The sequence below is a fragment of the Macrotis lagotis genome, chromosome X (genome assembly GCF_037893015.1).
Source record: "Macrotis lagotis isolate mMagLag1 chromosome X, bilby.v1.9.chrom.fasta, whole genome shotgun sequence".
Classification (NCBI taxonomy): Eukaryota; Metazoa; Chordata; class Mammalia; order Peramelemorphia; family Peramelidae; genus Macrotis; species Macrotis lagotis.
In genome coordinates, this window is record NC_133666.1 from 236,940,515 (window position 1) to 237,084,693 (window position 144,179).

The window sequence follows — 144,179 nt, forward strand, 5'->3', positions numbered from 1 at the left end:
TAGGGTCTGTTATATATATAGTAGATGGGAAGTCTCTGAATACAAGAATGATCTAGCAGAGGTAGAGGCAGAAGGTATACTTATCCCCTCAGTGGGGAGAATAAATAGGAATGAGAATGAGGAATTATGAATGTCTTTCCTTCTCTAATATATAATAACATCTCTGGGCCCAGCTACCGTGTTTTACAGTGAAAGTCGATCTTCCGCTATTTAATGTCAATAACAGCAGTATCCTGGGTTTCTTTTACTTGTTTCCAAACTTGTTCCCAAACTTGAATAGAAGCCTTCTCTACCAAAAAAGCTATTATAGAAGTACATAAATTATAAACTGTTTATGCTTTTCCTGCTGTTTTCAGAGTGTTGGGGAATGTCTTGATCAACTAACTGAAATCCAAGTCTGGAAAAACATTACCCTACATATAATTTGGTTTACTCCTCCCAAGCCTCTTGACATCTTCAGACAGCATAGAGGGTGATTAAAAAATAGATTGGATTTGAAAATAGAGGTCCTGGTTCAAATCTCATCTCTTACACTTACTGATTGTGTGAACCTAGACAAGTCTTAATTTTTCTGAACCTTGGTTTCAAAAAGACTGATTAGATTATGTGATGCTTAATGTCCCTTTCATTTCTGGCATTCTTAGGACCTGTGATCTCTTATTTTCTGTGGAATTACCACCACAAATGTTTCAAGTAGTACAACTATATAAAAACTATCTATACCTTTTGGAGGACTACCATATGCCAAGAAGATAAGTTAAATTTTAGAATGAAAAAGACAGTTGTATGTGGAGAAGATATAATAATTGTATGGTAGATTGATACCATTAATTGTCACCTGGGTATTAAAAGTATATCAAGGTGTTTTCTTGATGTTGTAGCTATGAAGGGGATCTCACTCTCTCCCATGTTTAGTCCCAATAGTTACTCAGAGTTACCTTCCATTCAAAACCATAGTTCATATGCTCCAGCTAACATTTCTTTTTTAATCAACTAGAGGACACAATTCAAGCAATAGACATTTAATTAAATAGCATAACAAAATTAAAAACAGCAAAGAGTACTTCTCCTTACAGCCAGAATTACACAGGTTACCACAGTATCAACACAAAGTGGGTATGAACACATATGGAACCCAAGCAGCTCAGTTAACTTACAGTTCTAGGGTGGGGTCTCAGAACATTCAACCATCAATAGCTCTTCTGTTTTACTGTCTTAATGTTTTACATGATGTCATTAGGCTCTCAGTTAGGATCTCTTAGACTATTGCTATTATCTACCTTTTTCATATCTTTTAGCATCTAATCTCAGGAACTAACTAGCTCTTTTGTGATTTGAACCCCCAAACCACAACCAGCAGGTCAGTCAACAAAAGCCTTTGATCTTTAGTGAAATCTGCTAGTTTAGTTTTGTTTTTTAAACTTAACTTTTTGCTGTTGTTTACAGTTGCTCTAAATTCTTTTTGGAATTATGATCAGAAAACTGAGTTTAACACCTAATTCTCTAGTTACTAGTCTGTAAATCATCCCAGAACTAAGCCTGAAAAAAATGGTTGTGCTTTGCAGAGGAAATTCATTTCCACCTTCATCATATTCTTGATCAATAAATCAAGTCTATTCAAATAACCTTGAGGATAAAGCTAAAAGGAACTGAGTACAGCAAATGAAACTGGAAATTTTTGTTCTTTTCCCCAGCAATCAAATCACTGTACTATGGAACTTCTTCATCTTTACCTAATCAGAAAACTGTTTGTACTCCCTAAATTACTGATTATTACTTTGTTCCTGTGCTGGGAAGATCTATTCTCTGGGCATATTTATAAAGGTCTTTGGACTGGCTATTGAATAAGGTAAATGTAGTGGGGGAGAGATAAAGGGAAGAGGAGGAGGAATTTTTGATAGTGAATTCTTCCTTGGGTATTAGATTCTGGGGAATGAGTAATAGGGAAGAAGGATTTCTGAAGAAGGATCTTGGACCCAATTCTGTGTTGAAAGTAGGTGAAGAAGAAAGGGTGTTAAATGTAAATTCTTGGAGGTGATGCCATTCTCAGATATAAGACAAATAAGAGTAACATAATTACTGAGAAATTTACACTCCCTGAGTCCTATTGTTAATCCCTAAAGAGTTGTATCAGCATTTTGGTACCTGTGATGACCAGGCTGATGTAGGTATCTCAATGGGACAGTCTCAAGATTCTAATAGTTTCTACACAGAAAAGAGATTTTTGACCTGAAGTCCATAATTGTATGTGTATGTATGTTGGAGAGAAGCAAGATACTGCAGTTCAGATATGTAGTTTAAACTTTCAGATCAATAGAGAAGGACAATAGTTAGGTGGTCATTCACTTTAGAGAAGTACTCTAAAAAAAATTTGCATGCCTCTTAATGACATTTATTTATTCAAATAGTTAAGTGCTAGCTAGAGAAGTCATGGCTAAATGCCAATAATTACAGCATCTGCTCAGTAAAATGTGAGCCCTAAGAGCATGGGATCTATTTTGCTCTGTCATTGTGTGTTTAGCACCTAATGTAGTGTCAAGCACTTAATAAATATTTGTTACATTGAATTTATAGACAACTAATAGGATTTAAGGGGCAACTAGGTGGTACAATAGAGTGTTAAGTTTAGAGTCAAGAAGACTCCCCTTCCTGAGTTCAAATCTAACCTCAGATGATTACTAGCTGTGTCACACTGGGCAAATCATTCAACTCTGTTTGCCTCAATTTTCTCATCTGTAAAATGAACTGAAGATGGAAATAACAAATTACTCCAGTATCTTTGCCAAGAAAGCACCAAATGGGATCATAAAGATTTGTGAGTGAAAAATGACTGAACAATAGATTTTTTTTTAGGTTTTTGCAAGGCAATGGGGTTGCCCAAGGCCACACAGCTAGGTAATTATTAAGTGTCTGAGGCCAGATTTGAACTCAGGTACTCCTGACTCCAGGGCAGGTGCTCTATCCACTGTGCCACCTAGCTGTCCCTTTTGTTTTCATATTTTGAACATTGGCCCATTTTCCAAACTCTCCCTAGTGGTGAATCAATATTAGTTAAATTGGATAAAGCCAAGTTTTTATTAAAAAATTTTGAAAGTAGGAAGAGACTTCCACAAATCCTCTCCCAAACTCTGCTTGATACATCTGAAAGGGAGAACCCATCATCTCTTGTGGCAGATTGTTACTCATTTGGACAGTTCTAATTATCCATAAGTTTTTCTTGACATCAAGTCTGAATTGGCTCCTTTGCAACATCCATCATTTGGTTCTGGTTCTTCTCTCTGGAGCCAAAGAGAACAAATTTAATATTTCCTCATGATAGTTCTGATATTTGAAGACAATTATTATGTACCCCCCTGAGTCTTTTCTTCTCCAGGCTTCCATGACAAGCAGTTTCTTCAGTCCCACTTAGATGACATAGACATAGATTTTTATTGCCTTCCTCTTGACATTTCCCAGTTTATCAGTGCCCTTAAACTCTGGAACCCAGAGATGAACACAATACTTCAAATGGTATTAGACAGGCTATACATTATTTGGGTCTCTGTTTCCTCATATGCAAAATAAAATGCTAAACTAGATGATTTAAAAGGTCCTATCCAGTTTTAAATATTGAAACTATGAAACCCTGCTACAATCTATCTTTCAGTTTTCCAAGAATTTCCCAAGAAATAAAAATAATTTATAGTCATATGCAAAATGCTCTAAATCATTATTGATTAGAGAAACTCAAATTAAAATAATCTTGAGATATTATTTTACACTTCTAAGACTGGCTAAAATTATTGAAAGGATAATTGTTGGAGGAGATATGGAAAAATTGGTACACTAATTCCATTTTGGTAGGACTGTGAACTGATCCAACCATTTTGTAGAACAATCTGTAATTAAGATTAAAAAGTCATTAATTTAGGTATAGTATTAATGTATAGTGGTACCAAATATACTAGTAGAATAGCTTTAAGGTAAAGATAAAAAATGGAGTTTATCAGTCTCTTACCATTGTTCCTTTTTCCTTGCTCTATCTTCCCTCTCTTCTCAGTTAGTCCCAAGGAAAGTATTGGAGAGTTGGTAAACTATAAGAATAGGGTCTAGATGTGTTCTGAGAGGTGTTTGAGGTTGCTCATATAATTAATATTTATATCATCATATTGAAGAGACTTTAGGAGTCATCTAATTCAACTCCCTTCATTTTATAGCTGAGGAAATAAAGAACCAGAGATGTTTGTCCAAGGTAACAAAAACAGCAAAAGGTGCAGAGGTGGAATTCAAGTACATAATATCTCATACCAAATCTAATCCACATTCTACTTGTCTTACTGTCATCTGATGGAAGCAAAATAACTTCATTCTCAGTCTTCTTTATGTCTTTTTTTTTCTTTTTGAGGCAACTAGGATTATGTGACTTGCCCAGGGCCCCACAAATAAGCTTCTGAGGCCAGCTGCCTCCAGTGCTGATACTCTATCCACTGTGCCACCCAGCTGTCACTGCATCTACCTCCCCTTTATTTTGTAGGTAATAATAATATTGATTTTACTATATCATACCTAACTCTTTGTGACTCTATTTGGTGTTTTCTTGGCAAAGATACTGGAGTGACATTTCCTTCTCCAGTTTAAAATACTGAAGAGGAAACTGAGACAAATAAGGTTAAGTAATTTGTACAGGATCACATAGCTAGTAAATGTCTAAAGTTAGATTTGATCTCAGGAGGATGAATCTTCCAAACTCCAGGGCTTGTGCCATCTAGTTGACCTTACTTAGTCTTTAAAAGAACAGCAACCCACAATGGAACTTGCAATTAACAATTGTAAAATGAGTGAAAATTGCATTGCATTAGTTTTCTTTCCCATTAGAAACACAGAACTTTTTAGAAAACCCTGGTGAGGCTTGCTTGGAGAGGGGCAATTTATCTCATTACCTCACAAAAACCAGAGGAAAGAATCAACAGTGAGATAGCTAAAAAGTTAGACATACAGGAGAAACTTTAGGATTCCTATGTCAAAATTGCTGTTAGGATAAAATATAAGCCTTATTAAGACATTATTTGTTCTCATGTGACTATACTACACATCAGATTGTGATTCCCAGACCACACCTATTTAGAGTAAAAATATAACTTTCAAGAGTGTTGATCCTACTCAACAACCTCAGTCCCATGAGCAAGTCCTTTTGTATTTGAGGCTAATGAAAGTATACATTCAATCCTAAACTTCAAATGAAAACAAATTTTCTCCAATTCATTGATCTGAGCCAGGCTCCCAAAAGTTAAAATTTAATCACAAGTTCTTTAACTTTTACATTGGTTTCTGATACTTGCAACTTATTATTTTTGTTTTTTAAACAAAATAAAAATATATTTGGCTTCTCAGAAATATTGGCTCATTGGTTTAAACTCCAACAGCTTGAGAAAGAGCCAATCACTCTATAGAATTTGGGACTTGCAATCTGCTTTACTAGACATAAAAAAGCCAGACTAACCAGAAACACATGTAAGCCAGGAACACATCAGAGGAAACAGGAGGGACAGGGATGGGGGCAATTTAAGGGGTCTCTTCCAGCCCTAAGGAGGTATTGAGGGATCTGGTAGAGCTGTCTGTTGTTTGTCCATATTTGTCATTCTTTTCAGCACTACACACACATTCAACAAATGAATTTGATGGGTGTATTCACCCATAAGTTTGTTGCCGGTCTGTTTTTCCTTTGTGACTTAGCAACAACTTTGGTTCTCCTCCCCTTCTACCTCATCCCACCTGCTTTTTTTGGAACTAAGAAAATCAAGTTTCTAGACATGTGAAGTAGGTTTCAGAACCAAAGGAAATACATTATAATGTCAACAGTGAAACAAAATCCCCAAAAGAAGTTCTAGAGAGCTGCTCTTGGAAAATAAAAGACAATATTGATCATGGAAAGAACCCCCCAAATCAGCAAACTCAGATGTTTGAAACCAGTGACCCTTATATTAAAAAGCATCACAAAGATAAAAAGTCATTTGCTTGCTCTATTAAGTAGGAATGATACTATCAGTATGTGAAGAACTATAAACTGGTTCTGTACAAGGTTAGTCCAAAGGATCATAGATTTAGATTTCGAAGAGATCTTAAAAAGCCATAAAATTCTTGATTAAGATCAAGACCAGTGAGAGAATCAGAGGTTGCTGTTATTGTTCAGTAGTTTACTCATCTGACTCTACATTACCCTATCATGCTTTATTAGCAGAGGTAATGGAGTGATTTGCCATTTCCTTCTCCAGTGTATCCCCATTTTGTAGATGAAGAACTGAGACAAACAGGATAAGTAACTGGGGTAGCACAGCTAGTCTCTAAGGCCAGATTTCACTCATATCCTTCTGACTCTAGGTTCTCTATCCAGTGCACTTCCTATTGGTACTAGAAGAATCACTTTGTCATCCCCTTTCTGGAAGATATAACTATTGAAGTAGGGTATGTATATTTTCTGACTAGGATGAAAAATGTTAGTGATGTGATAATGTTTTTTATTCCCTTTTTTATTTATTACATTATAATCATTGAGAGTCCCTCATGTTTGTTTCTTGTAGATTTATGATCTGGGATTGGGAACAGACCTTAGAGGTCACCCAGATGAATCTGCTTCTTTTGTATTTAAGAAAAACCAAAGTAACAATAACCCTGAGAGACAGATAGGATGCAGCATTCTCCAGGCAATTGAAACCATCATATTCACTGACTACTTTCTCTTCTCAGACACTAATGAAGACATGGAGGGATTATAGGATCCTGAACCCAAAAATCTTGGGAGTAGCACTACTTCCAGTCCAGTGCCTTCCAATCACCATCATGAGAAGAAACCTCTTTGGAGATGGTGCCTAGTGACGCCTCCCGCAGATCTTATATTCACCATGAAGACCCAGTAGAAAGATTCTTTTCACTGAAGTCCTTGACACTATTAAATAAGTGTTAGAAATTTATTTAATTTTGTCAGTGGAAATGACATTAAACAAGCATTAACATCTTTTTTCCCCTGAGAAGCATGGAAATTTTCCATCCATATTGGAACTACAACATTCTAAGTTCATTTTCTCTTCATCAGAATGTTAGCTCCTAGTGAGCATGTACTTTTATTATTTGTATTTAATATGATGCTTTGCTCTTAATAAATGCTCCATTCATGTAATGATTCATCTATGTTTAGATGCATTCCAATTGCTCTTCCTTACCATCATGTAAGATTATTACTGCAATATCACTATCATTTTGTTGTTTAGTAGTTTCAATCATGTACAAGTTTTTATCCCTTTGGAAATCCATGGCAAACATACTAGAATGTTTTGTCATTTTCTTCTGAGAAAGCGGAAGAAAATAGGGTCAGGTGACTCACCTAGTGTAAACTAGACTCTGAAAAGTTATGTGATTCATCCATGGGCACAGTCAAAGTCAGTAGCAAAAGAAGCCCTGCTTCTCCCAGCATACCATTCCACAGATGTCGTGGGCTGAGTATATATGCATTAATCGAAGTGAGGATAATTCAAGAGAGAAAGGAAAAAAAAAACCTCCTTTATAAAAGTTGGTTTGCTATCTTGGGGGAGAGTTGTCTTAGGCTTTTAATTACCTGATAGTTGCTTCAATTTTCTGAGCCAATATTTTTTCATATTACAGATTTTTTCCTCTACAGTGAATGGTTCAATGTGCTAAGACCAATGAACTATAGAAGCAATTTTCAGAAAAGAGACTTCTGATAGTAATAGAGCTAATAGACATGTCTTTCTTAATTTGAACTTTTAATACACTTTATTAATATCTTTTGCATTTATACCACAGTCATCTTCACCCCATCAAGATTGCATCCTTCTGTGACAAAGAAAAACAAGTGAAAACATCTGAGACAGTGACCTTAAGCAATTAAATGAACAATACTCTATCTTAGCAGTCCCCATTTCTCTTAAAAAAGAGAAGAAATATATAGGGGCAGCTAAGTGGCACAGTGGATAGTCAGGAGGACCTGAGTTCAAATCTAGTCTCAGATAATTAATACCTGTATGACCTTGGCCAAGTCATTTAACCCCACTGCCTTGCAAAAACAAAAAATTTTAAAAAAGGATGTACATTCATTATCTATTCTTAAGGATTTTCATTGATTTTTTCCAATTATTGTTGATTTCATTTCAGTGATCTTTTCAAGTACAGCTTTGTAATTATTGCAGATTCTATTCATTTGTTTCTGCTTATTTTGTTCTTTATCAGTTCACATAATGATTCTTTGAATGCATCATATTCATCATTTCTTACTCAAATAGAACTTGTCTTCCACTAACTTTGAAATTCCCTCCAATAATGCATATCATAACTATATCCCTCCGTTCAGAGCAATTCCTATCCATCTCTTCCCATAAATTCTCCAGAAGATATCTATCCATCCTGCTAGAGATCTTTTTTACCCTCTCCCATCATTGTGAAGATACTAATAGAAAAAAAAAACACTATGGCTGTTGACCTCTCTTCCTCTCGCTATATGAGTAGCCTATCTTCTTTACTTATACATTTCCTTGATGAGATATTTTATTTTTGTTAGTCTGTGAAGTTCCTTGTTGGTTATATGTTGCAGCCTGCTCACCATCATCATGCACCCTGCCACTGATCTCTGTATGATTCAAATTTTTAATTCTTCATAGATTATTAACTTCCATTCCTTGCTGCAATAGACCAATACTAGCAAAAATGTTGGTAATAAAAATAAGCGTCTTTAGTTTTTGTGAGAGTCTTTGGATCATTAAATGAGTTTTGAAATTTCACAAAGTTGATCCAGTCTGCTTTCTTTTCTCCTCTTTAACTCTTTGCCAAATTCTTTGCCCATCTCTACCATCTGTCCTCTTTGTGCATACTGATAAATGACTCAATAGATTGCTGTTGAATTCTGGGTAAAAGGCATTCTTCATTTTTCTCTTCTCTCCATGAATGGTAAAGAAAAGAATTTAGGTTTTAAGTTGACAAAATTGCTTTTAGGACTTTTTTTGGTCAATCCTCGTGACAAATGACTTATATCTGTTTCTATTCTGTATAAAGTTATTATAATTGGTGTCAATGTCATACCTGGTGACTATTTTAAAAAAATATTACTGCATGAAAGAAGTCATATGAATACTCCAGCTGGGTTAATCACCTCTTCAAGCACTAGAACTTCAGGTTATTTCCAAGTCTTTGGTGCTATACATAATGAAGAAGTGTTATGAACATTTTGGTATAAAGATAGTTTTCTTTGTGAAGCTATCTTAAATGGAATCAATCCTTCTTCTGATGACATTTATGAAGTCTTTTTGTTGGTTATTTTTGGAGAGTTCTTTTAGAACTGCTTTGGTTTAGTCTTTGAACTGAAATAGGAAACCAGATGAAATGAAACTTTTGCTCCAGAAAATTTTTTCATTTTAGTTGGGGGGTGGGAAAGGGAAGATGTGGTTATAAATTAAGTGCTAAGACTCCTGCTTTATGTTGGAAGCAATTTGTATTATGATAGATAACAGAGTAAAAAGGTGTCCCTCTGAAATGAAGCATAGGATACAAAATAAATCCAAAGGAAGTCTTCTTGCTTAGTATGTGAATGTTCATTATTTAAAAGTTAGGGGTTTTGAATTTTAAAGTTACATGAGCAGAGCCAGTAAACCCACACTTCTTAGGCTCTCAAAATAGATCTTAAATTTTTCAAGGCTATAATAAAGCAATACCTAACATTTCTATAGTTTTTTCAGATTCACAATGCATATTAGACTTATGTATATGTGTATATGTATATATTAATATTTATATGTGTATACATAATATATATGTATACTTTCATGTTCACAAAATACCACAGATGTAAGTATATTTGTGTATATGTATATTTATGCTTTTATAGATAGATAGATAGATAGATAGATAGATAGATGATAGATAGATAGATAGATAGATAGATAGATAGATACATCTTACATGGAGAAAAATCTCATTTGATCCTCAAAAAAATTTTCTGAATAGAGTGCTATTATTTATGCATATTTACAAAAGAGGAAACTAAGACTGAGAGTTTGAGAAAAGATTTGATCTAAGGTCTTTCTGATTCTATTCCCAGTACTACATTATTGACTATATTATACACATCAGTGTCAAGCTTTCCCACATCTCTTCCAACATTGATCATTTTCCTTTCTAGTCATTTTGGTCAATTTGAGAGGGATGATGCTTTAATTTGCCCTTCTCCAATCAATAATGATTGAATAATTTTTCATTTGAAAGCAGATCAGCTACAATAGTTTAATAATCATTGAAGTGTGCTCTTTAAGAGCTATACTTTTTGATTAGAGTAATATTCATTCTTTCAAATCATAGAACTGCAAACAGTAAAAGAGAAAAAGTGGTATGTTTGAATGGAACAAAATCCAGCATTCAATTTACAGAACAAAATAAAAGTTCAATCTACTTTAATCTTGTCAAAGTCAGACAAAGGAATCAGCTTAGAGTCATAGGAGACAATTGATATTACAAAATGAACCACATCAAAGTTATTACTTGTCCCAAGTAATTCACATATCACATTACTCATAGAACTTTTGATGAAAGACAAAAATTGAAAACAAAATGGATAAATATCATTAATCAATAAATCAAAAAGCCTTCTAAGTATCTACCACATGTCAAGAACTATGCTAGAGGGGCGGCTAAGTGGCATAGTGGATAAAGCACTGGCCTTGGAGTCAGGAGTACCTGGGTTCAAATCTGGTCTCAGACACTTAATAATTACCTAGCTGTGTGGCCTTGGGCAAGCCACTTAACTCCATTTGCCTTGCAAAAACCTAAAAAAAAGAACTATGCTAGACACTGAGAAATACAATGACAAAACAAAATATCCTTCACTCACCTCAAAGGATGTTATAGGCTATTATAAGAGATGACATGAACATATATAAATCTAGACAAAATAATTACTGTTTTGGAGGACAGTATCTAGAGGAAAGGCCACCTGTAGAAAGTGACTAAAGTTAAATTCTAAAGAAAATTTGTTCTAGGAGATAAAGGTAATGAGATAGTGGATTTTAGGAGGGAGAAATTGTCTGTGCAAAGGCATGAAGATGAGAAATTGAACTGGGAATTGAAATATGTGTCAGGGAAAGCAATGAAACCAATATATTTGGCTTATATAGTTTATAAAGGGGAATTATGTGTAGTAAAACTAAAAAAGTGGATTAGGAAAGAGGATCACAGAAGACAAATTAGACAATTTTGATTCCAACTTTAAAAAAGTTGACTTTTGTATAAGCTTATTTCACAAACAAAACAAGAATAGCAAGTAATTCAAAAAATTATGAAGAATTTCTCAAATAAAAGTCTCATTTTTCTAAGATACATAAGGAATTCATTCTCAAAGAAGAACATAATATCAGGGAGGTGATGCCATGACAAGCACATGAATTGGATTTGAGGGAATGGGTGCTGTGCTAAGTCACTAGCCTCATTTTCTTCTCCAGAACCATCTAGGTCTAGTGATCAGATATGAATCAGGAGGCTGGAGGTGTCCTGGAAGTGAAGCAATGAGGGTTAAGTGACTTGACTAAGGTCACTGTCAAGTGTCTGAGGCTGGATTCAAACTTCTGTCTTTCTGACTCCATGGTCAGTGTTTATACATTGTGCCACCTAACTGCCCATATAAGGAACTAATTCAAATTCAAAAGAATAAGAGTCATTTCATGATTAAAGAGTAAAAAGAATAAGAGTCCATTCATGATTAAATTATCAAAGGATATGAAGACTTTCAAGGTATCAGTAGCCAGATGAAAAAATTCTGCAAAACATTATTAATCAAATAAATCTAAATTTCAGCAACTTTGAGGTTCTGTATCATACTCATCAGATTTGCAAAGTTGACTCAAAATGAAAATGACAAATGGAGGAGACATAGGAAAATAGACATGCTACAGCATTGTTGGTAGAGTGTGAACATGTCCACTGATTTGGGAAAGTATTTTGGAGCTTTTCCCCAAAGTTTCTTAATTATGCATGTTGTTTGACTGTAATACCACTACTAATACTAGACCCTAAAGACACCAAAGAAAGAAGAAAATAGTCCATGTGAAATATATTTATCATAACTTTGTAGAAGTAAAGAACTAGAAATTGTGTTCATCAACTGGGGAATTGCTAAACCTATATATGTTATATGTAATGGAATACTATAGTATAAGAAATGACGTATGGAATGGTTTCATAGAAACTTGAAAAGACTTATTTGAACTGATGCAAAGAGAGCAGAAACAGAAGAATACTTTATATAATAATAATATTGTGAATGTAATTTTGAAAGAACTGATAGACTCATGGTGAAGAATGAGACAAACTTGTGTATAAATATAAATATAAATATATATATATATATACATATTTATTTTTTCCATAGTCAATACAAGAATTATTTTTTGCTTAAATATGCAAGATTTTTGTTTTTGTCCTTTTTTCTAATAGGGAGTTAAGAAGGCATAATACCCACTGCTGTTCATTAAAAAATTAAAATAAAAAAAGTTTGTATCCAGGTTGTGAAAGTACTTAAAAATCAAATAGAAGATTTTGTACTTGAATCTAGAGGTAAAGGCAAAACAACTTGACAAAAGTATGGTATGTTACTATAGTGGAATCTCATTGTATCAAGACAAAAATGAACATGAAGAATTCAGAGAAACATAGTAAGAATTTTAGAAACTGAATTGGAATGAAGCACACAGAATCAGGAAAAGTACATACATAATAATTATAATATTGAGAAAAGAAAGAATAAAATGAACTTAAACTTTAGACCAAGTTTGACTCTGGAGAAAAGATAAGAGACTACATCTCATTTCTTTCATTGCAAAAGTAGCAGACAATGGGTGTGGAATATTGTATATACTATCAGAAGTAAGCTATAGATTGGTTGGTTGGGTTTTTTATTTGGTCGAACTGACTTTTAAAAAAAATTTTGTTACAAAGAAAAATTCACTGAGTAGAGAAGGGGGAAGGCATTTATACAGAAAGCAATGTGATGCAAAAACAAAAGATATCAATAAAGCTCAAAATAATAAAGAGGGGGGGAAGACAAAGAAGTAAGTGGGGAAGAGAGACAGACATGATGAGCCAAAAAACTAATAATAATAATTCAGAGACAGAGTCAGAAAGAGAAACAGAGAGAAAAGGAAAGAGAACCTGCTATAGTCTTTAATGCTTGGGGCAAGACCAACAAAAGATAGTTCCACTAAATTTAAGTCAATAATAAACCACCCACTCTGACTAACAGAACACCTATTTAAAGTTTGGTATGGTCAATATTTATGGGTTTCTCCTAAGTGTCTATGAAACATTTTGCTTTGCCTTGGGGAGGAAACACAATTTAAAAAATGAATACTGATAGGCCATTTGAGAAAAACTATTTTTCCTATGTCTGACCACACAGAGCATGTTGGATATATTATTCAAAATTATTTTCAAACATGGTATTGAAGTGAAAAAAGGATTGAGGATATGAAACCAAGTATACTGGGTGCTGGGCTTGGGTAGTTCAGAAAGGCAAGGGTGCTTTTCATTGCCCTGCTGCTCTGCAAGTCCCATAGGCACTGATATGCTAATTGAATCATTTCTATCTCTTTTCAGAAATCATGTTTCTATGATCTGACTCCTGCTGATAAATTTGTTTCTGATTAATTGAACAGAGATGGACCCAGTTCTATCTTCTAATCTATTAGTCCAGCTCTATGGCTAAGGCTAGCCCACATGGGACATTCATTTTCATGAGGAAAGTAGATGTAATTCCATTACATTGAAAAAAAAATTAAAAGAATGATAAGTAAGAACAAAGTTGGTTTTGTTTATATTATAGCCATACTTAACAACCCCCTGGTTGTGTTCTATAACTTTTCATTTTTCAGAAATGGTGATTCTTTTCTTCTATTCCCTTATTTTGCATACATAGCTCAAAAAACACATTTCAAACACAAGATCAAAAAAGCACTGGATTGGGTTCAAGTCTGGGCTCTGTTACTCACTAATTTTGTGACTTTGGATTTGTTTCCTAGCTTGATACAAACTGGATGAATGCATGAGTGTATATATGAATGAATGAACGAATACATAGTGCCACATTTTCTTTATCTAAAAAAATGGGGAGAATAAAACCTGTCCAAAGTTGTCTTGAAGATCAATGAAGGAACACATAAATGACAATAATTTTTATTGTTATTCAATTGTATCCAATTCTTCAAGTGCAAACTTAACATTTTCTTGTTTAAAATGCTGGAGTATTTTGCCATTTCCTTCTCTAGTTTATTTTACAGATGAAGAACTTGAGGCAAAAAGTTAATTAGTTTGCCCAGAGTTACATAATTAATAAGTGTCTGAGGTCAGATTTGAACTCAGGTCTTCCTGACTCCAGACCTGGTGAACTATCGACTAACTGCCCTATTATAATAATAACTAACACTTATATATAGCATTTTAAGATCTGCAAAGCACTTTGCAAATATGATCTCATTTAATTTTCATCAAAGCCCTGGATGGTACATGCTATTAATAGCCTCATCAGATAGATAAGAAAATTGAGACACACAGACATTGAGTAACTTGTCTAGATCAACACAGCTACTAAGGTTCAAAGTCAGATTTTCCTGACTCTGTGTCTATTATGACACCTAACTGCCTTGAGTTCATTGTAAGCTATAAACTCCTCTTTAAAAGTCATCAGTTATAATGGGAATAATAAGAATTGTAGCAATAAGGATAATTTTGATTGATAATATTCATAATGGATTTGCATATTGATCATTAGTGTGCTTAGTGGATAGAAAGTTGTCCTTAAAATCAAGAAGATCCATCTTTGACATCTATTGGTTGTTGAAGTCACTTAATCTCTTGTATGTCAGAAAATTCTTTTTTTAATTTTTTTTGGCAAGGCAACGGAGTTAAGTGATTTGCCCAAGGTCACACAGCTAAATAATTATTAAGTGTCTGAGGCCAAATTTGAACTCAGGTCCTCCTGATGCCAGGATCGGTGTTCTATCTACTATGCTACCAAACTACCCTCAGATAATTCTTTAAAAATACAAGTTTAAGAGGAGTTGTTGACTCAAAGTGATACTGAGAACTCCCTACAGTAGGGAAATAATTATTCTTGACAAAATGAAAAAATGAAAAAATTAATGCATACTATACCAATTATATAATAAATCCAACCTTAAAGGGACCCACCTTCTTTGGAATTTATTAAAGAAACTCTTGGAGTTTTTAGGACTCAAGGATTTGTTGTCTATTATCCCAAAGACCACTCTCCTATCCCTGGGGTGGAACAACTAGGAAGAAGGATTGGTCTCAGTTAAGCATTGAGAAATTTGATGAAAGAGTACTTATTTTCACATTGATGGGGCATCTGCAAAAAAGAGAGCACTTGATGGAAAAGGGAGTACCACTTTTGTTAAGGCTTAAAGGAAAGAAAGGATTTCAACAAATGGAAAAAATAAATGAAAGCCATGCAGGAAAATTGTGACAAGTTGACCAAAGAATTCAATTGCATTAAAAGTAAAAATAACCAAGTGGAAAAGGAAACAATTGAATAAATTGAATGATTGAAAAAAGTAAAATCCTAAAATTTAGAATTGAAGAGTTAGAAACTAATGAATCTACAAGACTACGAGATTCCATCAAACAAAATTAAAAGGCTGAAAAAACTGAAAAAAATGTAAAGTACCTTCTAGGGGAAATGAATGACCTGGAAAACAGATCCAGGAGAAAGAATCTTCAAATCATTGGACTACCTGTAAGCCTGGACCAACAAAAGAACCTGGAAAACATCATGCAGGAAGAGAAAACTGCCCCAATCTACTAGAACAAGATAACAACATAACAATTGAAAGAATCCACAGAACCCCTCCAGAAAGACACACCAGGATAAAAACTCCAAGGACAGTAAGAGACAAATTCCAGAACCCTCAAATAAAAGAGAGAATATCACAAGCAGCAAAAAAGAAAACAATTCAAATAATAAAGGGAACACAGACTTAACATAGCGCCTATCAGCCTCAACATTGAAGGATCTCTAAATGTGTATATGAATAAAATAGATAAAGAGGATCAATGAATTGGGTATGCAACTAAAAATGAACAAATTAAACAACTCCAATTAAATACCAAATTAGAAATTCTGATAATCAAGGGAGAGATTAATAAAATGAAAAAGCAAGAAAACCATTTATCTCAAAAATAAAACTAAGAGTTGGTTTTATACAAAAAACCAATAAAATAGAAAAATCTTTGGTTAATTTGATTTTTTAAAAAAGGAAGATGGTAAGCAAATTCCCAGTATCAAAAATCAAAGGGTGAACTGGCCACCAATGAGGAGGAAATTAAAGAGATAATTAGGAGCTACTTTGCAGAACTACATGCCAATAAATTGGATAATTTTAGTGAAATGGATGAATATTTAAAAATACAAACTACCCAGATTAATAGAAGAGGAAATATATTACCTAAATAGCCCCATTTCAGAAAAATAAATTGAAGAAATCATCAATAAATTCCCTATGAAAAAGTCTCCTGATCCAGATAGATCTAGAAGTAAATTCTACCAAACATTTAAGGAACAATTAATTCCTATTCTACATAAACTATTTAAAAAAATAGGAGAGGAAGGAATTCTGCCAAATTCCTTCTATGACACTAACATAGTGCTGATACCTAAACCAGTAAGAACCAAAACAAAGAAAATTATATACTAATCTCCCTAATGAATATTAATGCAAAAATCTTCAATAAAATTTTAGCAATGACACTACAGCAAGTTTTTACCAGAATAATACACCATGATCAAGTAAGATTTATATCAGGTAGGCAAGGATGGTTCATCATTAGGAAAACACTCAACATAATTAAACATATAAACAGTAAAACCAACAGAAATCATATGATTATATCAATAGATGCTGAAAAAACCTTTGATAAAATACAACATCCATTCCCATTAAAAACTCCAGAAACTTTGGGAATAAATGGAGTTTTCCTTAAAATAATGAGTCATATCTAGCTAAAACCACCAACAAATATTATATTTAATGGGAATAAACTCAGAGCATTTCCAATAAATTCAGGGGTGAAACAAGGATGCCCATTATAACCATTGCTATTCAATATAGTATTGGAAATGCTAGCAGTAGCAATAAGAGAAGGAAAAGAAATTGAAGGAATCAGCATTGCCAATGAGGAAGCAAAACTTTCACTCTTTGCAGATGATATGATGGTATACCTAGAGAAGCTGAGAAAATCATCTTACAAACTCCTTGAAACAATGAAAAAATTCAGCAAAGTAGCAGGATATAAAATAAACCCACAGGGGTGGCTAGGTGGCACAGTGGATAGAGTACCAGCCCTGGAGTCAGGAGTATCTGAGTTCAAATCCGGCCTCAGACACTTAATAATTACCTAGCTGTGTGGCCTTGGGCAAGTCGCTTAACCCCATTTGCCTTGCAAAAACCTAAATAAATAAATAAATAAATAAAATAAACCCTCATAAATTGTCAGTGTTGTGAAGGGGTAAGCATCAAGATTTGCCAACTGACTGGCTATACATGGTAAAGGAAAGTGAGGGATCCAGGTAATGCTAAGATTATGAACCAGAGACACTGGAATGATGGCAGTGCCATGCACAGAAATAGGAAAGTTTAGAAGAGGGATAAATTTGAGAGGAAGGATGATAAGTTCAATTTGGGACATGGGTTGAAAATGTCTCCAGGATATCCAGTTTGAAATATCTAATAAGAAAATGGTGATATAGGACTGAAGCTCTTGGGAAATGTTAGGACTGGATTTATAGATCTAAAGAGATAACTAATTTTAGATGTTCTAACAAGTTATATTAGTATGGTACTCTCATCATTGGAGAAAAGCAGTGTAAGAGGGTGGAGTAGAGATGGCAAAAATCAGAGAACTATAGCCTTTGCTAGTTTCCAGTCTGCAACTCTTCAAGGCTAGTCCCCTTTGGGGATTCTTTAAGCAAATAGTTTTTTCAGTTCCTTTTGGTTTCCAGTTTTGAGAAGAACAATGAAAAAGATCAATTCTTATCCAGGTTGCTGAAAAAAAAGATATTCTGAGAAGATATGAGAGGAGTTGATAGTCCCTATCATGTATATTTCCCTAGCTACACTGGAGACTTGGGAGAATTCCCTTTTAAGTGAAATCCAGGACTTTCTTGGTTGAGCTAAGTAACTTCACTCTCAATGGGATGGTTCCTTCACTCTGATATACTCTCCTATGTATTTCTTCTCTGATTACTTTTTGCTACTTTTTGGATAAGTATATTTCTTTGCAACTCACTATGCATATCTCTTGTGGAACCAGTATCTTAGTATCTTAGTATCTTAGTAACTTAGTAACCAGTAACTTAGTATCTTAGATATAGAGTTTGAGGTCCCTTTCCACTCCTAAAAAATAACAAAGGAATCAGAAGTTAGCTTGAACTCCATCATATCCCCTAGACTAAAAATACTTTAGGATAAATATAATTCTAGTCTGACCTCCAGCTCCAACTTCTTCCTTTTCTTTCTGGCAAGAAGCTAAGTCTCCCTTAGAGAAGGACTGAGGAAAAAGAAGCTAGAGATATCTAAGGGAATAGTAAGTTTTGGAAGGACTGTAGGAGTGAAGTTTTTTTTTAATATTTTATTTATTTTGAGTTTTATAATTTTTCCCCTAATCTTACCCCCACACCCCCCACAGAAAGCAATTTGACAGTCTTTACATTGTTTCCATGTAATACATTGATCCAAATTGAATGTGAGAGAGAAATCATATTCTTAAGGAAGGAACATAAAGTAAAAGAGATAGCAAGATCAGACAATAAGATATCATTTTTTTTCTAAATTAAAGGTAATAGTCCTTGGTCTTTGTTCAAACTCCGCAGTTCTTTCTCTGGATACACATGGTATCCTCCATCACCGACAGCCCCAAATAGTCCCTGATTGTTGTACTGATGAAATGAGCAAGTTCTTCAAGGTTGATCATCACTCCCATGATGCTGTTAGGGTGTACAATGTTTTTCTGGTTCTGCTCATCTCAGTTCATGCAAATCCTTCCAGGCTTCCTTGAAATCACATCCCTCCTGGTTTTCTAATAGAACAATAGTGTTACATGACATACATATACCACAGTTTGCTAAGCCATTCTCCAATTGAAGGACATTTACTTGATTTCCAATTCTTTGCCACCACAAACAGGGCTGCTATGAATATTTTTTTTTAGGTTTTTGCAAGGCAAATAGGGTTAATTGGCTTGCCCAAGGCCACACAGCTAGGTTATTAAGTATCTGAGACCAGATTTGAACCCAGGTACTCCTGACTTCAGGGTCAGTGCTTTATCCACTGTGCCACCTAGCCACCCCTGCTATGAATATTTTTGTACAAGTAATGCTTTTACCCTTTTTCATCAGCTCTTCAGGGTATAGACCCAGTAGTAGTATTGCTGGATCAAAGGGTATGCACATTTTTGTTGCCCTTTGGGCATAGTTCTGCCATAGTACATAGTCAATTTTTGTGTAAGTGCCATGTATGCAGAAAAAAAAGGTGTATTCCTTTCTATGCCCATTCAATTCCTTCCATAAGCCTATCTTTTCTAGGTTTTCTAAAAATCTATTTACCTCCTTAACTTCTTTCTTGTTTATTTTCTGATTCAATTTATCTAAATCTGAGAGTGGGATGTTGAGGTCTCCCACTAGTAGAGTTTTGCTGTCTATGTATTCCTGTAGTTCTTTCGGCTTCTCCTCTAAGAATTTTGATGCTATCCCATTGGGTGTATACTTATTCAGTATTGAAATCACTTTATTATCTATGGTACCTTTTAGGAGGATATAGCTTCCTTCCTTATCTCTTTTAATGCTATCTACTTTTGCATCTGCTTTGTCTGAGATAAGGATTGCTACCCCTACTTTTTTTCATTTCAGCTGAAGCAAAATATATTTTGCTCCATCCTTTTACCTTTACTCTATAGGTATCTCTCTACTCCAAATGAGTTTCTTGTAAGCAGCATATTGTAGGGTTCTGGTTTTTAATCCAGTTTGCTATTCACTTATGTTTTAAGGGAGAGTTCATCCCATTCACATTCAAAGTTATAATTATTAATTCTTTATTGTCCTCTATGCTATCTTCCCTCTGTTTGTATTTTCCCCATTTTCCCCTTTATCTGTATTCCCCAGTATTTTGTTTCTGAATGCTGCCACCTTCAGTGTGTTTTCCCTCTTATATCCACTCCCCTCCCCTTTCTTTCTCCTTTCCCTTTTTCCCTTTTCCCTTTCTTTCCTTCTGTTAGCTCCCCTTTTTCTCCCCCTCCCTGTCTCCATCCCCCCTCCCCTTTTACCCTTTTAATACTTGAAAGGTAAGATGTTTTTAAGTTAACTAAGTATGTGTGTAAGTTAACTTTAATCCAAGTCTAATGAAAGGAAGATTCGGGTGTTTCTTATCTCCTCATTTCTTCCCCTTTATTACAATAGTTCTTTTGTACCTCTTAATGTAATGAGATTTACCCCATAGGGTCTCCTCTCTTCTCCTGCCCCCTTCCTGTCCCCTCCTTTTTTAAGGAGGAAGTGTTTTTAAATCATTTTATCTAAGTCATAGAAAATCCCGAGTATCCATCACTTCTGGGTAAGTATATTCTCTCTAACAGAGTTATAATTCTTGAGAGTTATTAGAGTCTTTCTCCCAGGTAGGGATATAGCCAGTTTTATCCCATAGAATAGCAGTCTCATGGATAAGTCATGAGTGTCCATCACTTCTGGATAAGTATATATTCTCTCTGATAGAGTTAGAATTCTCAAGAGTTATGAGAATCTTTTTCCTATGCTGAGATATAGCCAGTTTCATCTTATTGGATTGCAGTTTTTTCTTTACCCCCCCCCTTTTTTAACCTTTTTAATGTGTCTCTTGAACCTCCTGTTTGATGACCAAAATTTTTATTTAGCTCTGGTTTTTTCATTAGGAATTGTTGGAAGTCTTCTATTTTGTTAAATGTCCATCTTTTCCCCTGAAAGAGAAGGCTCAGTTTTTCCAGATAGCGGATTCTTGGCTGCATTCAAAGCTCCCTTGCTCTTTGAAATATCTTGTTCCAGGTCCTTCAATAACTTAATTTTGATGCAGCCAGGTCCTGCATAATCCTTACTGTGACTCCTTGGTATTTAAATTGTTTCTTTGTGGCTGCTTGCAGGATTTTCTCTTTTATCTGATAGTTCTAGAATTTGACTACAACATTCCTTGATGTTTTCATTTAGGTTCTCTTTATGGAGGGGATTGATGTATTCTTTCAATAACTATTTTGCCCTCTGGTTCCATGATATCAGGGCAATTTTCCATCATTAAATCCTGTAATATTAAATCCAGGCTTTTTTTTTCTCTTCCGTGTTTTCAGGAAGGCCTATAATTCTCAGGTTGTCCCTCTTGATCTGTTCTTGAGGTCAGTGGTTTTGCTGATGAAGTATTTTACAATTTTTTGGTTTTATTTAACAGATTCTTGCTGTCTCATGAAGTCATTAGTTTCCACAGATTCCATTCTTTTTTTAAGAGAAGAATTTTCTTCATTTACTTTTTGCAACTCCTTTTCCAATTGCTCAATTCCATTTTTGTAAGAGTTTTCCCTTTGATGAATTGAGATTTTGAAAGAACTGTTTTCTTGTTGCAAGGTGTTAATTTTCTCTTCCAAATTTTTTCCCAGATTTTTCAGTTGATTTTTAAACTCATTCCTTATTTCTTCAAGGAAGTCTTTCTGTGCTGGAGAGAAGGTCATATTCTCCTCAGAGGTTCTAAGTCACTCTGAGTTATTGTTTTTTTTTCCTTCCAAGAATTTTTCTATAAACCCTTCTTCGCACTGGTCTTTCTTTATTATCCTAAAACCTTGTTTGGGGAGGGGTTGGTTCACAGGGGTTTGGTGTCAGGTTCCCTAGAGGCTTTACTCACTTAGTGTAATATCTCCATCTGGCCAGTAGATTGTGCTAGAGGTTTTGCTCACTGAGTGCAATATCTCCTGTTGGCCAGTAGGAGTGCTGGAGGTTTTGCTCTCAGTGTAATATCTTCAGCCGGCCAGAAGGAGGTGCTGTTTCTTTCCCTGGAGTGTCTGTGACCTTGATTGAGGCCCTCACCCTTGGCTTAGAGGGAGTGGTTGAAGCTGCTAAATCCTTTTGTCTTTGATCAGTGGTGGGCTATGCTCTGGCTGAGGTGATCACTCTCCCTATTATCAGCTGAGGTGTTTCTGCTGCTCACACTCCTGTGCCTGGGGCAGAAGTAGTCTGTAATTGTGTTTGTTCTGTGAAGAGACTTCAGCTGAAATGGAGGTGTGGGATTTGAGTTCCTCCTCACCAACTCTCCTGCTCAGGAACTTTCCCTCCAGCCCTGCCACAGATGACTCTGCTGCCTACGTGACCCAAGCCCCCATGGTCAACCAGACTCTGGCCCAAGCCAGTGCTGTTCTTGAGCCCTCAGGCTCCCGGGCTTCAATCCCACCACTAATCAGGCTAATCCGGGGCTGATCCAGGCTCCCAAACTCTCACCTGGTCAGTGCTCCCGGCATAGTCCAGCCTCTGCTCCTCGGAAAACAGATCCTGAGGTGGATATTCTTCTCCTGCCTTTTCTTTCTGGATTTCTCTTAAGAGATTTGTTTCATATTATTTATAAGGGAAGACAAGGAAACTTTAGAACTCTGCCTGTCTTCTCTCCACCATCTTGGCTGGAAGTCTGAGTGAAGATCTTTCTAATGATGGAAGAGACAGATATGTTTGCAGTAAGTAAGAGAAGAAATTAATGCATAGGTACTGGTTGAGGATTGGTGGGAGGTAGATTATTGAAGATTGCTACTTTAGAAGATGGAAAGGTATGGGATGAAGGAGGATCCTTGTAGAAGTTGATTTCAGCAAGGAAAAGTGTCACCTGTTTGTCAGACATTAACATGAAAGAGGAAAGAGTGGGAGAAGAGGTTTTGGAGGAAAAAGAGAATGGGAGAAAATGAAGCTGATAATGATTGCCCTCAATTGTCTCAATAAAAGTGAGTGACAAGAACCTTACCTGAGAGAGATGAGACACATTCAATAGGCTGCTCAAAATATGAGACCAAAGCTGTGGATACAGGTTGAAGGTAAGGATATGAATTGGAAAGCAATGGAAATAGATAAGATTATCAAGGAAAAGTTTAGAAGAAGTGAAAAGAAGGGCCCAGAAGAGACTAAGGGGACATAGCTTTCCCAGTCCCCAGAGAAGACTAAGGATTCACCTAAGAGTGTAAAGTGTAAGAGACACAGTAGGACAGCAAATAGCTTTCCACAAATTGTATTTTTTTTTATTTTCATCTGAATAATTTATTGTATTCTTGCCAATGTACAAAACAGAAATCAATGAAAATTTGGAGAGGTAGATGAGAAAGTCTGACACAAGTTGAAATTTTGGATGATTAACTTGGCACATTGTTACACATATATAGATTAAACTTTTGTGCAGGCTTCAGAATTCTTTCCTTTGAACAGTTACAATTCACATTATAGAACATCACATCACATCACAGATCCAGATATGAAGATAGGATTCAGAGATCCTTCTCAAGTAGCTTAAGATCATCTTGCTACGGGAATGAACAGACTTTCTGGGGCCGGAAAGGATTAGTACTGGAGGATACCCCAGTCAGCAGGGGATCGTTTTGGGCATTCTGCAGGCAAAACTGTTTCAGATCAGCAGCAGCTTGAGAAACCTTTACGCGGTGGAGCCCGGCCTCGAGCCGGGGCTGCTGCACCACCTTCCTCATGGCGACGATGTTGGAGCTGCTGGACATGGGGGGGGGGGGGGCGGCGGCGGCTCGGTCCAGGCTCCCGGACTCTGGCGGCACGCCGGCCCACAAATTGTATTCTTTAGTAGACCATATCCAACCATGATTACCATTTGTTGATCTAAAAAAGTATTTGATTTTGTAGAGCAGAAAGCTACCTCTAAGATTGCAAGATGTCCTCAGGTACGTGGTAAAATCATAGAAAGTCCCCTGAAGTATGCAACAATAAAAACAACTTTATCACACAATCTTTTAACATGAATAGCTTTTTCTTTTATACTTAAATAAATGAAGTTCATATAGGAGTATGTGGCCTACTTGAAGTAACACAGGTAGTAAAAAGCAGAGCTGAGTTTTGTACCTAGGACAGTTAGAACAGTCCTCAAACTACTACTACACATCAGTATCTCCTATAATGCTGCATTTTAGAACAATCCATTTGGCACTGAAAAAGAAACTTTGAGTTTCTGGATAGATGAAATTTTCCTGGCATTGATTTCTAAAAGTAATTCACTGGATGACGCCTTATATAAGGGATATTGGAGAATAGTGTGCCATTTCTTCTGGCATAGTACTACAGAAAAAAATTATAGAAATTCTCTAAATAAACATTCTTTCTACCAGCTCTCCATAAGAGATGAAAGTATACAATCAAATTGCAGAAATATATATTTCTGAATTGAATAAATATTATATTCTCAAATTATATATATATATATAAATATATATGTATATATATATATATATATATATATATATATATATATATATAAATAAAGAGAGAGAGAGAAAGAGAGAGAGAGAGTTAGTTTTCTGATGACCTTCCTTAATTCAGGAATAAAGTAGAGAGAGAGGGGGGAAAAAATACAGAAAGACAAGGATGCATACCATTGAGATTGACATTTTCTGAGTTCCCATGGTTCTATTTTTAAAAATCAATTTGGATTGACCCCTTTAGTCATTCCTAATTTAGAAAGAAAACTATTTTCATTTTTTAAATGAATGGTTTTCAGTTCTTTGCTACAACAAAAAGTATTTCCATAAATATTTTTTCTACAAATGGATCTTTTCTCTGTGTCTGATCTCTGTGAGTCAATATCACTATAGCTGGCTCAAAGGGGATGCATAGCTTGATTTTCAGAGCACAATGCCAAATCAATTTTTCAGAATATCTGGACTCTTACAGCTCCACCAACAGTGCATTAATATACCTGTCTTTCCACAATATCTTCAAAAGTGGTCATTTTCCTCTTTTATCACCTTTACTGATCTGATGAGTATGAAATAGAAACTCAATATAGTTTTTTTATGATTACAAACATTTTTATCAAATTACATGCAAAGATAGTTGTCAAATTTATTTTGCAAACTTCTGAGTTCCACATTTTTCTACTACCCTCCCTTCCAACCTCGCTCCCCATGGCAGGATGTGATATGAATTGTATGTGTACAATTGTATTTAACATACTCCCCATATTAATGTCATGTTATGAAAAAAGAATTAGAACTAAATAGGAAAAAAATGAGAAAGTAAAAAAAATGTTTTAAAAAGTAAACATAATGTGCCTGGGTCTACGTTCAGAATCCATAGTTCTTTCTCTGGATGTGAATGGCATTTTCCTTAATAGGTCCCTCAGTATTGTCCTTGAACACTGAACTGCTGAGGGTTGTTGTGTGCATCAAAGTTGATCATCACACAATGTTATTAATGTGTACAATGTTACCTTGGTTCTGCTCGCTTCACTCAGCATGAGTTCATGCAAGTCTTTCCAGGCTTTTCTGAAGTCTGCCTGTTCATGATTTCTTATAGAACAATAGAAATCCATCATATTCATATAACATAGTTTGTACATCCATTCCCCAATTATTGTATATACTCTGGATTTCCAATTTTTTCCACTACCAAAAAAGAGATGCTATAAATATTTTTCTAGATGTGGGTTCTTTCTCCTTTTTTATGATCTCTTTTGAATATAGACCCAGTAGTGGTATTTCTGGATCAAAGGGTATGCACAGTTTTATTGCCCTTTGGGCATAGTTCCAAATGGCTCTCCATAATGAATAGATCAGTTCAAAACTCCATTAATAATGCATTAGTGTCTCAGCTATCCCAAATCCTTTATAACATTGATTATTTTCTTTTTTGCCATTTAGCCAATCTGATAGATATAAGGTGATTCCTCAGAGCTGTTTTAATTTTCATTTCTCCAATCAGTAATGATTTGGAACATGTTTTCATATGACTATAGATAGTTTTAATTTCTTCATCTGAAAACTGCCTGTTCCTATCCTTTGATCTTTATCAACTGGAGTATGACTTGTATGCTTATATGTTTGCCTCAGATTTCCTCAAAATGATTTTAAACTTGTATATATCTTAGTAGTGATTTTGTTGTTGATAATTTGCCTTTTTTTGAGAACTGTATGTTCATAGTTTTTGACTATTGGGAAATGGCTTTTGTATTCTTGTGTCAGTAGCATTGGTGTCAATTCCTTATTTGTATCGATTCGTTATATATCTTTGATATAAGACCTTTATCAGAAAAAAATTTGATGTAAAGATTTTCCCCTAGATAACTTTCTTTACTTTCTAATGAATTAATTTGTCTATGTAAAGTCTTTCACTTTACTCTAATTGAAATTGTGCATCTTACCTTCTAATGTCTTATAGAAATATATATATATATATATATATATCATCTTATTAAAATAGAAATTTTTATTCTAATTTTTTTGTATTTAGCAGTACTTTTTGTTCCATCAAGGAATGGGAAAGTGAATGCCTATCATTTGGGAATGACTGAATAAGTTATTATATATGAATTCAATGGAATATTTCTATACCATAAGAAATGGTGAGGATTGGGGTGGCTAGGTGGCACAGTGGATAAAGCACCATCCCTGGAGTCAGGAGTACCTGGGTTCAAATCCGGTCTCAGACACTTAACACCTAGCTGTGTGGCCTTGGGCAAGCAACTTAACCTCATTTGCCTTACATAAACCTAAAAAAAGAAATGGTGAGGATTATTGATTCCAAGAAGTATAGGAAGATTATATGAAATGATGTAAAGTAAAATAAGCAATAATGAATTGGAAAAAGCCTATTGAAGACTTTAGAAGTCTGATCAATGCAAAGACCAAAAATGACTTTAAAAGTATTGTGTTGAAGCATTTTCCCATGTCTACACAGAGAAATGATGAATTAAAAGTGCATTATGAGATATAAATTCAAACAATCAACATGTTGATTTATTTTGCTTAAATAGCCATATGTTGTTACAAAGGATGGCTCCTTTTTTTGGAAGAGCAAGTTGATAAATATCCATAGCATTGCAAATAAATAAAAGAAGAAATAAGAAAAAATGCAGTGGATCATTTTGAAATTCATAAAATAGAAGAAAAGGAAGTTTGTAAAGAAATATAAGCAGGATAGTTTTGCTATAACCATTTAAAATTTAATACACATTTTAAAACACTGCAGGTAACAGAAATTCTCAGTTTCATACACAGCCCTTTTCTTAGTTCATTGAAACATTCATATTTGTTAAGTGAATCATGAAAAAGAGAAAAATTATTTTTAAAAAATAATTGGCAAAATCTTCAAGAAACATAAATCACCCCTAAAAGTGTCTGTTCTAGAAATACCCAGAAGCCCTCCTACCTATCCCCAATTCCTGACTAGCCCCTTAGTGAGAAAAAAATAAAGCAACCATTAATTCTCTCATTAAAAATATAGGTTGTCTTTCAAAACCTTGAATCTGATCCTAAAACTAAATGAGGAATAAAATCCAAAAGCAAAGTGGGTGAGATTTTCCAAACAAGCCTAAAGTGACTGACTCAGATCTGCAAGGAGTTCCTTACAACTTATGTCTTTTTTTTTTTTGGAGAACATTGGGAACTATTTTTCCATAGCAACAATTTTGCTTTGGTAACAAAGTAAATTGCACAACAGCCTAGAAATCCTTATGAGTTTGTTTCCTTCCTCTTCTTTTTCTTCCTAATTCCTAAGAGTCTCAGGTGATTTAGGTATGACAGTGTATTTCAGTCTTATTAATATGTCTTAGGTCCATCAGTTCCTTAATCACCTGCTCTGCCATAACAGGTATAATTGCAAACTGAGATAAAGCTTGTTAGGAGAGGACTGACCATTAAGAGTGCAGCCTGACAGTCTTATCTTACAATGTCAATGTTGCAATGTTTCCACTTTTTTGGAAGTTTAGTAAAAATACTACATCCTTGACAGTGAGGGTTCTCTCTCTCTCTCTCTCTCTCTCTCTCTCTCTCTCTCTCTCTCTCTCTCTCTCTCTCTCTCTCTCTCTCTCTCTCTCTCTCTCCCCCCCCCCCCGGTGTGTGTGTGTGTGTGTGTGTGTGTGTGTGTGTGTGTGTGTGTGTGTGTGTGTTATCCTTGACTTCTGCTTCTGTTGCCCAGTGTATAAGGGCTACTTAGTAAATACTTGTTGATTGATTAAATGGATGAATAAATGGTGTAGATGGATAAATAAAACTGTCAGTTCTTAAAGTATATGTGTCTCTGATGAGTGTGGAAATATTATCATTTTGTAACAGTCCATATTACCATTCCATCCTTGGTCATGCAGTTAGTAAACTACAGAGTATCAGCCCAAATCAATCTGTCAAAAGTAGCTAAATGTACCAGTAGAGGCCAGAAACATTTTCCAACAAATCATTTTTATCTTCTATTTTGTCTTTACCTCTAGAGAGAAGTAAAAAAGGGAATGAATTGTGAAATTCAAAAGTCAACCCACAAAAGGAAAACCCTTCTCATTCACTATTGCTTCAGTTGTTCAATTCATCTCATTTTTGTGGGGTCTCAGATTTACCTGGACTCCAATAGAGAGTTTTCCAGGTAGTCAAGAAATTTAAAGAAACACTAAGAGAAAAATCATCTGGGAGAGAAGATGATATGAGTGGAAAGCATACATGAATGGGAAGAACTATTCACTTAGGTGATGTCTGAGACCCCTTGATGCAACATAGAGTCCTCTAGAAGTAAACAGAATGAAAATAAGTTAAATGGCTCAAATCGACCTTATCTCTCCTAGTGTCTAAAATTCTATTATTATTAGAACACTTTCAATCATAAGATTTGGAATGGAATCTTAGAACCCATTTAGTTCTAAGTTTTCATGTCACAGAAAAGGAAACTGAGGGCCAGAGAATCTTTAGTTACTTAAAGAGGCAATCATGAAATTTAGCTTTAGAAGTAGATCTCAGGATATCTACTCTAACTCCATAATTTTGCAGATGAGGAAACTAGGTCTCCAGAGAGATTCAGTAAACATGCTAATGGTCACAAATCACATTGAAGATCTGAGCCCACAGCCTTGAATTCCAGAACCAGTGCTCTTTCCACATTACCAAATATTATATATTGGCAGTTAACTGGTCCAGTGGATAAATTATCAGACCTGAAGGTAGAAAGGTCCATCTTCCTGAATTCAAATTTGACCTTAGACATTTACTAGCTTTGTGACCCTGATCAAGTCACTTAACCCTGTCTGCTTCAGTTTCCTCGTCCATAAAGTGAACTAGAGAAGGAAAAGGCAAACCACTCCAGTATCTCCACCAAAAAAAAAAAATCCAAATGGGGTCACAAGTAGTGGGATATTACTGAAATGATTGAACAACAATAATATAATCATAGTTTGAATCAGTGCAAAAATCTGAACTCAGATCCTCTGATTCCAAATCTGACACAGGTTAGGAAATCATTCCTTGGTGCCTGTCATTGCTTTCATCTTGCAGTTCTTTTTGAAAAGACAAAAAAATCTTCTGATATCCCTTGTATGTCCCATTATATCCCTTGCACAAATTCAATAGAATTTTTTTAAATTTTATTTATATAAGACAATGGGGTTAAGTGGCTTGCCCAAGGTCACACAGCTAGGCAATAATTAAGTGTCTGAGGTCACATTTGAACTCAGGTCCTTCTGACTCCAGGGCCAGTGTGCTATCCACTGTACCACCTAGCTGCCCCAAATTCAATAAAATTTTACAGATAGCAGAGTATGAACTCCTTGAAGACAGGGATCATTTCATTTTTATCTTTGTATCCCCACCCCTAGCACATGATAGGTCCTTAATAAATACTTGTTGAATTGAACTAAATCTGAAAACAAATTCATCTAACTTCTCCAAATCAGACCATAGTAGCATGGAAAACACTCCCTGGAAGATAAGTGTATATGCATAGTGTTGGGCAATGAATAACAGAAAAAGAAGAGACTTTTCACTTGTGATGATAGCCTTCCCCTATAAAAACAAATATATTGATTAGGGCTGACTGTGGTTAGAAGTACAATCCTATGGCTAATCAGGTTATATAAACCTAAAGAAATGATATCTAGGAGATGACTTTCAGGGTTTGGGACATCTAGTAATTTCCAGATTTCAGTGACAGGACCAAATTGCTCCATTGTAGAAATATGTTTCCTCTTCACTTTCTCTTATGCATTATTTCTGATCAGTAGAACAGTAGAAATGAACAGAGATAGGAAAAGAGTCTTCTTAGAAATGAACATTCCTGTGGTTTGAGAGGAGTCAGTCAATCATGTTCAGATTTATAAAGTAGCAAAAATCAAGGAAAAAATTGTTTTTAAAAAAAGTTTACTTGGGGACAGCTAGGTGGCACAGTGGATGGAGCACTGGCCCTGGAGTCAGGAGTACCTGAGTTCAAATGTGACCTCAGACACTTAATAATTACCTAGCTGTGTGGCCTTGGGCAAGCCACTCAACTGCATTGCCTTGCAAAAACTAAAAAAAAAAAAAAAGTTTACCTGGGGGATTTTGATGGAGTCAAGTCATAAATCATGGTTTATGTATTATAGGAGGTAGCTATGAGAGAAGGCAAATTTTTGGATGCATTTTGTGTTTAGAATCAGATAATCTGAGTTTCATCTCAGCTCTGTAACTAACTAGCTGATATGACATTAGGTAAATCATGTAACTTCTTCAGGCATGCCATCCCTGACACCACTTATGCAAACTATTGATTAACTGCCATTGATGGACAAATGATTCCAAGAGTCTTGAGGGCAGTATTAAAGTTCCTCCCTCCCTCCCCTCAGCAGATCATTGGTCCTGCTTCCACTTGCCCCAGCAGCCATAGTCTAGGAAAACAACCTGGCAACCATCTCTACAAGAACTTCTTTCACAGCCGCAACTATTAGAAAGTAAGTGCCTGGAATTAAATGTTTTTGGCATTGTGGAATGATTAAATATCAGGTTTTATTCATGGATAAGAGATCTTTCCATCATGTAGGTAGCTGAAATGTACTCTATATGGCCTCTTTTACAATGTAAGTTTTTTGAGAACAGGGATTGTCTTAGTTTTCTATTTGTATCCTCAGCATTTAGCATTGTGTTTTGTACATTATAAAGGCTTAATAAATGCTTTTTAATGCATTCATTCATTCATTTGACCCCCAGGTTCTTTATGTACATATGCAAAAAAGAGATACTTCTATTTACCTCACAAGGACATTGTGAGAATTAAAAGAAATTTGCTATTTTAATTACAACTATTTTTAATGAATCAGAAGCTACATATGAAGCCAGATTTAATGTCATGAGGTCAATTTATGAATACCAGATTTCCAGTTTGGTTGGATGACAATAAAAAAAGTTAGTAATTAAAAGAAGACAGAAATGATTATTCTTTGATCTAAACATAAACTGGTTTTTAAATCTCTTTTTTATGAATTTGCGAAGAAAGATACAGTAGTTTTCAAAATAACATGGCATTTGATAAACATCCTGAAAAGTACTGTACTTTCAAAATTTCTTTATATTACTTTGCTTCAATAAAAAACTCAAAACTTACAATTTATTCCAACCGTCAAACTTTTTTTCATTTAAAAAATTAAATAAAACCCATTTTAAAATTTTATCAATGGGGCAGGTCACAGAGGCCATATTTTTTCAGACATTTCAACAGAAATCAATATGAAGAAATTGTAGAGTTATACTAATTTAATAATAGTGTCTATGAAGCTCAATAGGAAAGAAATGGATCTTCTATTTTGTTCTGTTGATTCAGTTATGCTTTCATGGAGACCAAGAGAAAATTTATTTTACACTCTTCTGAATGCTCTGGGAACTCTAGAAATGAAAGTTTATGTATAGAAGACTATACTTTTCCTTTCAATTACTTTTTTTCCCTTTGTATCTAAGAAATATTAGGACAATCACTTTTTGAGGACTAAATATGCAACTGATTCTTCTCATTAATCAATCAGTCTTGTAATTAGAGACTATGGCATTCCAATGCCAGTCCCCCTCCATCTTCAGATAACTCTCATTCTGCCTCCATTCTTTCCTAGCTTCTTTCATCTCTTTTCTCTACCTTCCCATTCATTCCTATTGCTACAGTTATTCAAACTAAATTTCAGTCCTTTGTAGATCTGGACCTCCTACTTTTTCCCATAGATAATAACCACAATCGACATTTGAAGGGCACATTAAGATTTGGACTTTACATACATTTGCTCACTTGATCCTCATAATAACTTATGACACATTATTTTTCCACTTTTACAGTTCAAGAAATTGAGGTTCAGAAAAGTGAAATGACTTGGCCATGGAAACCCAACTAGGGTCAGATAGTCTCCCATGATTCTGAGGTCATTCTTTGTTGTCACTGGTCATATATTTAAAAATAAATGAAAATTGGTTTCAAAAGCAAAATAAACGGAGAAATAGTGGATTAAAATTAGAAAATACTAAATTAAAAAAAATTTTTCATGAAACTTCTCAAAATAAAAAAAAAAATCATGGATCATAGAATGATAGAATCCTGAAATAGAAAGACATTTTAGAGGTTATCTAGTCCAGTGCTTTACGTAGTAGATAAACTTAAACTACAAGTAGCTATCCAACTTCTACTTAAATATGTGCAGCAGAAATGAACTCATTTTCTCTTAAAGTAGTTCATTTGATTACTAGGGTTTCCTTGTGTTGGACTAAATTTGGCTCCCTATAATGATTACCCAGTGGTCTTAATTCTCTTCTTAAAGCCAAAAACAAACCTAACCGCCCCCCCTTCATAGAACAGTCCAAATATCTGAAGACAGCAGTCATGCTTTTCTTCCCAACCCCCTATCCCCCACTTCTGGTTCAGGCTCCACATCTAGTCTTCCTTCAGTCTAGCCTGGTATGACACAGTTTCAAGTTTCATTACTATTGTGGTCACCCACAATACTCATTTATTTTTGAAAGGGTCAGTATCTTTTTTTAAAAAAATTAAAGAAGGCTTTTTTATTATATTCTTCTTGATCAATAAAGGGAAAGATTTCAAGATAGAAATGAAAAAGACCAATATCCTTTAAAATACCCATAGAGATGTTATTGACTGTCCTTACTAGGCTTGCAATCCACAGTCCCAAAAATTTCTTGGAAGGAATGCCTGGCTTCTTTAAAATCTTTCCAACTTGACCATTAGAAAAAGAGTTGCTTAAATTCTTTTAATTTTTAACCTTCATAATACTCTCTGTTATTAGAGGGAGGAAGAAAAAGACTATCTAGACAATTGAGTATTTTGACAGAAACATGGGATCAGGAGTTAAGATCTGGGTGAGTAAAGTATAAGAATGGAAAGATAGGAACAAAACAAGTTTTATAGGGTTTCCAAAAACTAAATAGAGAATTTCATATTTGATCCTGAAGGAGATAGGGAATCACTGTTGTTTATTGAATGGGGGGGGAATTGATATGGTCAGACCTGTGTTTTAGGGAGATTAAAACAACCTTGAGGTACTCCTCACATATATAAGATTGACAAAATGACAAAAAGAAAAAAAGGAAAATGATGTTGGAGAGGATGTGGGAAAATTGAAACACTATTGCAATGTTGGTAGAGTCATAAACTGTTCTATCCATTCTAGAGAGCAAATAAAACCAAACATACACTTTGATCTGCCATTACTACTAGTAGGTCTATATTTAAAAGAGATCATAAAAAGGGGAAAGGACATACATATGCAAAAATAATTATAGCAATTCTTTTTGAAGTGGCAAATAATTGGAAATTGAGGGGATACCCAATAATTGGGGAATGGATGAATAAATTGTGGTATATGAATATAATGGAGTACTATTGTTCTGTAAGAAATCATGAACAGGCAGACTTCAGAAAAGCCTGGAAAGATTTGCATGAACTGATGTTAGGTGTAGCGAGTAGAGAACATTGTACACATTAACAGCAAAACTATGAGATGATCGACTGTGAAACAAACAACTTCTCTCAGCAGTTCAGTGATCAAGGACAATTCTAAGAGACCTGTTAGGGAAAATACCATCCACATCCAGACAAAAAAACTATGAAATCTGAATGCAGATCAACACATACTTTACTTTTTAAAACTTGTGTTATATTTTTTCTTTCTCGTGGTGTTTTTTCCCTTTAGTTCTGTTTCTTCTTTCACAACATGACTAATATGGAAATATGTTAAACTGATTGTACATGTATAATCTATATCAGATTACTTGCTATCATGGGGAGGAAGGCAGGAAGGGAAGATTGTCAAAAATGTGGAAATCAAAAGCTTACAAAAAGACAGATGCTGAATATTATCTTTGTGTGTAATTGGAAAAAATAAAATAAAAGGGCATTAAAAATAGCTTGAACAATCCAAATTTCAAAGGTCATAGGTCTTCATGCATTTATACCTTTATAATAAATCTATTTTTACAGGAATATCTATGATCTATAAGCAGTTGGATGAAATCTCTTTTGTCTTTTTTTCCTAAATGTTGTATACTATTTTTCTCTTAGAGTTATCTTTTGTTTAATGGCTATTGCACTTTGACTAGTAACCAGATAAGTTAAAAACAACTCTGAGAATCTATGGCAGATCCATCAAAATAACTAAAGTGACAAAAAAGAAGAATGATGATTGCTGAAGGAGTTATAAAAGGAAAATGAAATCAATGAAACATTTAAAACCCACACAGAGAAAAGTACAGAAAAAAGTTCAGGAATATATATATACAGAAAAATAAGGTAGTACTTATACTACCATATTAAAATTATGATATACTAGGATAAGTTGTACATACTTAAGATCCATAGTTTATTGACATTTATTTTAAAATAATTTTGGAGTTCGAAATTTTCTCTCTTCTTCCCCCTCTGCTTTTTCTAAGGTAGTAAGTAATTTGTTATAGACATGTTCAATTCTGCAAAATATATTACCATATATAATTTTCTTTTCTATTCTCTTTGTAAAAAGAAATGGTCACTTTATTTATATTTTTCAAGTTTTTTTTTTTAATTATGGAATGTCTCCATAGCTTCTAGGGTAAAATATTTAAGTCCTCTCTTTGGCATTATATCTAGATACCTCTCCAACAGAGAGGGCATATATAAAAAGAAACATACATTTTTTAGCATGTTCAATGTGGAAATTTGTTTTGGTTGATTATGAATATTTGTTATAAGGTTTTGTTTCTCTTTAGTTAATATGAGAAGGATGTTAAAGAGAGAAAATACAGTATTGTCACATGAAGAAATTAAATTAAATGATGCAAATGTAGCCCTTCACATTCTAACTCTAGTCTACTTTTCCAGGCTGATCATTCATTATTTCTCTTGACATGATCTGTTTTGCAGATGAATAGATATGGTTGCTGCTCCATTTCTCATTTCTGCTGCTTTGCATGAATTTTTCTCCTTTGTATGCATGAAGACAATGCATATAACAGGCATTTATTAAGTATAAACTCTATGCCAAGGATACAAGTACAAGCAAAAAGCAAGATAGTCCTTGTCCTCAAGGAGCTTACATTCTAATAGGGGAAGACAGAATAAAAATGAAGTTGAAGAAAGGGAAAGGAAAAAAGTGAGAGACCACATGGTGGCATGGTGACAAAGTCTTGAGTTAAAACCATAGCTGGGAAGGGAATGAAGCATGACTTACCTGGACCCAATCCCAAAACACATGTAATGGAAGGAACTCAACAATGGAAGGAAAGGATAGGGAATATTTTAGGGCAAAAAAAGGTCCCAATATATCCCTCTTCCCATCACTTTTTATGATGTGACCTCCCTTCAAAAAACACTTCCTGATATGACTTTGTATTTGTCATTTCTAGACTTCTATTTACTTATCCAGGTATATGTTATTTCACCTAATAGCAATTCTTTCCCTCTGTTTGAATTTACTATGGACCAGCCTTAGTGTCAAAACGTTTTCATTCAATCCTGCTCCTATTGTGGGCATATACTAGCTGTGAGAACCCCTCAAAAAAAGTCACTTAACCTTGCAATTTCCTAGAAATATCTTTAAGGTGATAATTTGCAGAGAAGGTTTTCATTTTCAATGACAGAAAGCATTTCCACACAGGAGCTTCCTACACTGAATATTCAGTTGTTGGGGGGGGGGGCACATGTCAAATTCTGTACTATGGAAATTGAAAACACATACTTCTTTACAATAACTCGCAATAACTTACTTAGGTGACAAAAGTCACCAGTCATTAGCACACTGTTACATGTTTTTTCTTTACTGTTTCAAGGAATGCTCTTTGAATAGTAGTTTATTTTGTTGGTTTCTGGGAACTGTCTGATGTGTCAAAACAAAATGTATGAATAAAAGGAAATTAAGCCATTGCAATAAGTCTAGGGCACAGTAGAATATTGCAATTTGTTAAAAAGGCTGTCATCACCATGGATATACGTCCCACTGCATCTATGACAACAGCTCTGTCTGTGCAGTGAGTCAATATAGCCTCTGAACTCAGAGTTAGTTTCCTTACAACAAGTGCTTTTCAGCCACACTGTCTTATTTGACACCAGAATTACTTTTCATGCCCCACAGTTCTTATCTAAAAGGCAAGAAAGAAATGAAATAGAAAATATTTGGGGACACATGATACAGGGTGATGTTTCTCTATGACCTATATTTTTCTCAAAAACAGCTTCTTTTGGCTATATCATATGGTACTACAGAAATTTTGGAGATTATCACTTCCTTAACCTAGCTAAGCTACCACATGATATAAGAAAAGCCTAGGGGCAGCTAGGTGACAGTGGATAAGAGCACTGGCCCTGGAGTCAGGAGTACCTGAGTTCAAATCCAGCCTCAGACACTTAATAATTACCTAGCTGTGTGGCCTTGGGCAAGCAACTTAACCCCATTTGACTCACAAAAACCTTTAAAAAAAGAAAGAAAGAAAAGCCCAGAAGGATATACTGAAACATTGGTTAAAAATATCAGTAGCCTATGGTGATCATAATGCTGAGGAGCAAATGGAACAACACCACCAGCTACCAAATTGACAATTTGCTCTTCCATCCTCTTCCCTTTGTCTTCCCCTTTCTTCTGTCTTAAACTTACCAATGGTACTTAGTTACTCCCAAGGCATGATACAGTGGAAAAGTATGCTAGATGGAAGTCAGAGGATTAAGGTGTGGGTATTATCTCTGACACTTAGTACCTGTGTGAACTGAGTTAAATCATTCACCTTCTCTGACTCTGTTTCCTCCTCTATAAAATGGCTGGAACAGACTTCTAAGATCCATTTCAGTGCTAAATCTAGGATTCTATATATCTATTGTTTTTAATGCTAGAAGAGATTGCTGATTCCTATCTATTTACCCATCTGTTCATCTATCTATGTATCTATGCATCTATCTGTTTATCTATATATATTTTTTTCAAAAGGCTTACTCTTCTATATTTAACTGAGGGTTTGCTTTCTACCTGTGGTTTTTTAAAATTATTGATTGATAATGAAGAACATTATAACACAAATTTCAGAGGGTGTCAGAGGAATGGAAATGCTATAAATCAAAAAACCTTTAATTTTTATGAGAATACATTTTTCCCCTCCATCTCAGTTCTCATAAACCCTGAGCTTATGTGAAGAAACAATGTCACCCTTCATTTATCTCAATTCCCAGGCAAGTTAATGTGACTTTTCAAACTATGTTAGAAGTGGGATTACAAAGCTCCTCACTTGGGAACTTGGATAAGCAAAAGGAAGAAAAGAAAAGAAATAGGAAAGAATGAAGGAAGGGAAGGAGGGAGGGAGGAAGGAAGGAAGGAAGGAAGGAAGGAAGGAAGGAAGGAAGGAAGGAAGGAAGGAAGGAAGGAAGGAAGGAAGGAAGGAAGGAAAGGAGGATAGAGAGGGAAAAAGGAGGGGAGGGAGGAAGGGAGGAAGGGAGGAAGGAAACAGAAAGAGAGCTGAGGAGCAGCTAGGTGGTGTAGTGGATAGAGCACTGGCCCTGGAGTCAGGAGGACCTGAGTTCAAATGCGACCTCAGACACAATAATAACCTAGCTCTGTGACCTTGGACAAATCATTTAACCCAATTGCCTTGCAAAAAAAGAAAAAAGAAAAGAGCTGAAGGGGAATGAAGGATCTAATTCCTGTTCATTACTTTTCAATTTATACTATGGGTAAATCTGGTAAGTGAATTCCATGAAACGCATAAACTTTCTGAAGCTTATTTACAAAACCAGCATTAATGTGTTTCTTTTAAAAATGTCTGAAGAACATTTATTCATTCAGTAATTTTTTCCTCCTTTAGGAGAAGAGCACAGATTATTTCTTTAAAGATTTCTTCTGTATGTGAGCTTTTTTTCTCAAAAAAAATGTAAATTATCTGTAGTATACTATCAGCCTGGGCAGGGCAGTGGTGGAGGTGGGGGTAAGGAAAAGTGTTTCCTATGGCCAGAAAGAAGAAAAATTCTCTCACTAAAATAACCAAAAAATTCTGATGTCTCAATAGCACCCAGTTTCTGTATAATTGGAACGAATGAGACTGAATTACTTATGAATGACTGCCTTGTCTAGTCCTTTGCTCTGGGAAAGACTTTTTGCTAAGAAACATATGACTTCTATGCTCTCATCTACTCTGCAGCTTGCTCTCTCATGCCCCCCAAATGTACAAAGAAAGTTGTCATACAATCTACATCAATGATACTATGGAGCAGCCTGGCTGCCAGGCGGTGCTGGAAACACATCATTCACATCATACCAGTTTCTCATGATAACTCAATAATTCATGGCCAGCTTTCACTCAGCTCTTTAAGATGGGTAGCTTTTTATTGAATTTCCTCTTAATGAAGACCGCTCTAATTGCCTCTACATAGATGTTTGGATGAGAGCCGATGAGAAAGTACTAATGGGCTGTAAGATTAAGTGCAGGCTGACGGGGGACAATAAAAACAGAAGGCATATTCCATATAACTAAACCACAAACTTCTATTCATTTTATTACATTTTGCATTCAAACATGTCTTACTTGGAGCTATTTTCACTAGTCTAGCTACATTGTAGAACAAGAACATTACTATAATAGAAGCTCTTTGAGGGCAGGCAACTAATGAGGTTGTCCATCCCAGTGGATGTCTCCTTGTTTCCCATAAAAATCAACTGACCAGTTTGCTGGAAAGAGGTCTCATTGGTCCCTGACTTTGTTCTTTCTTCCAGAAAAAAAGGAAGAAAGGAAGGAAAAAATAAGGGAAGAAGAGAGGGAGGGAAGAGGAAAGGAAGGAAAGAAGGAAGGAGGGAAGCAAAGAAGGAAGGGAAGGAGGAAGAAAACAGAAGGAAAAAGAATGAGGAAGAAGAACCTGGTACCTGTTTACTACCTTTTAATTTATTTTGTGGATAAATCTGATAAGTGAATTCAATAAAACTCATGGACTTTCTGAAGTTTCTTCTCAAAGGCATAACTAATAAGTTTCTTTTTTAAAAGTTAATATTTGAAGAACAGTTATCCATTCAGTATTTTTTTCTCCTTTGGGAGAACTAAGGAACACAGACTATTGCTTTAAAGATTTCTTGTGTAAGCTTTTTTTTTCCTCCTAAAATGAAAAGTAAATTATCTCAGTATATTATCAGGGCAAGGAGGTTGTGGGGGTAGTGGGAAGATTTCTCTTCTCTAACCAAATATGATACCTGAAAGAATATATGCTTATCCCCAAAGAAGGTGGTAGTTTATGGTTAAGGAAGATTTTAATTGAAACTTAAATATCCTCCTAACTTTGCCTCTGCATAGTATTCTACTAAAACAACAGGGGGAAGTGTCAGAAGAATTTATAAGCCATCTGGCAGACAGTTAAGCTTTTCTGCAAACTGACTGATTTTTGAAACATTTGCAAAACTACACAATTCACAAAATTATTGTGCATTTTCCCAAATGCAATCTAATATATTCTCTTCCTCTTCTATTCAACTTTTAAAGTAAGCTTTTATTGATGTCTTTTAATTTTTGCATCATCATAATTTTCTCCTTTCCTATATAACAAATAATCTTTTTTTTATTTTAAAAGAGCAGTGGAGGAAAGAAAAAAGAAAAAGAAGAAAAAAATTCAGTATAATTTATACATTAAAAATGTCCAAAACCATGAACATTGTATAACACCCATGGATTTCCTTCCTCCATGAGGAGGGAGATTCTTTTCTATTCAATTTTCCTATTGAATAAGATACAGGCATTATTCAAGATATGGCTACTAATGGATTATACCATGTAACTTCATTTGGTAGTCTGTATTCTCTTCTTGCACTTAATAATTTTTCCTGAGTGGAATATTAAATCAAGCTCTTTTGAGTTGTCATGAATGTTATCTCAAGACATCTATTATGTTTCTGGTGCTTGATATAACCAGAAAAAATGTCATATACAAAAAAGAACTATTGAAGGGCCTAACTACAAGAGTTATATGGGATGTCCCAGCAGGACTATGAACTTTGATATGAAGGCTTGCCAAGCCCGCCCTTTGCAGGGCAGCTCATTCACTTTTGGCATCCATCTTTTACCCAATTCTCTCCTGTGGTTTCAGATAGCTATGACATACACAGCAGTCACACACTGATGCCATCTCATCAGATGGGCTAAACCATGTTGAGGGTAAACAATGGACTTCTAAACTATGAATTAGGATGATGTCTACCCTACATATCTGACAACCTTCCCTGGCAGAATAGGCAGATGAGAACAATTTGTTCCAGTAGCCATGAAGTTGCCTGAATCGGGCTCTGTAGAGCTTTTAGAGTTTGGTCAGACATCAAAGACATCAAGGTTATCCACTCCATCCCAGGTCATTGTCATTTGTCCTGACTCTTATTTTGCCACTGGTCTTCAATGACTCTGGAAGAATGAGTGAAGCTGATAACTGTGCAATTCTGCCTTATTAAATCCAATATACCCATAAGTTATGACATCACCTTTGGTTGTTTTTGTCCTTCATTTTTGAAGATGACCAATGACATCATTGAGAATCATTCTTCTGTTTAAACTACAGAATCCATCCTCCACAACAATAGCAAGCACCTTTGACTGACATATATTTCTCTATTTTTTTTGCCAAATACGTTCTCAATCAGGGTCATTGAATTAAATTATTTCATGTTCACATATTGGAATGAATTTCATATTCATGAGAGACACCTTATAGGAAATAAAACTGTTAGGTTGGCTTTCTGAACAATCTAATCAAATTTATTATTATAGTCAAGCAGCAAAAAAAGGGCAGGATTTTGTATTCTCTGCACCTTTCAATTGTGTGAAAGTGAGTATGTTCTAGTTTAGAAAATCATTCGTGAAAATCTTCCTCTTCCCTTGCCACACGTTAATACTTTATCAAGGATAGCCTCACTACATATATAGATTATCCTCAAGAAGATATTATAGAAATGAGAAATAAGCATACAGTAAAGTGTTATTTATTCCACTTGATTATTGTTTTAATGATATATGTGAGAGTTATTATGGAAGTAGAATAGTTATTGCCATTTTGATTCATATTTAAGTGTTTCCATTTTACAGATATCTTAAAAATTGGTCCCTTAACAATTTTGTAATCTAAATGATGAGAGCCCCTCTCTCTGAAAGCTAGGTGTTATATTTTATACCTGACCCTCCATCTTGTTTTTTTCTGGTACTCTAAGGAGATTAGGAATCTCATTTCTCTTCTATGAGTTCAAGCCCCTCCCCAACTGACTGTGTTGCTTATTTTAGAAGTGCAGTGATTTAGTGCCTCAATTCCTTTGACTCATTTAATATAGCTTTTACAAAGGAAGATATATATGTGTGTGTGTGTGTGTGTGTGTGTGTGTGTGTGTGTGTATACTTCAAAGATATACATACAAATATTTCCTAAATTCCTTTGAAGGAAGAGCATAATCTTACTTAGCACCAACTCTTTAAGAAGGAGGGGACATTAGACTTTCAACCTGACCCATTCCCTACATACTTTTACTCCCACCAAGTTTAAGTCCAAAACTGGCAAGACTAACCACTAGGGTGACTGCAACATCTGGCTGGACTCCTAGACTCCTAGATCCTCATATCTAATGCTCTCAAACAGTCTGAATATAGCTTGGGAACAGCAATGCCAAAGACCTTGGTCCATCTAGATTAAGGGAGGGGGAGGGGGGAATGGAAGGTGATGACCCTCAGGCCTTCTTCCCTAACTACTTGGTGTAAGTGGAGGAGTCAAGCATACAGCAAAAGCCTCAGACATTTCAGAATCAGGCAATTGTGAAGATTCTTACAGTTCCACCTATGCAATCAGTAGAAGTAAAGGCTGCCCCCAACCACATGTAGTTCAATGCAAAGAATGTAGATGATAGTTCTAGTTTTCCAGTCTTGAAAAAGTGATTTCAAAGACACCCATAAGGGTGATTCCATTTTAGGTGGTTTAGACATGCACCAAATACTCATTACAATTTAAAATGGAGTTATTCTGGAATAGATTGTTTTTGTACACAATTGCTCTACTTGTCTTCCTTTTTCTTGTCACTTTATGCTTATTATATACAGCCCACATACTGAGGTGTCACAATCAAAATGTTCTATCTCCACTGTCATCAATGATGAAAACAGTCTGAAAAAGGTTGATGGACATATCCCGCTTTTCAACTGTTGTTCTCTTCATGCTTTGGCTTTCAGTCTTTTGGGTATGATCTGGATTACTTGTGACTCTCAATACGTTTCTACCAATTCAATTCCCCACTTTATCACATGGCCAGAATTTTTCTCTAAAAACAGAAATAGACAAAAGTTAAGGTTAAAGTTGTTTAGTATAATTAAATTCAGATCTCAATTATAGGAATAATTGGTTTCTGTATTGTGGTGTAACTTTCTTCATTTAAATCCAGAGATTTCTAGGTTCATGAAATAAAATCAGACTAGTGTTAATTGAACACTTATGATCATAAGCCTGAATTAGGCTGTGCTCAACTCTTGGGGACTGCTGCCCAATGTGTTAACAATCCTCTCCTTCAGGACCTTCTCTAAAAAATTATTTAATTGATTCTTTTTTTCTCTTTTACATCATTGTCACTTTCTAATGATTCTCTCTCCCTCAACTAATAGAACTCTTCCTTTTTAACTGGATAACCAAGAAAAACAAGACCCATACAGACACATACTCTCAAATTACTTCCTCTCCTTTTTTTTAACAGAGAAATTAGGGCCTTTCAGTGAGCTCATTCTTCTCCCCTTCTCTTTATTTCAAAATTCCTTGATATCATCACCTGATCTCTACAACTTCCCCAAGTCTCTGATAAAAAGGTGGCCATTCTTCTTCCCAAAGCCAATCTCTCTTCAAGTGCTTTACTTCCTTCATTTCTTGTTTTCTACAATAGAATGTACCCTCAATCACTTTCCCTAAAGCAGAGACATATTCAGTTTCTCTACATTGATTTTTTTCTTCAAATTGTCCAACTAATCTCCTCTTTTAAAACAACCAAACAAATCAAAAAACCTTCAGCAGTAGACTTGTGCCATTCACTCAAGCTAACTACTTCTTTTTTCTTTTTCTTAGTCAAACTCCTAGGGTTAAAAAACAAACAAACAAGCAAACAAACACAAAACTGCCTATATTTATTGCTTCCATTTCCTCTTATCTACATCCCACCTCACAGATTTGTAATCTGGCTTCTGATCTCATTCAGCTGCTCTCTCCAAAGTTAGCAAGGATTGCTTATTTGCCAATTTTAATGACCTTTTCACTTATCCTTCTTGATCTCTCTGTTGCATTTGACCCTTGTAATCACCTCATCTCACACATTCTTTTCATAACATTAGTCTATCCATATTCACCTTCTATCTGATTGATCACTCCTCAGTCTCCTTTGGGGCTCATCTTTGATATCATGTTCCCTAACTAAAGTATCCTGGCTTCTCTCCTCCCTGCATTTAATTATCTCAATGAGATGACCCACAAATTTATATATCCAGCCTCAGTCTCTCCCATCCTGGATTTTAATTTCAGTGATATTATATTTATTATAATAATAATAATAATAATAATAATAATAATAATAATAATAATAATAATAATAATAATAATAATATTATTGAACATTTCAGACTGGATATCCTGAAGGCATCTCAAATTTATGATGTCCAAAAGAGAATTCATTATCTTCCCCTCCAAAACCTATCCTCTTCTAAACTTCCCTATTTCTGTTGAACATATCACAAATATCCCAAATGTATGAATTCTACATTATCATAGATTCTTCATTCTCCACTATTTCACATATCGGATTAGTTGGGTTTTGCCAATTCTCCATGTACAGCCTCTTTCAGATGAGATTCATTCTTTTTTCTCATGAAGCCAGGACATTATCACTTATCACCTAGAACATCAGCCAATAAGTTATAATCTATGAATAAAGGTTTTTTTATTGTCCTTGAGTTAAGGACTTTGAAATTTTTAAATAAAGTTTTATTACATCTGAAGATGTAAATATCAGTCTTAGCTTGAAGAATGAACAAAAATAGGCAGAAGGCAGGGTTTAGCCCTTGGATGGGGGATAGTTTGCCAACTCCTGATCTAGACTATTGCAATAGTTTGAAATAATTTTACCTCAATTTTCTCAACACTCCAATCCACATAGTTTCTAAAATTATTTTTCTTTTGTACATATATGACAGTGGCACATCCCTACCTAAAGTAGGCCATTGCTTGCCATTGTTTCCCATTGCCTCTAGAGCATTAAGCTTTCAAAGCCCATCACAATCTCTCCTCAAGCTCTTTTCCAACTTATTGAATATTACTCCCCCAGTACTCTCTACAATCCAACCAAAATGGTTATCTCTGTTTCTTACAACAATCTATATTCTGTCTCCTGCCCTTGTACTATCAATCCCATATTGCTGGAATTATTCAATCACTTAGTAAAAATGTATTGTCTTTTATGTACCAGCAACTATATTAAGGCTGGGAATACAAATATTAAAAAAAAAAAAGAAAGATAACTCCTGCCCTCAAGAAGCTTATAATGTAATGAGGGAAGACAATACACACATGGGAACTAGAAAGGTAGAATGGTGCATGATTGCAGAAACCATAGAGAATTCAGAAGAATCTCAGAGTAGGGTAGTCCAATGAGTTGCTGCTTTAAATGCAGGTTTTGGATTTCACAGCCCCCTTCCCTAATTAGAGGGTAGTGATGAGGACTATGCTCCCTCCTTACCTTGATCTCAGAGGCCTTCTCTCCAAGGAGTTCAGGGTACCATCTTTTGCATGAAATTTTTCCTGATTTCTCCAAATCCTAGTATCCTCTACTCTTCACGATCTTGTATTTAATCTCTTTATGCTTATTTTTCATGTTAAAAAATATGAACTTGTTCTATCACTTGTTAGAATATAATCTCCTTGAGAGGATGGATTATTTCATTCTTTGAATTTATATCCCTAGTACCTACCAAAGTGCCTGGCACATAATTCTTATTGATTGCTTTTGGAGCACATGGGTCATGTCTGTCAATATATGGTTGTTTTTGCAATTATAATAAAATTCCTTCAGCTCAGAAGAAGAAGATATGTTTCTCCATAGTACTTTACTTTTATAAGGTAGCTTACTTAAAGGATGCTGTTACAGAAACAAAGACTCCTCAACAAAAAATAAAGGGAAAATATAATTAGCCTGTTTTATTAAAATCAATTTGCACTTTGAGGTTTTAGTTTTTAAAATCACGTTTCTAGCTACTGAACACCTTAAATAAGTCTGAATAAATAATTCTGGAAACAAAACAAGAGCCAAAAAAAAAACCCCAGAGAAAAGACACTAGAAAAGTTCTGCATTATACACACAAATCTACATATACACACCTGTTATATATGTATCTACACACACACACACACACACACACACACACACACACACATATCCAGTTAAAGGTACAAAAGGACTGTATAGAAGCAAAACAAACCAATAGTTCAGAGTCCCCTAAACAAAGAACTATTGGGTAAAAAGAGGACTGTTTGCTTTGTACTGGGCCAGACTCAGTTTATTCAGTTGTTATTCGGTCTTGTCTGACTTTGTGACCCCATTTGGGATTTTCTTAGTAAAGATTCTGAAGTAGTTTTCCATTTCCTTCTCTAGTTCATTTTAGAAATGAGGAAACTAAGGCAAATAATGTTCAATGACTTACCCAGGGTCACACAGTAAGTCTGAGATCAGATTTGCACTCACAAAGAGAAGTCTTCCTGATTCCAGGTGCAGTCTTCTGTCCACTGCACCACCTAGCTGCCCCCAGACCCAGGTTAGCCTCTTGGTAGTATGAGTTGAATAATGGAACACAATGAGATACTTGTAAATCATTAAAAGTTGACCCCCACCAAAAAAAAAAGATCCATTTAGCCAAAAGAGGAGAAAGACATAGGATAGGCATTGAGGATATCTCAAGAGGATTCAGTAGAATGAATCTCACTTGACTGAGCTACACATGAGATCTGCTGGGCAAGTTTCAGAATGCTTTTGGTATTCTAATGGGCAATGAATAGATGATGTCAACCATCTTGACATTTAGTTCTCTCACATAACCAAATTTTAGGGAATGCTTCCATACTTTAAAAAACTTTTTTGACAACCTATGTGCTTTTTATTGTTTTTTGAATTTTACAATTTTCCTCCCAATATCACTTCCCTCCCCCCACTCCCCACCGAATGCAGTTTGATAGTCTTTTTCATGCTATACGTTGATCAAAATTGAATGTGTTGAGAGAGAAATTATATCTTTAAGGAAAAATAAAATATAAGAGATAGTAAAATTACATAATAAGATTTTTTTTTAGTTAAAGGTAATAGTATTTGGTCTTTGTTTAAACTCCACAGTTCTTTCTCTGGATACAGATGGTATGCTCCATTGTAGATAGCCCAAAATTGTCCCTGATTGCTGCACTGATGGAATGAGCAAGTCCATCAAGGTTGATCATCACTCCCATGTTGCTGTTAGGGGGTACAGTGGTTTTTCTGGTTCTGCTCATCTCTCTCAGCATCAGTCCATGCAAATCCTTTTAGGCTTCTCCGAATTCCTAAAAAAATTAATTTATGCAATAAAATAGGTATTTCTAGTTCTTTTAGAGAAAAAAAACAACAGTCTGACTGGGGGGGGGGGTTAGGATATTATCCCTATCATGTTAGTGGTGATGGATATGGTACTCATTTGGATTCAACAGATCTTTATTATCCTTTTATGTTGTGCGTGGAAACAATGACACAATTGAAACAGACACTGCCTTCAAGAAGTTTGCACTCTACTCAGATGATACAACATGTTCACAAATAAATATGGTGCTGTCCAGACAAAGATGGTTTTGAGAACATAAAAATGAACAATTGACAAGCTAATGTTATCCTTGACAGAACTTGAGACAGTAGACATAAAACATGTTTTAAATAACATGTATGAATTCTAAGTCTTTGCCTTGACAGTTCAGGATGTACTAATATGCATATGATTGGGCATGGGGATGGGGAGGATGTGGAAGAAAAGGATGAGCTATCTTAATTTAAAGATCAAGATATATTTGCTTTTTACATTGTACAGCATCCCAGAATTAAGTATTTCCTGTACCATTTTCTAGTGTATGGCATAATCTTTGGAAATATATCCTATTAACAAGGTACAACATAGTATGATGAATCTTAGCTGTGTTATCTTAAGTCAATCACTGAATCTCTTTCAGTATTACTTTCGTTGTCTAGAAAATAGGTACAATAATACTTTTTCCTTATTCACAAGTTTGGTGAATTTAAAGTGCTTGGTAAATTTTAAAGACTGTGTGTGTGTGTGTGTGTGTGTGTGTGTGTGTGTGTGTGTGTGCTACTATTGTAACTAAAAGAATCTTCATACTCTCCAAAAACCACTTTCTTTTTTTTAAGCATGAAATGGCAATTATGTATGTCCAGTGTTTTCTGCCCAAAGGAAAAGTATTTATTTGCAAAGATTCAGCAGTGAAATCTCACATTTCTAAAACCCAAAATCACTAGTTACATAATATTGTGGTACCACCCAATGTAACAGAATCAGACTTTTGGGATACCACAGAGCCTAGAATGAGAGCCAATATGATCTGTCCTGAAACTTCAGGTAGCTTTCACTCATCCTGTACCACCATTCCTATTCTCTTTTCCACACAAATTTAAGGAAGAGTTGGAGTAGAGAGCGGGGGAAGGAGAGAGGAAAAGAAAGAGAAAGGGGGGGGAAAGAAAGAGAAGAGAGAAAAAAGAGGGAGGGGCATTTTTTTTTACTGCATTTAGTTTTTAGGAGAAAGAAACAAATCACAAAACAAGTTGATGTCAGAAATTTTAAAAAAAAATTGTAATGCTTCTAAGTTATGGCCCACACAGTCAATGTCTCCTATATCTTCTATCTCTTATACTTCCTACATCTATATCAAAGTGATCTTTGATGTTCAGAGTTGCAAAGTTAGATGAGAGTTTAAAAATCATCCAATGCAACCCAGAATTAAATGCAATGTGCTCCATATAAGGTATGATCTTTCATGATTGGAATTTGGAAGTTGATTCAATCAAGAGTAGAGAAATAATGGAGAGGAAAAAAAGTCAAAATTTAGCATGTTACTTTTAAAGTTGACATCTAGTTTTAGTGTGAAATTACCCAGGATTTTTTAAAATACAGGAAGCTTTATGGATGTAAGAGACCAGCCATTTCTTATGTGTACATTTTATATGCTAAAAGGGGCAGAAAAATGGCATTTACAAAAGAAAAAATTGTCATATTTCTGTTATTAGGACCTAAGAGAAAATAGCCCAATTGATGAAGGTGAGCAGCACATAGGTTTTGAATTTTTTTCTTCCAACCTACAGTGACCAGAGCTTAGCTACCACATCTCTCATCTGGGTTCTAGGGTCTACTCTGAAATTTTTCAGTATCTCTCTAATGTTATCATGCTTGAATCTACATATACCACGTTCCTTCAAGTTAATATTTTTCCAATATTATTTAAATAATGAATGCTAAGTTTTACAAAAGTATCTTTACTAAGACCCAAAAACAAAAATCTCTAAAACAGGAAACCCAATCTCTTCTGTCAAATCATTCTCTGGAAAGAGTAGATTCAAACTTAAAGTGGTGACTTTAATCACTTCTCTGAACAAGTTTATTTCTATGTGTGGAAGCCAATGGAAGGATCTTTTACTTGCAATTCACATTACACTGGCTAATGGATGATTGACTGCTGGGCTAGTTCAAGCATCAGGACTTGCCCCTCACCATTATCTGCAGTTAATGGATTTCTGGAGACCCTTCTCACCTTTTAAAACATAAATATCATGTTATTATTATTGTTGCTTTTGGCTAATTGTTCAGTAAACATTTCATCTTTGAGAGTTAGTAGTGTAATTATGAATGCCTTGTATAAATGAGAAAAAAATACCAGTGAGGGCTCAGGAGTCATAACATCAAATAGTAAGAATATATTTATAAAATCAAGGGTTGCCTCTAGAAGTCTAAGTATCTTATCACAATTTGATTGCCCTTTATTTAGAAACCATCCATTCTTCACCAGAACTGTTATTTGAAGTGCCAGTTGGGAGTTAGTGAACAAGTCTATAGAGAAAAATTGTAGTTGGATGCCATGCCAAGTAACATGTCTTTGAGAGACACTAATAGAATGAAAGTGTCAGTGCCTTTACATTCTATACATTGATTCATTTCTGGGTAGACAATTCAACTTGCCATTAAGAATGTGGTTTTGGAGTTTGTGAGAAGATCAGAGATTGAGATTTTAAAAAAATTGGTAGTCAACTATATAACAGTGTGTGGGAAATTCTGAGTAAAATGTTCTATATGGTATCGCAAGACCATAGCTAAGAAAGACAAAACAATTTCTTTAGACACAAGAACTTAGGCTATGAAATTTGCTCACATAGAGGACAAAAATAGAGAGATATTTTCTTTCAGAGATATTGCTTTTGCCCATCTTATGATGGGGAGGATATGGACTCTGCAGAACTGTAAATTGATTGTCTAGATACAAAAACAAATAACTCTACTATAATTCAGACTGTACAGGTGAGGGAGAAATATGCTTGTTAAGAAAAGTTTCCAGTTTCCAGTGGTTTGCCCAATTAGTGAGTATACAAAAGGAAAAGAGAACTTTGAATTATCTAGGAAAAGAGACAAATGTTCTCAAGTATATTTGGAGATGATTTGGCAGCACAAGCACGTGTTCTAAGGCTCCATTTTATGGGGCCTCCATTACAGATTCATTACTTTCTGGTTTTATAAGTTGATAATAGAAACCATAGGTGTGAGATAGGTGTCTAGACTGAATACTGAGACTATTGCCTTCAGGAAGACCCCGGTTGAAGAAAGGATTAAAAAAAGAAAAGAAATTGGTCTGTTTATTCAAGAGTGAAGATAAAAGATATTTATTAATATTAGTAAGGAGTGGCATATACAATTATCCCTTGACATTCTTGGGGGTTTAGGAGCACAGAGCCCCCTCAAATGTGAAAAAAACTCAAACAATGATATATCCTTCCCCAAACCTTTATTTTTAATAATTCTGATCATATTTATATGACGCAGAAAACCAGTAAAATAACACACTTCATCCATAAAAAAGTTACAATTTCTACACAAGGGACTTTAGTATCTTGTACACTATGCTGACTCTGCAGTCACCAATTTAACTACAGCAACTGCTTCAGGGATTTCCTTTTATGAAAAGCACAAGATACAAAGATCACTGCCAAATAAAATCAAATGTTTGTGTATGGATGGTAGAGAGATAAAGAGGATGCATTCTCAAAGAGAATATGTAACTTAAATAAAATTTAACCATCAATAATAAATTTGCATATGTATACTTATGGTAATAAACAGTAAAATAGATTAATAATATATAGCATTTATTCATTTAGGACACTTTTTGTTTCTTTTTATACTCATGTCATCCACAATTCTTTGTAGTGGACTGCAAATTTTAAAAAATTTCCATTTAATTATTAGTGACCAACCCATGGATAACCAAAACCAGTTATGTGAAACTCATGAATATTGAGGGATGACTCTATCAGCAGAAACAGTAAGAGAAGTAGAATTTACAAATCTGTTGAATTGATTTTAAGCTTCATGTGAATCAGGATTATTTTAGTTATTTTTTTCTTCCCCGTGCCTAACATAAGACAATGCTTTGCATGCAATTCAGTAAATCTAGGATCTATTATTTCATTGTTGTAGGAACTACTTCCAATAGTATAGAAATCAATACTTCTATAACTTAGCAGCTAGTTTCAGAGTTACCTGAGACTCAGAATAATTGTTACTTGCCCATTATCACATGAACAGTATCAGGGACAAGATTGGAATCCAGGTTCTGACTTCCAGATCAACATTCCACCCACTATTGTCATTCACAATCAGTATTTTTAAAATGTGCAACAGGAGTGCTTCAAAAACAATTGTTGAATGAATGAATGAATGAAGTTTGGGGTTTTTTTTTTGGTTTGTTTGTTTGCTTGCACTGCTACCCAGTTGATTATCTTCACACTCTGGTCCCTTTCTGTCCTTCTGGTCTTCTTCACCACAAACTCTATTCCCATTGCATTTGCTGATTTTGCTGTCACTTAAACATATTATTCTATCTCCTATCTCTTTGCTTTTGCATTGGTTATCCTCCATACCTGGAATTCTCTCCCTCCTTACCTTATAATATCCCTGGCTTCCTTTATTTAAAATTGAGTTCAAGCTAATAGAACCCTTTAGCTAATAGAACCTTTCCACTTTGGCTACCTTCAGTGTACTTTATAATTATGTTGTATTGATTTCTGTATATAGTGTCCCCTCTATTAGAATGTAACATGATTTTAATGGCAGAAATTGTTTTTACTTTTTTCTTTGTATTCCAAGCATTTCTCTTAATCAATGCTTGCAGTATTATTGGTTAATCAGGTTATTGATTTCTGTCATTGGGTTTCTAATATTTGATTTTTTTTAACCAACATTAGCCACTCAGAAATGAAATTAACCAGAAAAATCTCATTCTCGGAGTATTCTAATTACTCTGAGTTTATTGTACAAAGCCTAGTTTACAAAGAATATCTGTAGATACTTTGAAATTTCTTTATAACATATCATGATCTACCAAACATGACCAATATCATCAGATCTTTATAAGCAGATCATAGCATTCTGATCTGAATGTGAGGATCACTATAAAATGCTTGTGGCTACAAGAATTAGAACTGACCAGGAAGATGAGCAAACCAGTTCTACCATTAAGGTCATCCATGGCACATGGACATGGCCGATGTTTTTCAAAATTGCTCCACTTTGTATTTAGAAAACTGGCAAGGTTTTTGTATAATTATGTAACCTCACATGGGATTTGGCCATATCCATGTACACACTGGGTTATTTACACACTATTTATGTTTTTGGACAAGAAGACACCGTGTAAAGTTTCCCAGCATTTCTCCAGTATGTTAATTCTCTCCCATCGACTCTGAAAAAGAATCAGGAAAACCTTATAATTTAGGGAGGTGGGAGGGGAGGGACTTTTCTTCATATAGTATAAAGTGTCTCTTGTTACTCTGTTGTACTAGAGACAGACAGTGGTTCAGCTCAGTAAATAGTCACCTATTAACTGTGGAAACCATATTTATAGTTATTGGTAAATTATGGAGAAAATGGAGTATCTGCTAACTAGGGATAATTTTGAGGCTTGATTTAGTAAATGCTATGGTTTGTGGGATTTCAGCACACAATTACAGAAGCTAAACAAAGAGAGGAAACACTCTCTACCACTTCTATTTAAATTTCTAGGAGGAAAGGGAAGCAAAGACCTTTTACAATATACTTGATCAAGTTTCAGGAGTTGGAAAAATATTTTTGAGTGATATTTAATAAGAGCATAAAACTATCTGGCAAGGAATATTGTTTTAAGAACAGATTTTAGACTACTAAGAGGGTAATTGGGTTAAAGGTTCTAGACAAGATTAGGTTACTAGTCACAGATATTTGGCTTCACTTTGTTGATTAAAAATAATAAAGAACATTATTCCAAAAATAATATCATTTCTTTTTGTTTTAACAAATCTTGCAGTCTATAAATATAAATAATAAATCTATACATGATAAAGGCTAACTATAGAGTTCCTATAGTACAACATTTTACAAGTTCACCAAGAGTTCTCTTTTTCTTAAAGTTTTTACCTTTAAGGAAAGGAGGGAAAGAAGGGAAGGAAGAAGTTTGGGGACCAGAGCTTGGCTAATCTTTTTTATCTTCAGAAAGATTGTTCAACAGGCTAGATTTATTAAAAATATTAGTATAGTGGACATAGTTTTCATATTCAAGCTAAACTCCTGATTGCTATTCATTAATAGGAAAAAGACAGCTCCTAGCTCTGTATCTGAGTCCTGACCAGTTCCACAGTGAACACATACATAACAAATCATGAAGAAATTCATTTATTCAAATAGATAACAAAACAGTCAGAGAAAGTATATATGAGAATATAAAACAAGACAATAAAGAGTGAAGTAGCTCTCCCATTGGGAATTAGGTAATTCAGCTGAACCAAGAGAGTATCAGATCTCTCCTAAAGGGAAAATTCCCTGAAACCTCCAGTATAACAAGTTGGTAATAGGGAAATAATGGAGCTTGCCAACTCTTCTCATGTTAGTTTCTTCCCAAAATCTTTCTCCCTTCAAGGGCTTGAAGAGAGGTTGAAATCCTATGTATCTTCTCTTTCAACACTAGATGCCACAGACTTCAGAAGGACTGAAAAGCCTGAAAAACCTAAAAAGATGGGACTTCTTTCTCCCATTTTTATCATTATTGTTATGTTACAATTACATGCAAAACTAGTTTTCAATATTTATCCTTTTGTAAGTTTTTGAGTTCCATATTTTTTACCACTCTCCTCTTTTACCTTTTTCCATGGCAATGAAAAACTTGATTGTACATGTATGATCATTTACCATATTTCTATTAGTCATGTTGTGAAAGAAGAATTAGAAGTAAAGTAGGAAAAACCAGGGGAAAGAAAGAAAACACATAAAAGAAAGTAAAAATGAATTTAATATGCTTTGGTCTGCATTCAGAAGCCATAATTATTTTTCTCTGGATGTGGATTGCATTTTCCATCACAGGTTTTTTTAGGATTGTCCATAATCACTGAACTGCTGAGAGTTGTGCCCATCATAGTTGATCATCTCACAATGTTGCCATTAATGTGTACATTTTTGTCTTTGTTCTGCTCACTTCACTCAGTATCAGTTCTTGCAAGTCTTTGTAGGTTTTTCTGAAGTCTGACCACTCATGATTTCTTACAGAACAATAGTACTCCATTTCATTCATATACCATAATTTGCTCATTATTCCCCAATTGATGGGTATAGCCTCAATTTCCAAAGTTCCACAAAAAGAGCTGTTACAAACATATTTGTATATATTATATAAATATTTATGTAAATACAAATATGTGGGTCTTCTTCCCTTTTTCATGATTTCTTTGGGTTTATAGACCTAGTAGTGGTATTGCTAGATCAAAGGGTATGCAAATGCACAGGTTTATTGCCCTTTGGTCATAGTTCCAAAATGCTTTCCAAAATGGATGGGATCAGTTCACAACTTCACTATCAGTGCATTTCTGTCCTGGTTTCCCTGATCTTCTCCAACACTGATCATTTTCCTTTTCAGTAATTTTGGTCAATCTAAAAGCTGTGAGGTAGTACCTAAGAGTTGTATTCATTGGCACTTATCTAACCAATATTGATTTAGAGATTTTTTTATATGACTATAGACAGTTTTAATTTCTTCATCTGAAAATTACTTGTTCATATATTTTGATCATTTATCAGTTGGGGAAATGACTTGAATTCTTATAAAGTTCTTTATCAGATACACTAGCTCTTAAAATATTTCCAAGATTTCTGCATTCCTTCTAATCTTGGTTGCATTGGTTTCATTTATATAAGAACTTTTTAATTTTATGGAGTCAAAATTATCCATTTTGTAATTTATAATATTCTCTACTTCTCTTCCATTCTTACCAACTCTCTACCTCACACAGATTCGGAGCATTGATTCCTCCAACAAAGAAAGAGACCCATACCAAAGTGATTTGAGACTTAGGTTATATCTAAAATGGGAGTATTATCCACCTCTTACCTCTTACAGAATTACTGTGAGTATCAAATAAGATAATATTTGCAAAGAGTTTAATAAAGGCAATTATTAAATGCTTATTCCCTTCCCCTTAATGAATTTGAGAGATGGAAAAAAATCATAACTAATAAAATAAAATCTAATCAAATTGGTGTATATTTGGTAATGGAGGTAAAAGTGAAGCCAATACACCTATATCCCTGTTATCTATAAAACTATAGTGGGTTAATGTTTTATAAGTTCCTCACAGGTGGGGAATGACAGGTGGGAAATGACACATTCACTTCCAGGTGAATTTTAGTCATAGTATCATTGATTTAGATTTGAAAGGGATCCCAGAGGACATTAGAGGTCCTACCCTCTAATTTTAAAGATGCGGAAACTGAGATCCAGGTTGGTTATTAAAGTTTTTGCCCAAGGTCATATAGTATTCTTTCTACTAAATTCCAGAAATTTTAGTTGCTGAAGTGATTGTGGACCTGAACTTACATGTTCCACAGAGTGGCTCCAAAACTCAGACTATAAAATGTTTCAAAGAAATCTCAGATTATTTTCTATGTTTTCAAAGTTGAGGAGGAACTAGCCCTTCCTATGAGCAGTTTTTCTTCTCATTCCTGTATGTTATTATATGGAAACATAATGTGCTGAAAGAATCAGGACATGATTCTTTAAATGACCCCCTTAGCATTTTCCATTTCACAATACATCATTACAGGTAATTGTCAGATACATATGAGCCTCTCAATGACTCTTAACAGAATTAACTGCAAAGTACTGCATGTCGTTAGCCCACTTCACCCTCTTATCATCCCAGCATAATCACTGACCTTGAAATGGGGTAAAGCATTTCTGGTTGTACTAGGATGCCCAATTGAGTGAATTGAGCTCTATTTTCTCTCTTCATATATAGGAAAACACCCTTCTAGGTAAAAAGGGCAAATAAGATAAAGTACTTTCTCCCCTGACAATGAATTACATTCTTTTTCACCAACTTCAGTCAATCAATAAAGAAACATTTATTATACTCCTGATATGGGTTAAAAACATAAATGTTAAGAGTTCTCTTAAACTAGTCGCCTCTCTCAAGAAACTCACAATATAGGAGAGACAAGAAGTTAAATATAGGTACAAGCAACCATATATAGGATAAATAGAAAATAATTAATAGAGGGAAGTGCCAAGTGTTCTTCCTATTTCTCAAGGCAATACAGACCCTACTCCCTTGTGCAATGCAGAAACAAGGAGATTTGGGCAGCCAAATTGAAAGTGTCACTTAACCATTTCCCTATCTGTGTGCATGTCTTATTCCACTTTTCTATATTTTCCTTGAAGATAGGATCTTTTACTCTTTTTGCTTTTCTGTTTCCTGGGTCTACCATAACACTTGGCACTGAGTTGGAACATATTAATTGCTTGTTACATTTTAAATTATTTTCATGATTTCTTCCCCCATTTGAGGTATCACTTGCATGAAAGGAACAATCAGGTACCATATGTTAGCATAGTAACCAGGGGAAGACAGCAGAGACTTGAAAGTGAAAGTTAACATCAAGTCTGTCAAATGTAATTCCATCCTTCCAAGGCAGTGGTTTGTTGAGATATTCCTGACTCTAAATTAAGTGATTTATTCACTAAACCATGATGAAAATGGCATTCTTTCAAAGAGGGTACAAGGTAATGGGGTGATATGAAATACAAATGAACAAGTGTAGATAGTATTATGGAAAATGGAGAAATACACACAAAGGGAGCTAAGAAAAAGTGGAGGAAGGAGAGATCACTTTCAACTTAGGGGTACCTCAGGGGAGATTTCATGGAGTTGATCAGGTGTCAGTGACTATCAAATTGACACCAATTCTTGGTCTAGTAATCTATTAAAATTGAATTGAAATCTCTTATTGACTTAAACAGATTCCAAAAATATTAACCCCATGACCCTGCATGATTTTGTGACTTTTTTTTACCAACACTCATCCAGTCTATAAAAGAATTAAACAGTACAGATCATTTCTCCTCAAACTAATATACTGGAAATATAATCTACTATAATCTGACTTCTATATGGAGCCACTCAGCCTTTCAACTATGAACAATTCATGATTAAAATACTATGTGACCTTTTATATAATAATGTTAATAGTCACCCTCTGATAATCTGCAATTTTCTTAAACAATGCTTCCAGAATCTGGTGCTTATCTTTGTTTTTCAGTTTTCATAGTTAAGTGATAAAGGTAGAGAATGGGACTCTGATTTCATTAGTATTCTCTCTATCTTTGCAGGTCAGCAACTTCTCTTAAGTCTACTGTTTTAGAAATTTGCTAGAGCATTAAGAGGTAAGAGATTTGCTGATCATACAGCTCTTAATGTCAAGGATAAGACTTAAACTCAGTCTTTCCTGACTCCAAGGCCAGATCTTTACCCACCCCTCCATGCTTTAAAGAAAAATAAGAGTTTCTGACATTTTGAACTTTTTCCACCTAAAAAGGATTAATCTCTGACTACTTGAAAGAAAAAAATATGTTATCATAAATGTAGAACCAGAAGGATTCTGAGATAACAGCTGGTTCTATATACTCATTTTCAGATAGGGAAACTGAGATTCAGATAAGTTAAGGTTACTTGCTAAAAGTCACATAGCAAGTAAACAATCCAAGTACTGTTTCTAAATCTAGTTGTCTATCTACAATATCATTCATTCATTCAATAAGTATTTATTAAACACCTATTCTGGGCCAAGCATGTTTTTTGCATGCTATCACTAGGGAAAATAGCAGGGAGTAAGGGGTGGGGGGAAGAGGGAAGAGGCATGGGGAAGGGAGAGACAAAGAAAGTTTAATTTTAGGTCATTTTACAATAAAATATGATTCTAATCCACTGGTTGGACATTTTGTTGTAACTACCTATTATATTACGTTACATCCTAACTTATTCTTTCCTTGGAAATCCTGAGAGTCAGGAGAGGTCATTTTGATGTTTTCTGGGTTAGATTTCAGATTATTTTCCTGAGACTAAATTTTTTAAAACTGAAGTGACGATCTCTTTTTCTAAGCCTACTAGAATACACAAACAAAACTGGGGATTCTAGAATATCCCCTATACTGAGGTGCTATTGTATATTCTAACCACAATGTTTAATTAGGACAGTTGGGTTATAATTTACCTCTGGACATATCATAGTCGAGACTTTCAGTAAATTATGCCATATACTTAAGATGGGGGGTCTCTACTCAAAGACCCAGGAACTCAGTGTTCTGCATTCTAATATGTGATAGCAGGAAACCCAGGCATAATCAAGGCAGCAATAAGATTTATTAAGGGCTTAATTTGTCAGACACTCTGCTAAACATTGGGGGATAAAAAAATAAAATAAAATGAAGAAATTAAGACAGTCCCAAACTCTCAAGGAGCTAACCTTTTTTTTTAATGGCAAGAAAATGGGGTTACATGATGTTCCCAAGGTCACACAGCTAAATATTAAGTGTCTGAGACTGGATGACATAACATTCTCTTGATGGAAAATAATATACAAAAGGGAATTGGGGTCAGGGAGTAGGGTGGGAGGAGAGGGGGAGAAACTGGAGGTGGGGCATAGAGAGAAAGCGAAGATAGTCATTATGTTTAAGTCCAGAAAGTTAGAAGCAGAGCTAAGAGGGAGAAGCATAAGTGATGATTGGCCACAGTCCTTTCCCAAAATGGAAGCCCCAAGAAGAATTCATCAGTGGAAGAGGTACAGAAGGGAAAAGGATGTTCCAGATTGAGAGGACCCCAAGAACTAAAGGAAGAAAAAATACAATGCCAAGATTTATGACCAATAGTCTAAAATGAAATCTTGCTCAATTTCTAGTGAGAAAAATAAGTGGATCAGTATACTCCTACCCAGGGGCATTGTACACTAGATACATTATTCCAAGAATTACTAAGACTTGGCATTCAAATAAGGGAAACCAAGCTAGCTCTTTTGTTATTAGTTCAAAAGACAAAGTCTATTCTCCTATTGATATTTATAAAAACTTTCAATGAGATGTACATCAAGTGGGAGTTTATAATCAGTTTTTTCTTATATGACCTTGAAATATTATTGTTATTTCAAACATAAGTAAAAGATTTACTTATATTCAATTATCTTTTTAAAAAATCTTCCAGTTCCAACAATAAAAGATAATCATATACATTTGTTTCTTAGATTCATATATGTTTCAAATTAGTTCAGGGTTGTTTGGGGGATCAGTTTTATTTGTTTCGTGACATTGAATAATCTGACATATCATATCAAATCAATATATCATTTAATAAAACTAGTGAATGGACTAATTGCTTTCAATTGCCTTTATTTCATTTCTGCCACTGAAGTGTTCCTCTTTCAAATTCTTATAAAGATTCCATTAACTCCAAAATCTAAAGATCTCATTGTTCCTAATAACTTTGGAAATCATTTTAAAAGAGAAAATTAGGATAGATTTCTGGAAAAGGATAATCACATATAAGTCATTTTTCTCATAAAGTCATCACATATTTGAAAATTTGTGTTGAATCTTATAATATTTCACAGAAATGAATGTCTGGATTTTGTGTCATTAGAAAATTCACATATTTGATTTTTTAAAGGAACAATGAAAATGTAAAAATAGAGCATTCTCTAGACCAATTCCAATTAGCTTTTCAGAACAGTTCTGTGGAATGAGAAATGGATACTATAATTTTAGAATTTCCATGCAATAATGATGGTTAAAGTCTTAGATGTTCTTGTTTGACAAAAACAAAACCAGAGCACAAATTGTGCAATACCAGACACAGTAGCACAGCTTAGATAAGGCACAACTATTCCTAGAAAGAACAACATTGTCAGATGATCAACCTTAATGGAATCAACTCCTCTCAGCAGTTCAGAGAGTTAGGACAATCGCATTAAACTGGCTATGGACAATGTTATCCCCATCCAGAGAAAGAAAAACAAAAGAAAAACAAAAAAACAACCCTTCAGAATCTGATGAACACTTTATAAACATTATCTCTTATGTATCTCTTTCCCTTAATCCTAATTCCTCATACCAAAAATGACTAACCTGTAAACATGTTTATCCAAAAATATGTATGTACAATGTTAACCTGATTGTTCCCTGCTAAGGGGAGGGGGGAGTGGGAAGGGAGGGTGGAAGCAAATTTTGTGACTTAAATATATACATGTGCATATGGATTAAAAATTAAATTAAAAGAAAAAGAATATAATACAAACCCTACCAAGATTCAGTAAACCTTAAGGGAAAAAAAACTATTCCTAGAAAGAACCCTGGCCTGGGAGACTGAAAAGAAGTTATTATACCATTTCTTCTCCAAACAAAATCTATGAATATGGATAGGCCAACTTAATGGAGTCTTGTATTTTCTGATCTTACTATATGGATAAGATTAAACCCTTCTTTAGATACTTCCTAGCTGTGTGACCCTGAGATAAGTCATTTAACCTTGTGTCTATTCAGTTTTCTCATCTAAAAATGGGCATGGGGCAGCTAGGTAGTGCCGTGGATAGAGCGCCAGTCCTGGAGTCAGGAGGACCTGAGTGTGAATCCAGCCTCAGACACTTACTAATTACCTGTGTGGCCTTGGGCAAATCACTTAACCCCATTGCCTCAAATAATTTTTTTAAAAAAATTTTTTTGAAATAAAAATAAAGAATTAAAATGGGCATAATAAGGACACCTACACCCCAGGGTTGTAATGAGGATCAAATGAGATAGAAAGTGTTATATAGAAGGTATCATTTATTATCATTACTCTTAGATTACTATCTGCCCTTAAATACACCTTAGGATTGTTATGAGGATAAAATGAGGCAATAAATTAAGCAGTGTTTCTTAAACAAAGGTTCTCTTTGTGTTCATTTATTCAACTATGACTAAATTATGACAGTGTCATGGACTTGGATTCAGGATTACTAGGGTTTTAAGTACCATTGAGACCTTTCCAAAGGTATGAAAAGGGACAAGTCAATTAGCATCTCTTACTTTTATTACCTCATCTTTTAAAATAACCAAATAATAATAATACCTATAGCATTTACCTTACACAGTTTTGTGTGGACCACATGGAAATATATCTAAAGAATTTTGCAAATCTTCAGGTGATATAGTAGTAATAGGATCAAATATTTATTCATTGTTTTTTGCAGAGGAGTCAAACATACCAGGGCTATCCAAAACAGATTTAAATGTAATTAGGAAATATTTAGCAAAGTAAATAAAAATATAATAAAACACAGAAAACATTATTACTTCTTCTTTCCCTTCCTTCAGTCCCTTTTTTCCTTCTTTCTTTTTTTTTTCTCTTTTTTCTCTCCATCTAACTTGGCTGCCTGGCTGACTACTTGCTTTCCTTTCTTCTCAGACCTGCTCTTTCATTGATTTAAGAAATTCCTGATGATGGACTCTTTTGCCAAAGCAATCTGCATTTCCCCTTCTCTTCTTCCAGAGTTGCCTAGAGCACTGAAAAGTTAAGTCACGTCCAGGGTCCTATTTCCTGTATATGTCAAAAGTAGGACTTGAAACTACATTTTCATCATTGAAGTCAATTGTATAGCCTCTACTTCTTGCTCCTTTTCATTTGTATTATATATAGTAATTATGATAATATCATTTTTCCCTTATCTTTGTACAAGATGGATTGATTTGGAAAGATTTCCTACCCAAAAAACAATCATGCAATCTCAGACTTGAAAAGCACTTAAGAAATCTTCTTCTGGTAAAACCTATTATCTAAAAAAAGGAATTCTTTTTCTATATGTCTATATTTTACATCTATATTCTACATAAATGTGAGGACATCTATAATATCCCACCTGTGAAGGGATTATCCACCATTCACTGGAAGAACTCTTCATCTCTAGTCATGTGAACCTACAGACACCCAAGAACACTCATAACAGTTTAGAAAACTCTAGTGGTTAAAATTATATTGCTTACATTATGATGAAATCTGACCCTCTGCCATTTCTACTCATTGTTCTTTGCTCTGTCTCTAGAATGGAGCATGATAAATCCCTTTACTCTTCCCAAAGCCCTAATCCCAAATGATTACCTTTGAAGTATTTGAAGGTAGTGCAAACATCTAGTTCATCAATTTCCTCTTCCCCAGGACTTCCTCAACCAATATTCATATAACATTATTTTTGGTCTTTGTACCATCTTGGTTACCTTTGTTAGCACAGGCTTCAGTTTATCAATGTCAATCTTAGAATAAATACAATAGTACAGTTATGCACTGAGTAGGGAAGAATAAAGTGAGACTGTCATCTCCCATTTCTCTACACTATTCCTCTATTCCACCTAAAATTATTTGCATCATAGGGGGTGACCATGGGAACTTTGAGGTAAAGGCACCAAAATGGGTGCTCTAGGAGGGACTACAAACTTGAAAATATTTCATATATTGAAGCTACCAAAAAATATTAGAGTTGTTTTTTGAGGTCCCAGAAAGGTATTTTTGGAGAACCACAATTCTTAATGGTCATCCAGACCAGACAGGTTGGAATCTGTGATGACTGATGATGATGACGATGATGATGACAATTATCATGGTGATAGTGATGAGATCACATATCCTCAAAGTATTAAAGTCCTGATCTTTTCATCAACCTTTTTAAACTGAGATCTTACTATTATATTACATCTAAACTTTACTGTACTAAAAATCATCACCTTTTCCACATGAACTCTTGTCTAGCCATCTCTCCTCCATTATATGTATCTTCAATTCATATTTTTAGACTTCGTTGTATTCCTATAAATTATATTCTATCATATCTGACCCATCCTTCTAATCTGTTAAGATCTTTCGAAATACTGATTCTTTCAATTTGTTCTCTTAATCTCCACTTTGTTCATTCATATAACCTAAAATTCAGCCTTAGATGCTCTAATCCATTGCCCTCAGTTCTATAGATCAATTAAGTGAGGCCGAAAGATAATCAATGACTTATCTTAGATCATATGAGTAGTTAACAATACATCTCAAACGTGGATCCTCTTACTTTATGTCCCATCTAAAATTTTGATAAGCATGCCATTTTCATTCAAGTTATTGACAAAATTGCAGAATGGCAAGGGACCAAGACTGATTTTAGTGGCATACCATGAGAGATCTTTCAATAATTACATCAGTCTACTAATGAATGCTTTCAACCATTTCCAAAACCATCTAACTATAAACTCACTTCTCATCATCTCTTCCATAAGGATATCCTGAGGGAAACTGTGGAATGCTTTGCTGAAATCCATATATTCCTTTGATCTACCAGTCTACCAACCATGCCAAAAAAGGAAATGAGTTTAGACTGCATGACCTATTCCCAAAGACTCAATGCTGGTTCTTTGTGACAACTACTTCTTTTTCAAAATGCTCACAAGCCATCACTTTAATATGGGTTTAAAATTTTGCCAGGGATTCAAGGCAAAGCTTATCAATTTAAGGTTGGACAGCCTACTTTAAAAAAATCAATATATTTACCTTTTTGCAGTCATAGAACTGATTTTGAACCCTGGAGATGGAAGGGATCTAAAAGAACCTCTAGTACAATTCATAGTGGATCAGAAATTTCCATTAAAGTATAAGAGCTAGCATTTATATAGTTCTTAAAAACTTATGAAGTATTTTACATGCTTTATCTCATTTTAACATCAAAACAATATGAGTGAAATACTATTATTATTCCCATTTTACAGATGAAGAGACAGAAAGAGGCAAAATAATTAAGTAACTTGTTCTAGTTCATAACTCTAGTAATCTAGCTGCCATTGAAAAACCTTTAGTCATAAAGAAACTGTACGTCTTAAAACAGTTCATCTTCTGGAAAACTGCAATTTTTTTTTCATATTATGCCAAAAAAAGAAATCTTTACAATTTCCATCTATTGTTCCTAATTCTACTTTCTGAAATCAATTAAATAAGCTAAAGTCCTCTTTCTCATGAGACCATGTACATCAAGGTCAGGGAATGTCAAGGTCTGAAATCATCTGTTCTGGTGCTTCCACAGGCAGGACTTGAAATTCAACAAATTTAGGAACTTTTTAGTGGCAAATTAATTAAAATGCTTGACCAAATATAGCAGGCTAATTTTAAGCTGATAATCTTGTATTGCACATGAATGATGTTATAAATATCCAAATGGTCCTTGACTGAAAAAAGTTTCCAAATCCCTAAATTCTACATTGAGGAAATCTTTTCTTCTCCAGGCCAACCATCATTGGTTCCTTAAACCTTGAATTTGAGTCCCTTTCACCATTCTGGTTTAAATAAACTTTAATTTAACATTGCCTTTTCTAAAATTCAGAATGGACAATATTCCAGATATGATCTGACTAGACTTCCTTCTTCTGGACACTTCTATTAAGCAGTTGGATTACCTTAGCTTTATTGGTTGTAGTGTTAACATTGTTCCCTCATAATGTGTTTCCAAAGAACTAGTATCCCTTTCATGTGAACTCCATATAAAAAAATGACATCTTCCTCATCTATGTCCCCTTATATTGTTAACTTTTTGAACCTGTTTAGAATTTTCCATTTATCCTTTTTAATTTTATAATATTTTATCAATTGAAATATCAAATATTCAGTCTATCACTGTAACCTGCTGAGATAGTTCTTTTTTTTTTATTTTATTTATTGAAGGCAATAGGGTTAAGTGACTTGCCCAAGGTCATATAGCCAGCAAATATTGAGTGTGTGAGGCCACATTTGAACTCAGGTCATCCTGATTCCAGGGCCAGTGCTCTATACACTGCACCACCTAGTTGCCCCTGAGATATTTCTTGAATTTGATTTTGTTTTCTTTCTACCTTTGTGTCCTTTGTCAATTTGATCTGCATGCAGCTATGCTAGGTTAAGAATCATAGGAGCATAAGAATCTGTGAAGATACCAATGAAAACTTTCAATATGGTTCCTAACATAAGTTTTGAATTGAAGGGACATAGCTAATTTGTTTAGGATACCACTCTTTTTTCTACATCACAGAGAACCCAGAAGTCAAATGATGAAGCCTTTGTTCTAGTCTCAGTATTGGGAGTCCTGCCTAACTGTCAATTGCTTCTTCTTTATGAGTTAGGGCCTATCTAGAAGACAAATAATCATTTGCAACTACAAGATAAAATCTACCTGTATCCTCCCAGGCAGGGAAACTATGAGTCCCTTGGCTAGGACTCTTCATAATTACTATGTAAAGAGTTCCAACTCCCTTTCTAGATCTATCCACCTATTTATGGAAAGTGAAAAATCCTAAAAGCAGCTACTCTATCCAGTTATTGTGATAATAAAATGGGATAATGTACATAAAGTTCTTTGTAAACCATAAAACACTGAGTAAATATTAGATATTGTTATCACCACCATTTTTTTACTGATGCAGGGAGCAACATGTGAGGATTTTCCTCTATCAATGAATGTCACACCTTTTTCACAAGTTATAGCCTTAGAGAACAGACTAGAGCAACAAGAGAGTAAGATATCTACCTAGGATCCTAAAGTTAATATGAGTCAGAGGCAACACATAAATAAAATAAATAATCTAAATAAAATTTATCAAATCAGAAAAAATAACTGGGTCTTGTAATTCATCTATCTGAGATACGTCTTCTCATTCTTCATGATTTTCAAAAGGTCGCCTACAATGCCTCATCATCATAGCAACTAGTACTTTCAGTACCCTGGATGATCATCTAGGAAGCTAAATCTTTAAATCAACTTAAATTCAATTCACTTGCATTTCAAAACATCACTTTCCTGATGGCATTGGTCCTCTTCAGAATGAAGGACAAACCATCTATGAGTAGTAAGTAGTAGCTACTCCACTGGGGAACCAACTGAACAGTTCCAGTTAGACAATGCTCCTTCCAGCCTGCCTTCCTTCCTTCCTTCCTTCCTTCCTTCCTTCCTTCCTTCCTTCCTTCCTTCCTTCCTTCCTTCCTTCCTTCCTTCCTCTTCTCTTCTCTTCTCTTCTCTTCTCTTCTCTTCTCTTCTCTTCTCTTCTCTTCTCTTCTCTCTCTTTTTCTTTCTTTCTCTCTTTCTTTCCTTCCTCTGTCCACATGGGGAATCATGCACTTAGAAGGGGTTTGCTCTACCCAAAGGAAAGTGATTTTTTTGAAACAGAGCTCCAGAAAAAACTAGGCTTTGGTAAGGCCTATTGGGATACAAATGGAACTATTTGAGTATGCCTTAAACTCAAATCTGTTTGACTCTTACTGATTGGCCAATAAGAAGTCCAAGCCCAAATCTTTGTTGGTAATTTGGGGGGTTTAACAGTTAATAATGAGTGCAAATAGCAACTGTTTCTGTCCTGGTCAGAAAACCTTGTATTCCCTTCCAAGATTGATTTATTTTTTTGAGTATGTAAAAGAGGCCGTCTTTTGCCTCCTTAATGTGTTTTGCCTCAGACAAACTGAAACCTAGGAAAGACCTTAACTTGAAAAGATCCATGTATCCTACTTCATCTCCCACTCCAATCATAATGATCCATATCTGGCCATTGGACCCAGATGGCTCATGAGAATAAAATGAGACTGTGACTTTGCACAGGCCTGCTTCACTTAAATACAATTCACTTGTAAGTCAAGACATCACCTTCCTGATGCCATTGACCCTTTTCAAGAAAAAGGACAAATACCAACAAACAATACCCAGGGATGGAGCTTATTTAAATTATGTGACTTGCAGTCATTGAAGACAGTTGTTCCATTATGGTCTTCTCCTTTACTAGTGATTTCAATTCACTAACAATCATTATACTTCTTCCCCCTTCCTCCTCTTTGCCTTGATCGTCATTTGATGCACCTTTCATACCAATGTAGGTGACTGATTCTCTAAGACTGTAGTGTCATTGTCCAGAAATAACTATTTAAAGTTTATTCAGTGACAAAATGAAACCTATGTTTGGCATCCTTTCTCATGTAGAATTAATACTACAATTAGTGTCTTTATCTGTTTGAGGCCCCCACAGGCCAGACACAGAACAGGCCAAAGGGGAAATTATAATATGACTAGTATTTTCTTTAATACAACTCCATTCCTCTTCCCCAGTTCAGAGTTCCCCTACCTGTTTGCCATTTAATGCTGACAAATTGTCCCATGAATGATAATCCTTTCATTCTCCTCTTTTTCCTTTCCATTATTTACCAGTCCACCTCTTAATTCCTCAAAGTACACCATCTTTTCAGTTGCCCATTCCTCCAAGGTGTGAAGCTAACCCTCCAGAAACAACAGCTAATGAAACATTTTCTTGTAAGTATAATGGATAGTTTGCAAATTTTGCTCTACTATTCAATTCAACATACATTTATTTGGTACCTATAAATGCAAGATACTATATTTGGTCCTATTTTTCCTCCAAATAAAGCAAGCATAGAGAACACAAACTTACCAAGGACAATTTTTAACAGATTAGAAAGTGACTTTGATTCAGACATAAAAGTTAGTGTAAATATACTAAAACCTCTGAACTAAGCTATTCCAATTCCTTGGTATTTGATTTTAATGTAGGGCTACTTAAAAAAGAGTTGTTTCTGCATTAGTGTGATAAGTCTACTATTTGTTAAATTTTTTCTCATTCACATCATTTCTATAGTGATGAATTGCTGCTACTTTTGAAAATCAAAGGGAAGCAGCAAAAACAGAATATTTGACCATGGCAATCAAATTTCTACAGATTCAAGGAATTTAGGAAAGTTATTCAGAATAGAAAAAAAGATATTGCTAGTATATCCAATGAAGAGACCATCTCTTTTTTTTTTCAGTTTTCATTTCATTTTTTCCTAAGGAAAGGCATGCTGGAAGATGCTAAGAGAATGTTTGCACAGCTTCCCCCCACAGACTCCTAAGTTGTTTTACCCCATTGCTCAAGAGATTCTACAAGACCTAAGAGATGTTTCAGGGAGAAACTGGTTACTTAACTGGAAAGAAAAGGGCCATCTCTCTCCAAGTTGTCAGAAAGAGAAAGGACATCAATATTTTTATTCACTATCCATGTGCCCAGAATGGGGAATGTCAAGTGGTTGCTTTATTAGCAAGATTTTGTGAGAACAGAAATCAGCAGGCTTTGTATCAAAAGGGAATAACTTAAGGGAAAACTCTTAGTTTGGCATTAATTATAACATAGGGCCATCAGCAATTCCTACCAGAGAGGGGGAAAAAACCCATTACCCTCTGTGATATCCAATAACAAAGAACTATTTGCTTGTTTCTGTTTTCCCTAGATTGTTGTTGTTATTGTTGTGGTTTGTCCTTCATTCTCAAAGAGGACCATGACATCAGAGAAGTAACGCCATGACAGGGAAATGGATTGGCTTTAAGGGAAGGAAGGCTGTATAAATTTACCATTTTCACTTTCTCCCCCAAAGAATGGAACCACCAACTGGAAGCCATGCAGGTCTAATAAGAAGAGCCCCACATGGTGATACCTGATGAGAAGTTGGGGTCTCAAAGTAAGTTAATCATTAAAAGGATGTATGCTTGCTTTCCAATGATTCAGGTTTAGAGTCGATCTTCTTATATTAATATTTCCATGAAATATACCTTCTTTATTTTTATGAATTTGGTGGTTGCAAAGGAATTCACTGTTGGCAAGGGGCAATGTGGATTTTAGGTAGTGATTTAAATAGTTGGAATATCAGTGTTGAAATCTCAAACCATCTAGAGAAAACTATACATAAATAAATAAGAATCCTATCAGGGACCTAGCATGGATTCATTTGTCTGTTGTTCCTGTTTCCTTGAACCAACAGAAAAATTCTTCCTATGTAAGTGTAACAGGTATGTGGCACCAATCTCCCATTTGCTCTAAGTTTTCTCTTCTGAGTTGGGGCTGGCTCACTTACTATTGATAATTGGAGTTGTTCCCCAAAGGAGAAGCTACATAAGTATCACATTGAGTTTCTAAGTGCTACCAGTCTTCACCTGATGGAGGCGGTATTTCTACTAATCATCATTGTAGCTCCTGAAACCCACTGGTATGTGTCCCATTTAAACACACCAGTCAAGATGACAGCATTATATCTTAAACATAAAACATTTCCTGCAAGGAGCCAAAATGAATATAATCATAACAGTCTACCCATAAAACAAGGTCATACCTCTCATCAATGGATTGTAGGGAGAGTAAGCAGCAACTAACAGAAACCTAGTTGTGAGGAGGAAACCCAGATGGCCAGGGCAGCTCATAAGCTTGGAACCTTGATCTCCTTCAAAAGTAATCTGTACCATGTTACTTGCAGAGTCCTCTTCTGGGACTCTCCACCCTTCCCTGTTGAATGAAGCCATTTATTTGCTATTCTAGGATTACTAAAATAATGTCAAATTCTTTTAGGAAAGATCAACTTTTAACCTGGGATTTGCAGAACTTTCCAGGTTGATTCCCTTGCCTGGGTACTAAGGCAGTGTTAAACACTTTCAAGTGAAAATCCATTCTCTTAAGCCTATTATCTACAAAGTTACACTTATCTGGGTTATGAAAGGTTTTCCCCTCTTGAACTATAGAAGTAAAAGACAACATAGGCAAGGCAAAATGGTTTCTTCTTTCTCAAGTTGTATATGGCACTAGAAAACAAGACAGGCTATTCTTATTTTATGTTAACTCTTCAAACAGTTAAGGATTTTTTTTAATGAGCTCCCAGCATTAGTTTTCTTCCAATCACAGACTCTTAGACTGAAGAATTAAGGATCCATATTTAGTCAATGTACACAAAAAGTCATTATACAATTGGCCTTCAGTCCCCAAAGCAATTCTCTTCTGCAGTTTTCCAGATCTAATTTTCAAAATTTCCAAAATTTCCAAAAACATATTTCTCCTCAAACTGCTTTTCTCTCCATTCCTCACTCAAATGTTACATAGTATGTCCTTATTTCCATCTCCTGTACATGTTTACTTAAAATATGAATCCTTTGGGATCCACCTTCAACATTAGCTCCTGCTGCATTCATCCATTTCATTTATTCAATCCACTAGATCTATATTAATAAAAATCACTAAGATTTACATAGGACTTTAAGGTTTGCAAAGTGCTTTACAAATATTATCTTATTTATTATTCACAACCCTATGAGATAGATGGCATCTTTATAACCATTTTATAAATTAAAAAAAAACTTAGAAGTTAAGTGACCTGCCCAGGGTCACACAGCTAGTAAGTATCTGAAACCAGATTTAAACAGAGGGCTTCCCTGATTCCAGGTCCAGTTCTCCATCTAAATAGGACCTAGCAACCTCATGTTATCTACTTTATTATAAATAGAAAATGTGAATTTGTTATTTTCCTTTAGCAACTCCCTCCCTCCATCCTTCATCTTCTTTGAAAGTCATCATTCAAATTAATATGCCTGATTTAAATGTCTACTCCATGTTAGGCTAAGCACTGAAACTAGAATCTTTTCATTTTATGTCTTCAAAATTTCATTCTCAACCATCTCCCTTGAAGAATCTGAGGGTCAGGGTGGGAGATGAAACAGAGGATTAGGTAGAAAGATTAGGCTCTTTAACTTGCCAGAGGTGGGAACAATGGAAAGGAAGTTGCATAAGGCTGCTATCTTTGAAGGGCTTTTCTTTCTTCTACTTAACCAAAATTCCTCCCACCACTTAATCAGGATTTATGTATTATTTTCCTTGTTTTTTTAGGGAGTTGTGACACTAATTATCAGTAAGATCTCTTTGATTCATGTCAAATCCCTAGCCAGAAACCCTGATGATTTGGAAAGATTATTTTCATTTGTATTCCAGAACAACCATAAAGTTTCATCTCACCCATAGTGTTTCCCTTTTCTTTTTAATAATATTTTATTTTCCCCCAATTATACATAAAAACAATTTTTAACTTCTTTTAAATTTTGGGATTCCAAATTCTATTCCTCTCTTCCTTTCTCCCCTTCCCCTTCCCTGAAACCCACTGAGATGAGTTAGGTAAGGAATCTAACATATTTTGAGGAAAAAAGAAAAGGAAAGAAGGAAGGAAGGAAGGAAGGAAGGAAGGAAGGAAGGAAGGAAGGAAGGAAGGAAGGAAGGAAGGAAGGAAGGAAGGAAGGAAGGAAGGAAGGAGAATATAAAGAAAATTATTCTTCAGTATTTTGATGCCATCAGTTCTTTTTCTGGAGGCAGATAGCATTTTCCATCATGTGTACTATCAAATTGTCTTGGATCATTGTATTGATGAGAATAGCTAAGTCATCGCTGTTGATCATTGTACAATATTGCTATTATTGTGTACAATGTTCTACTGGTTCTGCTCACTTCAATTTGTACCATTTCATAAAGGTCTTCCCACATTTTTCTGAAAACATCCTGCTCATCATTTATAGTATTCCATTACAATCACATACAACAGCTTGTTCAGTCATTCCCCAAATGATGAGCAGTTTACAATTCTTAGCCACCACAAAAAGAGTTGCTATAAATATTTTTGTACAAATAGGGTCTTTTCCACTTTTTAATTCTTTTTTCTCTCATTGGGATTTAAACTGAGGACTGAATTAAAGGGTCTGCACAATTTTATAGCCCTTTAGGCATAATTTTAAATTGCTTTCCAGAAATATCATACATATCCAGAAATGAAACCATGAAGTTTAAATGCAAAGGAAGTTTACTATCTTCAATTTTTAAAAGTTGACTTTTGTATTAGATTTCCCCTCCCTCTAATTTTCCCCTCTTCAGTTCAATTCTTCTTTCACAACATAAATAATATCAATATATGTTTAGAATAGTTATACATATAAAACCTATATTAGATTGCTTTCTGTCAGGTGGAAGGGGAGAGAAAGGGAGCAAGGGGAAAAAAAGTGAAATTTAAGACCACCAAAAAAATGATTGCTTACCTGTAGTCAGAAAAATCAGTAAAAATTTTTTAAATAAATAAACAAAAATAAAAAATTTGCTTTCTAGAATGGTTGGATTAGTTCACAACTCCATTAACAACAAGACATTAATGTCTCAGTTTTCCCACATCTCCTCCAACATCTTAATTTTCTATCATATTACCACATAGCTTCTTTCAATCATTTCAAGGCTAACTATGCATACAAAATGGTATTTTTGCCTCATAAAATCTTGAGCAAGTCATTTAACTTTTCTAGGCTTCAGTATTCTCTAAACAATCACTGAAGGAAGTCACTTCCCTCTAAGTTTATCTTCATTCATATTCTTTCTTTTTTTATTAGATCTAGAGAGGAAAGTGACTTTTCCCAAAATATGCAAAAGATTAGCAACAGAGCCTGTATTAAATGTGGCAGCTAGATGTCATAATGAACAGAGTATCAGACCTGGAGTCAAGAAGACTCATCTTTCTGAGTTCCAATCTGGCCTCTGACACTTACTAGCTGTTTGGCCCTGGGGAAGTCACTTAACCCTGTTTACCTCAGTTTCTGCATCTGTAAAATGAGCTGGAAAAGGAAATGGCAAAGCACTCCAGTGTCTTTGCCAGGAAAACCCATATGGGGTCACAAAGAATTGAATACAATTGAACAACAACTGCAATACAGCTCAGGTCTCCTGACTTCAGTCCAGTGAGTCCATCTCTCTTCGGTTGTATGATCTATGGTATGCTACATGAGCAATTGACTCACTGAGTATAGCCAATCCTATGAGCTTTGGAGAGAAGTAACCAGAATAAGTTCATTGTGGTATGGTACAAACGTAAGTTCAAATTCTGCTGGAGACACTCACTTAGAAAAATCAGTTTCTTTTTGACAATACTAGTTTGTGTCAGAAAATAACTATTTAGAAGAAACAAAGAATAGAAGTAAGCTCATTGAGAAAACCAGGGTAGGCTAGGAGGCAATGGAGTAGGAGTTTTATTATTGGTTCTCAATAGACTGGGAACAGCTACAGTCTTATATAGTATGCATAAATTCTTGCTAAATGAATTCTCATATGATGTACACTGCAGCTAAATCACATACATTTAGAGGAGGATTTGTTCAAGATATCCCCCAGTTTCTGGTAAGAGAATGAAAATTAGCAAAAATTAGAGCAAAGGAGATAGCTGCTACCCACAAGGTCCATCCATGTCAGTGTTAAAAAAATACACAAATAGTTCTGCTCAAGAAAATTAAAAACTGTTTTGTTTGTCCAAAGGTAAGAATAATATTATAAATACATGCATATTATTGCCATTGGGGAAGCCTCAGCAAATTCTATCACATATCTAACTAATTAAAGCATTAAGGGAATAACTTTGTCATCAAATGCTAATTCTATATGAGACTTCAGTCATCATCTAGCCTACACTCTTAAGAGACTCAGAGAGATGGAATGATTTGTCTAAGATCACACTCAACCATGTATTTTGAAAAGCAAGCATGGATAACTTGTAAAATAGGAAAATTATATCTAAACACACACATAAATGCAGTAGTTAAAATGAAGTCAGTGCTTGAATTCATTGGAACCAAATGAACATCAAGTCACAGATCCAAACGATATGTTTTTAATTTTTGAAACTATTTGATTATTCTTTTGGCCAAATAATTGAAATGTCTGTTGAAAAATCTATAGGAATAGCATTGCTGGCACATTTCAAGTTCACATTTCAATCATGCATGGATAGCAAACTTATTATTAAACCAACTTTAACTTCCATGTCACTTTTGAAAAATAAAACAACCACTCACTGAGCCATAATTCCAGTTTGGTGCAAGCGTTGAAAATTTACTTAGTGCTTTATGAACATGATGTTTGCCCTTTTTATAAGAATTTGTGTGTTGACTCCATCAAGAAAACTTAGGAGGTGTTAAACTTATAAGCCAACACAAAGTTTGGACCAGGTAGTGCTCCATTGGTATGTGGCATCTTCTCAGACCTCAAAAATGGTATTTATAAAAGACTGGAAAATGGAAATTTTCTTAAAATATACAATATTGTGAAAATCAAGTTTTTAAAAAAAATATGCACAAAAATATAGGTAGCCTTGAAGTGTTGGAATACACTTTGGGGAAATGACTTCCCCAAAAAATTCACAGTGTTTATCAGAAAAAAGACTAAATAATTTACAATGAACAAAGTCATTTATGACACTGAACAAGCAAATGCTAACTCTTTACTTCACTTTCACAAGGAAAATCTTTTAGAAGTAAACTTTTAATTTAATGCTTAATCATTTAAATTAAATTTAAATTAAATCTATTTACATTAATCTAGTCCTAAATTATTTCTAAACAATTGTCTCCTTTTTTTTTCTACTCCAGCCTTCTCATCAAACCAAACTGGTCTCCCATTACCCCCTAAACACATGTACATCCCTACTTCAACAGTTTCGTTCTCTCTCTCTCTCTCTCTCTCTCTCTCTCTCTCTCTCTCTCTCTCTCTCTCTCTCTCCTCCCCGCCTTCAGCTCACACTTAGTAAGCATCAAGTGTCTGAGAGCTGAATTTGAACTCAGATCCTCCTCTCACCAGGGTTTGTGCTCTATCTGTTGTGCTACCTAACTGCCTCTGGACAAAGATGACTCCAGAGGAGAAAGTGAGTCTGGTGATTTTACACAGAATTTCCTTTACTTAAATCCAATTCAATTGAATGTCATGATATCACACACCCTGATGTCACAGTCCTTTTCAAGAACAAAGAACAACCAACCATCTTTGGTTTGAGCTGCCCCACTGTTTTTCTTTCTTATTCTTTTCTTTTCTTTCATTCTTCTGTTCCTTTCTTTCTCTTTTTTCCTTCCTTACTTCTTTGCTTCCTCTCTTTCTCCCTTCCTCCTTTCTTTCTTTCCTTTCTTTCTCCCTGCCTCCTTTCTTTCTTTCCTTCCTTTCTTTTTTCTTCTTTTCTTTTTCTTCTTTCTGTCCATAAAGGGTATCACACCATTACCTGCCAGTACTCTGCTCAAAGGAATATAAATTTTGATCACCGAAACCTGATAAGATGAGATTTATAAGTCTCAAATCATTATGGCATTCATTGATTGACCAATAGGTCCCAGGTCCTACTTGGTCATTGTTAGGATCCTGATTGGCTCAGACTAAATGTAAGTTGCAATTGCTTCTGATTTGCTCAGAAACCACAAGGGTCTTCCCTGCCAGGTTGATGGGGGTGGGGCTTTCAGGGCCATCTCCAGTTCCTGATCCATATCTGACCACTGGATCCAGATGACTCTGGAGGAGAAAGTGAGGTTGGTGATTTTGCACAGCGCTCCCTCACTTAAATCCAATTCATTTGCAAGTCATGGCATCACATCACATCCCTGATGGTATGATCCTCTTTGAGAACAAAAGACAAACAACAACCAGCTATTGTGCTATAATTCACTTTAAATTTAATTTGTTATTGTTGTTCAGTTGTATCCAACTCTTCCTGATTCCATTTGGAGTTTTCTTGTCAAAGTGATTGACATTTGGAGTGATTTGACATGTCCTTCTCTAATTCATTTTACAGATGATGAAATTGAGGCAAACAGTGCTAAGTGACTTGCCAGGATCACACTAGCAAGTGTCTGAGGTTAGATTTGAACTCAGGAAGATGATTCTTCCTGATTTCAGGCCTAGTACTCTATCCACTGCACCACCTAGCTATTCTAATTCTTATTTAATTTATTTATCCCCTTTTCTCAATTAAATTGGAAATCAGCTAGTGCAACATTTTGATATTGCAGATAAGGGAAATAGGCAAGTGACTTGTTTAAGATCACAGTAGTATTGGTATTTCATTCTGAATCTAACATATATATATATATATATATATATATATATATATATATATATATATATATATATATAACTTTAAGATTCTTAAAGTACACTGTAAATATTAATTCATATTATCCTGGAAGGGAAATGATATTAAATGAACCCCATTTTATAAATGAGAAACTGAGTCAAATCACAGTTAAATGACACAACTACTAAGTATGATTTGTCCAAGGTCCCTCAAGTCTCAAAAGCAAGTTGTCTGATGCCAAATCTCAAATTCTTTCCACAATGCTTCCAGTGTTTGCTAATTTGAATTCTGTTCAGTTCACCTTTATTTAAAACTGTCATATAAAAAATTAAAAATAATTTGGAGAGGTAAGTAGCCTACTACAAATAACACCAAATGCAGAAAAATTTACCTGCTAAATGTGTCCTTTCTACTTAAATGCTATCACCTGAACCAGCAAATAAAATGCTATGGGATATTTGGCATGAGAAACTCTAACATACTCAGATAGTCCGTGGTTTCACACGGCCTCATCTCTTGTTGCCACTTTTCTGAATCACAGTATGCTTTTTGCCAGGTGAAAGGCAAACAAGCCTGAAGTATAATTGGCACAATGAGAGGCTCCTTTCTTATAGTTTACAATAGGCTCTCACCTTCCCTAGTCCAAAAAGTGCAGGTGTGCTTTGAACTTTGGGAAGAACAGTGCTTTGAGGCAGCAGTCTAAAGAAAACAGCCTAATTTCTGAGCATATCCCTATTTGATCTCCCATGGGCCCTGATGGGTGTAAATTGAATTTTGAGGTAACCAATCTTTTGGCAGAAATGGGTAGTGCTTTCCCTTGGGAAGTGGAGCAAGAAGAACCCCTATTGCCTCTTTGATCGGAAAGAGTTAATGGAATTGGTCGATAAGCATGTAGTAACTCTTTTCTCATTAACTTTATTATTAAGGAAAGTTGATTTGATTTTGGGAGCCCTAATACATTCATTCACCAGCTAAGTTTGCCACTCAGGAGACAGATACTAGTCCTAGGAGGCAATTAAAAAAATCTTCCATTTAGTGTTTCACAGATGAAAAATTATGACTAAGAGAGAATGAATAACTTGCAAATGATTTCAGGATTTAAACCTAAGTCTTTCAGCTCTCTATAGACTACACAGTTATTCTGTTTTCTCCACTTTCAAGCTCTTAGAAAAATCGGAACAAACAGCAATAGATCATAGATCATTGTCCTGAGATTCAGGAGATGGGGGTTCTAATCCACAGTCTACCAAGTGAGTTGTAATCCTAGATTTAAACAGAGATGTAACCTCAAAGATCATTTAATTCAACCCTATTATTTTGCAAATGAGGAAACTGAGGGTCCCGAAAGTTAACTGACCTCACCAAAATTACCCAGGTTTAAATAGCAGAAGCAAGATATGAAATCAAGTCTTCTATCTCCACATCTAAGTCTACAGCCAGCTCCAATATTCTATAAGGTTATGAGTAAAGGCACATCTATACAGTGATGCACTATTAAATTGGAAAAGAGAGATAGGAGTAGAATGAGTGAGATGGAGAATGAATGAAAAGCAAAAAAAAGAAATAAATTTTAACAAATGGACCTCAAGCTTTTGGTAAAAAAATTGCCTTTCAGAAAAGTTAGACAAATGTCACAGAATTGAGATATTTCCTTAAAGACCTCTAAGCTCTTCAAAGATGTGGTCAATGTTAAGTTAAAGATTTTTTTAAATCCAGTTTAAGTTACAAAATTTTATATTCTTTAATTGTGGTTCAGACATCTCTCTACTAGACATTCCAAAGGATCTGAGCAATGTTGTGATTTTTAAATTAACTTTTAATTTAGAATAGTTCCAAGAAATAGAAGAAAGTTTCATTGCTTTCTAAACAAAAACCTAACCACATATTTTCTATTACTTAAAGACTTTATCTTTTCAACTACATTTACAGTCTACATACAACTTTCTGATGCCTTTCTTATATAAAAAGATTGAAACATTGTTTTTTTCCCTTTTTCCCTTTAAAATTCAACTTTACAGTTTACAAGGTTGCTATTCTGAGCAGGACCCCTTACTAAATCTTAGATGTACAAAAAAGTGAAAAGTCACTGTCCCAAATGAAATTATATTCTACTTAGAGCTGGGGAGAGAGCAGGGAGAGGAGAGGGACAAGATACACAGTAACTGAAAAAGGGAAAACATTAGTGACTGTATCCCCTCTGGTTCTGGCTTAATTGACTAAAAAATAATTAATAAATCATAACTGATTTAAAATTATATGAATTTTCAATATTTTAGGTTGAATCCAGTGTTTCTGGTTTCATCCTTGACTAGTCAGCTATATTCAGAAACAAAGGATATATTTCTTTCTATTCTTTGCTTTTTCAGCTCTCTGACTGACTATTCAGAATTATTCTTCCTTGCACTCCTAGAACAAATGTAGAGGAAGTAAGGTTCTTCACTAATCAGAATACAACAAAAAAAATCCAGTTGATTTTTTCTGCTGACAGATACTGAAACATAGTTGAGGTAGGAAAGTGGGGGGAAAGGGAAAGGGAAGAAAGAACAATAGCTTTACCTTATTCACTTAGCTTTTGTCCTCCTGGAATGCTTTATGTGCCAACTTGGAGAAGAGAAGATTTCTAGTTACAGTCTCCACCTACCAATTGTGAAGTTTCTGTTAAAGTCTCCCAAACTAAGTTTTAGTGATACAGTGCCCATAAGGGATCACACAGTAGTTACAAAGATTTATAACCCTAAATGAGATAACTATATGGGATAAAGGACTGTGAATCAGCACCAATTACAAAGAAAAGAATATACTTTATTTTAGCTTTGGGAGGTTTACTGGGGGTTTTGGCAACTGCTTGCTAGTTGGTGGAGTCGAGTACATAGCCTGCCTTACTTGCTTCCCACTGAAGAATTAATAGCTCTTTGAACCAGTGAAAGTGACATTTTAGTCACTTAGCTGATAATAATAAAAGACAACAACACCAACAAAAAGTAACAACAAATACTAGCATTTCTATAGCTCCTACTATGTACAAGGGAATTAATTTGTTGCAATTCAGTCATTTCAATCTTCTCTGATTCTTCATAACCCCATTTGGAGTTTTCTCTGAGTGGATTGCCATCTTCTTCTCCAGTTCATTTTACAGATGGGGAAACTGAGGTAAGCAGGGTTAAGGGATTTGCTCAGGGTCACAGGGCTAATGTCTAAAGCCAGATTTGAACTCAGGAAGATGAATTCCTGGTTCTAAGCCCAGTGATCTATTCACTTTGCCACCCAACTGTACTAATCATTTATTAAGTGCTTAGGGATTCAAAAAGAATTAAAAGCAGAGCTAAGAGAACAACGTACACATTAACAACAAAATTATGAGATGATCAACCTTAATAGAAGCAGCCCCTCTCAGCAGTTCAGAGAGCTAGGACAATTATATTAAGACCAACTATGGACAATGGAATCCCCATCTAGATGAAGAAAACCAAACCAAACCAAAAAAAAAAAAAGATCCAACCCTAAGAATTGGATGAACACTTTATAAAAATTATCTCTTATGTATCTCTTTCCTTAATCCTAATTCCTCATACTGAAAATGACTAATCTGTAAACATGTTTATCCAAAATACATATGTACAATGCTAACCTAATCATTTGGTGCTGAGGGGAGGAGCATGGGGAGGGTGGAAGGAAATTTTGTAACTTAAAAATAAACGTGTGCATATGAATGAAAATAAATAAAATTTAAAAATAAAAAAATAAAAAGAATTAAAAGATACTCCTCATGGAGTTTACCACCTGCTAGACTCTGGGACTAAAGAAGAGTGAAAGGTGAAGCCCAAAAGATAATAACAACAAACACTTTAGGAACAATAACATTAGCAGGCACAAAATGCAATAGAACACAGTGGGTTGATATGCTTTAAAGAGAGAGGAATCATGTTTGCTCCTTGATATTACAGGTTCCTGGTCTTGTAGCAAGCAAATCCACTTGATTATAATGTAATTTATAATACAAATTAGGAAATAAGTTTATTCTTTATGGTAGAAAGAAACAATTGACCATTTGTCACATAAAGAAATTTATCACTTTGCATCAAGGTGGCCATTTCCCAAAGGTTCTTTGGTCAGGTTGTTGTTATTTGTTCTTTATTCTTAAAGAGAACCAGGATATCAGGGAAGTGATGTCATGACTTGAAATGTGAGCTGGATTTGAGTGAGGGGGTGCTGTGCTAAGTCACCAGCCTCATTTTCTCCTCAGGAGCCAAGTGGGTTCAGTGTCAAGATAGGGATCGGGATAACTGAAGAAGACCTTGGTCTTCTTAAACTAGGGTCTTAAACAGCTCTCAATTTCACTGATGGAATACCCATTCAGTGATTAAGGCTAGGTAAGAAATGAAGCAAAGAATGGTCTCTTTTATCTAGTCACACGCACACACACACACACACACACACACACATACATATATATGTATGTATCAGTCTAGTAGCTCAAGTTGGATAGAGACCTCAACCTAGAGTCAAAAAAGCTGGGTTCAAAGGTAGCCGCAAGCACTTAGTAGTTGGATATCCTTGAGCAAATCATTTAATCTCTGTTGTCTCAGTTTCTTCACATGTAAAAGGGGATCATAATGCACCTACCTCAGTAAGTTATTGTCAGACTCCAATGAGATAATATTTGTAAATCACTTAGTGCAATGCCTAATAGAATAAGGGCTATATAAATGCTTGTTATTATTATTATTATTATTATTATCACTTATTGCTACACAGAAAACACATAATCATAGAGGCAATTTGTTAGCATTTCAGAGGAAAAACAGAGACTTTCTTTTTAATAAAAGGATTCAAAGTACTCTTTTTTTTTACTTATCAAGAATTTTCAGTACTTGAGGACTAATAGAGCACCCCAAACCTGGTATAACTTTTCAGGGAGTACACAAGTGAGAGTACACTCCCCAGAGTGTGGGAAGCAAGGGAAGAAAAGTTTCAAGGTCATAAAATATTCACTAGACACATGGGTAATCATCTGATGATTCTGTTATTTTTTTTTCAGATTCCATTAATTTATTCCATGTTTGTTTTTTTTTTCCTTTACACAAAGAAGGAAAAGAGAATGGGGGTGAAGGGAGAAAGGGAACAAACATTTAAATGATTACTATGTGCCAGGCAACTATCTTATTTGACACAATAGTCTTGGCAAAAATACTGGAGTGGTTGCCATTTCCTTATCCAGAACATTTTACAGATGAGAAAACTGAGGCAAACAAGGTGAAGTGACTCACTCAGGGCACACAGCTAGATTGGATATGAGATTGATTGGATTTGAACTTAGTTATTACTGACTCCAAGTCCAGTGTTCAATCTACCTGCCTAGCTGCCCCATTTGAAAGATGCTCACACGCATGCATACATGGCCAAAGTAAAACTTTCTAGGTAAAAATGTATTCCTCAGCCATGGGTATGGATTATTTCCTTGAAAGGCCAGGAAGACAGACACAGAATCAAAAGGATGAGTTCGACTTTGTTCAAGGATTAGGAAACAGGGCTTAAAGGGAAAAAAGAAAATGAGATGATTTAGGTTGGAGAAAGGATGAATAAGAAACTATGACATAAAGTCACTCATCCATCTTTTCTGCTCTAAGCTAAAGCATTTGATTATCTTCAAATTTCCAATAGGATATCACCAAAAGGATGGTGACAAGCTGTTACTCAACCTCCCTTGATGTCTAAAGTAGAGGAAATGAACCTAGGTTGCAATAGATAGAATTCACATAATGCAGAGTAAGGCACTGAAGGTGAGACTGGAACATAATCCTAGGAAGGTTGACATCAGATTCTCTGTATATCTCTAAAAATATGATAGAAAAATCCTATAGGTGGAAATGAAATTATACTGAGTGGTGGTAAGGAAACAGTTAAGATGACCACCAGACATTCTCAACTTACCAATGTAGAAATGACAATAAATGAATGGTGTCCTAGAACAGGGCCTCCAGGCTTCCCTGGTCGACAGCTCCATACTGGGTTGCACAGACTCTGCTGCTTGGATTTAAGCCTGAGACCTTCTTCTCCCCCTTGCTCCATGTTGCCTGCCAGACCTTCAAAGGGAAATAAAGAAAAACTGTGCTAATGAAACCAAAGATGACCGATATTAATAAGTATGAACACTCACAGATTCCAAACTGATATTTCTCTTCTTAAAATGTGATTTAAAAGGAAACTAGATAGCATCAAAAAGAATTTTTAGTACATGATTCTTCTGTACATTACCTTTCAACATACTCTTCCCTCCCCCACTCTCAGCCTCCACCACCCAAAAACCAAACCACCGGCGCCTTTGTACAGAAGAAAAAATATGTATGTTGTGCAGATGTGTTCCTGCCTTTGGGATTTGAATCACCCAAACAATCTGGGCTAATTACATCAACTGATGTAACTGAATGCCTTTAAAAGGGATGTCTGACTGTGAAGAATTTTGAATGAATTTTTAAAGTTTGCCTAGGTCCCCTGGAATGGGTTTAAAATCAGAAGATGTTTTGTCTTTGGGAAGCAACAAACATTTTGATGTAAATATGACATTTCTATGCTCCTTTATAATACTTCTAGTTTAAGAAGCTAAATCTTTCATGGAAGCAGCTTAAGGAACACAGGTAGAAAAGCGAATGTCAAAATTTTATTGTCATAGTGGGGAGGGGGAGCATCCTCCTTCAAACTTTAAGCTGCACCTAAGCAAATAAAGCTGGTATTGTGTGCCCATTTGGGGTCCTTGCCTCCTTTTCTCTTTTTATTACTCATCTACAAAGAGTAGGAGATCTGAGTGATTAACTGAGCTCACCATTGTCCACAACTTTGCATTTGTTATCCATGCATCTGGCATCTATTGAATGGATGGTGGGGGAGGGGCCGAAAAGCAATTTCTTGCATGGCCACCCATTCCTCCCAACCTTTCCCCCTGAGGAGGAAAAGACACCAAGCACTTTTTTCTTTACACATTGAGGAAAGCTTCAATAGCTATAAGAATTTATGATATTAACAGTGTGTTTCTCATGTGGAGTCAAGCCATTTTAAATACTGCCTGAAACATGTTAGTTCGCCCAGCCGTGACTAGGCTGGAAAATCGTAGTAATGGCCTGGACACTGAACAAAGAAAATAGCATCACTGAAATACAGTCATTCTCTTGACTCAAACAAATGCAATTTTAATGGTACTTTATAAAGAAAACCTGCCATATTAGATGATGAGTTTGGTACTGGAAGGCCCAGAAAGAGCAGGATAGACATAGCTAGTAAAAAAAAGGCCAAAAGATGTCCATGTTGGTATTTTATTTTTACTCCAATTATAGGAAGGAGTTAAATTAGAAACAAGAATCAGGAAATTAAATTAAGCCTACACTACATGCTTAACTTGCATGCTTGTAATAAAAAGGGCATGGGTCCTTAAGTTAAGGGTCATAATGTCAGTTTTGACTCAACATTCTTTGCTTATAATAATATAATAACACTTCAAATTTAAAGAGTACCAATAATATCCTGAGGGCACTGACAGGATCTATGGAGAGGGAGCTTATCGAAATGCACAATGATACTAAAGATCACAACAGCTGCTGTTAACTGAGGACCCTCCTTCCCCTGCCCAGTGCTATGTTGAGGAGGGCAAATGAATAAATAGCCCGCTTGAACAAAGTGACCAGGAGTATGAAGATATTAGGAGAACTGACCTGATCTTTTCACACTATGTTCATGCATCTGTGAGGGACATTTACATGGGCATTTAAACCTTTTAAAAGAACTGCATGTCTTCCTAGGCTCAAGCCAGATAATCAAGTGGAAAATTCTCTTCTATTTTTGCTAGTATCTCCTGCCACCTGCACCAAATGACTTTGTATTTATTTTGTATATACTTCTGTAATGGGGATCTGGCACATGCAGAGATCTCATTAGCCTGCTCAGATAATATTTCCACATGACGGACACTAGGGAATGGATAGCATTTCCCTTCTCACAGCAGGCTTCTTCACTAGATTCTGTCATATCACCTGCAGGGTGCAGATAGATAAGGAGGCAAAGAGTAGGAAAAAGGCCAAAACTTCCAGGCCCCTTTTGAATACCTCCAAGTCAGAGAATCTCCTCTTGGACAATTGGGATTAGCTTTCAATTGACACATGTGTCATCACAACTCTTTGGGAAGGGGTTTCACTCAGCCCTACACACAGAGATACTATCTGATTAAACATCTGCCAGATGCCCATATCACTTATTTATGTGCCTGGTTTCTCCCTTGGTATCTACTTGGAGGCAAGGCTTGCTTCAGTTAGAGGCAATTATATGGTGATCAATGGAGAGAGCTCTGAGTCTAGAAGTAGGAAGACCTTCGTTGAAATCTGGCCTAGACATTAACTACCAAGTGATCATATGCAACTTATTTAACCTCTTTCTGCCTCAGTTTCTTCAACTGTAAAATGAGACTCAACAGCATCCACCTTGGTTGCTGAAAGAATCAAATGATATAATATTGGTAACACACTTACCACAGTCCCTAGAGCACAGTAGTTTAATAAATTCTAGAGTGTGACTGATTAATTGTTGACTCAATGAGAAATATCTTTAGAGAGAGGACTCCCAATTCTTAAGAACTTAGAGCAATACTTCTCTTTGGAAATAACGATTCCATTTTTAGGAATCTTAGTAAAAATATATGTGACTGCCATGTCCTTTCAAATTGAGCCTCTGAGGTCTTCATAGTTTTCCTTGGGAAATAATGAAGTTAATCTGTTGTGCAGCCAAGCCACAGAAGTTACAAACTGTCTCCTTTCTCTAGCATTATCAGGAAGTATGAGGAAAATTTCTGACACACTCTAATTCAAAGATCCAATGTCTGTATTAGGTAGTTCAAAACTGTGGAATCAACGAGTTTTATTATGCATAATGTCTCCCTTGGGAAGCTACTTAATAAAAAAGGATCGCTTAACTTAGAGGTAGTTGGATGGTACAATGAACAGAGTTCAGGGTCTGGAATCAGGAGGACCTGGTTTTAAATCTGGCCTCAGACACCTACTAGTGGTGTGGCAGGTAGATGACAAGGTTAATATAGTCTTATTTTAATGGATATTTAAGCCTAGAGCATTCCTCCAGCCATCAGTCGATCTCTAATCACCTCTATATAACAATACCAAAAAGTCAATACATCTCTACAGAGAATGCTCTGCATCACACCCACCAGGTAAAGACATTTTTTTCATGATTGTGTAAACCTTAGTGGGTATTTTTTCCGTTCATTGATCTTACTTGAAAGTAGAAAGAACTATAGAAAAGTCCCTTGCACTATCTTTTTCCCACAAGAACCCTTATCATACTGGAGGAAAGTAAGTTATATTGCTGAATATTAAGCTATAACAATGGATAAGATCACATGACAAGAAAACTACCAATGTACACTACATTCCCATTTCCTAATTTTATTTGTTTAAATAAACTTATTTATTTTCCAACTACATGAAAAGATGATTTTGAACACTCTTTTGGGGTGAAGTTTTGAGTTCCCCATTTTTCTCCCTCCCTCCTTCTATTCCCTTCCCCTCTTGACAGAGAGCAAGCTAATATAGGCTATAAATGTATAACTATGTTAAATGTTTCCATATTAATCATGATGTGAAAGAAGAATCAGAACTAAAAGAAAAAAAAACATGAGCACACCTCTTAATTTTAGAGAGCTACTTGGGGCAACTGAGGGATATAATGCTCAGCATGTCAAGGGCAAACCTTGAACCTAGGAATTCTTGACTATAAGACTAGGAAAGGCAACATGACATAGTGGATAGAAGGATGTCTTGGAATCTGAAAGATCTGGTTGTCTGCTTAGTAATTCAGGAATACCAGACATGTAATTTACCTTTCCTCAGTCTCAGTTTTCTCATCTATAATATAGGGACAAAAACTAGTAACAGGAATCTTCTAAAGATTCAATTAAATAATTCAATTCACTTAAAATGTCATATAAAGAGTGGGTATAATAATTGTCCTGAAATAGTAATAGTAATGCTTCATATTGTGACTATGAATGTTCTGTGAAAAAAAAGATATTTGACTGGTGTCCATTTATAGAACCCTCCTAATAAATCAACCCCCAGAAGGATTAGAGCACAACACATGAAGTCTTCCTTCCAGGGGCAGCTACGTGGTGCAGTGGATAGAGCACTGGCCCTGGAGTCAAGAGTCCCTGAGTTCAAATCAGACCTCAGACACTTAATAATTACCTAGCTGTGTGGCCTTGGGCAAACCACTTAACCCCATTTGCCTTGCAAAAAAAACCCCTAAAAAATAAAAATAAAAAAAAAATGAAGTCTTCCTTCTAATCCCTCATACATCTAAGACAGAGCAATGGTTTTAGAGGACATCCCTCTCAAATAAAAACTTTCCATGCCTCTTCTCAATCCAAAGATGAATCATTGTTTAAAAGTTTAGGCAAACTCCATTCACCCAAGCAAAGCAATTTCCCTTGAGCAATATATGAACCCCAAAGGGTTCACAGGTCCAGTGCAGATAAGGATCCAGAAGTTAAGATGTTGACTTTGAAATGCAGCCAATCTATTTCAAACCAATTTGACCTGGGAATCTCATAAGAAAACCTGTTTTGGGGAAAGTACTCTCAGGTTCCAACTGTGTGGAAAATACCATGAGAAGAGTAACCTTCTAAGTCTAATATATTGTATAATTATAATAATAGCTATTATTTATACAGTGCTTTTCATATATTATCTCATTTGATCTACACAATATTTCTGAAATTGAAAGAGAGGTCATTTTCTCCCCAAGCTTTCTCTAGATCCTATATTCTATCTTCTATGCCAGCTAGCTTCCTCCTTACAATCTATTCCAGGATATAGTAGAGGACCAAAAGTTCATACTGAAAGCTCAAATTCATTTGAATTCATTTCCCTTCATTATGAACCTAGCAGCCATACCTCCATGGTATACCACTTCTGCCAACAAACATGTCAATAGTCAAATAGCAACTCTACCTGGTCTCATTAAACTCCACCAGACAGGTTACACTTTTAGAGATAAAGCAATTACATAAATGATGAGAATAAAGAGTCATTGTGAACATTGGACATAATCATCAATAAAAACATGGAAAAGAGTATTTTAAACATTTTATGATAATTGAAACTCCACTGAGTAGACTATTCAGACCAGCTAGTTGGAGATTAGAGGAGTAGTGAGTAGGAGGAAGGGAAAGGTGACTTACTATATCTGGCAAAGGAATAAAGCTGACAAAGAACCCCTGGTGTATCATACTTAAAATTAGACTCTATTTGACTGGTGCAACTTATGAGGTATTGTAGTAGAAAGACTATTGACCTAGGAATCAGATTTGGATTTGAATATTAAGTAGTTTTTCTACTTATAACATTTATGACCTTTTACACATCATTTAATATACCTTAACCTCAGTTTCCCCATCTGAAAAATGAGGAAGTTCTAAATTCTTTGATCCAAATTTTTTTTTGCCAATCTAGGAGTCTAACTGTCCAACTAAGAGAAGGTAGAAAGAACTTTCTCAATGGAAATGTGACAAAACTAAAGAGTTAGTGGAGGAATAGCTGTGCTAACACAAAGGCAAGTTTATAAACTTCTTACTTGCATAGACAAGGCTACTATCAGAGATAGCTCTGTTACAGCAAACTTGAATTTAGGGTCTCCACCTTTCTATGAGCCCCAGTAAAAATTAAGAAAATTAAGGGGCAGGAAAAGAAGCCATTATCACTTGATAAGTGGTACTAAAATAAAAAATCCTCGATTGTAAAAATCCATTACACTTGAAGTGGAGGGGGTGAAATTGCCTAGAACAAAACTTCCTTCTTTTCAATGAAACAAACTTAAGTTTATGGTTTATAATATTTCTACATGCCTATTTTAATTAGAATACATATGATTGAAAGAGAGGTTGATGTTGGAGACCATAGCATAAATTGCCCTAGACTCTGAATGGATCAAGCTACATGATAAGGTATGTCTGACTGTTAGAGGTATTATTTTGATCTTGACTCTATATAGACACCTAGACATATTAATTAATCAGTTTAAAAGGATCAAGTACCCACTACACAAAGTTTTTGATCAGTACCATCCTTGGTAATATAGGGCAGTTGTATAATTTAGCATAGAAATTGGCAAAGAAAACCAAATTAGGCCAGTTTCCTGTTCTAAATTCAATTTTATTATATTTTAAATAAAATGTTAAAAACCATTCTTAGCGTGAAGATCATACAAAAGCAGGTGGAGTATAGTATGCTTTCCTCTGGCCTAGTAGATATAATGCTACACTTGAATCAGAAAGAACTGAGTTTGAATTCTTCTTTAGACACTTTCAAGGCTATGTGACTCTGAACAAGTTACTTAACTTCTCTGTGTCTTAGTATATTCATTTATAAAATTAAAGATTTGGACTACATGTCCTCTAAGGTCCTTTTGAGTTCTGAATATTTTAAACAACTTATATCACCTGAAAGCATAGAATTATTGTGAGAAAGGACCAAAGGAAATCATTTAGTCTAATGTCCTACCCAGTGAAAGCAGTGAAAGAATCTTCTCTTGCTAGATGTGGTCCAGCTCACCTTCAGTATCTCCAGTGTCAGAAATTCAACACATCAGGAGGCATTCTATTTTTTTATATAGTCCAAATTATTAGAAAATTCATCTTTACAAAGTGCTGAATTGCATCTCACTGTAAATACCACTACTGGCCAGAATTCTGCCTTCTGGAGTCTCCCAAAATAAATCTAATCCTTCTTCCATATGACAGCTCTTCAGATATTTGAATAGTTATCATGTCTCTCAAGTCTTCTTTTCTCCAAGCTAAATATCCCCAGGTCCTTCAGCTATTCTTCAGATGATGTAGTTTCCAGACCCCTCACTATCTTGGTCATTCTCCAAGTTGTCAATAATCTTTTTTTTTTTCAAACTGTGCTGCCCAGAATTGAACACAATACTCCAAATGTGGTTTGACTAGTTATGGATAAATGATCCTTCTCTTGCTGGTTATAAGAACTGTCTCTTATTATTACTATGTGTTTAATGTAACTTTGTAATATTACAAAACTGAAATCATAGGATTCTATAAAACCTCTCCCCTTGGCAGAGAGAAGGAAGGAGAAGGACGCCTGAGTGTTTATTCATCCATGTATGAACTTGAATGAGCTAAGTCAGTGCTGCTAGTAACCTGAAGCTTGTAAAGACATGAATATACAATTGCTTAATGAATGAATTAATGAATAAATGAATGTGTAGGGTATGTATTGCCAATGAAGACTATATACATCCACATAAATTATCAAAATATGACTTGCAGGGAGAGATTGATAAATTATCTCTGGGATGATGCTCATCCTTTTTCTTTCTTTAAGGCAATGGGGTTAAGTGATTTGCACACAGTCACACAGCTAGACAATTATTATGTGTCTGAGGCTGGATTTGAACTCAGGTCCTCCTGACTCCAGAGCCAGTGCTCTATCCACTGCACCGCCTAGCTGCCCCTGATGCTGACCCTTTTTAAGGAAGATTTAACTTTCTATGTGGTGGACTAAAAGTTGAAAGCAGAAAAAGGGTCATAAGATTAGTCACTCTGATTCTATTTTACTCTGAGAGGGGACCTAAACACTATCATATTTGCTTCTCTGAATATTTATCTAAGGTTAATTTCTTTCTTTTTTAAAAATCATTATTTAAGTTGCGTGCTATCTCAAGTTAATTGCTATCTCTTAACCATATATCCCTAGAGCTTAAATCTACAGACTTAACTCCTTCTTACCAAATGCTAGTTTCACAAAAGACTATGGCAAATAATAAAAAAAGCAAATAAATAGCATTATCCGATCAGATAACAAGCAGAAATCAGAGACCACCTACCAGTCAGAGCAATAGTTCTCAAACTGTGTCCCAAGTACCCAATAGGTGTCAGATAGGTCAAAGCTATTCTCATAATACTAGGGGAGAAGTGGATAGAAAGGGAACTGGACTTGGAATTAAAAAAAAAACTCATTTCTTAATTCAGTTCTCAAACTTACTAGCTATAATGCCTCTGGGCAGTCACTTAACACTTTTGACCTCAGTTTGTTCGTCTGTAAAATGATCTGGAGATGAAGTTATGAAGAGTCAGACACAACTAAACAACAGCAAAATTATTTAAATATTAAATTATTCTTCCCTTTTCCAGCTAAATATCTGTGGCCATATTTTCCTCATATACTTCAATAAAATCAATAAAATCATCGGAAATTGACTGTTGAAGTATATGTGAGAATCCACTTGTCTTCTATTTGTTGTTGTTCAATTGTTTCAATAATGAGCCCATTTGGGGCTTTCTTGGATGAATCTGGAGTGGTTTACCATTTCCTTTTCCAGATCATTTTATAGGTGATGAAACTGAGTTAAATAGAATTAAGTGACCTGTCTAGGGTTACAAAATATCTGAGGTCAGATTTGAACTCAGATGAGTCTTTCTGACTGCAGATCACGTGCTCTATCTACTACACCACACAGCTGCTTAGTGTCTTTTATTAAGCCAGGCTTTAAGAGATTTGGGATATCTTAATACTTTTTAAGAGTGTAACATAGGGCGGCTAGGCGGTGCAGTGGATAGAGCACCGGCCCTGGAATGAGGAGTACCTGAGTTCAAATCCAGCCTCAGACACTTACTAATTACCTAGCTGTGCAGCCTTGAGAAAGCCACTTAACCCCATTTGTCTTGCAAAAAACTAAAAAAAAAAGTGTAACAGAACCCTGAAACTAAAAAACTTGATTATTACAAAACTAAAATCATAGGATTCTATAAAAATCTTGATTTGTTGTAGAGGAACCGACTCTAATCCAGAACCCTCTCAGTTCAGGTTTGATGTGGGGGTGGGGGTGAGAATGAGGTGCTAGTTCCTTAAAGGCATTGCACAGCTAGGAAAGGAGGTTTACTTTGCACTAACACAAAAAGAACATGCATCAAGCATGCAATAGTTTCCCTTTCCCTAAATCTGATCAGGCAGTCATCAGGGCAAAATGACTTCTGTGGTCTTGGACACCCACCAAGTCTCAGAGGCAGGATTCACATGGCTTGGACCTTTTATTGGCCCTGGGCCAGAAAGCTGTGCCAGAGAAGCTGGAGCCAATCAGGTTTTTGTGGCAGGGCTGGGGAAGCCATTAGGGAAGTTGGGGCCAAAGGAAGTTATTGGGGAGTTCTTTGTGTGTGGGGAGAGAGATTCTGATCTCACCTACTAGGAAACATTTCATAGTCTCTAGCAAGGTGAGTTGTCAACCTGGAACATATTGAGGTTCCTACTCTTCTCCAGGGCCACCTGGAGATACAGAGGAGACTCTAAGATAGAGCCATGTGCTTCTCTCTTGAAGCAGAAAAGCAAGATCACTCTCATCTCCAAAGCTCATGCATTAGTTCCATCCCTCACAAAATTCAATGTGTAATCATTCCTTCCTCCAATTCAGAACAGTGCCCAAGTAACAGCCCCCAAACCCTACATTTGAAACCCTAGGAATGAACAAACTAATATGAGATAGTCCTTGCTCTCTTAGAGATGAAATTCTAATGAGCAAAGACAACAAATATAAAAAATTTCAGTTTGAGATTGGATAGAAAGGCCCCATGGTTCTTAAGTTTTGGAGGCAAAGTAGATGGCAATGAAGCTTCTTTAATATCATTTTCATAAATTAAATCTTAGCAGTTACTGACGGCACTTGACAGGGTCATTGACATTGGAAGAGAGAACTTTTTTTCCCCTAAACTTTCAGTTGCTGTGACTGAAGTACCTCAGAAGCATTTGCCAGGCCATATCTCCAGGTCAAATGAAAACTTCAATGTGTAGGTGTATCAGGTAGAAAGCAAAATTTATTAAATGCCCACTATATATATCAGGTATTGTGATAAGCATTGGGAATACCAAAAGAGGTAAAAATCTAATAGGGGAGATGGCAAGCAAATATGTACAACAAGATCTATGCAGAATAAATAAGAAATAACCAACAGAGAGAAAGCACTGGAATTAAGAGAGGTTAGGAAAGGCTTCTTGTAGAAGATGGGCAGTATGCCATGGGAACAGCAAGAGAAATTGTCTGGAGCCAAGAGAGGGAGTGTTTTATTTGTGGAATGCTCCAGTATCACTTAAGTGAAGGGAATAATATAGAAGACTCAAAAAGTAGGAAAGAATAGGTTATAAAGAGCTAAGTAAGATGCCTGGTGGTAGGTGCCATCGTATTCAGTGATCTTGAGATATCTGTAAGACATTAGCATCTGTTCAGGAGTTGAATTTGGTGGTAGTAAGGATTGCATCCATGCCAACAAACCCCCAAATAGGGTCATAAGCAGTCAGACACAACCAAAATGACTAAACAACAGCCTGATGCCTTTTCCCCAAAAATCAATTATCATAATATTGAAGCATATAAAGCTGTTCAACATTCTACAAGATATCTTTTCCCAGGTTGATTTCGATGTATAAATCAGTACTTTTCTGAGAATGGCTGTTCAACCAGTTATCAATTCACTTATCTCTATTATCATCCAGATCACTTTCTTTTCTTTTTGTCCATAGGAGAATCATGCAAGTCTTTGTCAAATACCCTGGTGAAATTTAGATTCTAGTATAATGGGGGCAGGCAAATATGCCAAATGCCTCTGGTGCTACTTACCACATGGAAGAGGCTATGTAGCCTGTTTCCTGGAGTCACAATGACATATAATGGAAGTGACTTAGAGAGACCTTGGAATAGGCACAAACATGCTGTAACTGATTCCACTTTGCTAACCACAGACTGGTTTCATTCTCTCTCCAGCTTCTCTCTTTTGATTTGACTCTTTTAATGTCAAACAAGTGATCCAATGAAACAGTACTCAAGCATGGCCTCTGTGTTTGTGTGTTCTTTTCCATTTCAAGTGAATTCTGACCTTGTGATTGAGGTCAGGAGAGAAAAACTTTCTGGTGTCCTGGTTTCTTAGTGAATATCAGCACTGATGCCCCAAAGAACAAGAAGGTAACCTTTGAGACCTAGCTCAGTAGCAGCTGAGACAAGGACTTAACCAGTAGCAATGCTATATTTGAAAGTGAACTTGGTGGAGTCCATGCCACAGAGGAACTGATCTAAGTCTGAGACCACTTTCCCTAGAGACCAAAAGGGGAGTGGGGAGAGTCTTTCACTGGGATTTTGAGGTTAAGGGCAATGTTTGAACTTTTGTTCTTGCTATATCTTTGAAGAAAATCTTCTTTTGTAAAAAAGATTGCAAGTGGTTAATGATTATAGGTGCCAATCTCCTGAAAGTTTACAACAGTTGTTATTATTGCTACTTAAGATTGTTTGTTTTTCTGTTAGCATGCACTTGAGAAAGTTTTCTATTTTGAGAATTTCTTTCATGTGTGGCAAATAAATCCCTATTATGAAAATAATTTTTTATTGTTTAGTTGTGTCTGACTCTTCATAATATAATCCCTATCAATCCTTGCTTTACAATATGCATTTGATACCTTTCTGCTCCTTCTTTTAGCTAGACCCTAGCCATTTATCTTCTGTCTTCCCACTCCTAAAGGTCAATATTTTTTCTCTCAAATACATAAGAATGAAATTACAGACCTGGCTTGTACAAAAAAATTCATAGCAGCCCTATTTGTGATTGCAAAGAATTAGAAATTAAATGCATGTGCTTCAATTGGGAAATGGATTAACAAACTGTGGTATATGTATGTGATGGAACACTATTGTTCTATTAGAAAACAGGAGAGATGGGAATCAGGGAAGCCTGGAAGGACTTGTATGAACTGATGCTGAGTGAGATGAGAAGAACCAGAAGAACATTGTACACCCTAACAGCAACATGGGCATGATGGTCAACGTTAATGGATTTGTTCATTCCATCATTGCAACAATCAGGCACAATCTTGGGATATCTGAGATGGAGAATACCATCTGCATCCAGAGAAAGAATTGTGGAGTTTGAACAAAGGCCAAAGACTATTAACCATATTTTTTTTAAAAAAAAAAAACCTATCTTATTATGTAATTTTGCTATCTCTTGTACTTTATGTTTCTTCCTTAAGGATATATTTTCTCTCTCATCACATTCATCTTAGATCAATGTATATACCATGGAAATAATGTAAAGATTAACAGACTGCCTTCTGTGGGGGTGGTGGGAAGGAAGCAAGATTGGGGGGAAATTGTAAAATTCAAAATAAATGGAATCTTTCTTTAAAAAAAAGAAATTGGGGCGGCTAGGTGGTGCAGTGGATAGAGCACTGACCTTGGAGTCAGGAGTACCTGAGCTCAAATCCAGCCTCAGACACTTAATAATTACCTAGCCATGTGGCCTTGGGCAAGTTACTTAACCCCACTGTCTTGAAAAAATCTAAGATAAAAAAGAAATTATAGACTGGGAAACTCTGAGAGGGTCATATTTATCATCATAAGCATTTGAGACATTTAGTGAAGATACAGTAGGATTCATAATCTCAAAAGTACTCTGAGATTCTAGCTGTTAATGGGGAAAATCCCAGATGTTACATTTTAAAAGTCGGTCAGGATTTTATACTGAACTAGAATATCAGGTTTACCCCACAATAGCAAAATCTAGAGATAGGTAGAATATCTCTGGGGCTCCCCCTCACCCCCCATCAAAAGTTTGAATCTCTACCCTTAAAATGTGTCAGAACAAGACTTTCTCTTTCCAAATTAGGGAAGAAATAGAAATCAGAAGATCTTAATTATCACAAGACCATGGGGACTGTGTTTCATAATCTCAATTACCTTCCTGAGGTAATCAAAACAAGAGCATGAGATAGTATGGACAATGGTGGGGATAAAGATGTGGAAGATCACTAGAAGCATCCACTCAGGATTCCATTGACATTAAGCCTATTTCTTTAGGGTCTTCTTCAATTGTATCAGTACACAACTGGTATAGACCACCAATGCATCAACTTGTCTAAGAAACAGCACTACACAGGATGCCCAAAATCAGAATCAGTGACCATGGTGTTATGCATGCTCCAGCCTCTGGGAGGCGCAGGTTCTCTGGTCCTGTCTCCCAATTTGTTTCAACTTCCAGAATTCCCAAGGATACTTTTCAGTTCAGTGACACCTTACTCCTTTCCATTTCATACAAAAATTCCTCAGAAGAAGCAATGGCTGCCATGAAAAAGAGACATTACCGCTTGGTTTTGTCACACAGTATTCTGGAAAGGCCGTTGAGAGAAGCACATTTCATTGTTTCCCATCTGATTTAATCCTCAAAACTCTTTGCAACATCATTCCTAATAAGAAACAGATGGGGAAATACCTCTCAACCAGGAAAACCCCTCACTCCTATCGCTCCCATTCCTTGTTGCCTGTGAGCCAAATATAAAACAGCAATAGGCCAGTGTTTCCAATCTTTGCTTCATTTTTTTCCCCCATGGAAGCAGCAGCTTGGCCTGCATAGTGGAAGGAAATGTTTTCTATGGAAAATAATGCCAGGACAGGGAGCAGTATATTCTCACGATATTTAATATGCTAGCCAACCAGTGAGAAAGTCAATGGAGAAATAGCCAGAAAAAGGAAGAAGGATAAAGAAGCCAGAAAGAAAACAAAGAGGAAGGCAAAAAGAGAAATAGGAAAAATACCTTATAAATTTAAGAGCATGAACCTAGTTTTCTGATGAACCAGAGTTATGCAAGGGCTCCTGAGAGCACCTGCTATCTCTTAACTCAAATGTTATTCAACATAAAACATAGAATAGACATTTGACACTGTGACATAGACAAGGGATTCTTTTTTTTTTTTTTGGTTTTTGCAAGGCAATGGGGTTAAGTGACTTGCCTAAGGTCACAGCTAGGCAATTATTAAATGTCTGAGGTCAGATTTGAACTCAGGTCCTCCTGACTCCAGGGCCAGTGCTCTATTCACTGTATCACCTAGCTGCCCCTAGAACAGAGATTCTTAACCTGAGGCCTATGAATGTATTTCAAAGTGATACCTTTATTTCATTTAATCAGTTTCCTTTGTAACCATTGTATTTTGTGCATTTAAGACACATTACACTGAGAAGAGTTCCATAGGCATCCCTAAACTGCCAAAGGAATCCATAACATACACACAAAAGTTAAGAACTTCTATTGCCGTTTCTTTTAGGGGAATAAGACTAACTATATTGGCTCAAAGAGCAAAATTTCCCTTTTTTATTCCCATATTCAATAAGTAATTACTGTAAGTCATTTTCCTGTACCATAAATAACAAGGGAAAATGAAGACTTACACAAAACATAAGAGAGGGGTTTCAGCAAAAAAAAAAAAAAAAAAACTTTTGAGACATTTTCTTTCTTATACAGGTACTACTTCTCACTCCAATTCTCTTGGCATAAAATTTTAACTCTTCTATGAATTCTATTATGCATGTTTACTTTTGAACCAGTAAAAACATCAGAACTTTCAAAGAATGAAAAGGAAAAATTAAGTAGGAGTACCACTGAGCTTTCTTTTGTGCATATGTGAGGCATGAAGATATAGATGCCAAGAAACATTACTTGGGTGAATTTTATAGAAAAAGATTGCTCTGTTTTCCCCAGCTTGTATCAAGAGTAATAAAAGTCTGTCTTCTAATTTGTTTCTATTAGGGAAAGAAAAAATCATCCAGGGAAATGGTTTCTCTTTTTTTTCCTTCCTTTTGATTTCAATTTCTTGGATCCCATAGTGTCTCTCAAAAAAGCAGTAATGCAGTGTTATTCATAGCAACAATCAAAATACCAACAGGCCACTGAGAAATGTGAAAAAACTCCCAAACACCCTCTTAGCTGATTAACTTAAAACCTCTTCTTTAGTGAAGAGTTCACAGTTGTAGAACTCATTGTGGGGTTTTTGTTTGTTTGTTTTTTATTCTGTGAAGAGAAGAAAGGAAAATCTTTTAAAGTATAATAAATTGATACAAACTCATAGATATCTCCTGCATTTTAAAAGTTGCTTTCCATTCCCCCAAAGGGATTGATGTAATTCATTTAGTGAGTCCATAGCATTAGAATTCATACTCTGGAATTTTCTAAACCATTGTAAATGGGACATAAATTGATTATCCCACAAGAATTCTACTTCTATAATCAAAAACTCTAAAAATCCTTTATCCAGTCATATTCTGATATTCTCATTTTTCATGTTGCCTTGTTCCCTTTGACTTGATTCTTCATCCTCACTATGATATACAGTTCCTATACCCCTTGATATTTTCCCAGGCTATCACCCCTGCTGAGACTTCACTTTTGCTCACTTTGCAGTCTCAGCCTTATATTTAACAAATTCATCTCTAAATTAACCTCACTTTGAATACCTTGAGCTTTTATCCTATCACCACTCAATTCTTGCAAAACCCAAGTCCTGGAAGATTCCCACCATCTACCTGCTCTTATTTACATGCTTCTGAATATAGCTGGTAGAAGATACAAAGAATCAACAGGATTCATTACAAATTTATGTCATCTAATCTCAGCTAGGCCTCCTTCCACAAAGCATTCCTTCTTCCCAATTGATTCTCTATCCCATTCCCCACAAACCTCTCTTCTTCTCAAGCCAGCTTTCCCTCTCTTCTCTTCAACAGACTTTTCCTGAAATAAATGCCACTCTACATGAACTCCCCCTTCCTCCCCTCTTTACCTCTCAAAAGCCTTTGGTGTTATCCCCATTTGTTGCAGTTCAGTCATGTCTAACACTTTGTGACTCCATTTGGGGTTTTCTTAGTAAAAATACTATAGTGGCTTGCCATTTTCTTCTCTTCATTTTACAGATGAAGAAACTGAGGTAAACAAAGTTAAGTGACTTCCTTAGGGTCATACAACTGGTAAGCATGCAAGATTTGAACTTAGAAAGATGAGTCCAAACACAGCACTATATCCACTGGACCACCCAACTGACATAGTTAAAACATCTTACTTGGTTAATCTATTCATTCATCAAAGAAGATCATAGTTTCTCTGTTTGTCTTGTGTCTGGTGTAGAAAGATAGTTTCCACAGTTTGACCAATGCTTCCTGTGGGAAATATTAGTAGAGAAGCAGCCAAAGAAGGGCTAGTTTTACTTGAGACAAGACCTCCTAGAACATTTCTATCCAAGGGGAAGAGCTCTATCTAGTAACAGAAAGAAGCTCTACTAGGTTATGCTACATGTGGACAGGAACTATTTCTTATCTAAACTTCTTATCCAAACTTTATTCTTTAACACCAAGAACTCACAAATATTTCTGGAACTTGTTAATAAGTAGTCCTTCATATTACTTTAGGTACCATATGAAGAAAGAAGCGATAAAACTTCAGGGCTGAGTAACTAGGAAGTCACATATTCAAATTCCATTTTACTGATGAGGAAAATGAGGCACAGGGAGACAAAGTTAGCTTATCTTAGGTCATGTAACTTAGACAATGGCACATTTAGGAATACAACTTAGGTGTACTGCTTCTTGTCTTTGGCCTACTTTGTGCAAATTCATACCAGCCCTAACAGAAGAGACACTATAGAATAGGTACATACCTATACAAAATTGTTCATTGGTGTCCTTGCAGAACATATGGTAGGGAGAATTTATCAAGAAGTGGTGCAAATCTATCAGTGAAAAGTCTATTTCACAAAGGAGGATATGGTCATGGCACAGTCAGATAGATAGATATGTAGATAGAGATACCATATGATGGATAGTAATAGCTAACATTTATCATCTTTATATATAAATAACATTTTTTCTATAGGAAGTAAGCCCTGAAGGGCAGGGACTATTTCACTTTTGTTTTTAATGTGTCTAGCACTTAACACAATTGGTTATATGCCTGCAACATGCTATAAACAATAGGCTTACTATTTTCCAGGTATTAATAAATAGGATATGACTTCTGTTTCCTTCTCTGTACAATTAAGGGGGGACATTGTAGATTATCTCTTTTATGATCTTATGATTTTACTCAAAGTTTTGATAAATGTTTATTGAATTGGATTAAACAAGGGTAGTGATTATAGCAACACATCCATGGGAGGGGAACCATCCATGAATTATCCTCTGCTTCCTACTCTACCAATCATTACTTGTTGAGGTCTGGAGTTGACTTGCTCTGGCAGGGGCTTTAGGTGATATGAAAACAAGCACTGAGGGTCAGCCTGGTCTCCTGTAGAGATGAACCCTGCCTTCCTTCAGGTCAGAAAAACGGGCAATCCAAGCTCAAGTTTACTCAAACTTTTTGGTCAGAAGTAGCTAATAAATATAACTAACAATCATCCAGTTACTGTTCCCATGAATATTACTATTACTAATAATAATAATTCTGCTCTTCAAGCTACCCACAATCCAATGTGGTTTTTGTCACCAAGAGACTTATTCTATTACCATGCCTCAACTTGGCTTGACATGAATTTTGAGGTGTACCCACATTCTTTGGGAGCTGGGTTAATATGTGTGCTCTCTTTTGTTCACTTTCAAAGCACCCTGGATGGAAACTTAGAGGAAACCAGTTTTGCTTTATTCAAATAAAGAGTGGGCAGAATGGCACTTGACATGTTGCCAGGATGGCCACATGTGAAGGAATCCAACTCTGTTCTGGGGTGAATAACTGGGAAATTATGAGATGAAAAGGAAGAAGGAGACAGGGGGCGAGGGTATGGTAAACCTCAAGATAAACAAGGCAGTGGGTCAAGAACTAAAAACTTGGGGGGACTGAATGGCGAAGAGTCTTAGGGGATATGATTATTCCTTGAGAGATTTAGGTTAAAACCATGAGAAGTGAAAATAAAAGTGCCTATAAAGAAGAAATAGACTGAACTTAATTAATTTAGAGCATGAAAAAATCTTTACCATGAAGAATAAGATGATAAGATTGACCAGAGTGCAAGGAGTTAGAAAAATAAAGACCCCACAGCTCTTCACAACTCTCCTTTGCCTATGAAATTTGGCATTGATGGCCCTGTATCCTAAGCACAGGATCATAAACCAAAAGCTATAAGGCATCTTAGGTCACAATCTTCAACTTCCAATTGAGGCTCAGGGAAGGTCAAGGTCATACCACAGAGGCCAGATTTGAACTCCTTTAAAATTCTTCATAGAATACATAGTACTTTCCTCATAATGACATTATCATATAGTCAATGTAAATATCATCACCATCTATTATTTTATAGGTGAAAACACCAAGACAAGGAGAGGATCATTAATTCACCCAACATCACACCATTAGTAACTATCAAAGCTAGGATTTGAATTCAGTCTTACTGACTTCCAGAGAGGTGGATATATAGATATAAGGATAGATAGATAAGAGAGGGGGAATGAAGGAGGGGCAGAGGAAGAAAAGAAGGTAAGAAATATAGAGACAAAGAGAAAGAGAAAGGAAGAGGAAGAAAGATGGAAAGATGGATAAAATATTACTAAATACAATGGGCAAAGCACTATGCTAAGTAATGAAGACAATAATGCAAGCAAATAAAGTAATCTCAGACCTCAATGAGATTACAATCCAATGGGAAAGACCACACATACAAGGGGGACTTTGGAAAGGAAGCAGGGAAGAGAATACAAGCATGATGTAAGCTAGGAGGGCCTAGATCCAGGAAAGTAAAGGTTAATGGTGAACTATCAAAGCCCCAGTAGGTTTCACTGTAGTACTTTGTCTAACATCTCATACTATACTGTACTATAAAGTTTAACTACTTTAGAGGTAACCCCCCACTAAAAGCACAGAAATGATATGGCAACATGTCCTTGAGTGAGTTGGGGAAATCATGTTTCCTTATAATATGGGATATATATGACATCATTCTGGTCTTTTTAAATCTGCTATGAACCCAGGCTTCACTAAATGAAGCAAATGCCAATCCTGATACATTGTAATCTAGACACATTGTAATCTAGAATACCATCACTCATTAAATGTTGACTGTATTACCCAAAACATTGCCAATGAAGGGAAATTCATACATCATTGTACTATATTTAAAGTGAAAATTCAGTAGTCTGTGCTTCAATGACATGACTTTGAACAGTTGTGACCATTGTCATGTTGCTAATTTTGCTCCCAGTTTATCAGTGTCCCCATAAGCCTAAATCTTTAGAGTTTTTCCTATTTTTGTTAAGTTTCTCAAAATATGGTAGGTTTTTTTTAAAGTACCCAGTTCCAAAGTTCTAAATAGGACTCTCCTCTACATACTCTTATCTATTCCAGCAAGGTCTGTCAAACAGTATATTTTGAGAGAGGAAAGAAGACACTTGGAAGTCTGAATTGATACTACTTGATTTCTTTCTCCTGCTAGTGTAATAGTGACAGTGTTGGAATTTGTGGGATTTTTTGGCATGATAATGAGGAACACCATGAAAGGGCTGATCTTCCCTATTATTGAATAGACAACTACCCATGTTACATGGTTTGAAAAGCTCTAGAAAAGACCCCAATTGCAAAAGAAATGCCTATACTAATCCTGCTCTAGTGGCTAAAATTTCCATATTATTCACTTATTTCAATTAATGTATCAAAAATTAATATTAAAATGTAAATGTTAACTTCTCTTCAAGGGTTATTTCACATCTACTTCTTATTTATATTGTGATGTAAATATGTTGTCTCCCTCTTAAAAATATAACCTCCTTGAGGGCAGGAACTGTTTTTGCTTTTTCTTTGTATCCCCAGTGCTTATCTCAATGACTGGCATATATTAAGAATCGACTTGTTGGCTGGCTGATCTTTGAAAAAGTAACACATTATGCCATTGTCAGCCATTAGCACTATCTTGAATTAGATTTTATAGGAATTCCAGGTCTTGTGAAGTAATGGCCACAGAGCTGGTATTGGTGGAAGAGAAAGGGAAAACCCTAGATCCTGGAGTATTTTTTTAAGTGTAATTCTGCATAGGAAGTCTTGAGCAGCTGGGAGGCTATTCATGAGGCTACTAGGTTCCTGGCCAGATATGGGTTAGAAAGTAGAGAAAAAGGACATGTGTGGGCTGGACTGAGAGACAGATACAGAAGTCTTTCACCATATCCCTACCTTTGTATAATTGAGACTCCAACTCTTCCCCTAGAACAAATTCAAAGGTACCAAAATCAACTTCTAGTTTGGCATCAGTGACCCTGGAAATGAACAGAATATCTCCAACAATGAGATAAAATGAAGAGAAGAGCAAGTACTTTCAAGCCTCAGAGATCCTGTTCCTCTGGCAGAAGTCTTAAATAATGACAAACATCAGGGAACACCCTTCCAATCAACAATGCACAGAAATGATTTTTCTAACCAAATGCTTTATAAAGTTTTCCAGGAAGTGTCACCACAGCCTTTTTAAACAAAATCAAGGCAATGAGTCCATTCCAAATGGTTGTTTTTGTTGAACTGATGCATCAATCAAAGAATCAGCAAGGGGAATAATCCTATTTTGGAAGAAAACCTTTCATTATACAATGACCCATTTCATCCATAAAATCATTTAGTTCAGAAACTAGTTCCTCCTGATGCAAATGTTTTTGCACAGTTCTCAATTTCCTGCATCAAGGCTCCCTGGATCTTGGCAGTAATTGTGTCACAGTGGTTGTCTTCTGGCTCATAACAGAATAAAACAAATGGATAATTTCAAAAGTCAATCATGTATTGGCCTTCTAGAAAGAATCTACACTGATTCTAAACAAAATAAGAGAGTTCTGGGGAAGACTAATCAAAGGATACTGCTTCCCTGAAATACATCGGTCTGCCTAGGACCAAATTGATTATCAAAGCAAAAATATAGCATTGGACCAAACAATAAATATTGGAAATGCACCTAATCACAGTGCTAAAATCAATTTCTTTTTTAAAAAAAGAGATCATAATAGAAGAGCATGACTTCTTTACTTTGCATTAAATCAAGGAAGCTGAAATTCTATTTATGGCTTCTAACCATCAGCTATTTAATTCTCTTATTCCACCAATAAAAAAATGGTAGTTAACAAAAGTCTTATATCTAATATAAAAGTACATTTATCTCCAATGATTTTTCATTGAAAAATGAAATTGGAAATAAGCAAGGAGATAGTAAGAAATCAACTATTTGTTTCAATGAATTCAAATCAATAGCCCACATGTTGTTGTTTGTCCTTCGGTTCTCAAGGAGAACCAATGACATCAGGGTAGGTGATGTCATGATTTGCAAGTGAGTTGAATGTAAGTGAAACAGGGATGTGTAAAATCATCAGCCTCACTCCTCCTGAGCCATTTGGGTCCAGTGGCAAGACATAGACCAGGATGAAGGGAGATGACCCTAGATGCAGCGAAAGATCTTATCCCTTTAAAAAGCTAAGGCCTTAACCAGTTCTTTCCCAGTTTGACTGAGGCAATGCTCCTTCAGTGATTAAGGTCAAATAGGAAGTGAAACAAAGAAACCCCTTTTGCCTAATTTAAAAAAAAAATAAGTCTGGAAGGAGAAAACTCGAAGGTATTATCAATTGCTATTAACATTCATTTTGAACCAAAACCCAAACAATGACTAAGGTAGGCTTGGGCTAGAACTAATTGTTGACCAACACTGACAGTGAGAGTGATTTAGGTTTAAGTCATGGTCCTTAAAAAAAAAGAAATTTAAACTGTAAATCACAAGATATCTTGCAATGTTTCAGTGATCAAAATTTATAATCCTTTGAGCAGAGCACCATAAGGTAAATGTATGATTCCCTATGTAAACAAAAGGAGAGGAGAGAGGGGGAAAAGAAGAGAGGGAGAAAAAAGGGAGGGAGGGAGAGAGGAACTTATTGTTCAATTGGAATCCCTCAGATGGATCCCCAGTGGAGCAAGTAGTTCTTGAAGAAGAAGATAATGACATAGGGGAAGGTGATATCTTGACTTTCAAGTAAATCATATTTTGTGATAGAAGGACTACTACAAAACCATTTTGCTCTATGAATATGTGTTCTATAAGCTGATCAGTGATTTCACTCATCTTCCAGCCCTAAAACTCTTACCCTTAGTGTCAATTTTCCTTCAAAGTTGTCACAAAAAATAAAAATGGTGATCGACTTTCCAGTGCCAAGATTGTAGTGAGGAAGGAACCCTCTGAAACTCTCTCAAATTCCCCTCCAAACAAGAAGAAAATTGCAGTATCCTAAATAGCTACATTCCAAAGTACTAAATGAACTTTCAGATGTGATTGCTAAGATGCTAGCAAAGAGCCTTTGAAAAGTCTCAGGAAAGATTTGCAAGATCAGAAATAGAAAATATCCTTTCAATTTTCAAAAAAAGCAAAGATAAAATATTCAAAATATTGCCAGTAAGTTTTAGTTGAAATATTGATATAATTCTGGAACCCAATATGAATAAGAGCACGATCAGAATAATGAGCAGAATATCAGCAGAATAATAAATTCATAATCAGTTAGAAAAGGAAATAGTGATCACTTAGGGACAATATGGGTTCCTCAAGAATAAACTGTAGGGGCAGCTAGGTGAATAGAGCACTGAGCCTGGAGTCAGGAGGACCTGAGTGCAAATCCAGTCTCAGACACTTAATAATTACCCAGCTATATGACCTTGGGCAAGTCTCAACCCCATTGCCTTGAAAAAAAAATAATAAAATATGCCATGATAATCTAGCTTCCTATTTTTAACAATGTTACTAGAATGATATATCAAGAAAATACCATGACAAACAATACCTAGTTTTCACTTTATACTTTGAAAAAAAAATCTCTTATAATCTCTTTGTACACAAAATTGAAAGATGATCATTTAAGTGGATTCAGGACTATTTGAATGACAGGACCCCAGGGATAGTGAATAATGATTTGGTTTCAACCTGGAATGAGGCCTTTAGTAGAGTGCTGCAAGAATCTGTCCTCTGTTTTATCTTCTTTCAGGTTTTTATTAATCATTTTGTATGATTGTATATTTGGCATGCTCATCATATTCATAAGTGATATAAAATTAGCTAGGATCTTAACAAGTCATAGGCATAAGTGGAATTTGAAAATATCTTGATCACCTAGAACAAATGAACTGAATTTAATAAATGATATTTAATGTAGATAAATGTAAAGATCAGGATTGGGGATCATATAAATATAGGTATAGGGGGCACTAGTTAGGAAACAATCCCCATGAAAAAGAGAATAGGTTGTTAGCAGCTTTCATAGACTAAAGTGAAAAGTAAGGCAAAGCAAGCCTTAAAATGCAAATGTGATTCTTGATGGAGGTATGACAGAAACAGCCTATGAACAGATTTCCATGTTTATCCCCAGACTAAGTCTCAGCATAGCATGTGAGCATTAAAGACGCTATGCTCTATGAGTAACACAGAATTGTAGCTGCTTGAAAGAAAGGGGAGATTTTCAAATTTAGAGATGTCTCCATTCCAAATGTTCATGTGATCTATTTGTGCCTAACCTATGGATGAACCTTCTGAGCTCAAATTGTCCTGTTCAGCCAAAATCAGTCACAGTCTACCTTGAGCCCAACATAGTAATCTGGTTATATTGGATTACTTACTAGTTCTTCACACATAACACTCAAGCTGTCATCTCTGTGTCTCTGTATTAGCCCAAAGTTCTCCAAATCTAGGGTGTTCTCCCTCTTCATCTCTGCTTTTTAAATTCCCTGACTTCTTCCAAAACTCAGCTCAGACACCACCTTCCAAAGTAGACCTTGGGTGCTCGCACCTTCTTCTCTAGGGTCACTTTCCACCTCTACTGCAATATAAGGACAATATTAAGTCCTTCTGAAGACCTTTAGAACCAATAGTGTGACATAGGAGACAGTGGCAATGGACCAGTATGGCAAACTCACATCAAGGAAGGAGCTATGCTCTAGGAGCAGAATTGAAGTAGCTCAAAAGAAACGAGATATATGAATTTAGAGGATCCATTCCAGTTATTATATGTGCCTGACCTATGGTAGAGCATCCTAAACTTTCAGCCACAGTTGACACACTGTAACCTTAGTCTAATATAACCATGTTATTTTGGTCCTCTTCAAGAAGGAAGGACAACAATCAACTAACCTACCTTGTACCTTCTCTATATGTTGCTTTTATGTTATATGGGGGGAAATGGGGAGGTGGAGAGGACTACATCTGTGGTGAGGGAACTCCTACCAATGAACATAAACATTCTCTTCAACTTAAAGCATTAAGTAGCTTCCCAAGGGATTGAGGTTAAATGACTTAATCAGGATTAAATAAACCATCTCTGTCAAAAGCAGGACTTGAATCCAGGACTTCTTGATCTTCTACAACCAATATACTCTGCTGCCTCTTAGTTCATAGTTCATCATACAATAGAATAAAGTTTAATTGAATAAAAATATGGACAGGCAACACTATAACATTTGATTAGCAAGATTGATTCCCAAAGATCTAAAATTGCACTCTCTTTCCCCACATCCTCAGTTCCGAATTCAAAGGGCTTCTTTAACACCTTCCATGGGTGTCCATCTACTGTCTTCTGCTGGTGACTCTTTCATTGCCTATGTAATACAGTTATTTTAGTTACTTTTTACCAGAAAGAAAAGCAAAAGCATCAACAGTTTGGGGTTTGGTTTTTTTCCCTCTCTTTCACCAGACACTCTGATAGCAAGGCAAGGGGGGAAAACCTTAAGACATTTCTTAGCCTGGTGGGAGTTGCAACTCTTTCTGATAGGAGTTAAAGCTCTTCCAGCAGTATCAGGGCTGCAGTCATGTAAGACCAGACTAAGGATTTCCTCTTAGGGAGACTGCTTCTCCTTAAGCACTGCCAGGTCTGTTCAAAGAGATTAACCACTTAGGACAGGCAGAAATACTCCCATGCATCCTCTATGTTCTCAGTACCCCTTCACCTTCAGAATCAAAGGGTATGATCCAGCTTCATGAGAGTCTCTCCATCCTAAATGAACAAACTCCCTGATGTTCTTTCCTGTTCTAAACTCAGTGTCCTTCAATCCAACACTAACTAGGAGCAAGTTAGGAATCCCGGCTAATACTTGGCCAATATCTGAACCTCAAGCAGGGCTGAGCCTTTAGCAATGTCTAAAGCATATTTATCCCCAGATTTCTAAGTCTCAGCAGAGCACGCGAGCATTAAAGAAGGCTCTGTACTCCATGAGCAACACAGAATTGTAGTTGCTCAAAAGAAATGTGAAATTTGCAAATTTAGAGACAGCTCCACCCCAAACGTTCATGTAGACTATCTGTGCCTAAACTGTGATTGAGTCTTCTGAGCTCATATTTGTCTGATCAGCCAGTCAGTCACACTGTACCTTGACCCCAACATAGTAATGACATATTGATCTTCTTCAAAAACAAAGGACAACAACCAAGCAAGCATTAACAAACAGTCAGCAAGTGCTTATTATGTGTTAGAACTGTGGTAAATTCCGTACACAAAACCTGTATATACAAATCAAAAGTTCCTTGTCCTCAACTAACTTACATTCTAATGGGGAAGACAGCATAGACATGAATAATTGTATTTATGATATATACAAAATGAATACAAGATAATTTGTGGAGGAGAGTGCTAGCTGCTTGGCAGATCAGATGAGGCTTCATGGTACTCCTTCAGATGAGTTCTTGGAGGCATTCCAGTCATGAGGTCAACAATCAGAGAAAGGAGATAGATGTGTGTGTTTGTGTCTGTGTGTGTGTGTGTGTGTGTGTATGTGTGTGTGTCTACAAAAGTGAATAGATCAAAATTGTTACATTAAGGGGAATAATGAGTAAAAAGACTATGAAAATTGAACTGGTCAGGTTTCTAAAGAGATTCAGATCATTAATAAAGGAGCTCATAGAGGTAATGCTCTTAGAGGTAATAGTTTAATGAGTGGAGGGTGTCATTCTCAGAATGGTACTTTAGGAAAATCAATTTGGCAATTTTGTAAAGGAGTTGTTGATGTTTGTCATTTGTTCTTGAAGAAGACCATGACATCATGAAGATGATGCCTTGAAAAGGACATGAATTGGATTTGAGTGAGGGGGTACTATGCAAAAATCATCAGCCTTACTTTGTCCTCCAGAACCATATGGGTCCAATGTCCAGATATGAATTAGGACAATTGGAGATGACCTTAAATATGATTGACTTGCCCCAGTAAGTGTCAAGTGTCTGGGGTCACATTCGAACCCAGGTCCTCCTGATTCCAATGTCTCACCCCCATTGCTTCATTTTAAAAAAATGAGAAAATATAAATATTATATAAAGGACTAGGGAGAGGCTTTAGAAAGAGGGGCTAATGTGATGGTGTGAGAAGGTATGAGTACCCAAAGAAGAGTTGGGGCAGAGTGACTGGGGAGATGAGACAGATGTCAAAAATGCGGCAGTTATAGAATCAACAAGATCTTGTTACTGATTGGAACTAAAAAGTGAAGAGAAGGAGGAGTGAAGAATAACTGGGTAAAAAAGAGGAAGGCTGCCCTTAACAATAACAGGGTATTTCAAAATAAGGGAAATTTGGGGCCCAGATAATAAATTCTGTTTTAGACAAGGCAGTTGGATGGCATGTATTCTTTTACAATAACTCTGTGGTATGACTTTACTGTTAAGGGCTTCTTATGTACCAGACATCCATTCTTTTAGGTTCAGAGGCAGTCTTTCTGCTAGATAGAGTGCTGGGCCTTGAGTTGGGAAGAAATGAACCCAAAAACTAGCCTTAGATACTTTTGGTTGACCTTGGGCAAGTCATACAATCTCTCTCATTTTCCTAAACTATATAATCCAAACAATAACAGCATCTATCTTCCAAGGTTATTGTGAAGTACAAATGGGACAATATTTGTAAAGCTCTTAGCACATACCAGATACCATATAAATACTAGTTATTATTTATCAATATTATATTGGGATATCCAGTTTGAAATGTCTAATAGTTAATTTATGATGAAGAAAGTTACAATTACCTCACATTAATAAAAATGATGATGATGGTTTTCTGGAGGTTTCATTTTTAGTGAATTCTTTTGTAAGATAAACTACTTACACTTAATGGTATAGCCATGCCTAGGGTGGAATGATCAAGTTTTTGCTTCAGGGTGCTGAAATGAGTAACTACTTAACTTAAAAGGTGCCAACAATATTTTTATTCCCTCAACATATAGAAATCAGAATTTATTACCCATTATTTAGCAAACAAATAACCATTTAAAATTAAAAGCTATTAAATTGAGAGCTGGTTTTGTCTCCTCCTCAAGCCTATTTCACCCCCACAACTAGGATCATGGTTTCCATTGATTACCCCAGTTATAGTTTGTGGTATTTTCCCCAGGAACAACTAACTCCTGGTCATGACTGCACACAACTGATAGAAAAGGGGCATTGAAGGGGCAGCTAAGTGGCACAGTGGATAAAGCACCGGCCCTGGAGTCAGGAGTACCTGGGTTCAACTCCGGTCTCAGACACTTAATAATTACCTAGCTGTGTGGCCTTGGGCAAGCCACTTAACCCCATTGCCTTGCAAAAAAAAAAACCTAAAAAAAGGGGGGTATTTGAAAGTCAAACGTACTGAAGTTAAATAAAAGTATTCCTATACCTCTCCATACCTTTTCAATAACCTTATTCTTTAAGATGAATTTCATTTTCACTTCCCATTTGGCTCCTCTCCCTACCTCCTCCTTGGGCATTCCATGTGTCTTATTGACTTCCTATGCCATGTATTCTTTTACAATAACTCTTTGGTATGACTCTACTGTTAAGGGCTTCTTATGTACCAGACATCCATTCTTTTAGGTTCAGAGGCAGTCTTTCTGCTAGGCATTAAGATGATACTTACAGTCAAGATCCTAGAGTTCAGAAAACCCTGAGTTCAAATTCAGCCTCCTATCTGACCCTGGGCAAGTCTCTCACTCTCTGTTTTACCTCACTTTACTCAGCTGTAAAATATGAATGACAGCACCTATCTCAGAAACACTTATTTGATACTTTTTATGAGTGAGGTAACAGAGTTAGCACACTGAATTTCATTATATTCTGAGAATAAGAAACATATTTTAGTAAAGTATCTGAATAAGTTGTACTTCCCTCCCTTCTTGTAAGGATCTAATGAAATAAGTTGTAAAAAACATTTCTTTTAAAACACAGATCGGGGGTAGCTAGATGGCGCAGTGGATAGAGCACCAGCCTTGGAGTCAGGAGTACCTGGGTTCAAATCCGACCTCAGACACTCAATAATTACCTAGCCATGTGGCCTTGGGCAAGCCACTTAGCCCCACTGCCTTGAAAAATCTAAAAATTAAAAAACCCCACAGATCAATGTCTGTTACACAGTAGGCATTAAATAAATGTCTATTCCCTTCTTTTTCTATTTTCCTTCCCCCCCTTCCACCATTCTATGAGTTAGCAGAAGTCAGAGCAGATTAGAAACACAATAAACAAGAAAGTAGAAGCTCTATAAGTTGTCAGACACTGGGATAGGTTCCAGGACTTGTTATAGAATCTCCTTTCTTGAAGGTACTTAAGACAAAGCAAGATAGCTATCAGTCAAGGGTCATTGATAATGTGATGTTATCACTTTTTTCTGGTTCCTTCCAAATCTGATTCTCTACCATATGTAAGCATTAATATTATTAGGTTAGCCCTGTTGGACCTTGCCAAGTTGTACAATATCATCTATTTGTGGTTTAACTCTGTCTTCTGTTTATTTCCATTTCTGGCTGTATTTCAGTGGTTATATTAGTATTCACGTTTAGAGAGAAAACAAGTGAACCAACCTCATTCATTTTTAATGATTATCATTGTGCCCTAGCTCACAAACAATTCTCAGAAATATCTAGGAACTAAGAGTTCTGGAGCCTTTTCTAGGCCAACCTTCAGGAAAACAATTCTTTAATTGAGAGACTAGTTAATAGTAGTTGGTGTAGAAAGTAGGCTTTTCTGCTTTGTTAGCTTGTGGCTAGGCTGTCTAGGAGAGACCCCTATCTGGTTTTTGCTCTGAGTCTGCAGCTCCACATCAAGCTGGGGACTCTGGAATACTGATGGTTTTCATCAGAGAATGGCAGAGTGTCTTGGCTCAGGAGATCCCAGGTAGAGGACTTTTGGGTGAAAGCTCCTTTTTTAATTTGTGGGTCTTTGTGTTTTGGCCTCTTGAGCTGATAACTAAAGATTCCTTTTTCAACCATGGATATTTCTCTCTGAGTGAGAGTTTTGAGAGACTGAAGGCAATACATTAAAGTACATTATACTCTGAGGCTGAGAAATACATTTCAGGAAAGCACCAGATTAAACTGGCCACCCCTCCATTCTTTATGGAGGTGGGGGATAATGAACGTGGGTATTATATTGCCAAAATCAGCTGAGGCATTGTTTAGTTTTGATGAACTGATTCTCCCTCTTCCCCCACTCTCCAGCTCACTTTTACTCTTTGTTATAAAGATTAGCTCTACAAAGAGTCAAATGGGGAGGGATATACTTGGACATGAAGATGATATAAAAACAAAAGATTTAAAAAAAACAGCAGATTTAGTGACTATGCTTGAAGGAAGCTGGGCGGGACTTTTGTGCTAGCAAAGAACTGAAAACAAAGTAAATGTCTGTCAATGACAGAATGACAAAACAAATTATAGTGCATGAATTTAATTCAATATTATCACATCAGAGCAATTGATGATATAATAATCCATAAAAATTGGAAGACATATAAGCTAATGCAAAATGAAGTAAGTAGAACTAGGAAAAATAACATATATAACTACAACAATGCAAATAGAACAAAAGAAAAAGAAAATTATACACTATGCATTTACAATACCAAGACTGGTCCCAGAAAAGGGGATGGGGAGGAACAAGTATTATTGTCTACCTCATGTCAGGAACTGAGTCATGTACTTTATTAGTATTATCTCATTCAAACTTCATTACAACCTTGTGAAGTGGGTTGATATATATATGTCTGTGTGTGTGTATATGTATATGTATATATATGTGTGTGTGTGTGTGTGTGTGTGTGTGTACATATATATAGGCTATTTTTAATCTTGCCCAGGTTCCCACAATTAGTAAGTGTCTGAAGTCAAATTTGAACTCATATCTGTCTGACTCAAGTCCATAGTTACCCACTGTACCACTTACCTATCACAGAAAAGATGAGAAAAATTCACTTTCCTTTCTTTGTAGAAATGTAGAAGTAAAGGTATGTTGTCATTTCAGTCATGTCCAACTTTTCCTGTTCCCATTTGGGTTTTTTTTTGGCAAAGATACTGAAATAGTTTGACATTTCCTTCTCCCAGCTCATTTTATATATGAGGAAAGTGAAGTAAACAAGATTAAGTAACTTGCCCAGAGTCACACAGCTAGTCATTGTTTAAGTCTGGATTTGAACTCATATCTTCCTAATTTCAGATTCAGGACTTTCCACTGCACCTCCTTCCTATCTCAATTATGGGTATAGAATAAAACTCAGTCTGCTAATGTCTGAATTGTATTTTTCTCTTTTTTTTATCCTTGTTACAAGGAATAATGTTTCTCCTTATTTTCTAAGAAGACCACGACATCAGGGAGGTGATGCCATGACTAGGATGTGAATTGAATTTGAATGAGGGGATGCTGTGCTGTCATCAGCCTCACTTTCTCCTCTAGAGCTATCTTGGTCCAGTGCCTAGATTTGAATCAGGACAACTGGAGATGGCCCTGGATGTGAGACAATCAAAGTTGAGTAACTTGTCCAAGCTCACACAGCTAGTAAAAGTCAAGTGTCAGACTCAAACTCAGAACCTCCTGAATCCAAGGCTAGTGTTCTATCTACTGCACACCTAGTAGTCCACAAGGAATAGGCAATTTGCGTCCTCAGGCTGCCTAAAATGGAATCAACTTGATCAAGTTGGAAAAATTGGGCAGATTAAAATTTCAGGTCCAATCAATATTGGAAATAGGACAAGTGACCCTTGCACTTTCTAGCCTGAGCAAGTTAGGGAGAGTCAATTGAAAAATAAATAAAAAAACAAACAAACAATTGAATGAATGAATGAATAATGAAAGGAAAGAACTTCTATGATGAGGAAAGGTGAGGAATATATTTGGAAATTAATAAATAAAATTAATTGAAAATTAATATAATAAAAACAAATCAATAAAATTAAAGTTAAAAAAGGCAATGGAAGTTATCCTTGCTATGCTAATATGAAAAACATCTGGACTTGACTCATTCCATGGGTATAGACATAGGAGTATCAGTCTCTCTATGTCTTCTATGTACAAATCAGCATGGTATATACAGATAAAAAGCAAAAATGATTCATATGCAGATCCTTCTTTCTTGGCATTTACAATCTAGAAAGGAAGCATTGCTACCAAACAACTATAATGCAAAGTAGAATATGAAAAAAAGGGATGGATAGATAGAACATAAGCTCACATCTACCTATCTATATCTATATCTATACATCTTGTTGGTTGTTATAGTTCATGCTCAAAGAGGACCAAAATCCGCACTATGCTGGGCTCAAGGTAGAGTGTGTCTGACTGTGGCTGATCAGACCAAAATGATCTCAGAACACAGGCCAGGCACAAATAGTCCATGTGAACATTTGATGATGTTCGTCCTTCATTCTCAAAGACATCAAGGAGGTGATGTCATGACAAGGACATGAATTGGATGTGAATGGGGAGGGGGGTTGCTGAGCTAAATCCCCAGCCTCACTTTCTCCTCTAGAGCAAACCGGGTCCAAGTGGCCAGATATGAATGAGGACAACTGCAGATGGCCCTGGATGTGAGGCAATCAGTGTCAAGTGACTTGCCCAAGGTCACACGGCTAATTAGTGTCAGTTGTCTGAAGCCAGATTCTAACTCTAGTCCTCCTGATACAAAGGCCAGTACTCTATCCACAGCATCACCTAGAGCACTGGCCTTGGAATCAGGAGGGTGGGAGTTCTAATCAAGCTTCAGCCTTAGCCCTGATTGCCCCACATCCAGAGCCATCTCTAGTCATCCTGATTCATTTTAGCCAATCTAGGCATAGAGTGGTAGCCCACAATTACTTTAATTTGTTTATTTCTCTAATCAATGGTGATTTAGGGCATTTTTAAAAATATAAACAATTTTTATTATTTCATCTGAAAACTGCCTGTTCATATACCATTTGACAAATTATTAGTTGACTAATGATTCTTATTCCCATAAAATTGACTTTCTCTAAATATTTGAGAAATGAGGTCTCCATCAGAGAAACTTGCTATAATTGTTTTTCACAGGAATGATTACTATGTATTTCCCTTCATCCTAATTTCACTCTCTTAATCCTACATTCCTCTCCTTTCATCTTATCCATTCTCAGAAGTGCTGACTAGATTATTTTGTTTGCAAATACTTTGAAATCTTCACTATGCTCCCCATCACTGTGAAAAAAATCATCTATCATTTGGTAAGCTGGCCTTCCTTTGATAACTGTTTCAGTTAGGTCTAAATTTGGGTGTGACACCTGCTGAATTCTCTTGCAACAAGAACAGTTTATCTTTCAGACCTAATGGATTTTATGTTGTCCATAACCGTGTACACATTCCATGTACTGATGGTGAGTGGAATCATCTTCACAAAAATTTTTGTATATATATTTTTGTGTTTCAACCACAGGGTGGGATCCCCACCTAACAAGGAAAACAGTTAAAGGTTGAATGAAGTAGACAATTTTTAGGCACCTTTTCTAGTCCATTCCTCATGCTGAAAGATAATCAGTGAGGTCTTTAAAAAATTACCCAGACACCTGGGGTGCTGCTTCAGATTAGTGAGAAGATGACCCTATGGCCAGGTCACCTTGTGTAGGGCTGTGACTACATCTCCCAGTGTATTCATACTTTCTGTTTTATTGGTTGGTTATTTCCACAGGACTTTGAGGTGAGTAAAAACATATAATGATATGGTGATATCTTTAGACTTATACATAAATTGGATTTGTAAGACAGAGTTGCACAAAGTCATCAATCTCCCTCTCTCTTCCAGAGTCATCTAAGTCCAGTGACCATAAGGAAATCAACACTGCTGTTCATGACTCAGGATGCAGAGGATGGCCTTGGTATCTCCAATGTCTAACCAGGCTCTAAGTATTCCATAGTACCTGCTTCAACTGATTTCATAACCATTGGAACAAACTGACCTCATCTAACCATTCTGCCAAGGAAAGTCTTCACATGCTCAGTGTAGAAACTACCTCCCCTCAAGTCGTTGGTGAGTTTGAAACCACTCAGTTCCCTTCAACCTGAAAAAATGGTTCTTGGAGCCATAGATGAGAGTTGGATAATCAGCTATACACCAAAAATGGAAAGTAGTCCTGAAAATGACAGAAATTCTCTCTTCTAAACACCTCTACATCCAATTAATTGGAACTCAATTATCTCATCTGTAAGTTAAGTACATGTATAGTTCCTGATATGTCTTACTATCATATTCAACTATGCAGAGGAGTCATTGTGAATATAAAATTAGGTTCTAATTAGTACAAATAATGAATCCTTTAAAGTGATCACATTATTTAAATTTGAATTATACATTTCTATTGAACTGGAATTATTAACATCCCTTATATTATTACAACCTTGAATAATAAAAATTTCAATACATGAGACCATTTCAGAGGAATCATTATTAGCATTAATCAGAAGTTCAATATTTAGGTATTATAGGCATATCTTGTTTTATTGCACTTTATTGTGTTTTTATAAACTGAAATTTTTTGGTGATCTTTGACACCATTTTTTCCAAAAACTGTGTTCACCCTGTGTCTCAGTGTAACATTCTGGTAATTCTTATAATATTTCTAACTTTTTCACTGTCATTATATTTGCTATGATGATCTGTGGCAGTGATCTTTGATGTTGCAATTGTAATTGCTTTGGGTGCCATAAAAGACAGTGAACTTAATCAACAGGCTATTCCCCATATCGTTCCTACTCTTCTGGCCTCCCTATTCCCTAAAAAACAACATTGAGTCTAGATCACATAATAATCCTACAGTGGTCTCTAAGTGTTTGAGTGAAAGGAAGAGTCAATTGATGCAACAACCTTCATTGTTGCCTTATTTTAAGAAATTACCATAGCCACCCTAACCATCAAGCAATCACTACCCTGATCAGTGAGCAGCCATCAACATCAAGACAAGAACTTCCACGATAAAAAAGATTGTAACTCCAGTTAGTTGAGTCATTGTGAATATAAAATTAGGTTCCAATTAGTAGCAATAAAAGATTTTTTAATTAAAGTATGTAGATTTTTTTAGACTACTATTTTATTTTTAATAGATTACATTATAGTATAAGTATAACTTCATATGCAGTGGGAAACCAAATTATTCACATGGCCCACTTTATTGTAATATCCACTTTATTGTGGTGATCTAGAACCAAACCCACAATATCTCCAAAATATTCCCAATCCTTGCTGGCCCTTGAGAAAAAAAGCAGATAGTTGGTTAGAATCATTTGCTTCACATTCCCAATCCTTCCAGGAAGGATAGAGAAACTTGAGTAGTTTCTTGGCCTGGACACGAAATGAAATACCTTTTACTTTCCCACATCTGCTATACTTCGCTTGGGAGAAGTATACCAGGATAGGAAATAGTAATTGAACACTTGGATAGTATAGCAAGAAAATGGGCCTCTTTAGGGGTTTATTTTCTTTCTTCCTTCTCTGGACCATTATAGCTGAAGCAGCCAGATCTAAACACTTTTGTGGGATTCTACATTAGTCTTCGATTTTCTCTTTGTCATTTGTATCAACTCTCTTGCTTAAGGACTTTGGGATTCTTAAATCTACCTAGTTTGAGAGTCCAGATAGATCTTCACTACTGTGGCAAATGATAAAAAAGGAAATCTTAGAGGAGATTTTTTTCAGATTAAAAAAAGTAATCTCTTTTTTCTTCCTGTATACCAGTTGTGTAGACATTAGACTATTCCATCTCACTTTGGGGAACATCAATTATGTTTGAAACTGATAGGCTATTTCAAAAATCATTTTGAGGCAGAAAAACAATTTATAAAACCAAGAAATTACTTTATATATCCTAAAAAAAGAAAAAGTCAATGAGTATATTTAAATAATAATTGGAGAGCACCTACACAAGATTTTCATTTGCCTTCTTGGAAATTTATAAGAAATCAACTTCCTCTAAACAACTAAATATCCCTAATTTATCTTGCTAAGAATTGCATTTTCCCATTGTGCAATTGGAACACATTGTCCTCTGAGATGACAACGTGGAACACTGGCAAATTCTGGCCTCCTTCACAGAGCCTTGGGGAACATGGCCAAATAATGCAAAGGATGCCATTGGCAGAAATTGAACATTCCATTAACATCACAACAGACCACAACTGAATCCCAATCCAGCAAGTAAACTCCTCTAAACCCCATGCAAATTTGTAGACAAAAGATTTTGAAAGAGCCAATGTCTAGGAAATATTTTGTGGAAAAGCTGCAAAGATTAAAATGTTCTGCCTGTTGAAAGTAATCCTGTTCCTGAACTCATCTCCTTAGTTATATTTTCTAGCACACTATGTATGGATCCTTTATGTCCAAATATCCCTGAAATTAATTTTCTATAGCTTTGGGATAAATCAGAATTCTTGTTATGTTATTTTTTCTTCCAAGTGACCATAAATTTTGAGAACCCAAATATATTTTCATATTGTCTTCCTTTGCAATAAAATGAGGTCAATAATACTTACAAATCTTATAGCATAAGATTAGAGTGATATAGCTATGTAATAATAGAAAGCATTAATATAAAAGTTTATTTTCAAAGCATTTTAATATATGTTATTTAATTTGATCCTCACAGAAACCCTAAGAAGTATTGTTATGTCCACTTAAGCTGACCATGAGAGAGGTTAAATAACCTGGCCACAGTTATACCTCAGTAAGTGACTGAGGTAGGGTTTGAATTCAGGTCTTTCTACCTCCAACTCCAATACTCTATCCAATGCACAATCAAACTGCTTCTATTACTATTAACTAGTTCTAAGGAAAAAGTGATTTCATTTGAAGGGAATCTTAAACAGATTCCCACAAAAGAATATTAGGAGTTATATCCTTACTCTTCATTTTCACATTAGAGATGACATTCTAGCCATCCTCAGACTTCCCCTTCTCCAAAAGGGATTCTGTATAATCAAAGCAATGTGATGACTTTGTCATAGGGTACTGTGATACATTGTCCTTCTTAGACTAAAATGGAACTTTTTTGATTGGGGGTCACTGGTTTCTAGGCCAATGAAGGAGACAAAGGAATATAATTTTTATTAATGTATTTCTTGTTTTACTGCAGCTAATTCAAATCAGTTCACTCAAAGATGATTAAGCCCCTCCTGTGTGCAAAACACCTTGTGGTAGAAAGGAGTGAGGAAGATAGAGAAACAGAGCCAAGATGGTGGAGTACCAAGAAATATAGTCAAGTTTTCCATCATATGTTCTCTATAAAAATCTAGAAAATGTGCCATTGTGTCCTGTTCAAACAATCCAAAAAATAATCAGTCTACCCCATACCAAAATAAGGAAACAGGCAGGTGCATAAACACTGGAACTGGGCTCTAGACAACAAAATGCTATACAGAGCATTCAAACACACAGGAATTGAAAGGCCTATTAGTCTAGACTAAGAAAAAGACTCATAGAGAGGAGTCTTGTTCAGGTTGAAGAAATAGGTTCCAAGATACACATAGAACTATAATGAACACATCTACAAAACACATTATTCAAATGAAAACAAATGAAAATAGAGAAATAGTCATTGTTCATAGCTGACTTAACGAAGACCAGTAACTCTAGTCTCAAGGGCTTCTGTCTCTACTCTAAAAAAAAATTGAAGGATTTTCCAAAATAGCTCCAAGGTGGCTCTATCTATCCTGTCCTCATCATTCCATTTAATTCTAAAAAACAATGGACTTAGCCTGACACATTGCCACTGAAAGGAGCTAAAAAAATAATAATCCTCAAGCTAATGGATTCTGTGATCTCTATATGGTACATGGAACTATTGATTGGAACAAGATAAATAAATGTCTTCTGTGTTACAGAATATCAGTGCAGAAAAAGCCTGAGGTCTTTTCTATTTACAACATTACTAAACAAATGGTCTTACAGCTTCTCCATAAACAACTCCTAGAATGGAAAATAATCTTCCTTAATCAGATCATCATTCCATTTATGGACAGTTCTATTAAATAGGTGGGGTAGCTAAGTGATGCAGTGGAACTTGGAATCAAGAAGACTCATTTTCACGAGTTCAATTCAGCCTCAAGCAATGACAAGTTGTGTGGCCTTAAGCAAGTGACTTAACCCTGTTGGCCTCAGTTTCCTCATCTTTAAAATAACTGGAAAAGGAAATGGGAAATCATAATATCTGTTGCCAAGAAATTGCAAAAATTGGATTCATGAAGAGTCAGATATTACTGAAACAACTAATAACAATAACAAATAGGTAAAACTTTTTATTATTTTTTAAGGTTTTTTTTTTTTTTTGCAAGGCAATGGGGTTAAGTGGCTTGCCCAAGGCCACACAGCTAGGTAATTATTAAGTGTCTGAGGCCAGATTTGAACTCAGACACTCCTGATTCCAGGGCTGGTGCTCTATCCACTGTACCACCTAGCCGCCCCAAAACTTTTTATCATTAAAGCTGAAATCCACCTCTGTTCAATTTCTTCTTATGTTTCTTATGTTTCATATGTTTAAAGTACAGTCTAATAAGTCTGTTTTGTCTTATATGATATTTCTACATATTCTTGAAGACAATTATCATGTCTCCCTAAAACTTTCTCTAGTCCAGGTTATATTCATTGCCAGCTCTTTCAATTGATACATTAATTCAATTATTAACTAATTAATTATTAATTCAATTAAGAATATGACTTTCATACCTCTCACAGTCAATTTTTTCTCGAAGTTCTGACCAATATTCAAAATATGTTCTGATCAAGGCTATTACTTTCTACCAGCCATCTAGATGACTCAGCAGATAAAATGTTAGGTCCAAAGTCAGGAAGACCAAAGTTCAAATCCAGTTTCAAATACTAAATAGATATGTAATCTTAAGCAAGTCATTTAATTTCTGTTTGTCTTAATCCCCTGGAGAAGAAAATGGTAAATTATTGTTTGTGGTGTCCAGCAAGTCACTTCCAAATAAAACTGAGATCGCCCAGGGTACATTTTTCTCTCTTGTCCATAAAGATATCATTAAAAAAAATCAAAGTCTTATTGAAATCTAGTTATATTATTTTCTATCCAAATCATTTGACTTACAAGTTTTTAAAGCAATAAAAGTCATTGGACTGACACAATTTGTTCTTAGAGTTATCACTGCTTTCATTTCCAAGTGTTTCTAACAATCTCTTATTGATTTTGCCATATAGTTGTACCTGAGAAACTAGATTTTCAATTAATCATTTAGACAGAGACATGGTTCAATGAAAGAGATTCTGGGTTTGAATTAGGGAATCTGAGTTCCAAACCTGTTTTTTAATTACCACACAAATCACATCATTGGTTTTCAATTTCCTCATGTGTAAAATGGAAGAATAAATGATCACAAAGTTTCAGATTTCAACTCTAAATCTATGTCTATGATTAAGATATGGAAAGCAGGCTCACTGTATTTGTAAGTCACATAAAAGTGGAAGGTGCTATTGATAGCACTTTGGCTGACAGAATTAGGATACAAATAGTTGTAGAGAGGCCAGTATAATGGATTGTCTATCACATGATGAATCACAGAAATTAAATTCAATGAACAGTCATCAAGTGTTAACTATCTAACTGCCCCAAGTACTTTACTAAATAATATTAATCAATTAATAATAATAATAATCGCATTTTATTGTACTTTAAGGTTTGCAAAGCTCTTATCTTATTATAAACACAATTTCCTTACCTACCAAATGGGAAAAAATAATACATATAAATCCACCTCATCTTTTTAAATACCAGCACTCCTGCCAGATTTGTTTTATATCTGCAAATCATAAAATACTACAATAAATGAAGAATTTAAATCAGCATTAAAAAGGCATTTCTCTGTAGAGAAAGATATGTTGGGAAGAACAAGCACAACCAATTACAAAGAAGGACTTAGAAATGATGAACAAGAGGCAGCTAGGTAACACCCTGAAGTCAGGAGAGTCTGAATTCAAATCTTGCCTCCTACACTTACTAACTGTGTGACTCTGGGAAAGTCCCTTAACTACACACACACACACACACACACACACACACACACACACACACATACACACATATTAATAGATCTTATCAAAGTACATGAACACTAAAGATAACTGGAAATACACCAAAGACACAGGAATAATGATAGTATCCATAGAGCTCTTAAAGTTTGAAAAAAAATTTGCATAAGTTAACTAATTTGGTCCTCTCAACTCCTCTGTGAGGTAGGTGCTATTATTGCCTCCATTTTATAGAAGAGGAGCCTGAAACAAAGAGAAAGTAAGTGACTTACCCAAGGTCACCCAGTTAAGGGTTGTGTCTGAGGCAGAATTAAAAAAAAAGATCTGGATCTTTCTGACTCAAGTCCATCATTCTATCTATTTGTATCACCTAGCAGTCTAAGGACAAAAAAACCTTTTGCTCCATTGTTATTCTTGAAGTGGCAGAAAGAAACAAGAAGATTCCCAGCATATTTCTTTTTAGGGGGGGGGCAATTGAGGTTAAGTGACTTGAACATACAGTAAGTCTCAAATGTCTGAGGATGAACTTGAACTCATGTTCTCCTGACTCTAGGGTCTGTGCTCTAAACGCTGCACCACCTAGTTGCCCTCTCCTAATTAAGCCAATATTCTGCAGCAAATTTTTAGAAGGACGTGGACAAAATTCTCCCCAGGACTGGTAGGCATAGAATAACTGTGATTGACATGACTTAAAGGATGCCTCAAAAGTCCAAGTGCAGTTTTAGTATTTTAAAGATACACTAAAGATCTTTAGAATAACCAGTTTAGTAGATAAATTGCTGTACTTGTGATCAGAAAGACCTGAATTCAGATCCTACTTCAGACAACTAGTAACTATGAGACCACAGAAGAGTCATTTAAACTTTCTAGGTCTCAGATTTTTCATCTTTAAATTGAAGGAGTGGGATTTGGGGACCACTAAGTTTCCTTTAAATTTGAAATCTACAAGCCCGTGAGCCTATATTGCTGGAAGGAGCACCCACATCCTACAAAGTTTTTGTTAAGCTCAAATGAAAAAATCTTTGGAAAATATAAAATACTATATATTATGTCAGCTGTCATTAAGATTTAACAACAATAATATCAACAACAACAAAATTATTTGGCAAGCATGTGTAGAACATTTGGTAGAATGCCAAGCTGATTAAATTCAAATGTAATGTTAAATATACAATTGTAGAATGAAGGTCTAAAAACTTCTGGAAAACAGTAAACACATTTTTACTCATTTTATAAGTCTCTTAATTCCCTTAGACTGAATGGATTTTTTTTACTACTACTAATGTACACATTGCTGTACTCTTTCCATTCTTACAAAACTACATTGGTCTCTCCTGGCTATTTAACCTGGCCAAATTAGACACATGACTTAAGAGATTTCCAGAAATCCAATTATTTTCGTAATTCTTAAGTGGCAGCTGCAAACGACACTAAAATAATTAATGCTTTATTTCCAACACTACTCCCCAACATAATCACCCAAGTGACCCTGGAAGAATAACAACTTAAATAAAATCATTAGCCTTAATAATAAAAGCACTTTGAGGGGCCACAAAATTAATTTTAAAACCTATTAAATGACTGGAAATATGACTGAAAAATAGCCATTTTGTAAAAATATGGTCATATAGTCTACTGTATACTTGGAAGCATACTTCCAAGAGACTGACTCTGTCACAGAAGTGCTAGAAGGAACCCTGCCTGGGCTGCAATAGGCAGAACATGTTATCTATGGACATACACATCCTAATATAGGATAGATAATGGTAAGGGCTGCTCGAGGCTGCCTACACTATTTTTGTAAACACCTTTGTCTATAACTGAGAGAAAGACCTCAGATGTCATTCAGTCCAATCTATATATGAGCAGAAATACCTTCTAAAATAGATATTATCAATCTTATGTTGAGTCATGGACCTTTCCAACTGTCAGTCTATTGAAGCCTCTGGACATTGTCTCAGAATCCTGTTTATAAGTATACATAAGATATTATATATATATATATATATATATATATGTACATACATATATATATATATTTAAACCAATTATGCAGAAACAAATTTTTAATAAGTTCATGAATCTTAAGTTAAAGATTTTTTTCAAAATAATATCCTTAGCAAATAGTCATTCAGTCTCTGCTTGAAGATTATCATTGATGGTGAACTCACTACCCTCTGAACTAGTTCATTCCACATAAGGAAAGCTCTAATCTTTACAAAGTTTTTTCCCCCTTTATTTTAGGCAGAAATTACCTCTCTGCAACTTTCTAACCTTTGTCCCTGATTTCTGTCCTGCAAGGCTGAATTCTTCCACAGGTTAGTAAGAGGTTTCTGTCTTCTAAACAACTGAAACTATTCCCAAATATTTCTCAGTCGATTTAGATTTACCATATCTCATTCACTTCATTTACTATTTGCCAAGTTATTCATGCAACAAGCCTGTGATAATCAGATGAGTCTCAACCTCACTACCCACAACGTGCAAGAAAAGACTTTGGAGACATTCATTTTTCTTTGTCTACAAATTCCTCAATTCTGCAGATTTTCCTCAGCGGGCTTAAAGCAACTCATTATGGGTAGTGAGTCTAAGTAGTCATTTTCCTCTGTTCTCACACTAATCTGCCATTTATAACATAGCCCTCACCCCTTGAAAGCACAGAGAGTAACGTGAAGTGGTCAGAACAGATTTCTTTATGAATGTATATATCAGGAAATTTTCTAGAGCCAGCTTATACCAGCTTGTAAGGACCAATTGCTAAATTTTTAGCATGAACATTATATATATATATATATGCTTTTATGCATATATGCATGTTCAAGTGTATGCATATATGTATGTGCATGTATATATGTATGTCAAAGTACATATGCTCTAGAATATGGTAAGAGCATTTATATTTATATGTATATATACATTCTAAAATTACCACTGAGATTTTTTTCTTTAGGTTTAACCAAATCAAATCTTTCCCAATATTTTTTCAAGCCTAAAACATTTTTATCTTTCTGTTGGATTTATCAAAGAAACAGTACTTTTGTATAGGAATTGATGTCATACTCTCCAGGTCTTTTTTCCTTTAAATTTTATTTTTTAAATGAACTTTTCAAAAATGAGTATTTCCAAATATGAGGAAGAATGGAAAAATGAGAACTTTATTGAATAACTAATCTCTATTTTATACAATCTAAATTAAATTAAATAATTAAATCTCTATTATATACAACCCATTTTTAAGGTATACAACAATTTTAGCAAGGTTGTACCAACCCTAGTCTACTTGTCAGTGTTATCTTCTAAACTTCCTTCTTTTTTCTATATCTTTTAAATTGCTCACTGATGCTTTTAAAAATGTCTTTTCCTATATTTTTAGTCACCATGCTAATCTTCACCCTCCTCCATATCACCCATGCTAATCATAATTCTTCTCTTAAAAAGTAAACAAAATAAATTCACATATTTCATTGTGTCAAAAAATGTGTTTTATTCAGTATCTATTATCCTTATTGTTTTTGGTAAGAGGAGCTTCATTTTTAATCTTCTAATGAACTCACCTATTACCTTTCTGGAAAAATTAAGGACATTCTCCTCAGGCTATTGTTTCTACCCTTCTCTTCATCTCAAAACCTCTTTGACAATGGGGTAACTAGGTGGTACAGAGGATAGAGTACCAACTCTGGAGTCATGAGGTCATGAGTTCAAATCCACTTTCAAACATTTACTAGCTCGATGACCCTGGGCAAGTTATTTCACTCTGATTGCTTCCCATTCTGCCCCCATCCAAAAAATTCAAATCAAAAGCTCTTGACATTATCCCCCATTTTCTGCTCCTATTCCTCCAATTTCTGAAGATGAAGCAGGCCCTCTCTTTGATCAGGCCTCCACTCTCAACCTCTGTACTTAATCACACATCTTCCTTTCTTCTTCAGATTGGTCCCTAAATCATCCCTGACTCCTTTTCTAATCTTCAACTTCTACCTGTCTATCTGTTCTTTTTCCTCTTAGATTAAACTAGTTTCTCTCCCCAATCCTTAAAATTTTTAATTAGGCTAAGCTATCCCCTTAAATCATCAACCTAGACAGACAAATGAATGGATGGCTACATAGATAGACAGGCAGATGACAGACAGACAGAGTTTATTAAATATATATATATATATATATATATATATATATATGTGTGTGTGTGTGTGTATGTAATTATAATATATAATAATGGTCAGATATTTATATTATAGGATTTACATGAAAATATTATCAATTTTGGGAACTCCATTTATTTTATCGGCAATTTGGTGAAAGTAAGGAACCTTTCTCAGAATACTATTTTTAAATGCAGATGTAGCAAGTATGCTTTGGCTCCATCTCCCAGATCCAGGGAGGCCATATCTCCTCCCTTCAGAGTTTTAAGATACCCTAAGGGGTTGAGGTGTTATTCTTCTCTAATGCCATTGGCTCAAGCCCCAACATCTCTGTTTCCCAAACTTTTACATTCCAATGACTAGAACTCTAGTTCCATATAATGAGCTAACCTCAATTAGTTTTTACAAAAGAATATTAATTTCAGTGTTAAAAGTATAAAGACTAGCATCTCCTTCCCAAATATCTTGGAAAGGTAGCCTTTGCTCAGTTGCAACCAAATTCTTGTCTAGATACAGTCAGACGTCTAAATGAGTCATCAACTCAATTCTGCCAACCTCTGTTCAGAAAGTGACTCTCTTTTTAACTTTCTTTTTTTAAATGCATTTAATATTTTGTTTTCCCCAGTTACATATAAAAACAAATTTTAACATTCGTTTTTTAAAACTTTGAGTTCCAAATTATCTCCCTTCCTCTCTCCCTCACCCTACTCTCACTGAGAAGGCAAGCAATGAGATATAGGTTATACATGTGTAGTCATGCAAAACATATTTCCATTTTAGTCATGTTGTGAAAGAAAACATGGACAAAATAAAGGAAAATAAAATTACCAAAAAAAGAGTATGCTTTAATCGGTATTCAGACATCATCAATCAGTTCTTTCTCTTGGGATGGATAACATTTTCCATCATAACTTCTTCAGTTGCCTTAGGTCATTATATTGCTGAGAATAACTAAGTCATTCACGGCTGATTATCTTACAATATTGCTGTTACTTTGTACACAGTGCATTTCACTTTGCAATCTGCTCATTTTCTATAGCACAATAGTATTCCATCACAATCACAAAGTACAATTTGTTCAGCCACTCCCTAACTAATGAACACATCCTCCCAATTTCCAAGTGCCTGCCACCAGAGAAGAGATGCTTTATTTCCACATGTATAGGTCCTTTTCCCTTATCTTTTTATTAATCTCATTTTGGATACAGAGCAAGTAGTGACACTGTTAGATCAAAGAGTATACATTGTTTTATAGCACTTTGGGCATAGTTTCAAATTGCTCTAAAGAATGGTTGAATCAGGGGCAGCTAGGTGGCATAGTGGATAAAGCACTGGCCCTGGAGTCAGGAGTACCTGGGTTCAAATCCGGTCTCAGACACTTAATAATTACCTAGCTGTGTGGCCTTGGGCAAGACACTTAACCCCATTTGCCTTGGAAAAAATTAAAAAAAAAAGAATGGTTGAATCAGTTCACAACTCCTCCAACAGTGCATTAACATCTCATTTTTTCTCACATTCCCTCTATTTGTCATTCTCCTTTTCTGTGCTATTAGCCAATCCAATCTGACTGCTTTCTGATGGTAGTACCTCAGAATTGTTTCAATTTTCATTCCTCCAATCAATATCTATTTAGAATAATTTCTCATATGGCTACAAATATCTTTGATTACTTCATCTGAAAACTATTCATATATATATATATATATAATTATATATTATAATTACACACATATATATATAAACTATCTATTTATCTATCTACCCATCCATCCATGTATCCATCTATCCATCTGTCTAAGTTGATGACATTCCCCATTCAAGTGGAAAATGTCTCCTATTTTTTTTATAAATTTGACTCAGTCCTATACATATATATGAAATGAGACCTTTATGAGAGAAACTTGCTTCAGTTTTTTCAGTTATAATTGCCTAATATTTTTCCTCTATCCTATCCCCCCAGTTTATTCCATTCTCTCTCTCCTTTCACCAAGTTTTTCCTCAAAAATGTTTTGCTTCTGACTGCTGCCTCCCCAATTTTCCCTCCATTCTGTCACTCTCCCACACTTCTCTTATTACTCTCCCTCTTTCCTGTAGAGTAAGATAGATTTTTCAAACCAATTGAGGGCATATTATTCCTTCTTTGAGTCAATTCTAATAAGAGTAAGGTTCTTTCACTCCCACCTGCCATCCCCAACTCATATATTCTCCTCCACCCCAACTTTTTTCTCAACTCTTTTATATGAGGTAATTGATCCCATTCTACTCCCTTCCACTCCTTTATCCTACTGCATTCATTCCTCTTTCTAACTTGTTAAATTTATTTTTAAGATATCATTCTTTCATATTCAACTCACATCTATGCCTCTCTCTCTCTCTCTCTCTCTCTCTCTCTCTCTCTATATATATATATATATATATATATATATATATATATATTCCTAACTGCCTTAATAAGAAGAAAGTTTTTATGAGTTAACAAGTATCATCTTCCCATGTAAGGAATGCAGACAGTAGTTCATCTTTATTCACCTTTAATAAGTCCCTTATAATTTCACTTTCCTGTTTACCTTTAAATACTTCTCTCCTCTCTCTCTCTCTCTCTCTCTCTCTCTCTCTCTCTCTCTCTCTCTTTCTCTCTCTCTCTCTTTAGTTTTTGCAAGGCAATGGGGTTAGGTGGCTTGCCCAAGGCCACACAGCTAGGTAATTATTAAGTGTCTGAGGCCAGATTTGAACTCAGGTATTCATTACTCCAGGGCCGATGCTCTATCTACTGCATCACCTAGCTGCCCCTAAATACTTCTCTTGAATCTTGTATTTGAAAGTCAAATTTTATGACAGTTCTAGTATTTTCATTAGAAATGTTTAAAAGGTCCTCTAGTCCACTGAATATCCATTTTTCCCCCGAAGTATAATACTCAATTTTCCTGGGTAGGTGATTCTGCTGGTCTGGAATATCATATTCCAAACCCTTAGCAAAGGCTGCTAAATCTTGTGTTATCTTGCCTATGGCTCCATTATACTTAAATTGTTTTTCTTTCTGGCTGTTTGCAATATTCTCTATTTGACCTTCTGTGAGCTCTGGAATTTGACTATTATATTCTTTGGAGTTTCCATTTTCACCTTCTCTTTCAGGAAGTGATTGATGATTCTTTCAATTTCTATTTTATCCTCTAGTTTCTAGACTATCAGTATAGTTTTCCTTGATAATTTCTTAAAAGATGATGACTAGGCTCTTTTGTTTTTTATCATGCCTTTCAGGTAATCCACCATTTTTTTTTAAATTGCCCCTCTTGTATCTATTTTCTAGGTCAGTTGTTTTTGTCCAATGAGACATTTCAAGATGTCTTCTATTTTTTCATTATTTTGTTTTGTGTCATTGTTTCTTGATTTCTTATAAAGTCATTAGCTTCCATTTCCTCAATTCTACTTTTTAAGGAATTATTTCTATTCTTTAAGGCATTCCTCTCCTCTTTGGATTTTACTATTTGGTCTATTTTTAAGATGTTATTTTCTTCAATCTTTTTTTGTCAGATTTACCAAGATGCTGACTCATTATTCATGATTTTCCTGTATCACTCATTTCTCTTCCTAAATTTAATTCTGCCTCTCTTACTTGATTTACAAAATTATTTTTGAGGTCTTCCATGACCTGAGTCTAATTATAAATCATATTTGTCTTAGAGACTTTGGATGCAGAAGCTTTGACTTTATTATCTTCTTCTGAGTATGTTTTTTGATCTTCATTGTCACTATGGTAACTTAAAGAAGTCAGAATTTTTTACTATTGCTTGCTCATTTTTCCAGTCTATTTCTTGACTTTTAACTCTTTTTTTAAAGTAAGGGTCTACTTCCAGGGTGAAAAGTACACAGTCCCAGTAGCAGTTTTGATGATAGACAAACACACACACACACACACACACACACACACACACACACACACAAACAACAGTTAATGTAGAAATATTTTTGTGAGGGCAGGGAACCATTTCTCTGCCAAGAGCCATTTGGATATTTAAAACACAATTCTACTGCTATATTTGCTCAAATATTTAATTATTTCACCCCTATAAAGCTCTGAAATTTATTGAATTTTGAGTACCACCTGCAGTTGTCATGTAGTTCCAGGATATAGACTTAATATGGCCTACAGACTAGACATTCCATACTCCTCTACTAAACAATATATGTTTAAGAAAGGGAATTTATCTGTTTTTATTTTTAACTGTTCTTAATGTTCAATGGAGGAGCAATGAAAGGGATACATCATAAATACCTATACCTACAGATAAATAATATTTTTAAAATTTTATTTTTATATAAGGCATTGGGGTTAAGTGACTTCTTGAAGGTCACACAGCTAGGCAATTATTAAGTGTCTGCGGCCGGATTTGAACTGAGGTACTCCTGACTTCAGGGCTGGTGCTCTATCCATTGTTCTACCTAGCTACCCCGATAAGCAATATTTTTAAAGGAAGGAAGAAATGCAATTCCAGGGGCAGCTAGGTGGTGCAGAGGATAGGGCACCAGCCCTGGAGTCAGGAGTACCTGAGTTCAAATCCGACCTCAGACATTTAATAATTACCTAACTGTGTGGCCTTGGGCAAGCCACTTAACCCCATTGCCTTGCAAAAACCTTAAAAAAATGCAATTGCAGAAGACCCATGATGAAACATGTTACCCACCTCCTGACAAAGAGGGAATGGATGCTTGACTACTTATAATTGTTACAAGATTTTGTTTTTATTTTTATTTTTCATTGTAGAGGGAATGTGGGAAGGAGAAAAAAAACAAACGATTGCTCAAATAAAAAAGTAAAATTTAATTTAAAATTATAGAAGTATTTAATATAGCCATTATTCAGGCAGCAGTGTATTAAAATATGGTAAAAACCATTTTAATCTATAGGTTTAATGCTACAAAAATAAAAATTAAAGGATATAGTTTATAGAATTAGACAAAGTAATTTTTAAAAATCAAATAGAAGAACGAAAAGAATATTCAAGGAATAATGGAAAAAGTAGAAATGAAATGAATTTGACATTACCAAATCTCAAATTATATTAAAAAGCAAATTTTGTCATAATGGTCCAATACTGTTCAAGAAACAGGTTAGAGGAATAGATTAGAATTTTTTCTTTTTTCTTTTATTTATTTATTCATTCATTCATTCATTCGTTTGTTTGTGGTTTATTTGTTTTCATCCATATGCACATGTATATTTTTGAGTTTTAAAATTTCCTTCCACCCTCCCTTCTAACCCCCATTCCCTCAGTGGTGAACAATAAGGTTAGCATACATAGTACATACATATTTTTGGTAACCATGTTTACACATTAGTTATTTTCAGTATGAGGAATTAGGATTAAAGGTAAGAGATATATAAGAGATGATTTTTATACAGTGTTCATCAGATTTGAAAGGGTTGTTGATGTGTGTGTGTGTGTGTGTGTGTGTGTGTGTGTGTGTGTGTGTGTGTTTATGCTGTTTTGCTTTTCTTCCTCTCCATGGGGATGACATTGTCCATAGCTAGTCTAATACAGTTGTCCCGGCTCTCTGAACTGCTGAGAGGAACTGCTTCCATTCAAGGTTGTTCATCCTACAATGTTGTTATTAATGTATACATTGTTTTCTTGCCTCTACTCCCTTAGCTTAACATCAGAACCTATAAGTCATTCCATGCTTCACTAGAGTCAGACCATTTATGATTTCTTGTAAAACAATAATATTCCATAGTATTCATGTACTTATTTAGCCATGGTATTCATAATTTGTTTAGCCATTCCCCAATTGATGGGCATCTCTTAAATTTCCAATTCTTTGCCACTACAAAAGGAACTGCTATGAGTATTTTGGGACATGTAAGAATTTTTCTTTTTTTATAATTTCTTCTGGATATAGACCTAGAATTAGAATTGCTGGGTCAAAGTGTATGAACAGTTTTTTTGCTCTATGGCATATTGCTCTCCTCAAAGGTAGGATCCATTCACAACTCCACTTCTAATGTATTAATGTCCCAATGCTCCCACAACCTCTCCAACATTGATCATTTTCCCATTTTCTCATCTTGGCCTATCTGATAAGAGTAGGATGATATCTCATTGTTGTTTTAATTTGTATTTCTCTAAACAATAATGATTTGGAATATTTTTTCATATGATTATATATGGCTTTAGTTTCTTCATTTGAGAACTGTCTGTTCATATCCTTTGACCATTTATCAACTGGGGAATGACTTGGAACCTTATCAATTTGATGCAAATCTCTATGTATTTAAGAAATGAGACCTTTATCAGAACTCCTAATGGCAAAGTTTCCCAGCTTTCTGCTTTGCTTCTAATTTTGGCAGTATTGATTTTATTAGTGCAAAAACTTTTTAATTTAATATAGCCAAATCATTCAATCTGCAGTTTATAATGTGCTCTAAATTCTTGTTTGTCAAATTTATCCCTCTTCCATAGATCTGATAGATAAGAGAATTTCTTGGTCTTTTAATTTATCTATGATATCACCCTTTTATGTCTAAATCCTGTACCCATTTTGACCTTATTTTGGTATATGTCTATGCCTAGTTTTTGCCATACATTTTTCCAGTTCTCCCAACAATTTTTGCCAAATAGTGAGTCCTTATCCCAAATGCTGATGTCTTTGGGTTTGTCAAATAGTAGATTGCTGTAGTCATTTAGTTTAGTGTCTTTTTAACCTATCCTACTCCACTGATACATTACTTTATTTCTTAATCAGTACCAGGCAGTTTTGATGACTGCTGCTTTAAAGTATAGTTTTAGATCTGGTAGAGGTAGGTCACCTTCCTTTACATTTTTTCTATCAGTTCCCTTGCTATTCTTGACCTTTTGTTGCTCCAGATCAATTTTGTTAATATTTTTCCTAGTTCAGTAAAGTAGTTGTTGGGTAGTTTGATTGGTATGGCATTGAATAAGAAATTTAATTTGGGTAGAATTGTCATTTTTATTATATTAGCTCAACCTAATCATGAGAATTTGACATTACTCCAATTATTTAGATCTGACCTTATTTGGTTGAAAAGTGCTTTATAGTTGTATACAGAACTGCTGATGGTTTATGTGAGTTTATTTTATATCATGCTACTTTGCTGAATTTGTTAATTGCTTCAAGGAGTTTTTTAGATGATTTTCTCAGATTCTCTAAGTATACCATCATATCATTTAAAGAGTAAAAGTTTTGCTTTCTCATTGGTAATGCTGATTCCTTCAATTTATTTTTCTTCTCTTATTACTACAACTAGCATTTCTAATACTATATTGAATATACGAGTATACTTGTTTCACCACTGATTTTATTGGAAATTCTCCAAGTTTATTCCTATTACATATAATATTTCTTGGTGGTTTCAGATAGATATTATTTATTATTTTAAGGAAAACTGAATTTATTCCTAAACTTTCTAGTGTTTTTAATAGAAATTGATGTTGTATTTTATCAAAGGCTTTTTCAGCATCTATAGAGATTATTATATGATTTCGGTCAGTTTTGCTATTGCTAGTTTAATTATACTAAGTATTTTCCTAATGTTAAACCATCCCTATCTACGTGGTATAAATCTTACCTGATCATGGTTTATTATCCTGGTAATAACTTACTATAGTGTCATTGGTAAAATTTTATTTGTATCAATATTCAATAGGGAGATTGGTCTATAATTTGCTTTGTCTGTTTTGGTTCTTCCTGGTTTAGGTTTCAGCACCATGTTAGTGTCATAAAAGGAGTCTGGCAGAACTTCTTTCTGTCCTATTTTTCAAAATAGTATATGAAGAATAGAAAATAATTGTTCCTTAAATGTTTGATAGAATTCACTTATAAATCCATCTGGACCAGGAGACTTTTTCTCAGGGAATTTAGTGATGATTTCTTCAATTTAATTTTCTGAAATGGTGTTATTTAAGTAATTTATTTCCTCTTCTGTTAATCTGAGTAGTTTTTTTTAAATATCCATTTCACTCAAATTATCCAATATATTGGCATACAGTTCAGTAAAGTAGCTCCAAATTATCTTTTTAATTTCCTCCTCATTGGTGATTAGTTCACCCTTTTCATTTTTGATATTGGTAATTTGATTGTCTTCATTCTTTTTTCAATCAGATTAATCAAAAGTTTGTCTATTTTATTGACTTTTTCATAAAACCAGCTTTTTGTTTTATTTATGAGATCAATGATTTTCTTGCTTTCAGTTTTATTACTATCTCCCTTTATTTTCAGAATTTCTAATTTGGTATTTAGTTGTAGTTGTTTAATTTGTTCTTTTTTCCTAGCTTTTTAGTTGCATATCCAATTCATTGATCTCTTCTTTCTCTATTTTATTCATATAGGCATTGAGAGATATAAAGTTTCCCCTCAAAATATTTAAATTCTTCCTTCTTTCCCTCTAAAATTTTAAATCTTTGTGCCTCCTTGGTATTATTTATCACTCTAGTACTATTAATCAGGTATCATCAATCATAGTTTGATTATTTGATTGCATCTTGCTAGTCATATATGGAAATGTTGAGGATTTATGAGGGTATATCCTGCAACTTTGATAAAGTTGCTAATTATTTCTAGTAGTTTTTTAGATGATTTTTTAGGATTGTCTAGGTATACCATCATGTCATCTGCAAAGAGTGAGAATTTTTTCTCTTCCTTCCCAGTTCTAATTCCTTCCATTTCTTTTTCTTCTCTACTGCTGAAGCTAACATTTCTAATACAATATTGAATAGTAGTGGTGATAATGGGTAATCTTGTTTTTACCCCAATCATATTGGGATTGCCTCTAGCCTATAACCATTGAATATAAAGCTTGTTGATGGTTTCAGATAGATACAGCTTATTATTCTAAGGAACAATCAATTTATTCCTTTTCTCTCTAGTGTTTTTAGTAGGAATGGGTACTGTATTTTGTCAAAAGCTTTTTCAACATCTATTGATATAATCATATAATTTCTGATAGGTTTGTTTTTAATATGAATAATTATACAGACAGTTTTCCTAATATTGAACCAACCCCGCATTCCTGGGATAATTCCTACTTGGTCATAATGTGTTGTAATCATTTTGAAAAGATTTTATTTAAGATTTTTGCATCCATATTCATCAGGGAGATGGGTCTATAATTTTCTTTCACTGTTTTAACTCTTCCTGGTTTACATATCAGCATCATGTTGTTGGTGTCATAGAAAGAGTTAGGCTGAGTTCTGTCTCCACCTATTTTCCAAAGGATTTATATAGAATTGGAACCAATTGTTCCTTAAATGTTTGATAGAATTCATTTGTGAATCCATTTGGCCCAGTAGATTTTTTTAGGGGGTTCAATAAAGGTTGTTGAATTTCTTTTTCTGAGATGGGGCAGTTTAGGTATTTAATTTGCTCTTCATTTAACCTGTGCAACTTATAATTTTGGAAATATTCATCCATTTCACTTAGATTGTCAAATTCATTGGCATAGAGTTGGGAAAATAATTCTGAATTATTACTTTCATTTCCTCCTCATTGGTGATGAATTCACCTTTTTCATTTATGATAATAGCAATTTGGTTTTCTTCTTTCTTTTTTTTAATCGAATTGACCAGAGGTTTATAAATTTTATTAGCTTTTTTTCATAAAACCAACTCTTGGTTTTATTTATTAGTTCAAAAGTTTTCTTGCTTTTGATTTTATTAATTTCTCCTTTAATTTTTAGAATTTCTAATTTAGTATTTAATGGGGGTTTTAAATTGGTTCTTTCTCTAATTTTTAGTTGTATATTTAGTTCATTGATTTCCTCTTTCTCTAATTTATTCAAGCATTTAAAGATATAATATATCCCCTGACAGCTGCCTTGAGTGAATCCTATAGGTTTTGAAATGTTGTTTCATTATTGTCATTATCTAAAATAAAATAATTAATTCTTTCTATAATTTGTTGCTCAATCCACTCATTCTTTAAAATGAGATTAATAAGTTTTCAATTAGTTTTGGGCGTTTATCTCCCTGACCAATATTGCATATGATTTTTATTGCATTATGATCTGAGAAAGATTTATTCACCTTTCTGCAATTGATCATTAGGTTCTTATGCCCTAGTACATGGTCAATTTTTGTGTAAGTGCCATGTACTGCAGAAAAAAAGTATATTTTTTTCCATCCCCATTCAATTTCCTCCAGAAATCTATTATATCTAGGTTTTCTAACAATCTATTTACCTTCTTGCCTTCCTTCTTGTTTATTTTATGATTAGATTTATCCAAATCTGAGTGTGGGAGATTGTGGTCTCCCACTAGTAGAGTTTTGCTGTCTATGTCTTCCTGTAGCTCTTTCAACTTCTCTTCTAAGAATTTGGATGCTATACGATTGGGTGCACACATATTTAGTATTGAAATTGTTATTGTCTATGGTAACTTTTAGGAGGATGTGGCTTCCTTCCTTATCTCTTTTAACACTATCTATTTTTGCAGATGCTTTGTCTGAGATAAGAATTGCTACCCCTGCTTTTTTCACTTCAGCTGAAGCAAAATACATTTTGCTCCAACCTTTTACCTTTACTCTGTATAACTCTTTTACTTTTACTCTCTGCTTCAAATGAGTTTCTTACAAGCAGTACATTGTAGGATTCTGGTTTCTAATCCACTCTGCTATTCACTTACATTTTAATGGAGAGTTCATACAATTCACATTCAAAGTTATAATTACTAACTCTTCATTGCCCTCCATGCTATCTTCCCTCTGTTTGTACTATTCCCCTTTAATCCATATTCCACAGTGTTTTGTTTCCTGAATACTGCCACCTTCAGTATGTTTTCTCTCCTATATCAACCCCTTCCTTTCTTTCCCCTTTCCCTTTTCCCCTTCTTCTTTCCCTTCCTTCTGTTAGTTCCCCTTTTTCTCTGCCTCCCTGTCCCCCTTTTAATACTTGAAAGGTAAGATAAGTTTCTTCACTTAATTGAGTGTTTGTAAGTTAACTATGCCAAGTCTGATGAGATGGAGATTCAGGTGGTCCTCCCTTCTTCCCCTCTATTACAATAGGTCTTTTGTACCTCTTAATGTAGTGAGATTTGCCCCATTCAGTCTCCTCCATCCTCCCTCTCCTTACTGTCCCCCTTTTTCAAGAGGTATTGTTTTTAAATCATTCTGAGTCACAGAAAAGTCATGAGTGTCCATCACTTCTGGCTAAATAGCATCTCTCTGATAGAATCTTTCTCCCAGGACGGGATATAACCATTTCATCTTATTGGATATCAGTTTTTCTTACCTTTTCATGTGTCTCTTGAGCCTCCTGTTTGATGTCCAAATTTTCTATTTAGCTCTGGTCTTTTCATCGGGAAATGTTGGAAGTCTCCCGTTTCATTAAATATCTATCTTTTCCCTTGGAAGAGAAAGCTCATCTTTGCTGGATAGTGGATTCTTGGCTGCATTCCAAACTCCCTTGTTCTTCAGAATATCTCATTCCAGGCCCTTTGATTCCTTAATGTTGATGCAGCCAGGTCCTGAGTAATCCTTACTATGCTCCTTGGTATCTAAATTGCTTCTTTCTGGTTGCTTGCAGGATTTTCTCCTTTATCTGATAGTTCTGGAATTTGGCCACAACATTCCTTTGTGTTTTCATTTTAGGATCTCTTTCCAGAAGGGATCAATAAATTCTTTGAATAACTATTTTGCCTTCTGGTTCCATGATATCAAGGCAGTTTTCCATCACTAAATATTGTACTATTAAGTCCAAGCTATGTTTCTCTTCGATATTTTCCGGAAGACCTGTAATTCTCAGATTGTCCCTTCTGGATCTACTCTCAAGGTCAGTGGTTTTGCTGATGATGTGTTTTACATCTTCTTCTATGTTTTTGATTTTTTGGTTTTGTTTAACAGACTCTTGCTGTCTCATGAAGTCATTAGTTTCCACAGACTCCATTCTTTTTTTTAGAGAATTTTTCATCATTTACCTTTTGCAATCCCTTTCCAGTTGGTCAAATCTAGTTTTCATATAGTTTTCCACTTGACCAATTTAGGTTTTGAGAGAATTATTTTCTTTTTGCATTTGTCCATTTGTATTTTTCAAGGATTTGTTTTCTTGTTCCAAGGTGTTAATTTTCTCTCCCAAATTTTCCAATTGATTTTTAAATGCCTTCCTGATTTCTTCAGGGAAGTGTTTCTGTGCTGGAGACAAAATCATATTCTCCTCAAAGGTTCTAGTTCTCCCTGACTTAGGGTCTTTTCTTCTAGGAATTTTTCTATGGACCCCCCTTTTCACTGGCCTTTCTTCATTTTACTAAGACCTTGTGTTGGGAGAGGGGCTGGTTCACAGAGGTTTGGCGTTGAGATCCCTAGGGGCTTTATTTACTGGGTTTAGTAACTCCAAGTGGACTGGCCAGCAGGAAGTGCTGGCTGCTTTCTCTGGAGTGTCTGTGACCTTGATTTGAGGCCCTCTCTCTTGGCCAGGATGGGGTGGTTGAAGCTGCTGAATACTTTTATTTTTGATCAATGGTGGGCTATGCCCTAGGGCTAGCTAATTACTCTCCCTATTCACAGCTGAGGGAACTCTCCTGCTCACACCTGAGCCTGGGCTGTAATTGTGTTTATTCTGGGAAGAGGCTTCAACTGAAATGAAGGTATGGACTCTGAGTTCTTCCAGACCAGAGAACCCCAGGGATTGATGTCTGCACTCCCACACTGGAACTCACCCTCCAGCCCTGCCAGTAAGCTCCAGACTGTCAGTGCCACAGCCAATGCCTTTACTCCTCAGTTGGCTCACACCTCTGAGGATGATCAGGCTAGTCCTGTTCTCAGGCTCTCACCCCATCCTGTGCTCCCAACAGAGTCTGCTTTCTATGCCGGCTCACCCATGATCCTGGAAGACAAACTTTGAGGTAGATGTTCTTCACCTAGCTTCTCTTTCAGGGTTTTGTCAATCAGATTGCTGTTAAGTGGTTTGTTTCATATAATATATGAAGGAAGATCAGCAGGAGACTTCAGTACAGTGCCTGTCTTCTCTCCACCATCTTGGCCAGTAGTCTGGTTATTTTTATTATTTTTATTTATTTATTTGTTTGGTTGGTTGGTTATTTTTAACAGAATTGATTTCTTTGGTCAATTTTTCATAATTTTCCTGCATAACTCTCATTTCTTTTTTTTCCATTTTTTCTTCTTCCTCTCTTCTTTGGTTTTTAAATTCTTTTTAAAACTATTTGATGAACTTTTGTATTTGAGGTCAATTTATAGACTGTTTTGTTACTTCCCCTGTGAGTGATTTTTCACTGCTTTCTTCTTTAGACATGGCATTGCTGTCATCTTTGTCTGTAAAGTAGTTTTCTACAGTGAGTGCTCTTTTAGCTTTTTTGCTTATCTTTATTGTATTAGTTCTGTTCCTGGGGTATAGGGAGTATAGATCCAAGCTTTTTTGCTGGGCTGGGGTATGATACCTGGTTAATCATAGACCAAGATCCAGGCATTGCCTCTGTAGAGGCTTTTCCCCTCCTTTATCTCCAGGTTCTGACTTAGCAGTTGTTTGTTCCCAACTCAGTCCTGATTTTATCCCAGTGTTCTCAGGGTTCAGACTTTGGTGCTGGAGTCCTCCCTGCTGACTGCTATCTAGCCACCAGCACCTCTGCTGTTGCTAAGCTGTGGGAATTGCACTGTGACTAAAAGCCTCCAGCTGGCTTTCCCTGCTTTCTGCCTCCCAGACTTTACTTACCCCTTCCCCCCCCCCCAAAGAGACAGATGCTCACTGAAGATACTTTCATGATATCTACCATTGAAAACTTTTCTGAATCTTCTCTTTTTCTTGGTGGGATTTGTAGCTTGAATATCAGTGTAGAGGCTTCATTTATCTTTGGTTAGGGGAGAGCTCCAAGAGCATGTTAGCTTCATGCCACCATCTTGGCTCCACCCTAGAAGTCCTGAGGAATGCATTAGATTAGCAAAACAGAGAACAAAATCCATTGAATATCTAGCCTTTGATGAACTCAAGAACACAAGTTATTACAGAAAGAATTCTTTATTCAATGAAACTTCCAGGAAAACTATGTAGCAATTTGACAGAAAATAAATTTAGGCCAGCACCTTTCCCTATATTATTCCAATAAGTCCTATATAGACAAAATATGAAATATAAAAGTGATACATTTTTAAAACTATGATAATGAATGGTTATTTATCTCATAGTCATGTATAGGGGAAGAATTTGCCACAAATGCAATATAGAGTTTTATAAAACATAAAATAGATTACTTTAATTATAATAATACTTTAAATTCTTTTGAAGAAATGAAATAATTCATCTAGCATGAGAGGAAATGCTACAGACTGAGGGAGAAAGTCAGCAGTAAGCATATCTCTTAATGTCTGCTAAACGAAATGTACAGAGAACCAATCAGGGACCTGAGGTCAGGGGAGGCAGTCTAGCTCACTGAAAGGAGTGTATTTGTACTATCTCCATTAGGCTCCTACAGTTCAAATTCTAACTCCAAAATTTTTGATGCCTCCCCAGTCATGGACCTCACCAAACTTCCCTGGAACTAACATAAATCTAAAAGACCAAGTGATATTTTACAAAGGACAAGGGTCAAAGAGTATGAACAAGTAGTTTTGAAATTTTTTAAATAAAATGATAATTGTCAGCATGTTCAAAACTACCAACAATAAGAGAAAAATAAATTTTAAATATAATCTCATAATTGTTAAAGTTGAAGCAGTTGTGGAAAGAGTAACATGCCAATTCACTGCCTATAGAGCTAAGAATGGGTACAACTTCCTAGAAAAACAATTTAGAACCATAAAAAGAAAGTCTTCAAAATTTTTATACCTTTTATTACAAGCTCACACTTGGGATTATCACAAAGAAATATTAACAGCAAGAAAAGATCCATATGCGCAGAAGTATTTATGATAGTTTTGTTCAAATACTAAGTAACTAACTGGAAGCAATAGATTTTTACATATGAATGAAATGGTTTCACTTTAAGAATTGGTTTTACACATAAGAATTCAGAGAAACCCAGTAAAGTTTTTAATGTGTGAATAAAACAGAGCTGAATGTATAAACACAAAACCTATAGCAATATAAATGTAAATTACTATAAAAGGTGTCAAAACTCTAATCAGGTATAAGGGATAAGATTTAGTTGGTTAAAAGGAAGACTTTAGGGGGAACACAATGACTGTCTTCAAGTATCTGAAACTGTAAGGCTGAAGAGATATTAAATTTGTTCTTTTTTGTGCAATAGTAGAGAATAAGGAAAAATGAATGAATATCACAAAAAAGAAGATTTTTAGACTAGATTTAAGGAAACTATCCCAAGTTGAATGGACTGTCATAAGAAACTAAAACTGGAAGAAACTTCCATGTCATTTATTCCAACACCTTAATTTTATAGATGCAGAAACTGAGATCTAGAAGAGTAATTGACCTGTCTAAGTAGAAAAGGGTATAGCTGATATTTGACCTCAAGTCCTTTGATATCAGATCAAAGCTTTGTTTTAGGAGTTTGGAGTTTGGGTTGGTTTGTTTTGTTTTTTTCCCCCATTGCATTGAGCTACAGTTTTCCTTCAAGTGAGGCTATCAATAAAGACTGGGAAATCACTTGCATTATTATTATAAATGGGATTCTTTTTCAGTTCTGGACCAAAAGAGATGGCCTCTGAATTCCCATACAGTTAGGAGGTTCTGTAGTTCTGGAAAAAAATTTATTAAATAAAAAGTTTATATATTTTCTTTCTATTAAAAAATAATAAATAATAGAAATAAAATGCTGTATACTATGTACTACTGGAAAATTATTCTCTTAGATGGTTCTATTTACTATATGGGAGAGAGAGGAGAGAGAAAGTAAATATATAATCTAAGTAGAAGTAGTTCTGGAAAACATTTATTAAAGTAAAAGTTTATACATTTTCTTCCTATTAAAAATAATAAACAACAAAAATAAAAATTTGTATGCTACATACTGCTGGGAAATTATTCTCTTAGATGTTCTATTTACTATATGGGGGAACACACTTTGTCAAAGGTTTGAGTATCTCTTGGAATGGTTTTTGTGTAAAAAAAATCAATAGTTTTTAAAAATAACATCTCCTACTGTACTTTTAGTATATTCCCAAAATTTTCCAGATAGCTGAAGTCCTCCTTTTCTATTATATAATGGTTACCTGACATTTTTTTTTAAAAAATGTGCTTCTGCAATTCATCATCATCCATTTCCTTATGGCTAAGTAGTCTATATTATATTTGTATCACAAGATCCCTTCTCCTTCTTTCAGTCATTAATCAAATTACACAATACTCACCCCTTTGGTTGATGTCTTCATTTATAAACATTTGTCTTCTTCACAGATTACTACTCCATTGTCCTTTTATCTAATCTCTTTTCTCTTTGATAACATCACAGCTTCCTTCAGAGTAGTCAGAGCCTGGGGTTCAGACCCAGGGTTAACTCTTAGATATCAGCTCTCAAAAAGAGGCACAAGAATAGAATATAAGAGAAAACTACAAAAAGGGTAAACTCTGCTTAACCTTTAGCAGTGATATTGAAATTTCAACTGATGTTGCAATAAGGATTAGTGATGAATCTGACCAGATGACAGAACTCAAATATTTAACTCCTGTCCTGCTTCTCATATGTGTCCTTTTAGGGGCAAAAAATTGCTTTCCTGGAAATTATTAAAATCTTACATTAGTTTGGGAACAATTCTAAGCTATCTAGCTTTCCTAATTGACCTTAGGTCAGAACAATACATTAAACTTTCCTTATTTTTTCCAACTAAAAAAAATAAAAAGTTTAAAACATTCAGAAATTAAACTTGGCAAACTACTGGAATCAAAATAATTAGAAATTATGTCTTCTTTTATTGCAAAATCCCAAAGGGGTATCCTTTTAATTACAATTACTATGAAAGGATGTTATTGTTTAGTTGGGGGTTTTTTTCAGTCATGTTCAACTCTTTGTGACCTCATTTTCTTTGCAAAAGATACTGGAGTGATTTTCCATTTCCTTCACCAACTCATTTTACGGATGAGAAAACTAAGACAAATAAGGTTAAGTGACTTTTCCAGAGTCTCACAGCTAGGAAGTATTTGAGGTTGGATCTGAATCCAGGAAGATTAGTTATTAGTAACTTATTATCAATTATTATCAAATTATTACCAAAAAAAATCTTACTGCTTTAGAAACTTCTATAAACTTCTACTAAGGCTTTTATGAGACTGAAGAATAATTTTAGGAGAGAGACAAAGCGACAGAGAGACAGAGAGACCCAGAGAGAGAGATACAGGTAGAGAGAGATATACAGAGAGAGAGAGAGAAAGAGAAAGTAAACATGTAATCTAAGTATAATCTGTTATAATTATTATTGAGGCAGTTAAGTAAATATAGTTCAAGACACATACTAGCTATGTAACTTTAGGAAAGTTACTTAATCTCTCACTGCTCTAGACAACTCTCTAAGACTATTAGTTACCAACCAGACTTGGCAAAGAGAGTTTCTCCATCTGGGAGTTCCCTATCACAATGAAATCAAATGTCTAGTCCCTATAATTAGTACTAGTAGTGATAGTGGTGTTAGTGGTAGTAATTGTGGTAGTGGTGGTGGTGGTGGTAGCAGCAGCATCAACAGCAGCAGCAGCAGCAGCAGCAGTAGCTGCAGTAAGAATAATATTATTGACTTTCCTTTCTAGCTGCTATGAAATCTTCAACTATTTCTTTTTGTATTGATTGAAGCATTTGGTTAGTTAGTCCTGTATTTTATCACAATGTTCTCAGGGTTTTTAGTGTTCTCAGTTAGTTAACTTCATTTCTTGTTAATTCAAATATTTACTTTTATATCATGAAGTTTAATAACTCATTGAATATTTTGTTAAACCAATTAAGGATTTTATTGAAAGGAGAAATAAAATTTACAGGGGAGAGGGCTGAAGGGGAATCTTTTGTAAGTCAACCAGTTCCTATACATTTCACCAGTTCCCCACTTAAATGCAATTTTCACTGTCCATGGAACATCTTGCCCTACTTATAGAAATAAAAGAATCATTTTGACAATACCCAAAAGCAACCCCTTCAGGGTCCTAACAACAAGAAACCCCAGATGAAACAGAACATGGCAACCATTGTGTCGATGACCCATGAAGAATCCAAGGATGTGGGACCACTGACCTGATTAGATTTAAGGGCAGGGTCCCTATTTGGGGCTTTGAAATCTAAGCATGAAGCACTGCTTTTCAAAGGAAGAAAGCTCTTAGATGAAAGTGAATTGGTGTTGATTATCTTTCTTTCCATTCATCATTCTTAGTCACAATACAAATAATAGCTTCTAATGATGGGTAACAATAAAGATGTCTTCTGTCTACTTTTTAGAAATTACTTGGGGAATAGTTTTTTTAATCTACTAGCCATTTGATTCCATTAGACCTATCTCAGATGTGAATCTTTATTACTTAGCATTAGTCATATATATATTTGTAGAGGCCCCAATTACTCTCTACAAATATCCTTTGTTGCATTAGAAAGATCCTGTTCCTCATCTGCCACTGATTCCTGGTCAGTCCTGAGACTTTATGTTGTACAGGTCAATTCAACAAATTTAGATAAGATGTAAGTATTGTACATAGATATCCCATTTCTGAGGAATCTTAGCAATTTTCCTGATTAATAAATCCAAGGAGGATTTACAAAAGTTTGGTTTAGTTTCATCTCTTGCAAAAACACCCTTCACACTCCTCCAGTTACCCTATTACTGGTAGGAGTAAAAGACATTATTGTGAATTAAATTGACTCTCTTAGGGTGAAATTTCAGAAATTATCACTTGTTTGGAGACAGGAGGGGGAGGAGGAAGATTTCTTGATGCTCAGAGCTATATAATTAGATAATTATATAACCTGCTTATTCTTCCTAATGACTCAGAGTATAGCCCTAGTATTATTAAGCATACAAACTCAAAAAATACAGATTGCAAAGTTATAATAGGTACAACAATTGCCTTGGGGCACATTTAATTTAATAAGGGATGGTGATAGAAGATAAAAGAAACTTCTAAGACTTTATAAAACATTATATTTGTGGGAAAGGTCCAGGTCTGCAGTATGA

At 35.3% G+C, this 144,179-nt stretch overlaps 1 pseudogene; it reads right to left on the minus strand.

Annotated features, from left to right (window-relative positions):
• Positions 1-23,549: 23,549 nt before the first annotated feature.
• LOC141502362 (guanine nucleotide-binding protein G(I)/G(S)/G(O) subunit gamma-5 pseudogene) lies at positions 23,550-23,805 on the minus strand (annotated as a pseudogene).
• Between the last annotated feature and the right edge of the window lie 120,374 nt (positions 23,806-144,179).